This window comes from Prinia subflava, assembly GCF_021018805.1.
Source record: "Prinia subflava isolate CZ2003 ecotype Zambia chromosome W unlocalized genomic scaffold, Cam_Psub_1.2 scaffold_22_NEW, whole genome shotgun sequence".
Lineage (NCBI taxonomy): Eukaryota > Metazoa > Chordata > Aves > Passeriformes > Cisticolidae > Prinia > Prinia subflava.
Genome location: NW_026960606.1, coordinates 4,471,251 through 4,615,429, shown reverse-complemented (window position 1 = coordinate 4,615,429; position 144,179 = coordinate 4,471,251). Strand labels below are relative to the sequence as shown.

The following is a 144,179-nucleotide window of genomic DNA, read 5'->3' as shown; positions in this document are numbered from 1 at the left end:
TTATAGAACATAGCTGGTGTTTACATGAAAAGACGGTGAGAAGGTACAAACTTCTACTTAATATGAAACGCTCAGCTAGCTAGGAAAACTCATGGCAACATCTGGCCCCAACCCAAGCTGCACAAATGCCTGTTGAAGTCCTTGAGAAAGTCAAAGAAGCAGCTGAAAAAGCCTTCTTTACCCTACAACCTGATGGTCCTCTTGAGCCACATAGTAAAGTTAAATAGCTATCATCAGAGCCTTTCCTGAAATTTGTAGAAAGGTTAACTAAAGCTGTTGAAATTCAAGTTAAAAAAGAAAATGCAAGGGAAGAAGTTTCAGAGGAAATGCCATTTGCTAATTCTAATGAGCAGTGTAAAGCTGCAATTTTAAGCTTACCTCTAGAACCTCCCCCTACACTAAAGGATATGCTTCTAGTCTGCAACAAAAAAGTCCCTCTGATGGGTGTATCTCAAGACAAGAGACCAAAGCTGCTGCCATGACCACCACAGAGAGTCGCCGTTGCCAGCCTAGCGCCTGATCCATCAGCACAGCAGCACACTGGGCAGCAGCAAAGACCAGCAACGGTTGACCCCACAAAACCATGCCTGCTTTGCAAGAACCTTGGGCACTGGGTTAACCGGTGTCCACTGAAAAAACAATTCTATGATTTTAGAAATAGCGCGGAAAAAGACCTGCAAAAGCTCCCAAGAGGTCAACAACAAAAAAACTGAATGGGGAGCACCGGCCTGCAAGGCATGCAGACACAAAAAGAGCAGACCAAGGGAATGAGGGAAGCGAAAAAGACCAAGTGCGCGATAATATCCCAATTCCTCTAATTGAAGCAGATGCTTCTAAAACCACTTCTGCTGGTCCACCATCAGACATGACACCTAATAACCTTTGTAATGACTTAAGCAAACCTATTCTAACCATTGTTTCTGTTAATGAGCCTTCCAGATTGCTGCTGTCAAAACCATTACATTTGAAAGATGCTGAGTGGCATTCTGTCTCTGTGGATTGGCAAATCCACGGTATTAAGCACCGGACTAACTGTAAATACATCATCATTTGGGACACCAAACATGCACCACAAGGGATCGAGATTGCTCCAGGGATGGTAACATCAGACCCTGAGCAACTCGTTCTCTTGCTGCACTGTTTCCACCCACCCATGTTTCTTCCCAAAGGACAAATCATAGCACAAGCTATCCCTGCGCAAACTCCACATGAAGACACCGAAAAGCAGGGGCACACAGCTGCCCAGGTCCAAGCTATTGGGAAAGACAAACCCAAAATCTGGTGTAATATCAGAGGGAATGGGGAGTCAAAATGCATTAAGATGCTTTTAGACACAGGGGCAGACTGCAAGATAATCCCAGCACACACTTGGCCATCACAATGGGCTGTGCAAAACATGGCTGATCACGTTTGAGGTGTAGGGGGCATGCAATTGGTGAGACAATCTAAGAGCGTTGTCCAAATCGAGGGGCCAAACCAACAATTGGCAAATCTATGTCTGTTATAGATTATCCAGACCCCTTGTTGGGGAACGACCTGATGGCCCAGTAGGGGGGGGGTCACAATTGACATTCCAGACTCTCCCTAGGATTTTCAGGCAGCGGTCACTGAGAAGTGCCCTACCCAAAAACTGAATTGGAAAACAGGTACACCAGTCTGGGTAGAACAGTGGCTGCTCAGTAAACAAAAACTGAAGGCACTTAGGGAGCTAGTGGAAGAGCACTTAAAAAAGGGTAACATCCTAGAGACCACGTCTCCGTGGAACTCCCCAGTGTTTGTCATCCAGAAGGCTGACAAAAAGAGATGGTGGCTCCTCCACAACCTCCAACAAATTAATGTCATTGAAGATATGGACTCTCTCCAACCTGGAGTGCCACCCCCAGCGATGCTCCCCCAAAATTGGAATTTGACTGTAACTGACATAAATGATTGTTTCTTCCAAATTCCCCTACACCCTGGCAATGCCCCATGTTTCGCATTCTCAGTCCCCACTATAAATAGAGAAGCCCCGAAGAAGAGCTACCATTGGAGGGTTTTGCCAAAAGGATTGAAGGCCTCGCCATTGATCTGCCAGTGGTATGTCTCATCCTTGCTGTCCCTGGTACGTGCAGCTGCAGAAAAGACCATCATCTATCATTATATAAATGATAACCTTGTGTGTGCCCCCAATGATGATTTACTCACCCATGCGTTTGACCTAACCATCAATGCATTGATTGTTGCAGGGTTTGAGCTCCAGGAACAGAAAATTCAAAAGATGCGACCTTGGAAGTATTTGGGCTCAGAAATTGGAAAGAGGACCATTGTTCCTCAAAAATTATGATTCAAAACAAAGATCAAGACCCTTGCCGATGTCCATCAGTTGTGTGGGTCCTTGAACTGGGTAAGGCCCTTGCTGGGTCTGACCACCAAAGGCCTTGCCGCTCTTTGATTTAGTGAAAGGGGGGAGAAGAGCTGAGTTCTCCTAGGGCTATTACCCCAGAGGCACAGAAAGCTCTAGAAAAGGTTCAGACAGCAATGTCCACAAGACAGGCCAACTGATGTCAGCCTGATCTGCCATTCAAATTTATCATCTCAGGTAAGTTACCACACCCCCATGGAATAATTTTCCAGTGGGAGCAAAAACAAACACCCAAGGAAAAAGAAACACCCAAAAAGGGCCAAGACCAGAGGGAGGAGTTACACACCCTTAAGTCTTCAGTGCAGGAACAACTGGCTCAAGGGCACATAGAGCCATCTACAAGCCCTTGGAACACTCCAGTGTTTGTTATAAAAAAGAAGTCATGGAAATGGAGGTTGCTCCATGACCTGAGAAAGATCAATTCAACCATGAAGAGCATGGGCCTCCTCCAGTCTGGTATGTCATCTCCTACCATGATTCCTGCCAACTGGGATACTCTAATTGTGGTCCCAAAAGATTGTTTCTTTACTATTCCATTGCATCCAGATGATACTGTTGCCATGAGTTTTTCCCGGTTTTGCTGAGCGCTCATATTAAAGGAGAAGTTCGTACCTTCTCACGCTCTTTTAATGTAAACATCAGCTATGTTCTATAAACATAGCCATTGTTTTTACATTTCTTGCCGGGACAACAAGACTGTGTGACAGTCCCCTTCACCAATGTGATGTGGAGGTGGGAATTCCTTCCTCCAATCCACAGGCCTCATAGTAAAAGTATAAAAGTAGGTTTTTGTAAATAAACCGGGGGTTCTGCCCTGCTGCTGTTGTTGCACCCAGATCTGTGTCCCCAGTCTGTTTTTCCTGGTAAGGCCTCCACCGTGATAATGATACCCCAAAGTTTTCTTTTACCATGCCCTCTATTAATAACGTTGCACCACTAGTGTGTTATCAATGGGAAGTACTTCCTCAAGGTATGAAAAACATCCTTAAAATTTGTCAATGGTATGTTGCTCAGGCATTCTCATCAGTGAGAGAACAATTTCCAGGGGCATACTGTTACCACTACATGGATGACATTTTTATACCCTAAAAATCAGGGAACTCTAACTGATCCACCCAAGCCTGTTGCAAGCATTAAAAACATTTGGGCTGCAAGTAGCACCAGAAAAGGTACAGCAGCAACCGCCTTGGAAGTACCTTGGACTCAAAATTATGTATCAGCCCATACAGCCCCAGACAATTCAATTCTCAACAAAAATTAAAAATCTGAATGATACTCAAAAACTTTTGGGTACCATCAACTGGCTCAGATCCTATCTAGGGTTGACCACTCCACAATTAGTATCCTTATTTCACCTTCTAAAGAGTGATCCTGATCTAACTTCTCCCAGGAAGTTTACCCCGGAGGCAAAGGCTGCTCCTGAGACAGTAGAGCAAGCCATCAAAGACAGATCCACCAAATATGCCTAGAAGTGTGTATTACTGTGTTTATTTTCATTGTTGATTTCCATTCTACTGCAATTATTGGACAGTGGGATACTCAGTGGTCTGACCCTTTGCAAGTTTTAGAATGATGCATGTTTTAGAATGAATGTTCCTACCTCACCAACCTAGAAAAACAGCTCCAACCATTTTTTAATTAATTGCCCGGTTAATCATGAAATACCATCAAAGATGTTTACAACTGACTGCAAAAGATCCTTCAAAAATCATTATACCTGTGACACAAGAAGAATTTGAGCGATGTTATGCCAACAGCACTGCTTTTCAAAGTGCCTTAGAAAATTTCTCAGGGCAAATTGGCTATCATTTACAGAGTCATACATTACTGAAAATGAGTAAAACCATTGCATTATCCCTAAAACCCCTGAACAGTTGCATACCCTTAAAAGGTATTACTGTGTTTTCTGATGGTTCTGGGAAAATGGGAAAGGCATTTGTGACATGGAAGGAAGAAACCAAATGGCAAACATTGGAAGGTTATGAGAATGGGTCACCTCAGTTGGAGCTATGTGCTGTAGCTATGGCTTGTCAGCATTTTCCCCATACCCCTTTAAATATTGTTACTGACTCTGCCTACACTGCTGACATAACACAGAGATTAGACTGAGCTCTGGTGAAAGAAATTGGCAATGCACAATTATTTGTGTCACACCATCCAGACAAGAAATTACCCGTACTACATTCTACACATTAGAAGCCACACAAATCTCCCAGGTTTTATTACAGAGGGCAATGCACGAGCAGATCACCTAGCTAGCCCTGTCTGGACAGCACTAGAGCCAGACATGCTGGCACAAGCAAAAGCCTCACAAGACTTCTTTCATCAAGGTGTTCGAGCTCTGCAGAGGCAATTTCGAACACAGAGGATCGTAACATAGTCAGTACTTGTGCTGACTGCCAAGGTCACACTGCACCACCACAGACGGGAGTTAATCCCTGTGGCTTAAAAGATTTACAAATCTGGCAGACTGATGTCACCCATATTCCCAAATTTGGATGATTAAAATATGTGCATGTGTCAATTGATACTTTTTCCTCTGCCATATGAGCATCAGTCCACTCAGGAGAAAAAGGCCGAGATGCCAGCTCACATGGGCTATTAGCCTTTACTGCTTTGAGTATCCCTCATAACATCAAAACAAATAATGGACCTGCATACACATCACAAAAAAATAGACAATTTCTACAGCTCTGGGATGTGTCACACCAAACTGGTCTACCCCATTCAGCAACTGGACAGGCCATCGTTGAACATGCACATGACACTTTAAAATGCATCTTAGATGAACAAAAGGGGGGAACGTGTAGCGAAACCCCGCAGAGCAGAGTAGCGAAAGATGTTTACGCCTTGAATCACTTCACAGTACAAGAACAATCCCAAAACCCAGTGATTTTAAATCATTTCCTATCACTGCAGTCATCTGGAGATGCCCACTCACCTAAACCTAAAGTAATGGTAAAAGACATTATCATGAACAAGTGGGAAGGTCTATGGGACCTCATTACATGGGGACATGTGGATGCTGAAAATGAGAGATCAGGCAGAAACAGTAGAGTCTGTGAGAAATTGAGTCACATAACTGTAGCAGTTTCATGTTCGCCAATTTTGACCTTTCCCAGCCAACACATCAAATTTGTGATGGTTTTTGTGCCTACTCTCTTTTCTTTTTGTGAGAGAGACTTTGGGAGAAAAAGGCAAAACAGTCCCAGCTTAAGGTAAACAGACAGATTTATTAACACACACCAAAGGAAGAAAAAAAAAAAGAAAAAAATGAAACTTTCAAAACTTTTCTCCCCACAAACTGTTCACCTTCCTACAAGCAACATAGGCAACTTGTGATTTTCAGTCAGTTTCACTATTTGAAAAATAGTCTTTCATTACTTCTTTAGAAGGAGTCTCTCTTAGCGTCATGGATCCCATTAACAACCTAGAACAGTTCTTTTGTGGGTTTTAACTGTCACAGAACCATCCACCCGGGGAAAACCTGCTTCCGTGACCCCTCTGACCCTTCCTCCCAGTAGCAGTTTCCCAAGCTGCTTATGGGTCATGTGAACTCAGACATATTGGGGTGTCACCTTTTAAAGAATAACAACTCCAGAGGCAAAGGATTTTTCATCTCAGGGAACAGAGATGTCTCTTCACTTTTTCACCAGCTCAAAGGGCTTTTCATCTCTCTCTGTTCAAACATCTTGTGGGACTACAAGAATCACAGATTCTAATGTAATATTACTCAGTCCATCCCAAACACCTTTGCTCAAAAATGCACAAATAAACAATCATCTCCCCAAATGCTTATCTTTCTCATGATTTGAAGGGATAGTCTACATATAGAGTTCATTTCCATGGCCCTATAAGAAGTCCAATGAGCAGGCAACTCCTCTATCCTTCTTCCAATTAGTCTTTCACTCTCTCTCTCCATCTGACTTCATGCTGGGTCTTCTCTATGTTCACTCCACCAGTCTCCCCTCTCTCTCATGGAAGAATTAAGACTCAAAAGCTTCATGTTGCCAAGAAAGGGTTAAATCTGCCCAGGCCTGCAGTGGTCATGTGATCTCTGCCTGGCAGCAGCTTCTCTGGCCCTCTGCTCCTCAGAGCGGTGGGGCTTCCCACCCCCTTTTTTCTTCTCTGTTCAGGAGTCACCAGTGGAGAGGGAGGGGGCCCAGCCCACCCCTCGGTGGCAAACAGGGGTGTGTTCAGCCCAGCTGGGCCCATAGTTGTTATCAGCTAGCTCTGGGTCTCCAGGGGGTAGGCAACCTCCCCTCCTCCACTGGGAGCCAATGGAGCCGTGTTGTAATTTTGATTTAGGGGGGTCCCCGGGGAATTGAGCCTGACCAGGAGTCCGGCCAGCTCCCTCACTTAACAGGGGGAGCGGCAGGGCAGGGCTGGCCTGGGCCGTTTTAACAGAATGGCCCGGCTTGATGTTACCTGTTCAAGTGGCCGGAAGGAAAGGGCTGACTTGGATCCACTCAGAATTTTATGTGGGGGAAGAAAGAAATTATTATTTTAACCCTCCACCATCAGGTATTTCTCAAAGTCCCATCTGGCTTCCTCAATGGTCACGCAATATGTCAATATTCAGAAATGAACTCTGATAGATGCCTGTCTCAAAATAATTCCAAGGTCCTGACAGGGAACGGTTTCCACTTTAACTAAAAACCAAACTGTGTCAATCCATAACAATAACTTTAGCACACTGGCTTGAGAAATTGTGAGGTGGATTATAACAGTCCTTGAAGCTGAAAAACAGTTTCCACTGGTGTTGTTATTCGTCCTTGCAGCTGGTATTTGCCCAACTTGTTTACTCTCAAGTGTGTTTGAGGTGTGTTGTTCTGAGTGTCCAATCATTTTTCTTTTCTCAGAAATGTCTATAAAAGAATGGTGAAAAAACAAAGATCGCACTTTGTCTTCAAGACAGAGAGTCTGTGTCGTTGTTCTTCTGCCGTCCCTAATCTTATGATGACATCTGGTGGCTCCGACTACCTATAGCAGCCTAGAGGTGACACCAGTGCTTCCTTCTTGAAAGGTGAGCAAAATTCACCCCCCACCTTCCTGGAGAAGGCTGATCCCTTCGGCCACGGGGTAGAGGACCCAGCCGGAGAGCTGGATCTGGGTACGGCACCTAATAAAGCTTGAGTTTGTATCTCCCGGGACAAACCACTGTGTAACTGCATTCAATTGCACACGCTGGCAATTGGGACAAAAAGGGTTTTCCTATAATGGGGAACTGAAATTCCACTGAGGAACAAATTGTCCTTTCTGTGTGGAAGGCTGTATTACAGCTCATAGGACTCCCTGTATCAGAAGATTCCTTGCATGATTTGCTCCAGTGGGCAAAAGCCCATGGATTTACTGTGACTGCCTTTAGTTCAGAGGCTTGGCAGGTGGTAGGAGACCACTTATGGCTCAAAATAGTTAACTGAGATAACCTGGGGGTGACTTAGGACACACTCTTTAAAGAGTTACAGCTATGACCACAGGGGGAGGACGATGCGAAAGTGGAAGATTTGGATACTGAGAATGCCTTTTCTATGGATACTGACATGCAGGAGGGTGGCGGGGCAGGGGTCACTGCGAGCCGCATTCCCTTGGCTCTGCCCAGACTTGTAAGGGACATGGGAATTTGGGAATTGCTCGTATGATGACCCTCCGAAGTATCCCTCCCCTTGGGATTTTGTAATGCCAAAGTATCCATCACCCTCGGAACTCCGTTAACACAGTGGTGGCAGGGAAGCGGTGAACATCTGCCTCCTTTTGGCTGTCCGTGCTTCCAGCCCTCCCCCCCCCCCCCCCCCCCTTGGCACAGCAAGCGGTCCCAGGGAAGCCTTCACTGCAGACAGCTTCCTCCATGCCCCCCGTGCCCTCTGCACCTCTTCTTCCTTCAATGCAACAAATAGAGCAATCGCTGCTGCAGACTGATGCCTCTGCAGGAGGTGCTGTCCCTTCAGCCCCCCCGTTTCCATCTGTGGAGCTGGCACATGTCACTGGAGGAGGCGCTGTCCCCTCAGCCTCCCTCTCCTCTCTCTGCCGAATGCGAAAGTCCTGGCACCGTGCCTCCTACTCTTTTGGAGCAACTGACTGCTTCTCCCCCAGCCTCAGCATCTACAGCCGGCCCACCCGCCTACACTCCCTGCAGACCGCCCCATGTGTAGCTGTCCCGGGATACCGACACTGACACTGATGACAACCTACACCCTGCCCTGCAGCGGGGGGGTAGCCTGGCAGCAGAGCACTAGCACCACCATGCTGCGAGGTCCCCCCAGAGCCACCTCTGGACACTTCCACTGTGTCAGGTGACCATGAGACCAAAGCATCCGGGAAGTTTGTGGGAACTGGTCAAAGTACAAGCTTTGAAAATGGGACATTGGGACTTATTAGAGAGGATGGGGATGCCTGAGAATGGGATCATCAGCAACATAGATGCAGGGGGGAGGGAGACAGAGGGAGGTCAAATGGTTGTTCCAGCCCCTGAGGGAGATATGCAGGTGGGTCAGGGGGTCAGTGGGACACCACAAGGGAATGTCCAAGCCTTCCCTGTGTTCAGGGCTGCCGAGAACACGGGACAAGTTGACATGCATGATGTCATAGCATGGAAAGTTGTACAGGATATACAAGATAGAGTGGCAAGGTATGGGCTTGGCTCTTCAGAAGTTTTGTAGATCATCAGGATGTTAAACACTGATCTGCTTGCTCCATTTGATATTAAACATCTGGGTCAAGTGTTGTTCCAACCTGTGCAATTTAAACTCTTTGAGGACAACTGGAGTCAGATGTCTGAAAGGGCTGCAGCATATAATATGCGCTTGTCTCCGAATGACCCCAGATATAACATTGGAGTAGATGTTCTTATGGGAACAAGTGATTATTTTAATCCTGATTTTCAGGCTTGCTGGGACCCTCGAGTTCTCAAGCAGGGTCAAAAAATAGGCATTGAAGCACTGCTAAAGACTATAGAAACAGCTGCACCAAGCTACCATATGTAAAAATAATTTAAGGATTAAAAGAACAATTTCTGCCATTTATTGAGAAATTAGCAGCAGCCTTGGAGAAACAGGTTGAAGATGACAACTTGAGACAGATTTTATGTAAACAATTAGCAAAGGATAATGCCAATGAAGATTGTAGGAAGATCATAGAGGTTCTCCAAGGGGACCCTTCATTAACAGATATGGTCCAAGTGTGTGCTAAAGTGGGTTTTGTAGACCATAAGATGTCGATATTGGCTGCTACTCTACAGCCAACACAGGCAGGCCATGGGGGTGGACCACAGAAGCAAGTGAATACTGAGGGCAAAAAAAACCCAGAAAGCAGAAACAAAAAGGAAGTAAGGCTAGTTTCCTGTGTGCTAGAATTGCAAAGACAGGTCATTATGCAATCCAATGTAAATCTAGATACCATATCTAGATACCATGTTGTCCTGGGGTGACAGGACATTTTCATGCTTTGTATCCCAAATCGTGGTTGGTTTTTTTTTCCCCTGTTCCCGTGCTCTCAGTTTGTTTTGTCTGTGGCTGAGCCCCTCCCCCGGCTGCTTGCTTCTGGCTTGCTGCTAGCTTTAGGCTGCTTTTGCTGGCTTTGCTCTTTGCTTTCTGCTTTTTGCTTGCTTTTTTGCCATCTTTTTCTGCTTTTGTGTTTCCCCTTCTTTCCTTCCTCCCTTCCCTGAAGACATCGGACCTGCTTCGGGCCCTGATTCGGGAACATCAAGGGAACACCCCCCGGAGTCTGCACGTGAAAGAAGCTTTGGCACCCTCCCCAGCAGAGACTGCTCACCCTCTCTTGGACTGGTGAAAACATTTCTTGTCATCTCGGACTGTTTTCCTTGTGTTGGGGAGTGTTTTTTTTCATGGTTTCTCAATAAACAAGTTTTTTCCACCTTCTCCTCTGAGGAAATTCCTCCCGAACCCGGTGGTGGGGGAGGGAGTTGTGGAATTTTGTCCTAAACTAGGACACATGTCAATGGTCAGTTTTTGGCAGGTCCGGGAAACGGGTAGAGGAATGCACAGGGAAACTGGGCTCTGACACAAGTGATTCCCCAGGGCATGGTTCCAGCACAGGCTTACTCAGTTGGCTCAGGGGCAGTACCCAGGGAGCAGCAGCAGCCAGGGTGGAAGTACACACCGTGGCAAGTCACTTTAGATTCTTGCTGTGTATATAAGGTTCCCCTGGATGCTTTTGACCCTTTGGGATCTAGTGCAACCCTACAAGGGATCTTTGTGTATCCAGGAGTCATTGATGCTGACTTTACAGGCCAAATTTGTGCCATGGTTTACACACCCATCCCCTCATCACTATCCCTGAAAAGACTCACATTGCTCAACTTGTGCCTTTTAAATCGTGTTCCCAGGACTGTCCAACAGATTCATGGAGATGGCAGCTTCGGATCTATGGGACTACCACAAGTTTTCTGGACTGCAGACATTTCTAATCAGCAACCACAGATGACATATACCCTGGGTCTACCAGATGCCAGCCCACCTCAGATCCAGTTTCAAGGTTTGATTGACACAGGCACACACATCACGATCGTTTCCTTTTCTGCGTGGCCCCCTATGTGGCTTTTGGCTCCCACATTGAGGGACTGGGAGGTACAGCACAGACCTTTGTAAGCCAACGGTCTGTGTTGGTCAAAAACACAGAGGAACAGAAAGCTACAGTTCGCCCTTATGTCACTGCAGCTCAAAACAACCTCTGGGGGCAGGATGTTTTGGCTGCATGGGGGGTATAGATTGGGACTCATTTTTGATGGGGGCCACTGTGCTGAAGGGCGCACAGTATCCTACTCTGCCTTTGTCTTGGCTAGTAAACAAAAGTATCTGGGAAAACCAGTGGATCCTGGCAAAAGAAAAGTTGGTCACCCTTTGTGAATGAGTCCAGGAACAATTGCAACAGGGACACATTGAGCCTTCTACTAGTCCCTGGAATACTCCTGTTTTTGTAATCAAGAAAAAATCTGGGAAATGGAGGCTGTTACAGGACCTCCGAAAAATCAATGCAGTGATGGAAAGCATGGGGGCATTGCAGCTTGGTATGCCATCACCCACCATGCTCCCTACGGGGTGGACAATTTTGATCATTGATTTGAAGGATTGCTTTTTTACAATCCCTTTGCATTCTAATGACAGGCCAAAATTTGCTTTTACTGCACCTGCAATTAACAATGCTGAACCTGTGCAGAGGTATCAATGGAGAGTTCTGCCTCAGGGCTGCAAGAACAGCGCGACTATTTGTCAATGGTGTGTGGCACAGGCCTTGTCTCTGGAGTGGGCGAGGAGTTTCCTGAAGCATACTGCTATCATTATATTGATGATATCCTGGTGGCAGCATCCACCCAGGATGAGCTGCTGAGGATACAGGCTGAGCTGTTCACTGCTTTGTGTTCTTATGGCTTGCAGGTGGCTCCAGAGAAGGTTCAACAGCATCTTCCTTGGAAATATTTAGGAGTCAAAATTTTGGATTGAACCATTCAACATCAGGAGGTGCAATTCACGGATTCTATTAAGACCCTGAATGATTCCCAGAAATTGATGGGCGCCATCACCTGGTTACATCCTTACTGGGGGCTAACCACGGCACAATTGTCCCCCCTGTTCAACATTTTAAAGGGGGACTCTGATCTGAATTCACCTCGGAAATTAACTCCTGAGGTGCAACAAGCACTGGAAGAAGTCCAACAAGCTGTTTCTGCTTGTCAGGTTTATTGAGTAGATCCTTCCATTGATATCACTGTTTTCATTACCAGTCCAGATTCTCATCCTACAGGTATCATTGGCCAATGGAGCGGACAATGGTCCTATCCTTTGCACATTTTGGAATCGGTCTTTTTGCCCCATCAACCAAAAAAGACAACACCCACATTGTTTGAAGTGATTGCTCATTTGATAATCAAATGCCATCAATGGTGTTTGCAGTTAATGGCAGCTGACTCTGCAAAAATTATTCTCCCAGTATGGCAGGAAAGATCTGAATGGAGTTTTATTAACAGCATTTCCTTGCAAAGTGCACTGCAAAACTTTTCTGGGCAGATTGCTTATCATCTGCCCAGTCATAAGTTATTGCAGTTGGCAAAGTCAGCCGATTTGTCTTTGAGGCCAAAAAGTAGTCGAGTGCCTGTGTAAGGACCCACTGTCTTCACCGAAGGTTCAGGAAAAACAGGGAAAGCCATTGTTACCTGGAAGGATGAATCTGAGTGGCAAGTGCTAGAAGGCCACAAGTCAGGCTCCACCCAGTTAGTCAAATTGAGGGCTGTTGCCATGGCATTCCAGCGGTTTTCTCAGGTACCACTGAATTTGGTCACTGATTCTGCTTATATAGCAGACTTAACCAAAGGTTTGGATTGTTCACGTCTGAAAAAGGTCAATAATGCAGTTCTATCTTAGTTATTGAAAACTTTGTCGTGTGTAATCCAGGCCCAAGTTCATCCATATTACATCCTGCACATTTGGAGTCACATTGATTTACCAGGTTTCATAACAGAAGGTAATGCCAGGGCTGACAGGTTAGCTAACCCTGTGTGGATAGCACCTCAGCCTGACAAAATTGAGCAGGCTAAAGCATAGCATGATTTTTTCCATCAAAGTGCACATATCCTGCAAAAGCAGTTTCAATTAATGCCAACTGAGGCTCGTGACATTGTCAGTTCTTGCACTGACTGTCGTAGACTTGCTGCACCTTTACCAGCGGGGGTAAACCCCAGAGGCCTAAAAGTCTTGCAGCTTTGGCAAACGGATGTCACTTATATTGATGAATTTTGCCAACTTAAGTATGTGCACGTGTCTATTGACACCTTCTCCTCTGCTATGTGGGCATCTGCTCATACTGTAGAAAAAGGTAGTGATGTTATTGCCCTTTGGAGGCTGGCTTTTGCAGTCTCAGGTATACCTTCTACTGTGAAAACTGATAATGGCCGTGCATACGCCTTGGAAAAAACATGGCGATTTTTACAATTATGGGGAGTGTAGCACAGATTTGGTATTCCACATTCTCCAACTGGTCAAGCTATTGTTGAACTCACTCATGATACCTTAAAGCATGTTCTGGAAAAACAAAAAGGGGGAATGCCTTGAGAAACCCCGCACAGCTGGTTGGAAAAGGCTCTATATACAATTAATCATCTCACAGTGCCAAAAAATTCAGACAATCCTGTCATTTTGAATCATTTTCTTTCACTGCAGTCTTCAGGCGAGACGCACCTGCCTGGAACAAAAGTCTGGGTACAGGATCTAACCACTAATAATTGGGAAGGCCCGTATGAGCTTATCGCTTGGGGCTGTGGGTATGGATGTGTTTCCACAGATACTGGGGTATGGTGGATACCGGCAAGGTGTGTTCGCCCCGACTTGCGACACCAAAAGCAGAATGTAACAAACAGGTAACTGTTCTGGTTTGAAAGCAAAACCAGACTTCAAGTGAGAAATACAATTTAATAGAAAAGAAAAAAAAAAAGGTAAAATAAAATTAAATAAAAGCAATAGTACAAAAGACCACTGACAGAGTCAGAATACAACCTGACACCCTGTTAGGGTGCTGGCAGCAGTCCAGATGAAGCGGTCTTGTTGAAGCAGTGATCCTGTAGAAAGGTCTGGTAGCTATTGTCCTCTGGGAATCCAGTAGGTAAGGCCTGCTGTGCTGTCCCAAATCCCAGATTATATCCAGGTGGGAATGCTTGGCTCCTCCCCCTGGGCGGAGCATCTCACAATGGGCTGATATCATTGTGTGAGTCATGCAGTGGGCCCTTGATTGCCCATTAAACAGAGATAGCTCCTGGAGGGAGTTACCTATGAGTCATGGGGCAAGGCATTGATGGCCCATTAACAAAAGATAGTCCGGAGGGAGGGGGCAAGGGAAACACTGCCCCACCTAGTTTTAACAGCTAGTGAAGATGGTGATACAATACAAACCTTGGGCACATCTTACATTGTAACCTAGGACAGCAACCTTCGAATGATGATCAGGATACTGATCATCAGATGGTCCTTCTACAAGAAGACAGTGAGACTCCCTGCAAGGACAAACAACAAGACTTGATGGTGGTGCATGAAGGATTCGATAGCATTTGCCAGAGAATATCCCTGATCATTCTAAGACAGTGTCTGATTGGGGTTCCGTTTGGTAGCCGAAAAATTACTAAAGGGACCTCCTGTGCTATGTTTGTTCTCTTTCCTGCAAGTGCCCTGCAGGAGATTACAAACACTGCCTTCCACCTTAAAACAAAAAGGGGGAACTCTGGATGCTGAAAAGAAGAGATCAGGCAGCAACAGTAGAGTCTGTGAGAAACTGAGTCACATAACTTTCTCACACTGGCTTGAGAAATTGTGAGGAGGATTATAACAGTCCTTGAAGCTGAAAAACAGTTTCCACAGGTGTGGTTATTCATCCTTTCAGCTGGTGTTTGCCCAACTTGTTTACTCGCAAGTGTGTTCGAGGGGTGTTGTTCTGAGTGTCCAATAATTTTTCTTTTCAGGGAAATGTCTATAAAAGGATGGTGAAAAAATAAAGATCACTCTTTGTCCTCAAGATGGAGAGTCCATGTCGTTGTTCTTCTGCCGTCCTGAATCCTACCATGACAGGGACGTGGGTATGCCTCAGTTTCCACTGACACCAGAACATGGTGGATACCCACCAGGTGTGTTTGTCCTGCTCTGTGTCCTTCTTGGGACCAGAAACAATATCTTCCTGATGAAGCTCCAGGAGACATCTTGGAGCAGTGAGTTAAACAATTTGCGCAATTGATACATAATGATCTGAGACCTTTTTGAGATGACGAGTTTATTTAAGGCAAAAACTGGACAAGTTGCTTTCCCTGTTATTTGATTATCCCACGGTTCTAAAGTTGAAATGTTTCTTGTTCATAGAGTTAAATTGTAAGTTTGTAACTTCTAAGTAATAAGCCTGAGGTGTGCTGATTTGAAAGCTTATATTGTTGGTAATCCTGCCTGACAGCTCCTGGGAATGGATGTAACATTTTCAATGATATGTGGGATGCATCACTGTCTGGGAGAGGCTAGGCTTGTCAAGTTAGGTAGAATCATATGTATCATCATGCTGTTCTTTCATCATTCTATCTCAAAGAACCAATGATGAAGTAGCCAGAGAATTTGTGAAGTTGAAACCTTGCATCCCATTCCACTGAGGAAGGCACCTGAGCAGAGCTGTGTTAATGTTACCTTTACTTTTCTGCCTTGTGTCAATATGTTTAATTGTTCAACAATTTTCTTTTAATAATTACAAAAGGTTTTTTCATGTTGTGTTTGTCAGCTCTGATAGTGCATATGTGCTGTATAAGAAACAAATTCATCAACCTTTTTTGTTGTTGTTGTTGTTGGTAGCTGGGTAAGATGCCACAGAGAATGAGAAAATCTCATTATTTAGGATGCAAATTCTGCTTTTTGTATATTACTTTATATTAGAGGCTGGGTATGCTGGGCTTTGCTGATATGCAGCACTGTGATTTTATGTTCTGAAGTTGGCAGATGTGGTTTTATCTTGGCTGGGCTCTAGGTGCCCACTAAGCTGTTCTATTACTCCCCTTTCTGGAGGACAGGGGAGAGACAATAATATGGAAAACAACTAGTAGGTTGAGATAAGGTGGTTTACTAAGAAAAAAAAACAGGCAAAAGTTTGTGCACACATAAGCAAACAGAAAAGTTAATCTCTACTTCCCATCAGCTAGTGATGTTCAGACACTTCCCGGGAAGCAGGTCTTCAGTACATGTAGTGTTGCTCTGGAAAGCAAACATTGTAAAACAACAAATGCCCTCCTCCCTCTCTTAGCTTTTATATCTGAGCTGACATCATATAGTATAGAATGTCCCTTTGGTTAATTTGGGTCAACCAGCCTGGTTGTGTCTCCTCCCAGGATCTTTTCCACTCCCAGCCCCTTGATGGGGGGAAGGAAGGTTAGAGGGACAACACTGCTCAGCAGTAGCCAGAACACTGGTGTGTTATCAACATCCTTCTAGCTTCCAATGCAAAGCACAGCACTATGAGGGCTGCTAAGGAAAAAATGCCCTGTCTCAGTCAGACCAAATACAATCTGCATTCCTTATTCCATACCATTTGCATCATACTCAGATCTCACATCATTTATATATATCTTCCAACTGTTCCATTGTATTTATTTCTTATTACTGGAATCCTTTCTTACCCACACATACAATTTAAACTACATCCTTAAACCATCTCTATATCAAACATATATTTTCATTAATTACTATACCCCTGTTCTTTCACAGATAGATATTTGTTTCCTGTTTCATGGGCTTTCTCCATCCCTCCAGATCCATGACTTGTGCTCCTTTCAATCAGGATGAGTGGTCAGGACAGGAGAAGCTGTCTGCTTGATTATTGGGCCTGACTTGGGTCATCATCGCAATCTCCTTGCTCCACACAAAAATCATTCAATGTCAGTTCATGTCACTCCTGCTACTTTAATTCCTGCAACATAAACTTGCACCATAGATTTTTTTCTCCCAAGGTTAGATCTTGATGCATTCATCAGGTCTCCCTCTCCTTCCTCATTACCCACCAAGTACACCCAGGTCCTTGGGCAAAGACAATCCCACAAATATATTTGCCTTTTCCCATGGGAGGAGAAATCCACACTGACTTCTGCAGCCACTTCCCTATGTGTAGTGCAGGGACCTTATCTCCTCCCACAGTGTGTAGGGGTTTAGTTTGGGCAGGACCAGGGTGGTTAGCAGATCCCCTAGTGTTGACCAGCCAAGTGGCTTCTACTAAATTTGCATCCCAGTGCTTCCATGCCCCATTGCCTAAAGCTCTTAACATAGTTTTCAGCAGTCCATTTTACCTTTCAGTCTTCTCAGAGGCCTGTGAGTGATAAGGGATATGATATATCCATTCAATGCCATGTTTCTTTGACCAAGAGTTTATGAGGTTGTTTCAAAAATGAGTCCCACTGTCTGACTCAATTCTCTCTGGGGTACCATGTGACTGGAAAATGTGTCTCTCGAGGCCTGAGATGGTGTTTTGAGCAGGGGCATGGTTTACTGGGTATGTTTCCAGCCAGACAGCTGTTGTCTCTACCATGGTGAGTATGTAGCTCGTGCCTTGACATGTTTGTGGCAATGGCCCAATATAGGCAATTTTCCAGGCTTCACCATAATGGAAAATCAGCCACCATCCTCTGTTCCAAAAAGACTTCACTTATGTGGCTTGCTTGACTGCAGCATGTTTCACATTTGTGAAAAACCTGTGTTATAGCTGTCTTGGTTTGAGAAGGCAGGTGTCTGCCAGGGAAAATTGGAGTTTCCCTTGAGAATGTAAACCCTCCTCTCTCCAAATTATTATAATTTTGCATTTAAAGGTTTTCAGGCAAAGTTTTGGGAAATGGAATAACAGTTCTTTACTAGGAATATTAAAAATACAAATGCAGTAGTACAAAAACAAACCAGCCAACCAACTAACAAGCAAAAAACCCCTAGAAACCCTGACAGAGTCAGAAATATGACCTGACACCCTGTTGGTCGGGGTGTTGGAAGCAATCTAAACAAATCCTCCTGGTGAAAGAGATGTGGTTCTGTTGGAGTAGAGATGATCCTGTAGCAAAGAGTCCAGTGGTGGTGAGATGGGTCCAGTATTCCTCTGGGAATCCAGTGGAAAACAGGCTGCCTGGTGGGCTTATATCTCAGTTTTTATCTTGGTAGGAACGGTTGGCTCCCCGCCCACTGGGTGGAGCATGTCACAATGGGATGATGTAATGTGTCATGTCATTGGTGAGCCTTAATGGCCCATTAACAGAAGATATCCCCCGAGGGTGGACAGTGGTGAAAGAGATAAACACTGCCCCACCTGGTTTTAACAGCTGGCTGTAAGAGACGGTCCGAAGATCCCTCGTCTGCCCCACGTCTGTCAAACAAGGACAGAGACTGAAACCCCAAGGACCTTAACTGGCCTGACTGAGGTGGGATGCTTGCCAGGTTTCTCCTGCAGGTGCACTCACAGGACCAAGACGGCCTCTGGAAACCCATGCAGAAACAACGGGACTTTATGGTGGATTGATCATGTTTGCTGCCGGACTGGTCTGTCCTGTACCCGTACCTGTTCCCTCAAGGGAGCAAGACGGCACTGCTCACAAGATCTACCACCCCTCCTGGCGAGCTGCCCCTGGCCTCCGAGGTCTCCCCAACGGAGAAGACGGATCTATTGGTGCATGCCACAAGGACTATGAAGGTGGTCTATTGGCTCAGCGTCACGAGGATTGGCGTCTCCCACTGGTAGCTATAACCCCCACTTTTTCTTTTTTCTCCCTTTTGTCTCTCTCTCTCTCTCCCTTTTCCTCTATCATATGGGTGCTGACAATGGTCTGAATTTAGGCTTCAGGCTCTGCCAGAGTGTGTGAAAGGCAAGCCAGCAACTTTCTCATTCTGGCCTGGGAAAATCTTAAGGAGGAATTCAAACAATCCCTGGGAAGTGAAAACCATCAGCAGGTGATGTTTTTACAACATGTTTACTGCAAAAGGTGTTTACAAAAGGGTGTAGGCTCTAAGGACCAATCATATGAATTGTACCAAAGTACTCGATAAAAGGAGAATGTAGAAGAATAAAGATGGCTCTCATTTCTGCATCACAAGAGACATTATTTTCATGCACTCTGAAAATCATGACACTATCGCACATTATTTGTGGGTATCAATAAAAGATACATTGGTTTTGGTTAAAAATGAGTTTTCTTTGCCTCTTTTTGCACTTTGAAATCAAAACGAACCATCACGACCATTAAATGGATCACGATACTGGCCTATTATCAGAAGGCATCCACTTCCCTCCCCCCTGGAGTTTCAAGAGATAAAGAAAAACATCTCCCCAACTGCTTTCAACAGATGAAATAGAATACACATTTTTTGGTTACATAACCCAAGACAATAGCATTCATGATAAGGTCCACCCCTTGATCACAAGCCCATCTGTATGTTGCATCCCTTCCTAGACGTCCTGGCATTTCATGGGTCCATCGGGCTACAAATAGCTCACCCTTTCTTTCCCAGTCAAGGTCCACCTCAGCTCTTCCAGTCTTGGCAGCCTTATCTACCTGTTCATTGTTCTGATGTTCTTCAGTGACATGAGTTTTGGGCAAGTGAGAATCTGCATGACATACTTTCAGAGTCATGTTTTCTACCCATGCAGTGATGTCCTGCCACAATGCAGCAGCCCAGATGGGTTTACACCTGCATTGCCAATTCATCTTCTTCCACTGCTGCAGTTTCTTGGGTTGAAAAATGTAACCAAAAATGTGTATTCTATTTTCATCTGTTGAAGTCGGTTGGGAGATATTGTTCCTTATCTCTTGTAACTCTAGGGGTGGAAAGGGGGTGGATGCCCTCTGTTGATGGGACACCTGATAACACCAGATAAGGCAGTGCCTTCTTATCTCTTCCTCCACCCATCCTCCTCTGAGGGATATCACCTGTGAATGGGCCATTTAAGGCCTCTCACATGACTGATAACATTACTTCATTCTATTGTGTGATGCTCCACTCAGTGGGAGGAGCCAAAGCCTTTCCACCAGGATGAAACCAGCCATACCAAACACCAAGGGAGCCTGTTTCCACTGGATTCCCAGAGGACGACTGGACCCTTTCTTGAGGATCATCTCTACTTCAACAGAGCCACAACTGTCACTCCGGGAGGACTTACTTCGAGCTGCTTTCAACACCCTGACCAATAGGGTGTCAGGTTTTCATTCTGACTCTGTCAGTGGTCCTTTGTACTATTGCATTTTTTTTTTTTTTTAATCTTTCTTGTTGCTTGTTCTCTATTAAATTGTATTTCTGACTTGGAGTGTCACTGGTTTTACTTTCAAACCAGCACATGCAGCCATTCCCATAGGGCATTAACCACCATCCAGGAGTCAGTATACAGTACAGGCCACTTTTCTTATTCACCAACTGTCGCAGTAGAGATGGACAAGACACCTTTTCTTCATGCAGCAATAGCAAATCTTTACTTTTCACAGCTCACATTCATACGGTTTTCTAAAAGCATTGTGTTTAATTGGTTAGTAACTTGTTGCTACTCAGTTCATTGATTAATAGTTTCTATTGTACATGCTCACTAAAGACTTTCTTTGTTAAAGATGTTTACATTCTTGTCTCATGGATACAGGACAGTTCTCACGGGTACAAGTCCCTTTTCTCACAGGTGCAAGTTGATTCCCACAGGAACAGGCAGATATGCCGGCTGATTCTCACGAGTGCAGGCTGATGTGCAGGCTTGAGCCATGATTTTACAAGGCCTTTCTTTTGTAAAGTTTTAGCTATATGCAACAATTCCCCGTTTCTTTGTTTATTGTGCAAAGGGTTTGTGTACCCTGATGCCAAAATAGTCTGCAGCTGTAAGGCTATTATCTCATTAAGACTATTACTGGTCTATGGCATCCCCCCTTTTCAAGAAGGCTGAAATCTGAACTTACTCTCCTCGTGTTAACCCTTCCTTTGACCCAAACCCTAAAACTCTGCCCCTTCAACACCCTATAAAACCCCACAACTTGGCCCCTGTGAGTCCTTCCGTTTTTCTGCCCCTTCCGTTCCCCCTTCTGTTCTTCCCCCCACACCTTCCTCCCCCTCCCTGGTCTGGGGGGGGGAATAAAAATGGATCCTCATGCTTAACCAAAGAGAGACTTGTCTCATCTGTTTCCCTGCCGGCAACTGTATCTCTGGACATGATGTTCACTGTTGCCATGCGATGCAACACTGGTCATCTGCTGGACACAGGATAAGATACATGGAATAGAGATCATAATCACTAAAAACCCATCAAATACAACCATGCTACTGTCAAAGAGACCCACAGCATAGGAGAACAAAAGATAATGTCCAGTGTCCCCAGGAAGTGGAAATAAATGGCTACTGTTCCAAAGTTCATATGGCTGGAGTTCAGACGCCATGCTGTTTAGGCAGGAGGAAGTCCATTAGATGGAAATGCTGACTTTGACATTACTGAATGTCTTTCTGGAAGCATAGAACAGGGAATAACTGAAGGAGGTCAGCAGGAACACAATACCATGATGGTGGGTGCAGTAGGACATAAGGTCTCTGTTGGCAGGGTGTCTCTAAGTCTTCAGGCACAGCCATTTTCTGGCAGTCCTACCTTTATTCCTGCCTTGGTCATGAGGGCTGTATGCTGATTAGGTCATTTTTCCTCTCCTTAGGACTCATTCTCTTGGAAGTGATCAATGTTTGTTTAGGAGAGCAGGTAACCCACTTTAGACCTGTTGGCGATAGAACACATGCATACCTTCTCCCCCACATCAGCAAATCAGCTAGGCCTTGCCATTGCACACCCAAATGGAGATCTTTATGTAGAAACTTTTAGAAATTGGTTCTGCACATGCAAATCTTCAGAGCAGTATTGCTCTGCCAGGGATTGTTGTTGTTTAAATTTATGGGGGGTCCCCGGGGAGTGTCCCCCGGAGACCCCCGGGGTCTTTTGGGGTCATGGCGTTCCCGTGCTGGCAGGCAAAGAGACTCAGATGCCGGTGGGGTGCTGATGAGGTGAGGGTTTATTCACTGAGGGAGAGGGGAAGGGAAAGGGGGGGAAGGGAAGAGAGGGAAAAAGGGAGCATCAGGAGGCCTCCAGGGGTAGAGGGGCAAGAGGGGCAGAGCCTTCTGCCTTAGCATTATCACAGAGGTTCAAAGGGGTGCGGTAACATTCTCCAGCCAATGAGGTTACAGATACAGGATACTGCAGGGAGGATACAGACTTGAGATAAACCATACATTTTCCAGGGGTGAGCTAGAACAAACCATTTCCATAAAATGCAATCCCACAAGGGATCAAATTTAATGATCTTCTTTCAAAATTTCTAGTGTAAATATTGAATTATCTAAACTTTCTTGAGGACCCATACTCCCCCTTCTTTGTTTTTTTGACAACATGTGTGTCTCTTGCTGTGAACATGAAGGTGACATAAAAGTAAAACAAGTCATGTGGTAAAGCAATAGACTCACACTGAGCTGAAATAAGTAAGGCAATACATGTAATTAGTAGCACATGAGAGATAGGATGGTGATTTACAATGATACATCATCAATTCCCTAAATACTGTACCATCACCCAGAGTCTGCAAAAGTTGGCAAGCCTCATTTCACAGTGAGGACTTGGAGAACCATTACCGGGAAAGGTCTCCAAGTTTACCTTGAAAGGGGGTCCAGCTGTATAAGCCCTAATTGGCAAGTCAAAGTGACCTGAGTACAGTTTTGTTACAGAAACACCTGGGTTTATTGGCATTCCTCCTGACCAGGTAGGACCAGGGCTTGGCCGGAGCCAGGGCCTTAACTGGATGGGTCTCCCTAACATATCCTACAAAAAAGCCTCTCAGTAATAGCAGTTAGGAAAGTTTCTTAAAATGACACGTTTTGCAGATAGCTACACAAAAATATGTTAAAGTTTGTAAAGCAGTCTGCTTTGTCATTTATCCTTAGCTAAGTAGTCAATGGTACTATGAACAAACTGCAAATAACCAAAGGAATGCATATGTGTAACTTTAAATAATATCTTATGGATAATGCTTGTTATAACAAGTCAGTGAATTCACGCTATGACATTAACAACATATTTAGAATCATTAATACATCAGCAGTAACTGTCGTAAGAGGTTGAGAGAATATTTTTCCAAATATCTATGCATATATGACATTAGAGGAGAACAAAAGCAAGAAAGAAAGCACTAATCAGCTTACAATTAATAACAGCCATAATTTGGAATTGTTACTCATTCTTCAGTGCTACCTATGGAAGATAAACCAGCAGAGATTGTTATAAATAATTTTGTTAATTAACCAGTGCAAAACATTTATACCCATAGAATCTTTGATGAAATCAAGGATCTAACAAACTGCATCTTCCATATTTTACACAATTTATTATCTTATATTCTTAAACAGTTGTTTACCAATGCTGCATCATAATTGTTTTAGTCGGTTCCATTTTAGTTCTATAACAGAAAAACTATTTTGCAGTTTAAATGAGCAGATTTCAACAGAAGTTAATTTCATGCAAACTTCACATTATTTATCTCTATAACAAAAAAATTGCATTTTATAATTTAAACAAGTATATTTCAACAGAACCTAAAATTAACTTCACTGAAACTTAATATTACTTAAACTTAATAGAAAGTATACCTAAGAGAACTTGAAGTTAACATTACTGAAACTGAACAGAAATTGATCTTAACAGAACTTTACAGAACTTAAAACAACAGAGCTTAAACTGAACAACAAAACTTAACTTTGCTCAAACTCAACAACACTTAAACTTGAAAGAAATTAGACTTAACAGAACTTTACTTGAACAGAATTTAAATTAAACAGAACTTTAGTAAAGTCAGAGTTGAGAGTGTTTCTTTAAATGTTTCAGATACAATAGAATTAAACTAATTTCAACTCCATCGTTACAAGAAAGAAGCAGAAAATTTGTCATACAACAGTTAAACATCAATGAACAACATGCAGGCAAACAACTGATTCGTAACTGAAATAACAGCAATGTGGATTTACTGGAGATTATAAAGGTGTGGCAAGTATGTTGGGATTTTATATAATTTAGTTCTGAGTATAGCTCATGGTAACTGCAAATATTATTGAAAATATTCATTTATAGTCAGGACTTTTTTCGGTGTGTGTTGCCATGAGCCAAAGGATGGTTGTGATGGTTCGTTTTGATTTCAGAGTGCAAAAAGAGGCAGTGATAACTTAATTCAAGTGAAATCAATTGTATCTTTATTGATACACACAATTATGCGATAGTAGAGAAGGGGGGAGAAAAGAGAGAGAGAGAGAGAGAGAGAGAGGGGTAAAGAAAAGGGTGATAGCTACCGACTGACAGACATGAGTCCTCGTGACGCCGGTACCAATAGACCACCTTCGCAGTCCTCGTGGCACGCAGGTCAATGGAGCCGTCGTCGTGTCCGCCAGGGAGGCCTCAAAAGCCTGCTCTCTTGGTGGGGTTGTTATAGTTCTTTTCGAAGCGAGAGGCAAGGTGCCAGGAAGGGGGGGAGGTCTCGTGGGCATCGCAGGTGTTCTCTCACAATAGAGGGAGCGGTGCAGCTCAGGTCTCACCAAGTACGGTCAGTACAGAAACACCCCTTCGCAAACATGGCCAGAAACCGTAACCGTCCCCCATTGTTTCATGCATGGGTCCCTGAGGAGGGCGTCTTGGTCCAGTGGGTGCAGCTGCAGGGAGAAGCTTGGATCTCTCCTGTGCTGTGGCCCAGGGTCCATGGGGGTCTCAGCCTCTGACAGTCGTGAGGCAGATGAGGAATTTTCGGACCGACTCTTACAGTGTATAACTTTGCCCGAGTTTTTTAAACTGCAGCTTTATTCAGAAAAATGACAATAGTGTAGATTTTGGTAAATTGCCTTTCAAATTTGCTCTATCTGCAGATGGTAAGACAGCTTTTGGAGATTGCTTGTACAATAGATTTGAGCTTGGCTTAATAAAGGTAAAGGGATATAAATATTTTAGGCTAAAATAGCAAGAAATTAGTTATATAATAGTGCCATGAGTTTTGCACAAGTAACTCGATTAGGTTAGTGGGTGTGTAAGTCTGACAGATTATTCTTATGGAGTGAGTTATTGCTCACTGCAGTTGTGGTCCATTAATGTACTTAAACTGTTTTGATATCAAGTCCAATTTCAGTTTAAAAGTGGCAAGGAAGAATAATTAGAGTCGAGTCACTATCTGTATCTATTCGAAATATTGTCACGTGTCATCTTGGTTTGAAAGACAGGTGTCTGTTAGGGAAGGCAGAAGCCTCCCTTGGAATGGAGAATGTAAACCCTCTCCCTCCAAATTTTTATAATTTTGAAATTAAGGGGGCTCTCAGGCAAAGATATGAGGATAGTAATAACAGTTCTCTACTAATGATGCTTTGGGAAGGCTGACCTGGAACAGAGACTGGACAGAGCTAGTTAATAAAGTTGGTATTTATTAAAAAGGCCTTTACAGATACACCTTGGGTAGTACAGGACCTGACCAGGGCTACACCCAAAGTGGACTTAAAATGGTCACAAAATGGACTACTGGTCACGAAATCTTAAACTTTTATACATTTTGGCCCATTTGCATATTGGGGTTTAATTGTCCAGTGACAGCTTCAGGTTGTGAGGTCTCATCCTTCTTGTTTCTCTCCTCAGTCCACCATTGTTTATGCTTTTGGGCCTGAAACTTGTACTCATTGTCCTTGGTCTTCAGCAGGAAAAGGATTTGTTTTGTCTGCCTACTCTGTGAAGAGAGCTTTCTAGTACTCTTAATATGAGGCTCAGAACTACACCCCTAGGCAGCACAGAATCTGAAAAATATGAAAACTAAAACTTAGGCATCATTAGTATGTATAACAAGGCAAACAAACAATAACTATGGCATTAACAAGAAACAGAACTAGGAACCTCTTCACAGCCTTCACGGCCAAGACAGGAAGGGATGGAGGAGAGGCTTTGCTTCACAAAACCCTGGGGCAGTGTGGGAACCCTAAAAATCCCCTCAGGGAAACTTCTAGGCTTTGCCCTGGAGAGATTTACTATAGAGTTTTCTCTGCCTAGGCTGAAAGAGAAGACTTCCTTCATGGTGCCTGGCAGAACTACTGTCAATCTACCTTGGATTGCTTCCCCACTGGCTAGTTGACCCTGCTCTCCCCAATTGTTCATCCCTCATTCCCCCCTATAGGTTTGCTGCCCCTTGCCCTGCCTTTGTACCACCCCCGTGCCCTCAGATCATTGGTTCCTGACTCCTTACTTAAACATCAAGCACCACATGGTCTAGGTCTTCTGTCCCTGATCCCTTCAGCATGCTGAAATAAATCCTGCTGGAACATATCATACAGGAGACCCTTTCTGTCTTTCCTCCGCTGAGGCACATGTGTGTGCATGGACCCAAAATGGCTGTTCCTGTGGCCTGAGCGGCTTCTGAAGATGCTTAGAGAAGGTAGTAGCATTTCACCATCCTGCCACTGCTACCGGGCAGTCTGATCCCAGTGCCCCTGCAGGAGTCTGAGGAGCACCAAGCTGGAATGGCAGAAATGAGCAGAAACCCTGGGCTGGTGGATGAGATATACCAGAAGCTCCACAGTGGTAGTTGGAACTGCCGGGACGTCCCAGCACAGCAGGGCGGTGCAGAGCTACAGCATAGAAAGACCCAGAGCAGTGCTGAAGAAGCTGCAGTGGTGGGATAGCGGAGGCCCGGCTCCCAGCAGAGCAGGAAAAGGCAAGCTCAGGATTCCCGGGCACACAAGCAGATGGTGATAGATCCCTAGGACTGGACTCAGGTGGTGACAGTGAATTCTCCCCGCAGGAAGCAACAGCTTGACCATCTTCCTTCTGATGTCGAGAGCGAGAGAGGACAACTGCCTCCAGCCTCATCCTTTACCTGCCCCCAAAATCTCGCAGTATGTCTCCCCTTGGAGAGAAATTCCCAGAGAAAAAAGAAGTGTAGCCAGATGTTGCTCTCTCCTGACCTTGGCCACTTCTTTTGTTTTGCTTAAGTACCCATAAGTACCCAGTAGTAAGTTTCCTTGCAACTTATGGGAAAAATTTTAAAAGTAAAAAAGAAATTCAACCCCCAACAGTCGCCATGGTGAAAGATTCACAATAAAATTACCTTATTAAAGCTGTAGGGTGTTGCCATGAGTTTTTCCTGGTTTGCTGAGCGTTCATATTAAAAGAGAAGTCCGAGAAGTCCGTACCTTCTCACGCTCTTTTAATGTAAACATCAGCTATGTTCTATAAACATAGCCATTGTTTTACATTCCCTTCTGGGACAAACAAGACTGTGTGACAGTCCCCTTCACCAATGTAGTGTGGAGGTGGGAATTCCTTCCTCCAATCCACAGGCCTCATAGAAAAAGTATAAAAGTAGGTTTTTGTAAATAAACCGGGTCTTCTGCCCGGCATGCTCTGATGCACCCAGATCTGTGTCCCCAGTCTGTTTTCTGGCTAGGCCTCCACGGTGATAACTGACGCCCACGTGGTCAAGTTGCAAGCTAGTGAGGCAAGAAAAAAGAAGGAAAAAAAAGGAAAAAGAAAAAAAAAAATCTGCCTCCTACAGCTGCAAAAAGAAGAAGCCCACGATGTTCTCAAAGGAACGATTGATAATGGAACTGCTCCACTCCTTTTTGTTGTCCCGTGACGCTGACCTGACCAGGAAACATGTGAGACAACTGTTTAGCTGGGGAAAGAAACTTGGAATTTTTTATACTGCTGAAAAGGCGCCTTATATTGGCCCATGGAGAACCCTGGGAAAAAGACTTTTCTCATCCGTCCTTGACGGAAACTCTAAGGCAGGCACTCTTTTACGGGCATGGACCACAGTTTTCGTGCTTTTAAAAGAGGCTGGAGAGGAATTCGAAGCTGATTCTGGGCTTTCGACAAGAACCAGGACTGGTTCCCCTGCGAGCTCCATCTCTTATGACGATGATTGCTCTGATGCAGAGTTCGAGCCCATGCAGGAGACCCCCACCCCCATGTCGGGGGTTGGGCATGCCCAGCGGGGTTTTTGGAAGGGCTGGAAAGCTTTTTCGGTCCGCTCCCCATGCGGTTGGGCGGGCGGGGAGTTGGGGTGCCGAGGGGGCGGAGCGCTCGGCATCGGGTCCCACGCCGAGCGCGGGGGATCGCCCACGCCGCCCCGGGCCGCCGCTTCGCCGGCCCCGCGCCCCGCCCCTCGCGATCCCGGCCGCGCGCCGGGTCCCCGCCGCCGCCGGTGGGGGCTGCTGGGCCCCGGCCGCTGCTCACGGCGGAGCTGCCCCCGCCCGGCCCCGCCCCGCCCTGTGCCACGCCGTGCGCACCATGTGCGCTGGCCGCGCCGCCCCCGGCGATGCCTGCACCGTCGCCCGCCGGCGCCGCGGTCTCCGCCGCGCCACCCTTCCCCCTCCCTCCCGCGCGACCCGCAGAGGGCGGGCCGCCGGCTCAACCGAGTCCCGCCCGCCCGGTTCCCGCCCCATGCCGGCTGCTACGAGCAGGTCCTGTCCCTCCGCGCCCTGTGCAGGGCAGTCCCCCTGCGCTGCGGCGCGGCCCCACCGCCCGCCCCCTCCATTCAGAGGGGACGGGGCCGGGCGCTGACGCCGCAGAGCTGCCGCCGGCTCTGGCCCCAGCCACTGACCCATCGGCTGGCCGAGCAGGAGCTGAAAGCTGTGGCCGATCGGCCACGCCCCCCTGCCCAACACCCCCCCGCACAGAGCAGGGGCTGAGTGAGTCACTGTCCCCCGCCCACCCCCCCTACGGGGCCGGGTCGGCTGTGGGAGGTGATAACGGGGCAAAAGCGTTGTGTGATGTGCACGCTTTTCCTGTCATGAAATCGGATGAGGTTTTTAGTCCTGCATCCCAGCCAAATCAGGCTGCTGAGACAGCAGAGCTGCTGCCTGCAGATGCAGCTTTGCCCCAGCCAGTTCAGGGACCTGTGGGTTTGGTTCCACAACATCATAGCCATGATGACCCATCACGGGCAGTCCCGTTTCCCTTATTAAGGGACGTGGCAGAAAATAATACAAGCTTCACTGAGGCAATTCAATGGATCAGTGCAGAATTTGAGAATCTGATCTTTCCTTATGTAATAAGAGGCTTTGCAACAGTGATGTTTGAACCTCAACAGGTTTTTACCTTTGAGAAAAGTTGGAAATTCCTAGCTGGAGAAATGGCTGTCAAAAATAGTCACCTGCCTCGAGACAATCCCCTGTTTGGGGTCGGAGCTGACCTACTTATGGGGAGGAGTCAATATGCTTGCCCTGATGTGCAAACTGGCCTTTCTCACACTGTCTTAGATTCGTGCAGATACATAGGGATATCTGCATTGATAAAAACCAAGTTATCCTTCTCCCCAAAGCAAGACTTCTTAGACATAGCACAGAAGCCAGAGGAACGTTTTCATAAATTTATATCGCGTCTGATGTATTTTTTAAAGACAAGAGTCAAGGATAGAACTTTGAAAATGATACTGCTGGAGCAATTAGCAAGGAGCCACGCTAATTCTGCTTGCCAGAGGCTCCTGGAAACCATTCCAGAGACTTCTGATGTCCTGGAAATGATCCAGACCTGTGCAGTTCTAAACACCTGTGATTCTATGGTGATGACCCCAACGGCTGCTTCTCAGCCGGCTGAACAGAGGCAGAATGCTGGACATGAGACAGATATTCAGCCTAGTGGGGAACAGGAAATGGAGGCACAGAAAGTGACTCCCTTGTTTCTCTGCGCACAATGTGGGGGTCCAGACCATACTGCAGAAACTTGCAAAGCAGTGGGTCATGCTGAGCCCACGCCAAGCCCGAAAACTCAGAGGCGAAGAAAAAGACCAAGACATCAGGGGAACGAAACAGTTTCCCAAGCTCTAGAACAAGAGCAAAATTCTCTGGCTGGTTTACAGCCATCATCTCAAGTGTAGGAAGTGTTGATGTTGCCACATAGCTATGGTCAGTTTTCTTTGGACCTTGCAGTGGGTTTCTACGTCGACATCCTATATATCATGCATTCTTTGAGAAAAAGTCAATTGCTCAATTTGTGTTTTCTAAGTTCTCTATCCTCAGGTTCTGCGATCCATGCTAAGAAGGCGGCCACTGAAAGTCTGCTGAGCTGCCTCAGGTGCATTGGACTGATCCTGTTTGATCCTGAAACCTTGTGCACCCTGTGCCACCCTAGTGCCACCCATCACAGAAGCCTCTTCGAGATCTGATTGACATGGACACGGACTGGCATCCTCTCTTTTCCTATATGGCCTCCATAGAGACTTTGGATCCTGTGGAGCTGCTGGACAAGGACAGACTGAAGCAGTGTGATGCTGAGAGCCAACGGGCTGTTGATCATGGACTCAGAGGAATTGTTTGCTATGGTTCAGTTTTATGTATGGTAGCCATTGTGACCTCTGTGGGGAAAGTGCACGTTGTTTGGGGGTTGTGGTTTTGGGACAGAACTTTTGGGGTTCAGAATTTTGAACTGAGTGATTAATTTTTCTTGGAATGCTCCTGCCTTTACACCATATTCCCGTTGCATCTTATAAAAATTTGAAAAATTGAGGGTTGTTGGTCAATTTATGTTAGACTATGCTCGAGATATTTTGAGCAGGTTATTTCAAGGGGTTCAGGGTGAAACCCTGGGTAGCAAAGGCAGAATCAGACCAACATGTAGCCCTCACACCGTCACCCAAATGAAGGTCGGTGAACTTTATACAGGTTTTTTTTTTTTCTTTCTTTTTTCCTGTCATAGAATTGTTCATTTTTCTTTTTTTGTTTTCTTTTTTAATATACTTAAAAGGGTGAGATGTTGCCATGAGTTTTTCCTGGTTTGCTGAGCGTTCATATTAAAAGAGAAGTCTGTACCTTCTCACGCTCTTTTAATGTAAACATCTGCTATGTTCTATAAACATAGCCACTGTTTTTACATTCCCTGCTGGGACAAACAAGACTGTGTGACAGTCCCCTTCACCAATGTAGTGTGGAGGTGGGAATTCCTTCCTCCAATCCACAGGCCTCATAGAAAAAGTATAAAAGTAGGTTTTTGTAAATAAACCGGGTCTTCTGCCCGGCATGCTCTGATGCACCCAGATCTGTGTCCCCAGTCTGTTTTCTGGCTAGGCCTCCACGGTGATAGTAGGGTAAAAAGCAAGCCAACTGGTAAAGCTGGAACAATTTTGTTTGCATTTGCAGTGGAGTTTCGTGTACTAATTATAGCTAAGTTTCAAATAGCTGCCACAGATAAATTTCAAGGTTTGTCTTCAAGTGAGCAAAGGAATGCCTGATTTATAACCCAGCTAATTGCACCCAGTGAATCATGCAGTGTGTTGACTCTGGGCTTGAAAGTTAATTGCTGTTCTGTTAACATTTACCTAAAATATTTGCAAGGAGGGGTTTCCTGAATTTTTTCAAGGGGGCACAGTATTTTATAAATATGAACCTCCATGTTTACAAATTGAAACATTATCCACTTGCAAATATTTTTCTAGATATATAAGTTTCTAATTGTCGTGGTAATAGCTAACATCATTATAATTTAGAAAGGAATCAGAGTTAATTCAGCCCAATCAGACCTTAAATCAAAATTCCTGAAAAGGGAGTATACATTCCACATGGCAAGTTCTACCAATCATGCAATACATCAGCATTTCTGTTAAGGAATTTAGATCTTGCTATGTTACTGATATGCAGGAAGACACTACATTTATGCAGACAGCTTTGAATTTCTCCAGTAAATAATCCTATTAAAAATCACAGCTCACTGAAAAATACAAGGTTAGTTTTAACAGACATGTTTCAATGTGTCTTCTTGGCATTCTGATAGCAATGTGCCATAGCTTTAGCCATGCAATGGAGCTGGCCATTGCAGCCGCTCTTGGTAAGTTTCAGGCAAGGGGGGCTGTACTGTGATGGAGACTGTCAAGCCCGGGGGGCTAAAATTGGCCGAGGGGCTAAAATCGACCAAGGGGCTAACCGTGGGTGGGGGGAGTCCTGAGGAGAAGTTTCATTACTGCCTGTAACATTGCGTGCTAAACTGAGGATTCTGTTCCCCAGATCCATTCAGTGGATCTGTTCCCAGGATCCGTGTTCTGGATCAGTGCGTGGGTTTGTTAACAGTATCTTTCTTAGCACTCCCTGTTGCAGCTGCACACAGGAGTTTTTAACATCAAGGACTTTCTCATTTAGGAAAGAGGTACAGGATTCTTTAACCCTAAATAAAAATTGCTCCAATGTGGAGAAATTACTATAATATCTGCAAGCTGCACCGATGCTACTGGGACATCTCCCCAGTCCCAGGATGCTCACAGTTCCATGATTTTTCATCCAGCAAACCCCACTGGTCTAACTTTATCAGCTGTGCTGGCATTTTGCTCTCTGTCAGATTGTGGCTCACAAAGAAAGTTCCATGTTGTCCTAGTAGGGTCTGAGCTCTGCTCTCTGCTCACAGTCTGAGGGTTGTAAAGGACTGCCTTGCCAAGTTACAGTCCATCATTTTATTGCAATCTGGTATCCTAGTGCTTTGGGTCTGCGGGGCTTTGTTGTTGGTCCCAGTGCTCTTCCTCACTGTAATCTTATCTCCCATCGTTCGTAGGCAGAGGAGGATAGAAAGGGTTTGTGAAAATGGGGTGTGAAGCAGAGGGTCCCTCATGAGCTAGGCAGTGGCGGCAGCAGATGACACTTTTCTATCGATTTTTAATTGCAGCAATAAGTCCTGAACCAAGAGCCATCGTTAGTGATCTTGTGACTATTTCTTTTCCCTTTGTAGCTGCCTCCCATAATGCTTGCCCTCTTTCCTCCCACATTTTGACAAAAAAGGCAGTTTGTGCATTTACTCTTACCCCATTTCTTTTGGACCACAGCAATAAAGTTTGCAGTGAGGGCTAGCTGAACAGCTTTCACTTTTGCAAATTGGCTTGACTCACCTTCCCATTCAGCAGCCTCAATGACTTGTCCTGTGAGACTCCACACAGCAGCTTTCAATCTCCAAACCAGCACCAGGAACACTCTCTTTGGAGAGAGCAAGGAGATGGAGGGCTGTCCTGGTACAAACCCCCACAACTCCTCCCCCCCCCTCCCCCCAGAGGGTTTGGGAAGAATTTCCTCAGAGGAAAAGTGGGAAAAACTTGTTTATTACGAAAACAACAAAAAACACTCCCCAACACAAGAAAAAGAACAGCCCCAGATGACAACAAACATTTTCACCAGGATGAACAACTTGGGCAGTCTCTGCTGGGGAGGGTGCCAAGCTTCTCTCACAGATGCAGACTCCGGGGGGCGGGGGGGGGGGGTTCCTTGACGTTCCCAGATCAAGGTCCAGAACCGGTTTCGATGTCTTCAGGAAAGGGGAGGAAGGAAAGAAGGGGAAAAAACAAAAGCAGAAAAATGGCAAAAAGCAAGCAAAAAAGCAAGAGAGCAAAGCCAGCAACAAGCGAAGCCGAAAGCCAGCAGCAGCAAGCAGCTGGGGGAGGGGCGTGGCTATTAGACGAAACAAAAAACCTCTCCGATAGCACGGGAACAGAAACACACGATTGGGATACAAAGCACTGTCACCCCAGGACAAGGGCCCGGTTTCACCTGAAACATCCATGTAGATGGTGGGGGTCTCCCAGTGATGGTGGGTGCTGAAAAGTCCCAGTCAACCGGCAGGTCTTGGAAGCAGTGGGCTTACAAGCTGGCAGCAAGGAAAATTCCACAGCAGCATCGACCCCCTGAGCAGAAGTCCAGCACCCAAAACCACAACTGACCCCCCTCCAAGCAGGGCAAAGACTGCTTACCTCCAGCTAAGAGCTGCTAGACCCCCATTCCCCTCCAAAATCATTTCAGCAGGTATGTCAAGGCACTTGGCTACTCCTTTTGTCTCTTAATCACTGTCTATTCACCATCTCCCAAAAACAAATGGGAAGAAATTCCCTGAGAAACCTAACCTGGAATATTTCCCTTTCTCAAAAAGTTCTTCTGCTGTATTGCCCCACACAATGATATCATCAATATATTGCAGGTGTTCTGGAGCGCCATCCTGTTCCAGTGCAGTCTGAATCAGTTTTTGGCAGATGGTCAGGCTACATTTCCACCCCTGGGGCAGTTGGTTCCAGGTGTACTGGACACGCCCCCAGGTGAAAGCAAATTGTGGCCTGCTCTCTGCCACCAGAGGGATTGAGAAAAATGCGTTACCAATATCATTTTAGCACTATTTGCCTGCCTTTGACTCCAGCTCATATTGAAGTTCCAACATGTCCAGTACGGCCGCACTCAGAGGAGGCATAACTTCATTCAGGCCATGATAGTCTACTGTCAGCCTCCATTCCCCATTTGACTTCCACACTAGCCATATAGGGCTGTTAAAGGCTGACCAGGTCCTGCTGATCTGTCCTTGGCTCTCCAGTTGAAAAATTTGTTCATGGATGGGAGTTACAGAGTCTTGGTTGGTGTGATATTGCTGCTTGTGCACTGTTCTGGTAGCAATTGGCACTTGCTGGTCTTCAACTTGCAGCAATCCCAGAATGAAAAGATCTGAGAGGTCAGGCAGGGTGGATAACTATTTGATCTTCTCTGTATTCACTGTAGCTACACCAAAAGCCAACCGATACCCCTTTGGGTCCTTGAAGTACCCTCTCCTGTGGTAGTCAGTGTCAAGGACACAAGGGGCCTCTCGGCCAGTCACAATGGGGTGCTTTTCCCAGGTGTACCCCGCTAAAGTCACTTTGGCCTCTAATACAGACAACTTGCATCCCCCTGTTACTCCAGAGATCCAGATGGGTTCTGCACTCCTGTACCTTGATGACCTCAGTGTACACTGAGCACCAGTATCTACTAAAGCTTTATATTTCTGTGGATCTGATGTGCCAGGCCATCAAATCCATACAGTCCAGTACACCTAGTCATCCCTTTCCTCCTCCTGGCCAAAGGCAGGGCTCCTCTGTTCCTGTTCCTGGTCAAAGTATTCACTATCTGACCTTTGTGATGCCAGATCACAAGTTCCCTCACCAGGGTTAAATGAAATTATTTTAGTACTTTTATGTCTAGGAGATCGCTGATTGCCTTCTTGTCTTGATGACTTAAGTTTTAGCTTTCATGTTTTTCAGATTCTGTGCTGCCTAGGGGTGTAGTTCTGAGCCTCATATTAAGTGTTAGTAAGCTTTCTTCACAGAGTAGGTAAACAAAACAAATCCTTTTCCTGCTGAAGACCAAGGACAACGTGTAGAACTTTCAGCCCCAAAAGCATAAACAACGGTGGACATGAAGGGAGAAACAAGAAGGATGAGATCTCACAACCTGAAGCTGTAATTGGACAATTAAACCCCAATATGCAAATGGGTCAAAACTTATAAAAGTGTAAGATTTCGTGACCAGTAGTCCATTTTGTGACCATTTTAAGTCCACTTTGGGTGTAGCCCTGGCCAGGCTCTTGTCCTGCCCAAGGTGCACCCTTAAAAGGCCTTTCAATAAATATCTGCTTTATTCACTAGCTCTGTCCAGTCTCTGTTTCAGGTCAGCCTTCCCAAGGCATCATTTTACTTCAAGTAAAAACACATCTGGGGCAAAGGGAGGGAATTCCAATTCCACACTTTAGTCCACCATGTTGTTCTAATGACAAATGTGAATAAAATTTCCCATCAGAGCATCTCCAAGCCAATGCAAGAGGGGCTACATATTTTGAGTGTTACAATTGGTTTTATCTGCATAACCAAGGATGGTGATTTTTGGCTTAGTATTTATCAGGGTACCAGGGACTGGGTAGTTAGTAAAGACAACTCATTGGTTGAGAAGGTATTTATTGGAGGAGTTACAGGACTCATCTTGATTTCTGTAGCCTTTTCAGGGTGTCCCGGTTTGAGACAAATTTGGAAGGAAACTTCTCGAAAGGATGTCTCCTCTAAAAGGCAGATACCAGTGATAGTGGAGAGTTAAAATAATAATTTCTGTTTAAGCTAACTGCGGGTAGTTGGGGGAAGGTAGAAGATGCACAATCTGAACTTGACATTGGAACAAACGTCAGCTTCTGCAACTAGCTTCATACTATTGTTTTAATTGAGTCAAGTGTGACTCCAGCCCAGGAGATAATTGAGAATCATTGTTTTAACCAAATCAAGTATAACTCAGGGTAGAGCGTAGGTATGATTTAAGATAGTAACTAAGAAATAGGATAACCAGTATATAGGGGTGGAGGTTAGTTAACATATGTATAATTTGAAACTATAAAAATCACAAATCGACTCTGTATTCTTGGGCACAAGATTTGGGCACTGTATGCCCCTGTGTCCCGTGCGCTCAAATAAAGAATCGCATATGATCGCCTTCATTTGGTTATATGTTTTCCTACGCTAACACCAGCAGCTTCTCCCCCAACTGGTTCGGGAGAAAATCTCCTTGAAGAAAAGTGAAAATACTGTTTATTTCACAAGCAAAATACTCACAAACATGGAAAAATAAATAATATTAAACAATAAAACATCTCGTTGCTCTGAAGAGATGGTAGATTCAGAGATCCAGAGTCCAAAAGTCCTTTCTGTAGGTATGGCTCTCTCTCGGCTAGGAGCTGGCAGGACAGCATTCCAGGGGGCCTCTCCCCACCGGGGTTTGCTAGCTTGGGCTCCTGGTGCTGGTCTTCCAGACTGGAGCAGAGCTGAACAGTTCCAGAGGAAGAAGCCACAGATCAGGAAAACTTTTTGTCTTGGCTAATGAACTAGAAGCTAGCTTAAAAGCAAGGAAAAAAACCTCTCCACCTGTCTGCGCCACAGACAACACACCGAGACTGAGGAATCCTTGGGGAGGAAGTGAAGCTTCTGCAGACAAAACTGTGTGCTGCTTCTCCTCCCTCTTTGTTCTCAAGTCTAGTCTTAAAGGCACAGAACTCATTATCTGGCAATAGCTGGTATCCCAAACAAGTGCATATACTCCTTATTAATGTTCAAGTTCTAAGTGAAAACCATGTTTCTGGAGGACGTCCAGATCCTTCTTTGCATGTTATAACGTTTGAGCAATTGAATAGAGGACTATTTTCTTTGAGTCACAGTAAATTTGGATTCTCTAAATTTGCCTTTAAGAAAAGTTTGTACAGACCATGTCCACATTAAATTTTGTCAGTTGATTGGGGTTATATTCATTATGTTAGGAAGTTGCACACACCAGGAGGGGTTAAAAACTGTGCTATATTTGCCTTCATATATATCTGGTGTGTATAATGGGTCAAACAGTGGATGGCACTATATTCCTCAAAGGTTATTGCCTCAGGACCAAATTTACCTTTACTGGATTTGATGGCTGGGTAAGGGGATTCAATTTGAGCTAAGATGGTTACATTTATCTTTGGACGTCTAGTTCTACAATATTTCTGGTGTAATCATCCTTCATGAGGTACATCAGAAGGGGAGTTCTTAGTTTGGTAAATGTTTTGCACTATAAGGGATACCTTTCCACTCAATTTGGGCTCCATTTCTCTTACTTGTCCACTGTTCAGGTAGAGGTAATGGAGCTGCCACACTAGCCATATTGAGAAGAAAAGATAAATTCACGTGTGTTATGAAAAATCACAATCCTTGTTCAGCAGATCCAGATAATGTTACGCATACACGTTGATCAGTATGATTCCATATTTTTGCAAACCCTTTTACCAGTGTAGCAGTTTTACATTTGCCAATTTGACTTTTCCCAGCCAATGCACCAATTTTGTGATGGTTTCAGTGTTTGCTTTTTGTGAGATGTGACTAGGAGAAAATAAAAAGCAAAACAGGCCTAAAACTTAAAAGTAAACAGATAGTTTTATTAACATACACTAAGAAGAAGAAAATAAGAAAAGGAAGAAAAAAAATGAAACACCCAAAACAACTCCCTCTCTTGCCACAAAATGTTAACTTTCCCACAAACAATGTAAAGAGGCAAAACTCGCAACTTCAGGTCAGTACCACTTATAGTCTTTCATTCAGTCTTTGAGAGAGAGAAGTCTCTCCTGGCTTGTTCTGGTAACTTTCCACAAGAGAAAACAGTCTGCTTGTGGCTTCCAACTCTCACAAAAGCAGTCCGCCCATGAACTTCTGCAGTTGTGGACCTCCCATATCACATAGCCTCTCTCGTGACCACATATGGGCCGTGGACTCACTCACATACTAGGGTTTCACCTTTTAAAGATGCATGACTCAAAGGCAAAGGATTTTCCATCTCAAGAAACAGAGATATCTTCTCAGTTCTTCTCATCTGTCTCTGTTCAAACATCTCATGCGATCACCAGATCACAGCTTCTAGCTTAATATTCACTCAGCAAATCACAAATACTGATTTATTAAAATATGAATATCAATCTAATATCAATATCCAACTGTGACGGACAAAAAGTCTCTAACCATTAAAGTTAGAAAGTGTATGTTTATCGCGACGAAGGAAGGGCAGCCCATGGGATAGCTCCCTAATGCACACTGCAAAGATCACAGGTCATTACAAAGCCTTTTATTTACAAAAATGTTGAATACACAAAATACAAATGCATATTCATACCCATGTCACTTCCTCTTTTCCTCTTCATATGCTAATTGACAAAAAGGCTATTAAGCATGCGTAGTTTATTCCCTGAAATGGGTCGGTGGTCCTTTTGCGAGGAGTGGTCACCAAAAGGAGGAAGTAAAACGAGTCTTCCTCGTTCTAAACTTTCAACCTTTTCAATGCAGATGTGATTAATGGATGGTGGAACTCCCTGTTTCCTGTTTTCCAGGACTATTTCAGTGGGTTTCTGGAAACAGGAGGTTTGCGATTGTCTTGTTTTCCTGGGGTCTATTGATTAGTTTCTCTGCTTTTCATAATACACAAACATAAAGTTGACAATCAATGAGTTACTAGATCCAGGGTAGCTTATCTTAAATCCGGTTTCTTTCACCCATTCTCTAACTTTTAACTGATTTCAGCAAAGCTTATCTATTCATTTCAGTCAAATCAGCAACATCTATTGTTAACTAAAACCTTAGCTTTTCTAAAATGTTCAAATTTAGTGTCTCAATACTTTGCTCAAAAATCCACAAATCATCTCTGTAACAGAATTTCTTAGAGAACATGGACATGAGGTATTTTAGAATGAAATTTGACCTATCCCAAACTGGGCCCAGGTTTTGGGCCTGTGTAGAAGTAGATAAGCCTGTGGTGCAGTTAAATTTAGATTAAGGTGTGTGTATGTATTAGATAGGATAGTTGTAGTGAAATTATGATAGCTACCTTAAACTGAGATTGTTTGCATTCTTTTTCATGCTGAATACCAATTAGAAAACACCTGCAACTGTAAATTATCTGAAACTGAATATAACGAGCCATTTCGGGGAATAAAGGGGAGAACGTATGATTTCACCATATTGGTTGTGCTCTGTGTTGCTCTGTCCAGCTTCCATGGTATTAATAGAGGCCCTGGTTTCACATCTCCCCAATTCATACTGTCCTCGACTTAAAGGAATACTCTAGCATATTCATATTACAGTCAGCTACCACAACTCAGATTTTCAGCTTAGCACTAAGGCAACTTGTCATCTGTTCCACCTAAGGGGTCACTCTCCTTTTACTGACTCTGGTATCTTCATACTCTCTCTTTAAATATCTCCACTTTGGCCTTTTCTTTCTCTCTGAGAAGGGTTAGAGTTTTAAAAAGTTTCAATTTGTGTCAGGAAAGAGTTAACATTCTTGTCCAGGCTTGCAGATGGTCACGTGATCTCTGCCGGGGCAGCGAGGCCATAGAATTTCAAACCCCTACCTATGGAGAAAACTCTTGCCGAGAGATGGGAGCTCAGCCCGGCCAGTAGCAGAAGGTGGTAGGGGCAAGCCTCACTGGGCTGGGCCAGTCTTTGGGTTCTGGCTATTGTTGGGGCCACTCGCCCAGCTGCAGTGTCGCCTCTGATTTCAGCTGCATCATCTCTTGAGCAGGCTGGGCCTCTTCTCCCCCCCTTTTTCTTCCTCTGCCCGAGATTCAACGGAGGGGGGAGGGGGGGCTCGCCCCCCCAGCAAAGGAGCAGGGTCTTTTACAACTGCTGGAAATCTGATCCGGGCCGGGCTGGGTGTATATTCTCATCCCCTCCTCCGGCCCGGGAGTCACCGGGCCAGACTCCCCCCCCCCCCCCCCGCAAGAGGAGAGCAGGGACTGCCTTCTTACCCCCAGTGAGGCCGAAAGGAAAGAAACTGGCTTCCTAAAATCCTCCTGAATGTAAGCCATGTTACCCAGAGGTGTACAGCTGTATTTAATTGGCTAATCTGGTTGTCACTTTCAAAGATCACTAATTGGTTTTTACCATCCATGCTAAACCAACACAACCAGTTTCCAGGCGAAGTTGCTTTGATTCTCATCTTTAACAGTTTGCACTGCTGAGCACATGCACAAGGCAAACAGCCATACAAATATAACTAACATGTTATAATCACAGTTACCAGTAAACCAAGCCATAGTCCATATCTGAGGTTTTTCATTCACAGTTCTGAATATTTTTTCTTTGTTGAACAATTACCTGTAAAAGAAAAGAAAAGGTCTGTGCAGCCCCTTTCAGGGCTAATATTAACATGTAGGAATAGTCCATCAAGAGCTTATTTTGTGTTCTTTGCCATAAGCATCATTTGCTTTCCTGGTGTACATGTTTAAAGGAGTAATGAGTACCATGGGTACAGCCCCTACATTAGACAGTTCCACCAATACAGATTGTCCTGGGAAGTGCAAGGGTTTTTGATTGTCGGAGTCTAGAACATCCCTCTGGCCACCCTGGAGGGCTTGGAGACCGGACAGGGGGGTTTGGGATCTGTACAAGGGGGTCAACCAGCCTCACACAGAGCCCAGGAGGACACTGCCTCTGATCCCTGGCCATGGGAGTGAATGCCCACATTGTATGAAGAATCACAAGCTGAGAAAATTCAAAATAAGTAGTATTTAGTTTATCATAGAATGTAAATGTAGAATCTAGGATTCTCAGTATATGGGGTTGAAGAGGCAAGATGGAGGAATTGGGGAGTGGCCCCTGTGCTCCTTGTTCTTGCACTCGTCCCCCATTTTCTGCTGAGTTGGATCTCAAGGATTGGTTTAGAGTAGAAATGACGTTAACATAGGTAGTAAGTATTGGTATGATTCTGTAAATAAAAAGTACATTTTGGATGGTGGTTGGATCAGGGGAATGGTACAAAAGGTCCAGGACCCTCTGATCCGCCCAGTCCGCCGCATGTCCTGCTCTGCTGGGGATGCCTTGCAGAGCAGAGAAAGAACTAAGATAATGTACCCTGCCAGGGAGACCTGGCAGAGCTGAGAAAGAACTGAGAGATAATGAAGAATAAACAACCTTGGAAACATGCACTGGAAGACTCAGCTTGTCATCTCTGGCTCTGGTGTGAAACACTTAGGGCAAAGAGAAGATGAAAAACCTTATTACATCGGGGAACAGCAACCCCGAGGAGAATCTCAGGGAACAGCTACCCTGAGAGAGTGGTGCCCGAAAACATCTCAGCAACCAAGGACCCTCAGAAGAAGCCAAAACTTTATTACTAGAAGATAAAGACAGACTCAGCAGGTCGCCGACCTTGGAACTTCAGCCGGACCGACGTGAACCCAGGAGCCCAGGGCTGCGTCATCCCACAGCTGCCGGACAGCAAGGGACAACACTGGTTCCAGTTCCACAGGGAGGAAAGACTGCACTTAGGTGAGACTCGTCAAAAACCCAGAACACAGGGGGAATGTATCCCAGAAATAGCTACGTATCTTATTAACTCGGCAAAGCATCACTGCTGCATAACTTGCAGCTTTATTTAACAAAGAGCCAGCAGCTCTCTAACAATGGGTTTGCCTTGAAATTCCACAATGCAGAACGGAACTATAGTTCCAAATAGAATTTTGGAAAGGGGTGAACAAAAAGAAAACTATTTCAGAAAGCAATGAGGAGCGATAAAGCAGCTCTCAAATTATTGGCATCGGCAAGAGTACTGCTGCAAATGATATCACAGAATTCCAGGGAAGAATTAAAACTCCCACGGCAGCAGAGAGGCAAAGAGGAATCAGATTCCCAGCCCTCTGAGCAACAGTGATCCCACATGCAGACTGCAACCCCAGAAAAGGGAGGGGACGCTCAAAATCAGTCTCTAACAGTTTCCCGGACATCCCCACAATCTATAAGCCTGCCACAAACCTCCTCACTTATCCTGCTTCGCAGGAACACCTTGATATGATATTTTACAAAATCGAGTCCTCTGCACGCAAGAGTAAACCTAGACAGAGGCATTTAAGTACCCCAGAGTTCAAAACCCCATCGCCCACTCCGCTTCCTACCCTGCACCCCTGCAAGAACACAGAAGCGGGCGGCCCACGGCCATGCCGCGCTGCCTTCCCCATCCCCCACTGCAAAACAGCAAGGGAAAGAGGGGAAAGGGCAGAAGGAATGCCAGCTGTGCCGCCAGGGCCGGGGGAGAACACACAGTGCGGGGGAGGGCGGTCCACAGACCCCCTGCACTGGGAAGGAAACGTTAGCTGGGAAGAGGGGTTGGAAACAGATGGTGAAGAAATAGAATGGGGAGAAGGCGAGCTTTCACAGTCGCCTTTGAATCGGTCAGAGCAAAAAAGTGAGGATAATGAATCCTTTCTGTGTGATTCTCATGAAATACGACACACAGGGCAGGTTCAGTGGCCGTGCGTGTTCGCACAGGTCAGAGCTGATGTGAAAGTGGCAGAGGGCGGTGCTGCCGTGCAGGGGGAAGACGGGACAGGTGGCGAGCAGAGCGATCTCCTCCGTGCATCGCTGGGCTGGGGGAGGCTGGATTGGGTTCCGCCACACGAACGTTCGCGGAGCCCGCCGCACTGGCCATGCGCCCGGTGACAGAGGCTGCTGCGTCCCCAGCAGGGAGGCGGAGACGGGGCTGCACCACAGCAGCGCGCGTGGAGGGACGGAAACAGACCCATGTCATTGCGCGCGAGCAAAAGTGTTTTTTGCTTAACTTCCCCACAGTCCCCACACACACCCTATCACTGCTCCCGAGAAGCCTGAAACTACTGATCCATCCTACTGAGCAAGAGGACATGGATCTCCCTTTTTTTCTAATTTTTTTTGAGGCTTGCTCCTCCCGCCACGATATGCGTTCCCCGGGAAGGAGGCGTGGGGAGTCTAACACAGACCCCGCCTCTATGTCCCCTCAGCCCCCCACTCCAAACATCGAACACGCAGGGACAAAGCGCTGCGCCCTCCCCCCCCCCCCCCCCCCCCCCCCAGCGGGACAGGGAGAGACAAAGGGGAAAGGAGCGGAGGGGTCGCAGGCAGCAGTCACCAAGCCCTGGAGCACGGAGCAGATCAGCCGCTCCAAACCAAGCCGTGCGGGGCAGTTGGGGGACGCCCTGCGCTGGGGGGACGCGGACTGTGGGGACGCCCTGCCTGCCCACACTGCGCTTGTCTGTGACACGGGCAGGACAGATGGTGATGACGCGGACCGTGGAAAGTGAGGCAGGGACCGGGGCCACTGCTCCAGCACAAGCGGCAGGGATGCCGGAAGCGCGGGCGCCGGCGGGATTTGTAGGGAGTGCCAGCGCAGATCGGGGCGGGGCAGACCCCGGGAGAGAGCAGGGAGAGTGCATCTCCTCTGGCTCTGCCACGCCAGACAGGCAGAGGAGGGGCATGGCCACGGCGGAGGCGTTTCGTTCCACGCCCCCATGCCGGTGCAGACAGGGGCAAGGCGGGGCCAGGGTGGGATTTCCCTCTGGTCACCGCCCCCCCTCCACCCCCTCGCAGCAAACGCAAGCAGCGTTCCGCCCATTCCCTCTCATCACAGCAGTGCTCAGGCAGCGGGAACCTCCCGCAGCAACCTAGGTGCACGACTGAAATTAAAAGCAACTATGCAGCAATGCTAAGACATTGAAATACTTAAAACAAAACAGCAAATATGCTCGCAGCATCCAGCCGGTGCAGCGACAGCGCCGCGTATGGCGGAACAGCAGCATTGCAACGGATCTCCAGGCAGATTGCACAGCTCCAACAACAAAAACAACAACAAAGAATGCTTTCATCAACTCCTGAAGACAACAAAGTTCAAAATATGCTAGCTCAGAAGCAGCAGCAAATATTCACCGTTGGTGACAGCAAGTCAGTTCAAACTCCACATGATTTTTGGACTGCAGCCCAAACTTCATTTGCCACTCAATCACAATCATCTTTATTTTCAAAAGATTTTTTTTATAAAAAAGCAATTATTTCTTCAGTTGAAAGACTGTGCTCTGGAATTTTATCCGAATTTAGCAATGCATTTCCCTCAATCACCCCTTCCAGCATAAGGTAGTCACACCCTTTCTGAATCCTCTGCAGATAATTCCTACACGTTTATATCAAGGCTACCTGCTGGGTCAACGGCAATTTCAGCCGTGATTTCCCTTCACCATGCCACATAGGTATTATGTACAGCACAGAGAAAGTAATTCCCCAGTCCTCATACAGGAGGGGGAAAAAATGATTTACAATATCCACTCCTCATCCAGGAGAGGGAGAAAAGTCAGAAATGTCAGCAAGCTCCAAAATGGAAGACAGAGCATCATGGCAACAGCAATTGAATCATATTCCTGCAAATCCACAGGATGAAAGAGTTATAACAGACTGCAAAGAAATCAAAAAGAAAACATTGAAAGAGAAGAACTGTGATATAGTGAAGCATGGAAAGTATTGTGTTACCAATGACTCATGATCTACAGGATGCAGACCCAAGATGGGAGCAATCGGATCACGATGTGCTCAGAGACTGGAGAAAAGTGATGCGAGAAAATGATTTGAAATCTCTACCTCAAACAGTTTTTGAAGGAATGCTAAATGGAGGAAAGCCCTCGAGGAACTGAGGAACAGATACCAAGAAGGAGTGAATGCAACCCTCACCATGTTGCAGGTGGCAGGGGGCATGCCACATGACAGACCCAAAATTCAAGCCAGGGATTTGCCACAACAGGTGCTGGCAGACATCACAAATACACCACAAAAAACAATTTTGCAAGTTCCATTGATTGAAACACCTGAAAACATTTATACAATAATCAAGCAAGGACCTTCAGAGTCTTTCATGTCATTCCCTGGTTGTCCCAAAAGTGCAATGAACAGGCAAGTGAACAGTGAAAGAGCAAAGCTACACCTGCTTCAATTCCTTGCGTTTGGGAATGCCAACGCACAATGCAGATGCATCATCAATGCAATGCCTGGTCAACTGTCTCTGGCAGAGATGGTGAAGGCAGAGATGGTGAAGGCAGAGATGGTAGAGGCATGCAGTGAAGTGGACACACCTCAGCACGGCACATCAGTGCAGGCAGGCATCTGAACAAACCAGCTTGAAAGGATCCTCCAAGCCCGGTATGAAGGAATTCTCACAGCACTTCAAGGAGTGCTTCAGCAGAACAGCATGTGGACATTGTAAGAAAAGATCAGAAGAAGAAAATACAATCATTTGTCCCTTTGTTGTGGAGCAATCCATCATTGTGTGGGAAACACAATGTGAGAAAGGGACATCCTATCATAAAGAAGATAAAATAGAAAATGAAATGAAAATGAGCTTTTAGCCAGAGTTATTCATTGTGTGTTAATTTGAGTTATGTTTCCACATTTTATTGTTGTTGAGATTTTTGTGTGGTTTGGTTCGAGTTTGAGGTACATATTGTTAAATATATAATTCTAAAGTTTATTTTAAGTTTGGACCCCGATGAGTTTAAGTTAAGTTTATATTTAAGTTTCATGAAGTTTAATTAGTAATTAATTTATATTTTATTGATTTATTATATATGGATTTTATAAGGTTACTGCAAGTTGTAGATTTTTTTATCAAGATTTATTTATGTTAAATTTAATTGTTGGTTGATTTAAAAAGTGATTTACAATCTATAAAAGGTATGTTTGTTTAATTTGCAAAGTTTAGTTATTTTTCTTCAACAAAGAAACAGTTTCAATTGAAATTATGATGATGGAACGTTGATAAATAAGATTTGAGGAGAAGATACAATTTGTTAGATCCTTGATTTTATTGTTGGTTGTGAATTGTTTCAGTCTTTTGTGTTTCATTTTAAATTAACAAGTGTATGAGAGTTTTGAAATACAATTTGACATGTTAAGTATTGATATATTGATTATATAGTATGAAAATATATATAAAAATTGATAATACTTGTAAATTGATATGTCGAGGTCGTTGTACGGGTATAGAGTCTCTATAAGGTCTTACAACATTTTAGTATCTAAATAGAGTAATTTATTTATACAAAAGCACATATCTGAAGGAACAAGAGTTCTGAGAGCGGCCTTATTCTACAATCAATTATAAATCTAGGCAAACAAAGTCTAAACAAGACAATAATCAAAGCATAGAAATCTTAACAAACTAAACCCTAGTAAAACTACAAGCAAAGCATATCATTTACAGCCTCAGGGTAAAGCAACCTCCTATTTCTGTCAGCGTTTCCAACCGCTGGGGTCACACTAACAGAGAGGAATCGATCACAATTTTCAGACAGGGATCTCAGCCGCAGGGATCATGACAACAAAAGGGACCCTGAAATTCCGAACCCACACAGAGCCCTTGTCCGCAGGGACGCGGGCACAATGGGAAATCCCGAACCGCACAGAGTTCCCGTCCGCGGGGATCGCGCTGGCAGTGGGAGCCCCAAGCCGCGCAGGGTTCAGCCGCACAGGGTTCCCGTCCAGGGGATCGTGAGGGCAGTGGGGGCCCCGGGGTCCATCCCCACGCAGAGTCCCCGGCTGTCCCAACCAGCGGTCCGGTGGCAAGTGCTGCAGGGGAAAAAGGGGGGAACCCCGGGGCCCAGATCCCTTAGAGCGGGGACCGCGATGTATAATACCTTAAAATCCCCTCTCGGCTCCCTGTCAAGGATCGTTCCTCAGGTTGCAGAAAATGGAGGTTGGATCGATGGATCGAATTGATCAATCAATCTATACCTCCACCTCCAACCCTGAGGCTTTTTATCCCAAATTGCAAAATGCATATTCATATTTTTTATCTACACACTAGCCAGTCTAAGTACAATTTTAAAGTTCGTAAAAACTACAAAAAACAGTATAAAAACCTACGCACATATCTATTAATGCAAAACTCTATCTTATTAGCATAAAGTTCTATCTTGTTATGTAGAAAACTTCTATCTTAGCATATATGAAAAACTCTGTCTTCCCTACATAAAGTTCATACAAATTACAAACAGCACTCTACCCTATTTTTATTATGTCTATACTCTATCGCAAGGCCTGAAGCTTTTTACCTCTACCCTAGCAGTTAGGCACTTCAAGAAGGTTTAAAGCTTAAATTTCTACTTCATGTGTGTGTGGCTTTATATATTTTAATTTTTCCAAAGGTTTTAGTTCAATTCCTCTATTTTTCATTTTCTGCGGAGGATCCATGGGAACATGGACTCAAACATCTCCCCCTTTCTGTTGAAATATAAAAGCTTTCTCAATGGCGTTACTAATCATCTGTCGAATGCACTGAAGCAAGCAAGGCACCATAATTAATATAATTATTATAATGATTAAAATGCACACTCCTGTTTTTATAAGTTGTCTCATCCATGATGTTAAATTCCATCCCTTTAACAGGCTATCTAACCAAAATCCATCATCAATCCCAATCTTGGATACTCCTTCCTTAAGTTGTTGTATGCTTTTATGAATAGATTCTGAATGATCAGACAAATTCATACAACACATTCCTTCAAAATCCTTACATCCATGTCCATGGGCCAATAAAAGATAATCAATAGCAGCCCTGTTTTGCAAAGTAGCATGTCTATTAGCTTTGGCATCTGTCAACATAACACTCAATACAAGGGAGGTAGAATTAAATTCCTTGCTCAGCCAACACCCTAAATGATCAAGTTGTCCTAAAGCTGCAGCCGAACTAAATTGTGGCAAAAAAATAGATGTTGAAATTCTTCTCCCATAACCCCAAGATGCAAAATCATCTTGGCAGTTCGGTTTATATTTCTTAATAGCTCTTTTGTTTCTATTTTCTATAAACATTTTTGCATTGGGTGTTAGCAGCGTAAGTTTTCCAATACTACAAGGCCCACCCTTAATATATGCTGGAATGGCAGGCCAAATTCTATCTCCACAAATAAAAAACATTCCCCGGGGTAATTGATAAGAAACATTATTAAATTTGGATTGCACTAAAGCAGTGTAATTACACCAAAAGGTCTGATTTTTGTATATCTCATGATAAGGAGAAACATCTAAACTTTCCTCTTGTCCCGTGTAATTAAATTTAGCACAAAAGGTCATCCTCACAGAACCAAGTATTTCCAATTCTTGAGGTTCAAAAGATGCCTCGGGAAGGTGTGGAACCCACCAATCCCATGCATCTACAGGAGTCCATAAATCCCATACAGCTGTTTCTGCATATATACCTTGCATAGCTTTGTCATATTCTTTTGAATTGGCCAAATGTCCACTGGCACACCAACTAAACAGGTGGAAAATGGTTTCTCGGGGGTTGTATTAGATAAAAATATAGTATCCAATCCTGAAGCATTAACTAAAGCCACCCACACATTTGTTTTAGGCTGATTAACTGGTAAATCAGAACTACTAAAAGTAAACAGAGCAAAAAGATAGAAACAGAATACATAATTATTTCCCATCTCTACTAACAAAAACTCTACAATACTATCGTTTCCCAAAGTTCACAGTCTCTTGTAATCGAAGCCTTTGGCAGCAGATGCAAACTGAAATCTCTGCGCAGTTCACGTCTGTGTACCAGTTTCTTGGGTCTCAGGGTGTTCAGTGTTTCCTGGCTTCCGGTATGGTTTCACGTTTTTGGCTGGAATCCACCTGGGTCCAGAATCTGTTGAAATACAAGCAAAGCCCTTGCCCCAAGTTATTAAAGGAAAGGGACCCTCTATTTTCCCAGTTTCTAGATTTCTAATTAAAACTGGAGGTTTCTCCTTTAACTTTGCTTGTGTATTATTAAAAAAATGTCTAAAAATTGGCGGATCAGGCTCAGAGGAGGAACCATTCAAAAAATTATAAACATACAAAGCTTTGCTCAGTCTCATCTGTGGTGTGGCTTGTGCCATTCCCCCCCTCTGCTGATCTAAAATGCACTTCAAAGTATGATGTGTTCTCTCTACAATTGCTTGACCTGTAGGAGAGTGAGGGATGACAAAAGTATGCTGAACACCCCAGTCCATCAAAAAATCAGTTAATTGTGTTGCCCTATAAGCAGGGCCATTGTCTGTTTTAATTTCTCGAGGGACTCCCAAAGAGGCGAATGCCTGTAAAAAGTGCTGGCATACATGCTTGGCTGTCTCCCCAGTGTGTAGGGAGGCATAGACTGCTTTTGAAAAGGTATCCACAGATACATGAATGTTTTTAAATGTCCCAAAAGCAGGATATTTGGTAATATCAGTTTGCCACAATTCTAAACTTTGCAATCCCCGTGGATTAACAGCTCCTGTTGAAACAGGAGGTTGTACAAGTTGACAGTCAGGACAGGCACCTATAATTGCCTTTGCCTGATCTTTAGAAATGCGAAAAGTTTGCATAAGTGCTTGTGAATTTTGATGGAAAAATGCGTGACTCAGTTTTGCTTGTTCAAAAATATTGGGCAGAGGACTCACAACAGCCACTGTCAGTTCATCAGCTCTTGCGTTTCCTTCTGCCAGAAATCCTGGTAACGAAGAATGAGCCCTAATATGAGAAACAGCTCGAATTAAGGCGATTATTTCAGCCTTCTGCGCAGAGGTATTTGTTGGTAATGGTCCAGACTCTATTACCTCTCTGCTTGTGGTAACTTCATACCCAGCATGCCTCTTTCCACTGATGACATAGCTGCTCCCATCAGTAAACCAGGTCTCGGCATTCTCAAGCGGGGTATCCTTCAGATCCGGGCGACTGGAGTAGGTGGCTTCGATGGTCTCCAGGCAATCATGGATCACTGGTTCTCCTATATTCCCACTGAGGAAGGAAGCTGAGTTCACAATGTTAGTTACCACAATCTCAACATCATCTTGTTCTACCATTATAGCTTGGTACTTCAGGAATCTCTGGGGAGAGCCAATGCCCCCCTTTTGCTTCCAGGACTGTAGACACTGTGTGGGACACTAGCACAGTCATCTTCTGGCCCAGGGTGAACTTGCGTGCCTCTTGGATGTTCACTGCTACTGCTGCAACAGCTCTGAGACACCCTGGCCACCCCTTAGCTGCTGTATCCAGCTGTTTGGAGAGGTAGGCAACTGCCCTTCGGTACGGGCCCAGATTTTGTGCTAGTATTCCTAAAGCAATTCCTTGCTTCTCGTGAGAAAACAAAAGGAACGGCTTACCCACGTCTGGAAGTCCCAAGGCTGGTGCTGACATGAGGGCCTTCCTTAGCTGGTCGAAGGCTCGAGTTGCTTCTTTTCTCCATTGAAGATCTCTGCTCCCTTCCGTGATCAAGGCATACAGAGGTTTAACAAGCAATCCATAATTATAAATCCACAGTCTGCACCACCCTGTCATGCCTAGAAAGGTTCTCAGTTCTTTCACTGTGTGAGGCTTTGGGGTCTGGCATATTGCCTCCTTGCGATCTTGTCCCAAGGTTCTTTGTCCAGCACTTACTTCATAGCCCAGGTAAATAACTGTCTGCTTTACCATCTGAGCCTTCTTTTGGGATATTCGATATCCTTGCATGCCCAGAAAGTTTAGGAGGCTTACTGTCCAGTCCAGGCATGTTTCCTGAGTCTGGGTGGCTATTAAGAGGTCATCCACATACTGGAGGAGCTGTCCTTCTCCTGGAGGAGGTTCCCAGGACTCCAAATCCTTTGCAAGCTGCTCCCCAAATAGGGTAGGAGAGTTCTTATACCCCTGCGGTAATACGCACCATGTGAGCTGAGTTTTACATCCAGATCTAGGGCTTTCCCATTCAAATGCAAATATTTTCTGGCTGGCTTCATGGAGAGGTAGGCAAAAGAAAGCATCTTTCAAATCTAAAATGGTAAACCAGGTTAATTCAGGTGTTAAACGGGTTAACAAGGGTGTAAGGATTGGCAACTACTGGGTACAAGTCCTCAGTTACTTTGTTAACAGCTCTTAAATCTTGTACTAACCTATATGACCCATCAGGCTTCTTCACTGGCAAAATAGGAGTGCTGAAATCAGACTGACACTCCCTCAGTAGTCCTATCTTCAAAAAGTTTTCAATAATTGGACTAATCCCCTCTCTATCTTCTTTCTTTAGGGGGTATTGTTTAACCCTTACTGGCTGTCCTCCTTCTTTAAGTTTAATCTGCACTGGTAGTGCATTCTTTGCCCTTCCTGGCATATCAGAAGCCCACACTCCAGGAAATACCTGATCTATTGTTTTCCTAAAATTTTCCTCTTTATTTGCAACTTCGATTTCTTTGGTTATCATCATTAAACTTAATAGTTCTACATATTGTTGATCTTTTACCTCCAAAATAATGTCCCCATTCTTAAATGTTATTTTTGCCTCCAGCTGCTCTAGCAGATCTCTGCCCAAAAGTGCGGATGGAGCTTTAGGCATGTATAAAAATTGGTGAATTCCCCACTGTTTACCCAATTTATACTTCAGTGGTTTGCAAAAATAAGCTCTTTCAGACTGGCCAGTCGCCCCTCTTACCATAACATAGTCATTGGTTACAGGTACTAGGGCCTTATTCAGCACTGAAAATGTTGCCCATGTGTGTATCAAAAATTTCACCTTTGTTTCTTTGTTCCCCAGTTTGACTATAACCAGAGGGTCCTCTAGGGTAGGGCCCTCCGGTCCCCCTCAGTCCTCTTTTATATGAGCAATCAGTTTCTCCCCTTTCTGACCACCTTTTCCATGTTCATCACCCTTTTTTTATTTCTGGACACTGGTTTTTCCAGTGACCAATTTTTTTGCAAAATGCACATTGATCTTTTCCCAGTCGGGGTGGTCCCTGTTTCGGTGGACCTTGCCCACGTTTTCCTTTTTCTCCCTCTTTTACTACTGCTACTAATTTCTTCATCCCTTGTTTATATCCTTCTTCCCAATTACTAAAAACTCTCCAGGCCTTGTCCAGTAAAGCTTCTAAATTCCAGCTGTTTGGACCCCGGATCTTCTGGAGTTTCCTCCTGATGTCTCCTGTAGACTGTCCTAAAATAAATTTATTAATTGCTGCATCCCTTCATCAGATCCAGGATCCAGGGTGGTGTGTCAGCGCATTGTGTCTCGCAGGTGATCTAGAAATTCAGGTGGTGTTTGAGAAGGGCCCTGTTTGATAGCATATAAGGCTGACCAGTTTATGGTTTTGGGGATTGATCTTTCCAGTCCTTTTACTATCAGTTCCTGGTATCTCTTTAACCGTCCCAACCCCTCATCTTCATTAGGATCCCATTTTGGGTCTTGGAGGGGAAATATATCCTTAACATCCTCCTGTGTTGTTCTACAATCATCCTCAGCCAGATCCTTAGCTACTTTCAAAACTAATTGCTTCTCAGTCTCTGTTAAGGCATCAAGCAGCAGTTGGAGGTCTGCCCAATCAGGTAAATGCTGCTTAATCATAAACTTCATTTTCTTAGCAACCCCTATTGGATCACTTCGATAGCCCTTAGCACTCTTTTCCCAAATTTCTAAATCAGTGTTGGAAAAGGGAATCTTAATCAGTTTTGTTTCTCCATCAGAGGTCATTGCTTGCCTTAGAGGTGCTTGTATGACCTCTCTGGTTTGTTTTCGGGTCCTTAATGCTATGGGTCCTTGTGGGGGAAGTTTGGGAGCTGGTGGGGGAGGTTCAGGTTCATCCCACTCACTGTCACTGCTAGGCAGTGGTGGATAAGATTTGGATGGTTCCCTGGGTTCAGGAGTGGATGGAGAAACCCCTTCCTCAGCTGCTGTCCTTCCAAAGGAAGATGAAGCTAGAGATGAAGCGGGGGAGGTTGGAGTTAATGATGGTTCTGAATCTGCATCCCCCACCACCCTCCTCCTTTCCTGCTTTTTAGGGGGTGGTTTAAGTATGTCTTCTGTCTCTTGTTCCAAAGCCTCTGCTTGGTATACCTTGTTGGGATGTGTGCACCTCTGATTTATTGAGCAGGTACTACAACACCATTTGGGCTTCCCTTTAGTAACTTTATTGTCCTTTTCAAGGGCCAATACTAAAAGATCAGATGGTGGCTTCATTCTACAATCTTTCTGCTACTCAGGGTGATCCCTAAGAGTAAAAAACATATCAGCATAAGCCACTTCCTGCCACTTTTGTTCACGGCGTAGAAAGAGCATTAGCTGCAATAGTCTCATAGTGCAGTGTACCATTTGCTGGCCACTTCACCCCCTCTTCCAGCCTATACAGTGGCCACCACTGTGTACAAAACTTAAAAAGCTCCCTTTTGGTTTCTGTACCCCCATAGCCCACCAATTCTTTCTAATGTGTTAAAATACATCCCAGAGGACTGCCTTTAGGAATCTCGACTTTCACTTGCTCCCATCCTTAATATTCCTCTGGTATAAAGATATACTGGGCACTCTTCACCCTAAATATTTCCACTGGCTTCCCTATATTTCTTGCTCCTGGGCATGTACTTTTACTGAAGAATGAAGCAGGGTTTACACACACGCACACACGCACACACACACCACGGGAAGGGAAAAGCTCCTTTTTATTTTAATCTAAAAGGAAATAACACAGCACAGTCAAACAAATTGACAACACACAGACTTGTCCCCTCTTCCTTGCTTAAATTGCTGATTATAAATTGCTATCGAACCAAGTCCTCTTATACCTTGCACTGGCTATATTGCAGCTCAAAATGCTCTCAAAAATTGCAAGCAGTTTTACACATACTGCAGCAAGCGTACAGTTAAAAACCTAATGCAATTCCTGTCGAGCTGTAATTAGAGTATAGATGGGGCTCTTGCAGAATACCAACCAATATCTGGCTTCGGCCAGATGTTGACAATCCCCAAACATACACACTCAACCAAAAAATTTTAACAAAGTCTCGCCGTAAGCCAAAGGGCTCAAGCAGAGACACAGCACAAATCCCTCTGCAAGAGGGAAGCAGGGGGGCGACCCCGGCCCCACACCGTCCTGCACTCCTCTGCGGCCAGGAATCACCAGTTCCTAGTTAAAATACCACTCCACACACACCGGCAATCTCAAAGCCTCACAAACAATCAAGTATGTTCCTTCGCAGTCAAGACAAGTCCCCACAATCAAAACCTTTTGGGGTCGAGCGGGGCTGGTAAAACACAGCGCAAGACAACAAAACCTGGATCCCTCCGCCGGTTACCAAGGTGATACCGGGTGTAATTTCAAACCTTTCACACCACTCGTTCCTTCACACAAAATAAACAGCTCATTCACTCACAACTGTCTTCTCCACTTAACAACACACTGGTTAAAATATTATTGCCAGCCACACAAACAAAACTCACACACAGTACTTCCCCGTGGCACACATTCCAGGAACTGTATAAGCGCTACTTTCGCAAACACCAACGCAGATATCCCTCCGCTGATCAGGCGGGGGTTTTAAAATTCTTTTACAACTTTAAACATACACCGCTCCTCCAAAACACGTACAGCACGCTACCAGCACACCCCAAAAACACACAAATCAAAATACAAATCCTCACAAGCTACCACACGTACGGCACACCAGTAATTTCCACAGTGTAAGCACGCAAACTTACAAACCAAAGATCTGTTTACACTACACGCACATCCAGCGTGCACGGGCTGCAATTGCGATCTCCTGTGACCCACAGCGGGACCCCTCTCGTCCCAAAACTCGCGGCTGACACCCACACGCAGCTCACCAAGCCGCTTCTCAGCCTCAAACCAAGCCAAATGGAGCCACTACTGCTCCCAGAACACACCAAAACTGGCGATCCTGTTGCCGCTGCCCCACCCCGGGACACAGGCTACAAACTCCTGGTGCTGCTGCCAACACAAACCACAAATACCAGACTCCGTGGAGCTTACAAAACCCAGTCAGGCCTCTGCTTTGCATAAGACGTCTCTTATGACTTATAAGCCGCCTCCATTCAAAGGTACCCGTTTCCAATATTTATTAAACATACCTTTTTGTCCGTAGTTTTGACAGGTCCTGGTCTTTCCCGAGGTGTCAGCGGGGCCGTGGGAGCCCTCTTCCCAGAAAATTCTGTGTGGGTGCCCAGAGGGGTCCCAGACCCCGATGGCCCCTCGGCCAGAGAGAGCAGTCGCCTGCCTGGCTCGCCAGATGATTTATTAAAATATGAATATTGATCTAATATCAATATCTAACTGTGACGGACAAAAGACTCTCTAACAGTTAAAGTTAGAAAGTGTATGTTTATTGCAACGCCGGGCAGTGCGTGGGATAGCTCCCTAATGAGCACTGCAAAGATCACAGGTCATTACAAAGCCTTTTATTTACAAAAATGTTGAATACACAAAATACAAATGCATATTCATACCCCTGTCACTTCCTCTTCTCCGCTTCCTATGCTAATTGACAAAAAGGCTATTAAGCATGCGTAGTTTGCTCCCTGAAATGGGTCGGTGGTCCTTTTGCGAGGAGTGGTCACCAAAAGGAGGAAGTAAAACGAGTCTTCCTCGTTCTAAACTTTCAACCTTTTCAATGCAGATGTGATTGATGGCTGGTAGAACTCCCTGTTTCCTGTTTTCCAGGACTATTTCAGTGGGTTTCTGGAAACAGGAGGTCTGGTGTTGTATCGATTAGTTTCTCTGTTTGACAAGCAATGAGTTATTAGATCCGGGGTAGCTTATCTTAAATCCGATTTCTTCTAACCATCCTCTAACTTTTAACTGATTTCAGCAAAGCTTATCTATTCATTCCAGCTAAATCAGCAAATCTATTGTTAACTGTAACCTTAGCTTTTCTCAGTTTCAAAATTAGTGTCTCAGGGTGACGTCACACAGCAGCTCGGACGCAGGGGGCTGCAGCCAAGCCGGCACAGCCCCGCCTGGGGCGTCGAGCAGCGGCGGCGCGGCGAACAGCGGAGGAGCTCCGGGGCGTCTGACGGCGGGAGGCTGGGCTGTTGCTGCGGGCGCGGAGGGAGGCACGGCTCTGGGCGCGGCGGCTGCAAACATCGGGGTCTGTGTGGGCATGAGCGGAGCCGCCGGGGCGGCGAGACCTGGGGGTCGGGCCGGAGCGGCGGCGGGAAGAGGGCACTGTTTCCAACACGGGAACAGCCGCGGCGAGCACCCAGGCGGGCGGCGGGCGGAGCGCTGCGGCACTGGCTGCGGTCGGGGCTGCGGTGTTCAGCGCAGCGTCTACGAGGTCCCGCGCAGCCGCGCCGGGACAAGGAACGTCGCCGGAACGCCGGGGCTGGGGAATCTCGGCGGAACGCCAGCACAGGGGAACTGTGCTGGAACGCCTGGACTGGGGAATCGCCACGGAGCCCCGGGGGGCACAAAGGGAGCCGCAGGCACGTGCACACTGGAAGAGACACAGGGGCTGGGGGGCCGCGATGCCACAGCCGCCAGCTCGGGGACTGGCGCAGGCGGGCAGGGCGGCCGGGCTCCTGCGGCAGCGCACACGGGGGGTGCCGAGGAAGGGGAAGCGGCGTGGCGCTGTGGGGGACACGTGGTGGTCGCGGCTGCGGCCAGGGGAGGCGGGGTCGATGGGGCGTGTGAAAAAGGCATATTGGGTGTGTGGCTCTACGCAGATATTTACTATATGTAATATGCTAGGTAGAAAAGTTATGCAATATTAACATTTTAAATAATGTAGTAAATGTAGTTTTTAACATTGAATCTAAGTAAGAATTGTGTGTAAGGTATTGTCCTTAGCTCAAGAGCAAAGAGAAGATAACCCAGAGGTTTCTACACAGAGAGAACAATTACAACAAGCCAGACTAAAAACCCCTCTTGGATGTTTCAGAGGGAAAGATACATATCTCCTTGAAACCACCCTGACCACTCCAGACCATGCATATCTCCTTGAATCTACCCTGGTCAAGCGAGACCATTGTATATCTCCTTGAATCCACAAAGCCACCTGGTTAAGCCAGACTCCAAGACGCCAGGGGTTTTGCAAAAGGCTCTTGGCAAACGGGCTTTTCTTAGATAAAGTATGCATAATCATCAAAGTTTGTCCTCAAAAATAGAGATGCTTCTCTCTAACGGGGCCCTTCTTTCTCGCAGCTTTTGTCTGAGAGGAGAGGGGACGGTAGACCCGGGCTACCTTTCTTTGCTCTTATTGCCTCATTATTTGTCCTGTCTCTGAAAACTTTTTAAACTTTTATTATTGTATTAATTTTTTTGTAACCAATTTTTATTCTTTATTAAATTTTCATAAATTTCAAAAAGTGAGTTATTGGCATATATCACAATTTGGTAGCAGAGGATGGTTAAAATACCCCACTGTGGGTGCTGTGAGAGGATTAGAGACCAGGAAGACGCGTCCCGCCTGCATTAGGCGGCCTCGGCTCTGGTCCTCGCAGAGTACCCCAGAAAGGGGTAAGATCCAAGGACAAAAGGAGACAATAAGGCAAAGAGAAGGGAAAGAATTCCCTAAAAACCGCGGTAACCAGCTCCTAACATCAAAGTGTGCACGAAGAATAAAGACCCAAGGACAACGGAGTGGTAAGAATTGCTGGGATTGGGGGTGGCAGCGTTTGGCGCGGAACGGGGGCTGAAAGTGTGTGTGCCTGAGAGGCGGGCTGGGGTAACACCCGGACCTTCCAAGCGAGAGCGGAGTCCCCTACGCTGCGGTTCCGTTGTCCCGCGAGGGACGCGGCCAGCACCGGGACGAAAGTGAATGGTAAAAAGGAGTGAAAGAAACCCCCCCCGGGAAGAAGTGTGTGAAAAGGGGACCCTAAAAGCTTTTGCTGGGTTGAGGAAAATTATTCCAAGAACACCCAGGTTATTTTAATAATCGGCTGGGTTGAAGAAATATTCCAAGAACACCCAGAATTTAGCTGGGTTGAGGAAAATTCTGAGAGCACCCAGGGTTGATAACCAGCTGGATTGGAGAGAAATTCTGAGACATCCAGGGTTATGTTAAATTCTGCAGAATCTATGAAATAAACCCAAGACATCTGGGGTTGGGAAGAGAAATCCCAACATTGCCAGATTGAAGGTTTGTGAAATACATTATCTGGCCAGGGACTCTTTAAAGAGTGTAAAAGTTGTGTAAAAAAAAAAGGTACCTTGTTGTTGTCATGATTGTTGGTTGTGTGTGAGAATAAGTGGAAAATAGGGTGGAGTGAATGTGGATGAATGAAAGTATAGAAAGTGTAGATTTTTATTTTAAACTTTATTATAGTTCCTCAGAGAAAGTAAACTGTATTAAGAAATAGTGTGAGAGAAAGGAAAAAAGTAGCTTTTGTGGGGGTAAAGGGAAGTTGAACAGAGACAAGGGGGGTTGGAGTAGAGAGAATATTGAAAAATGGGACAGAAATCCAGTAAAGAGAAGATAGGGAAGAAAAGAAAAAGTAAAAAAACCATCCACAGAAATTCCTCCAGACAGTCCACTGGGAATCATGTTAAATAATTGGGAAAAAAACCCTTGTACAAGGACAAAGGATAAAATAAAGATGATACAATTCTGTATGCTAGAATGGCCAAGAGAGAAAATAAGATCTGATCACGTTTATTGGCCTAGATATGGTTCCTTCGAAAAATGGATTTGTCAGGCTTTAAATGAATTTATAAATTCAAAGGAACAGAGTGATTTAGAAGAAAGAAATTATGCGGCCTGTTGGACTGGAGATTATAGGAGAATCAAGATTTTTAAAGTAGCAGAAACCCCTGGAACAAAGCAAGGGAGGAAAACAGGGAAAGGGAAGGAAGGGGAACAGGAAAAAGGGGAACAGGAGAAAAAGAGAGAAAAGGAATGGGACCCTCTGCAGTTTCTACCCCCTCCTTTTCAAAGCACGCCTGCATTGCCAGAGTCAGGACCCAGCGGGAGGTCTCCCTCGGCCCCAATGTCGGAGTTCGTCCCTGCCCCCGCGTACACCACGGGTCCCGGCTTGTCGTGTGGTCTCGCCCCGGTTCCCGTCCCGGGCGTGGGTCCGCTTGGGGCGGCAGCCCCGGTGGCACCGGGCCCCCTCCCCCGCCCGCCCCCAGTAGTGGCTCCCTGTCTGCCTGGGGCAGCAGGAGCGGGCTTTCTGACCCCTTCCTCCATAGTTGTAGGTCCGCACGCCTTTTCGCCCGCCGCAGTGGCGGCGGCGGGAGGTCTCCCCTCCCTTTCTCCGCCGGTGGCGGCGGCGGGTTCGCCCGCGGCGGCGGCGGCGGCGGGGGAGGCTTTCCCTTCCCTTTCTCCGCCAGTAATTGCAGCAGACCCTCTCCCGCTCGCGGAGGCCGCCCGTTTCTTGCCCCTTTCCCCCGCAACCCCAGGTCCCCAAGCTTTTCCGCCAGCCGCAGGAATAGTATCGCCAGAAACGGCGGCAGCAGCGGCCCGACCCTTGCACGCCTCTCCTGTGGCTATGAGATCGCCAGCCCTCCCGTCCGCCGCGGTGATGGCGCCGCAGGCATCTGCGGCTCCTGGCCCTCCTGGGACGGCGAGTCCCTCGCTGCCAGCGTGTGGCGGGTCTCCGCCGGTCCCGTCTCCGAGGACCGTGGCGACGACCCCGGCCCCGGCGATGCCGGGCGCTGCTGCCGCGGCCCCGTTTGTGCCGGAGACGGCAGGCCCAGCCGCCATGGGCCGCGTGGGCAGCCCAGCCACATGGAGTAGACAGGAAATGACTTCCCCTTCGGAAATTCCGGTGGCAGACCCCGCCCATGCCCCTCCTTTGGAGGACTCAAACTCTATAGTTACTTGGGAGGACCAAAATTCTATGCTGAGTCCTCCAGGAATTCCACTTCCTGTTAGGGGAATCGTCTCTATGGAAACCGCTGCCGCTACGGTTAAAAAGAGTTCTTTGTCTCTGCCAGATGCCCCTTACAAAAATACTAGAAATGCAGTTAGGAAGCAACTTTCTCCTGATTATTACTCACCACATGAAAACAAAACTAAAGAAAAGGAATGGGAAAAAGAAATTGGGCTATTTCCCCTAAGAGAGGTACCCATGGGAGGGGGAGGAACGGGTTTCGTGAATGCTCCCCTGACCTCCTCTGAGGTCAGGAGTTTTAAAAAGGAAATAAGAGGGATTCTGGAAGACCCCATAGGCACAGCTGAACAGCTTGACCAGTTCCTGGGACCAAATATCTATACTTGGGAGGAATTGCAATCCATAATTAAGATATTATTTTCTCATGAGGAAAGGGAGATGATTAGAGCAGCAGGAGTAAAAATATGGAATAGAGAGCATCCCCAGGGACCCTCTGGAGAAGACATAATGCCGACAGAACCTCCAGAATGGGGTCAGAATAATGAGGAAGGGAGGAAATGTATGAATGATTATCGCAATACCATAATCAAGGGGATAAAAGAGGCAGCCCCTCGAGGAGTAAATGCTAAAAAGGCTTTTGAAATACAACAGGGAAAAGAAGAAACCCCAACTGAATGGTTAGATCGACTTAGGAGAAATATAAAACAATATTCTGGAATAGATCCTGAAACTGAAGTGGGAAAAGCTTTATTGAGAGTAAATTTTGTTACAAATGCTTGGCCAGATATTAGAAAAAAAATTAGAGAAGATTGAGGATTGGCATGGAAAACCCTTAGATGATTTATTGAAGGAAGCTCAAAAAGTCTATGTTCGAAGGGATGAAGAACAAACTAAGCTACAGGCAAAAATTATGGCAGTTACTATGAGGGGAAGCAATTTCCAGAAAAATCAGAGATACACAGGCACTGCTTCTAAATATGATGGTCATAAAGACAGGAGAATGGAAAAAAATCAAAACCCAACACCAACAAAGCCACAGAGGCATTCCAAAAATGTCTGTTTTTTCTGTCAAGGTGAAGGGCATTATAGAAGGGACTGCCCTAAACGGGCAAAAGATCTGAAAATCTTCAAAGAGATGAATACAGAAAGTGACTAGGGAAGTCTCAGGCTCTATTTTTTAGGGGACAAATACCATCTAGAGCCTGTGATAACCCTAAAAGTGGGTCCCCAAGGAGAGGAAGTGAAATTTGTAGCAGACACTGGCGCAGAAAAAACTTGTCTCATAGATATTCCCAAAGGTTATAAAGTAAGTAAAGAGACTGTAAAGGTAGTAGGTGCAAAAGGAGAAAGTTTTTCTGCTCCAGTCATCAAAAATGTATTAATAGAGGGAGAAACTAGATTTTGGGTAGGAGATGTTTTGCTGGTCCCGGGGGCAGGCAGTAATTTATTGGGACGAGACTTCCAAATAAAATTAGGAATAGGAGTTATACCAGAAAATGGGAAGATGACAGCTAAAATACTGAAACTAGAACAGGAGGATGAAAAGAAAATTAAAAAGGAGGTATGGGCTGCTGAAGGAAATAGAGGAGGGTTGAATATTGACCCCATAAAAGTTAAAATTGAAAGAGAAGATTGTCCCATACGGGTGCGTCAGTATCCTATCTCATTAGAGGGACGGGAAGGGTTGAAGCCAGTAATAGAAGGACTGATAAGGGATGGTACACTAGAACCCTGTATGTCTCCTCATAATACCCCCATTCTTCCAGTAAAGAAACCTGATGGGAGTTACAGACTGGTACAAGACTTAAGGGAGGTGAACAAGAGAACTCGGACCAGATATCCAGTAGTTCCCAACCCGTATACTCTCCTAAGTAAGGTCCCTCCCCAGCATCAGTGGTTTAGTGTAGTGGATCTTAAAGACGCCTTTTGGGCTTGCCCATTAGCCGAGGAGAGCCGAGATATCTTTGCCTTTGAATGGGAGAACCCACAAACCGGGAGAAAGCAGCAATTAAGATGGACAAAATTGCCGCAGGGTTTTACTGAATCTCCAAACTTATTTGGACAAGCTTTAGAAACCATATTACAAACTTTCCCCACTCCCTCTGGGATACAAGTTATCCAATATGTAGATGATCTCTTGCTATCAGGAGAAGTAAAAGCTGAAGTCAGAGAGGCTACTATAAAGCTTTTAAATTTTCTTGGAGAAAAAGGATTGAGAGTATCAAAAAGGAAATTACAATTTGTGGAACCAGAGGTAAAATATCTTGGACACTTAATAAGTAAGGGCAACCGGAAGCTCAGCCCAGAAAGGATTGCAGGAATATTATCCCTTCCCTCTCCCTCTTCCAAAAGGGAAATCAGAAAACTACTCGGCTTATTGGGATATTGTAGATTATGGATTGAAGGATACACACAGGCAGTAAAATTTTTATACAAAAAGTTGACAGAGGGAGATGATATAAGATGGAACAAGGAAGATGAGGATAAATTAGGAAAACTGAAGTCAAAACTGGCTTCAATCCCAGCATTAAGTTTACCCTCACTATCAAAACCCTTCTATTTATATGTGAATACAGAAAAGGGAGTGGCTCATGGAGTTCTAGCTCAGGAGTGGGGAGGAGTAAAGAAACCAGTGGCTTATCTATCAAAAATGTTGGATCCAGTGAGCCATGGCTGGCCAGTGTGTATTCAAGCTATAGCAGCTACTGCAATCCTAGTTGAAGAAAGCCGTAAACTGACTTTTGGAGGTAAACTAATTGTGTGCACACCTCATGCAGTTCGAAATGTGTTAAACCAAAAGGCTGAAAAATGGTTGACAGACTCTCGGATGCTAAAATATGAGGCGATCTTGATAGACAGTGATGATTTGACATTAGAAGTAAATAAAAGCCTGAACCCAGCTCAATTTTTATATGGGGAACCAACAGATAACTTAATACATGATTGTCTAGAAATTATCCAATACCAGACAAAGATTCGAGAAGACCTTGAGGACCAAGCCCTTTTAGAAGGGGAAATAATTTATGTGGATGGTTCTTCCAGATGCCTACAAGGAAAAAGAATGTCCGGATATGCAGTAGTTGATGGGAAAAACATGCAAACTATTGAAAAAGGGAAATTACCCTCAAACTGGTCAGCTCAAACCTGTGAATTATATGCTCTAAAAAGGGCACTAGAACACTTAGCACATAAAAAGGGTACAGTTTACACTGACAGCATGTATTGCTTCGGAGTAGTACATACCTTTGGAAAAATTTGGGAAGAAAGAGGATTGCTTAATTCAAGAGGAAAAGGATTAGTACATGAAGGGCTCATTTTAGAGGTCTTAGAAGCATTAAGATTACCTGAAGAGATAGCTGTAGTACATATTAGAGGTCACCAAAAGGGAGTAACTCCAGAAGTAAGGGGAAATAATTTGGCAGACCAAGAAGCAAAGGACGCAGCAGAGAATGGAGTGGAAAGAGTAATGTTAATATTAACTACAAACGAGGAGGAATTGGAAATTCCAAAATTCAGTGAAACTGAGGAAAAAGAGTTAAAGGAGATAGGAGGTGAACAAGATGAATCAGGGAAATGGAAACTTCCTGATGGAAGGCAATTACTCAATAAAATACTTACTAGAAGGATATTAGAAGACATGCATCAAAAAACTCACTGGGGTACCCAGGCTTTGTGTGATCATTTCTTAAGAAACTATGGGTGCATTGGGATTTATGGGGTAGCAAAAAGGGTAACTGAAAAATGTATAACTTGTCAAAGGATAAATAAGAAAGTAATGAGGAAAACCACCCGGGGAGGTCGGGAATTAGCCCTTAGACCATTTCAAAGTATCCAAGTAGATTTTACAGAACTTCCTCAAGTTCAGCGATGGAAATATATATTAGTAATAACAGACCATTTAACTCATTGGGTGGAGGCAGTTCCCACTGCCAAGGCTACTGCTAATGTGGTAAGTAAAACCCTTTTGGAACAAATTATTCCAAGATATGGGATGGTTAATAGAATAGATTCAGACAGAGGAACACACTTTACATCAAAAGTGTTACAACAATTAATTCAAGCCTTGGGGATAAAATGGGAATTACACACCCCATGGCACCCACAAAGTTCGGGCAGAGTAGAGAGGATGAACCAAACTTTAAAAAGAACTTTAACCAAATTAATAGTTGAAACCCGAATGTCATGGGTACAATGCTTGCCTTTAGCATTACTGAGAATTCGAACACAACCCAGATCAGATCTGGGAGTGTCACCTTATGAAATGATGTTTGGGTTACCTTTTCTGACCACTAAACATGAAAATGCTACTTATGAAGTAGGGGAAAGGAGTGTTAAGGGATATATTAACACAATTGCAAAAACCCTTGAGAATTTAAGACTAAAAGGAATAATCCCTCAAACCACCCCTTTAGACTTTAAAATCCATAATATTCATCCAGGGGAGTGGGTATTAGTAAAAACATGGAAAGAACAATCTTTAACTCCACAATGGGAAGGTCCTTTTCAGGTATTGCTGACGACCGAGGCGGCGGTCCGGACCAGAGAACGAGGGTGGATCCACGCCAGCAGAATCAAAGGACCTGTGGAAAAGCCTAAGGAGTGGACAATATCATCGGAACCGGGTGAAACGAAATTAACCCTAAAACGGAAATGAGAGGTGATGAACTGGGGAGATCCGCATGATCCAGGAAACATACACAGGATCACACCAGACTGGGAAGCTAGACCGAGTTTGCACCAGTGGTTTCAAATACCACCTGGGAAAACTTTGAGACACCTCCGGTACCCTCCCTGGGGAGGAATACTTCCACCACAGACAGGAGGATCGGGATTGTTTCGGACAGAAAACCCCTGTGTTTTTGCCTTAGCCTGTGATTTATATAAAGAGGAGGGGGAATTACCTCATACATTGCCAAGCCAAATACCCTGTTTGATTCACCCAAATACTGGACATGCTGGTTGGTGTAAATGTAAGTGTTTGAGCTGTGGGAAAAATTGGTACTGTAGTTCACACAAACGACGCTCTCGTTGCATGAAGTGTAGAGTGTCACCTGAGCCCCTATCCAAGCAGAACTTGAAGCTACTGAAATAATAACTTGGTTGTGTGGTTGGGAATTATTAGTGCCTGTTGAATGGGAGATAGCTGAGGAAGAGTGGGAGACCACGGTCAAGAAGTGTCAAAAACGATTTGCCTGGAAATTAGCTAAGAGAAAGTGACAATAGAGGAGAGGGCAAGACCAGATTGGCCTCTGTAATCGCCACCGAGAAGATCACATACACCTGCTGTGGGCTGCAACCCCATAGGCATGGGAGGTGGGAGTATAAGCCATACTGGACCTCTGCTGGTTCTGTCACTCATTTTCTGGCTCTTCCCTTTTGGGATGCCGACCAGGCCATGCTACAGGTGTTACCAAAAACTGTATATGGAAAGACACCGAGGCTCCTTCTTTATTTCTCACACTCATATCAACAGTCACTGTTATAACCCTTCCAAATTGGGAAACTGCATACACAATGGGAAAAAGTACTGGATGGCGGAAAATGTGAGGGGAAGTGAATGTGCAAAAGGGGAGAAATGGATGTGTTTCACCCACATTACTGGGAGTAAAACAAAGGATTTGGTAAAGGAGGAATTGATAAGCAAAAAAGCTAGGCCTGCACCACCACCGAAGCCTGTACCAATCTCGCTGGATGGTTTGTATAAGAAATTGGAACAACAACTAGAGAAAGAAATAGATATTTCACGGATGGGTAAAAATCTGTTTGTGGAATTGGGAGAAAGAATAAGTAAGGAACTCAACGTAACCAATTGTTGGGTCTGTGGAGGGGCTTTGATGTCAGAAGAATGGCCATGGAAAGGCAGCAGCTTAGGCCCAATCGAGCTCCTTAAGTGGAACCAAACAAGTATAAAGGGAGAAAATCGGCCAGGGGGATGGATTTTAAGTTCAGTAGTCATAGGGGAGGAATGTCTTTGGCGTGAAGGAAAAAAGTTCCTCCGTGAAGTAGGAAAAACTCCCTGTAAAAGATACAAGGTTAGTAATGGAACCTCTGTATGGTGGATCCCAGAAGAACCTACCATGTACTGGACCCAGAAAAAAGAAAAAAACGGAAATTGTGAATATAATAATAAAATCAGGCTTTTTCAATGTAATGATACAGGAAAGAATCCTTATGTTGGCATCCCAGAGATTTCTAAATTTTGGGAGAATATGGATGAGCAAAAATTGGACTATTGGAAAGCTCCAGACGGTTTGTTCTGGATATGTGGGAAAAGGGCGTATCCAAAACTCCCTCCCAAGTGGAAAGGGAGCTGTACTCTGGGTGTCATACAACCAGGATTTTTTCTTTTGCCCGGACCTGAAGGGGATCACTTAGGGATACCAGTTTATGAGGATCTAAAAAGAAGCAAGAGAGATGTAATTGGAGGATTCCAAAAATGGGGAGAGGATGAGTGGCCCCCTGCACGCATACTGGAAACATACGGACCAGCCACCTGGGCACAGGACGGGAGTTGGGGATATCGAACTCCCATTTATATGTTAAACCGTATCATAAGGCTTCAAGCAGTCGTAGAGATAATAACAAACAAAACTGGTAGGGCAATGGAATTAATATCCAGGCAACAAACTCAAATCAGAGCTGCTGTGTACCAAAACAGGTTAGCACTGGATTACCTATTAGCTGAAGAAGGGGGCGTTTGTGGAAAATTCAATACATCAGATTGTTGTTTAAAAATAGATGATAATGGAGAAGCTGTCCTGGATATAGTCAATGATATCAGAAAAATCGCCCATGTACCAGTCCAGAAGTGGGAATCCATGCTAAGTACCAGCTGGTGGGATAATGTGCTAGGAATAGAATGGTGGAAGAAACTAGGTTTTTTCCTCTTATGTGCTACAGCTGGTTTAATATTCCTCCCTTGTTTGATCCCTTGTTTTATCAGATTAATCACTAGTGTAGTTCAAGGTATGCAATTAGTGACCTTGGATCAAAAGATGGATACAACAAAAACGGTACAAAAGATAATGGTATTAAGGAAACAAAACAGAGTAGCAGACCCCCTCCAGGAAGCCAGACTGATTTATGAAGAAAATGAACATAGAAGGGATGCAAGAGAGCAGTAAATATCGCTCGAGCCAATTTTATTATAAAAAGAAAGAGGAGGGATTGTGAAAAAGGCATATTGGGTGTGTGGCTCTACGCAGATATTTACTATATGTAATATGCTAGGTAGAAAAGTTATGCAATATTAACATTTTAAATAATGTAGTAAATGTAGTTTTTAACATTGAATCTAAGTAAGAATTGTGTGTAAGGTATTGTCCTTAGCTCAAGAGCAAAGAGAAGATAACCCAGAGGTTTCTACACAGAGAGAACAATTACAACAAGCCAGACTAAAAACCCCTCTTGGATGTTTCAGAGGGAAAGATACATATCTCCTTGAAACCACCCTGACCACTCCAGACCATGCATATCTCCTTGAATCTACCCTGGTCAAGCGAGACCATTGTATATCTCCTTGAATCCACAAAGCCACCTGGTTAAGCCAGACTCCAAGACGCCAGGGGTTTTGCAAAAGGCTCTTGGCAAACGGGCTTTTCTTAGATAAAGTATGCATAATCATCAAAGTTTGTCCTCAAAAATAGAGATGCTTCTCTCTAACGGGGCCCTTCTTTCTCGCAGCTTTTGTCTGAGAGGAGAGGGGACGGTAGACCCGGGCTACCTTTCTTTGCTCTTATTGCCTCATTATTTGTCCTGTCTCTGAAAACTTTTTAAACTTTTATTATTGTATTAATTTTTTTGTAACCAATTTTTATTCTTTATTAAATTTTCATAAATTTCAAAAAGCGAGTTATTGGCATATATCACAGGGCGGAAGCGAGGAGGGAGACCGCGACGGCGCAGGGGGAACCGGGGGCCGATACTGCGGGAGCCGAGACAGCAGGGAGCAGCGGGATGGCGCGGATCGGGGTGGAGGGGGGGGGTAGTGGGGGCAGGTGGGGCGCCAGGGGCCGCGGGGAGAGGGGACAGGGCGGCAGGGGCTAGCGGGACGGTGGGTACCGGAGCCACGAGGTTCGGCTGGAAGGCGGTGGGCGTGTCCTGCTGCAAACTCGCGGTGGGAACGGCGTTCTTCAAAGCAGCTACCGCGGGTCGCTCCTTCGCAGCAAGGATTTCTACAAACGCCCTGCAGGCTGGGACGAGCTCCGCGGCCGCGAAATCACGGCGGGAAATGTTATTAAAGCGCTTATTTCCGACTGTGTCCCAAAATTCTTTGGTGAATACAGCTGACCGGTCAACATTTGGGAAATTAATCAAAGTCCATTCTAAGAGGTTTTTTAGCACTTCTTTTGGTAACTTACTTTGACTGGAGTACAATAAATGCTTTAGTTGCTTATAAAGATATTTATCACCGGTAGAGTGTGATTGCCCCATTATTGGACTGATTTTTTCTCACCTGTGTGTCGCCAAAGCAGGGTCCTTAGCTCAAACGGCGTGGAGTGTTGGCCGGGCACTCCCGTCGGCGTGGACGCTGCTTCACGTCCCTCTTCAGAGCACCGGCTTCGGCTTGCCGTGCTCGGGACGTCCCACTCAGAGCTGTAGTGCGGGCGGTGCTTTCAGCAACACTCGCGTGTGCTCTGACACGTAGCAGATTCCCTCAGCAGAGCTCTGGCACGCCGCTGCCAGCAACGGCGAGACAGGGCTCGAGGGTAGCTACGCAAATCCTCAGGAGAGCTCCAAGGAGCCGCTGCTCAGCGGCGGCCCCGTGCTCGAAGACTGCTAGGTAGTGACGTCTGAGAGCTCGAGGAGGCTGCTACTGCAGTAACAGCTTCCCGTGCTCCAGGTGTACCTCAGCAGATTTTAAGAGCTCCAGCTATGGCGCTGCGCTGCAGCAGTAAGCTGTGCTCGCAACACTTTCAGGTGGCTAAAACTGGTTATTTAGTTACCGTCCATGGAGAAATCTCCTACGGGTGGAAAAGGCTGGATCCGGCTTTCAGCCACGTCTGGGCACCAAATGAAGGAGTATCTCCATGATGGTAGAGTCGGCGACAAAGTATCTCTATAAGCAAAGTAGCAGGGGTAGCACGTGGTTTATTGTGAGGGCCTTGCTTGTAGCTGCTAGGCACAGCTAAAGCAGGCCAGGAGAGCAGGAACCGAGGAACCCAGAGCGAGGTCCCGAATACCGTACATTAAATATTTTTCCAAGTTGAATAGTCTGTGTTGGACCAACCAATCTAATACAAGATAACAACATTTACTTACACCCAATAGAATTGTCCCATCACCTAAGGCAAGCAGAAGGGGATTGTTTAATCAAGGGAGCTGGCCCTCAGCACATCGTTGTTCACAAGCTGCTGGCTCTGTACTCTACACCCTAAATCTCAAAGCATGCTTTCATTTCTATCTCGCTTGTTGAACTCAGACTCCCAGAATCTAAACCACCATATTTGCAAGGTCTTTCTACTTCATCTTTCCCAACAGTTGGTTGTGTACTAGGTAAGGCATGAATTATGCATTTGTATTTTTATTGGTATTTGTAGAAGCTAGCTTTTGAATTAAATGTGATAGTGCTGCTTTATTCCTGTATTGCTTTTTAACTGCTTGAGTGAGATGATTTATGACAGAGGGGAATGGCTTACCTTCTTTTTGTTGTTTTTTTTTTTTTTCTGTAATTACTTTTTGGAATTTTTGTAGGTTGAATTTGTAGAATGGTTTTTTGAGTTTTTTCTTTGATATTTGTGAGCATATTTTGAGGTAGACTGTATATTTATGTATACATCCATACACAAAAAGCAACTATTACGCAAATTTCACAACTTACATTAACTACGCAATCAACAAATACACATACTACCTGTTATGCAAACAGCACAAGTATCACCGCAAATAGCACAAAGTTCCCAAGCCCTGCAGCCTACAGCAAACAAACCATCTCCACAGTGCCAGGCAGTAAGACCCACTCAAACAAAGCAAAACAGGTAAGACAAGCAATACAGCCCCCTCACATTAACCCAACAAAGCAACACGATTTAAACTAAGCAGATCAACCCCATGAAAAGGGCTTGCAGAAAGACAAGCTGTTTCTTTTCCCCGGGGATTATTTCTGCCTTTTTTCTCAGCTTTCCGCTGCCTTTTCTCAGCTTTTCCACTGTTTTTTCCTTCAGGGAGATCCTGACCTGGCAAGAGCAGGTGTTTTCTTCACACAAGGAGAGCCATTTGTTACAGTTTTGGTTTTTTTATCTCTGCTGAGGTTAGGATGAAAGACATGGAAAACACTAAGCTTGAGTACAGACTTGGAATGTTTATTATCTCTCATCTATTTACAGTATTTACAGACTCACACCATGAGCTCTTAGAAAACGAGGGTAAAATGGAGCGCTCCTAACTCTTTCTAAGGTTAAGTGATAAACCCCTAATAACAAGGTGACACCTATATTATTTATGTTTCTGACCTAATAATGACCACCCAAGGCCTGCATTGAGGACCTTTTCCACCTGTCTTGGGTTATGTAACCAAAAAAATGTGTATTCTATTTCATCTGTTGACACCAGTTGGGGAGATTTTTTTTCCTTTATCTCGTGTAACTCCAGGGGGGAGGGGAGTGGATGCCTTCTGATAATAGACCAGCTGTTAAAACTAGGTGGGGCAGTGTTTCTTACCTCTTCCACCACTGTCCACCCTCTAGGGTTAATAACTTTTGTTAATGGGCCATTAAGGCTCACCAATGACATGACACAATACATCATCCCACTGTGAGATGCTCCACCCAGTGGGGAGGGGGAGCCAGCTGTTCCTACCAAGATAAAAACTGAGATGTCAGAACACCAAGCATCCTCTTTTCCACTGGATTCTCAGAGGAAGACCAGATTCATTTCACTACCACTACAGAATCATCTCTAGTCCAACAGAACCACATCTGTCACTCCAGGAGGACTTATCTGGACTGCTTCCAACACCCTGCCCAACAGGGTGTCAGGTCATATTCCTGACTCCATCAGGGTTTTCTAGGACTTTTGTTTGTCTGCTTCCTTGTGGGTTTGGGTTTTGTTTTGTTTTGTTTTGTTTTATTACTGCATTTGCATTTTTTTAATATTCCTAGTAAAGAACTGTTATTCCTATTCCCATATTTTTCCCTGAAAGCTCCTAATTGCAAAATTGTAATAATTTGGAGGGTGGAGGTTTTACATTCTCCATTCCATGGGAAACTCCAGTTTTTCCCTGACAGATACCTGTCTTTCCAAACCAAGACAGTTATAAGTTGGAATTGTTATAGGACTCCAGGTCAGGACTTTTTGATGAAGGAGCAAAAACCTTTCCATCATGTCAGAAAAACATGACCTAAAAGGAAGGCTACTGGGATTTGCTGAAAGGGACAGATTTACAGTGATCTGGTCAGAATGCTAGACTTAATTCAGTTTTCTCCATCCTGGGAGGAGTGGGGAGAATGTGCCTGTGGTATCCCAGCAGAAAGTCGCGCTTTGCACTAAAGAGTTTGGGCACATGGACAGCAACCAGGATCATCTGTAGGAGAGATCCTAACCTAAGAAAAGCCTTTTTTAAGAGAAGATGTCACAACAGAGTCTACCTAATTCAGAACTAGGATAGACAAGCTGTTCAGAATCTCTCTACTGTTAACACCCGACAAACATAAATGTCAGTTCACTCAGTGGAGAGACAGAAGAATACATCAGCCAGCAATAAACAGATGGTGAAACTGCTAAGAGAGATAATGAAAGGGACTAAAATGAGTTTGAGACATAAAAGAAGAATTAAAACTACTAAATAGTTCTATTCAGAAATGATACAAATAAGAACCAAAAAAAGTGAGTTAAAATTATCCTAAAAACACCAGGCTGGCTAATATAGCTGCAGTTCAGTGTGTATCAGTTTCGTGCTCCTAGCACTTTAGCTACAAAGCATTCTGACATATTCGTATAAATAATGATCAAGGCAGCATGACCAATGTACCTTGAAATACCAGAAATCAGCAACACAAAATACTTATTATTTTGGAAAATAATTTTCTTTCATGAGTGCGTTAAGATTTTGGCTGTTTTCTACATATTTTGGCTTGGTGCAGAGCAAATGGTTCTGAAAGATTTTTCTGAGTGGGTGACACTATGCAGCACATGGCAATGGTTTAAGTCAGTTGTCACACTGCATTAAAACAGAAAATTTACATTAAAAATACAACTAAATTATATATAATGAGTTGTTTTTGGTTTTGGTTTTGGTTTTGGTTTTGGTTTTGGTTTTGGTTTTGGTTTCTGTAGCATGGAGTTCAAAAGGAGCATTTATTTTCTGTGAAGTTGGAACCTGAAAACATAGCCAGAATTACTTAAATTGCTTTTCACACCAGGAGGCAAAGCTCTAAAATAATGCCTTAGAGTACTTTACAGTTTGGAACAACAATGCCATTCTCTTCCTTTTCAGCTGGATTTGAACAACAGAAAGCTATCAGAAATAGCTAAAATTCTGCTATCATAAAGAAATTGCAGATGCTGTCTGTCCTTCAGATTTTCGTTGGGTCTAGACAATGTTATTTTATGTGCTTTTTGAAAAGTGTTTTTCACCTCCTATTGATCCACTAAGACAGTATCTTAGACTCCATAAAGAAAAACGCTCTCCAACTCCAGCTCTGTAAGTTCAGCGCTGCTTGTGTCCCATTCGGTTGAATGTTCAGTCCGAATCTTATACACAATACAACCCAAATGGCAGAGACTTTCACCGCGTCAAAGCGAGATCCATATTTAAATGAAAAGTTTAAAAATCAGAATAAAATCTGCATTGAAGCGTAATAAAATCAAAATACAATCTGCACTGAAGCAAAAATAAAAAGCAAAAGAGAGGTCCCTGTTCAAGGTGCCAGAAGAAATCAGGGACCCTGTTTGGAGTTGGAGACTGAGCAAAAATGCAGGTCCAATCAATATGATTAATAACATATGTTCTCCTCTTTATTCTCGAAATGGCTGGTTTTATACAGTGCAGAATAGTTTACAGTTGCAGGTGCATTTCTATTGGTATTCAGCGTGAGCAAATATGTAAACTATTTCAGTTTAAGGCAGCTACCGTATCTTCACTCTATTTGCCCCATACAGTCTGTGCCCACACCTTAACCCAATTTCTAACTGCGCCACAAAGCTTATCTACTTCTACGCAGGCCAAAATCTGAGGCCTAGCAGGCCCAAATCTGAGGCCCAGTTTGGGATAGCTCAACCTTCATTCCATAAGACATCCTGCTCTTGCTACGGCTATAGACTCCCTAAGTAAACCGAAATTTGAGATCTCTGCACGGAAGAAGATGGATCTATTGGCAGACGACTACGAGGACTTCGTCTCATCTGTTGGTAGCTATCTCCCCTCCCCTTCTCTCTCTATTCTTTGTCTCTCTCTCTCCCTCCTCTGTCACATTTTGTGTTGTGGGCACTTAATAAAGGTGCATTGTTTTGATTTAAACCAAAATCTCATGTCTTTTGCACTCTGAGATCAATAAATGAACCATCATGACCTGAAACCAGGGTCCCTATATGGAAGCTGGAACAGAGCAACGCACGATACGACCAATATGGTTACAACATACGTTCTTCTCTTTATTCTCGAAATGGCTGGTTTTGTGGCAGTGTGTTAATTTAATCGGTTAGGCTTTCTATACTTTTGTACTTGTTGGGTTCCCTGTACCCCACCCCTCGATTGTTCCTTTGTTTAACTCACATGACTCCGGCACCTGTCATGCGACACACGGTTAGCTGCCTGTCATTTCTCCCGCCTTTGTAAATCCCTCCTATTTTCCCCTGATTAGTCCAAGTGATGTTCTATTACACCTGTATCCCCTGGCAACCTGCCCCGGTTGGCTGGCAGTGGCTGGCCACCCCCTTTGTCCCCCCTCCGAATCCTTCGGACAAAAACCCCCCGCACCCCTCTCCCCCCGAACAGTTTCGGGCTGAGGAGGTGTTTGCAATAAACCCTCTGTTCGTCTGGAATTGTTTCCTCCTTTCTTTCCACTGCCTGTCGAATCTCCATCGCTCGCATAAGCCTCTGCCAGGCAAAGAACCCACAGGAGTCAGTACTGCTTGCGTTGCTCGCAGACTGACCCCCTACCACCCTGTCGCTGTGTCTGGGCCAGCGGCGACAGAGCCCGTTGGCTCTCTTTGAGCACACCGACGGAGGTTTTATACAGTTTCAGATAGTTTACAGTTGCAGGTGCATTTCTATTGGTATTCAGCATGAGAAAGAATGCAAACAATCTTAGCTTAAGGCAGCTACTGTGATTCTACTCTAACTGTCCTAGCTAAAGCATGCACACACCTTAAATTCTAACTGTGCCACAGGTCTACCCATCTCCACATGGGCCCAAATCTGAGGCCCAGCAGGCCCAAATCTGAGGCCCAGTTTGGGATAGCTCAAACTTCATTCCATAACACATCATGCTCCTGCTACAATGACCCCTGCTTGTATTAGTGGATCATGACACATGGTCATACCCATAAGCAGGTAAGCTCTGATCAAGCACTAAACTCTCCAATTTTCCAAAGTCTATTGTGCTGATTAAATCTGAATTCTAAAGTACAAAACTTTACCTGATAATGGAGTAAAAAGCTCCACAAACTCAGCCCATACCAAATTTGAATCCAAACTCAGCTGGACACTTAGGCACATGCTCATGATTCATCATTTGTGAGTGTCCACACTTTCCTAAAGAGAGACGGGTCTGTCATGCTTTATCATGACCCTCTAAACTCAGGACTTAAAACATTGAATTTTAAACACTAGGACCTCATCCATGTGAACTGACACATTAATTACTGTATTTTTAAATCCTAGTGTAAATGAGAGGGTCATATGATTTATAATGGAAAGGAAATGTGCTCTGCACTGGGAATACTTTGTTAAAAATTATGAAATAGATTTATTTTCCTGTTTAGTTCTTCTGGCTTGGGGCGTTTGTTTGTTCATTTTCTTTTTACTTTTTTCTTTTTTGGTTACTCACACATTTAGACTTTTACACTGCTTTGCAAATCAGCACCAACAACATAAACATTTTACTAATGGCTATTAATACCAGCTATGCATTACTTTCTTATAGATTGAATCCTGCAAGAGAGTTGCAAAGACAGTACTGGTGCTTGTGGCTCTGTTTGCCTTCTGCTGGCTGCCCAACCACATCCTCTACCTGTACTGCTCTTTCATGTACCACACTTCTGTTGATGCTTCTACCTTTCATCTGATAACAACTATTTTTTCCCACGCCTTGGCCTTCAGCAATTCCTGCGTCAATCCTTTTTTCTCTTTATTGGCTGAGTAAAAGTTTCCAGCAACATTTTAAAAAGCAAGTCTCATGCTGCAAGGCAGCATTCTGTGCAAATCCTCCCAGTGCTCCCCAGAGCAGTTCTCCTACCAGAGCCTTGTCATGTGATGGTGGGTTTTTGTTAAGCTGTTTTGAGTTCTGTATCTCAGTGATTCTTCCCTGTTTCCCCCTGCCCGATGGGTCAGGTGCCATCCAGGCATGTCTCTCCCTTTGTCTCTTTGTCTACCTCTCCTACCCCTGCCCTGTCCCTAGAAGCTTCGGTCAGCTGTCCATCTTTCCCCTGACCCTGCCCTATGTTATGGAAAAACCCCTGTCCATCTGTCCTGGTGTTGCCATTTGATTAAAATAAACTGTATTTAGCTAGTAGAGAACCTTATAGTTGACATTAGTAGTAGTAGTCATGCTAAGGCTTGGTAGGCCGCGTGTAACCTGCAGATGAACTTTATGGTGAAACTTGTAATGTAAGCAGTGTAGCTAAGAGATAATCACTTATCTAAGGAATGTACTTTTTGGCAGGAACCTAAATGTCAAGAAGATAGTAGTACCAGGTGTTAAAATTAAGTAAGATTTTGTTGCGATGAAGAAATCATGTAAAGAAACATATAAAAACCCTGTGAAATTTCTGTGAGATGGGGCTCTGACTTTGGACGCTAGTCCCAGGCTCCCAGGGCCCTCAATAAAGCACCGCATAAACGACTTCGGTTGTTTGTGTTTTCTTCGGATCGGGCAACAGTTTTCTGGCGACCGCGGCAGGACTCCGAAGGCAGCTGGGGCGGTTCGCGTTTCGATCCACTCCACGCCGGCACCGAGTGATTCTCGGGGAGTCATCGGCTCGTGCCCGACCCCTGCGCCTGGCGGACGACTGCGGAAGGTAAGCCCGAAGGTGCTTTATTTTTCTGGTTTGGGTGCCTGCCCATAAGACGAGGCGGCGATCCTCGCAGGGTTGGGCTAAGACGTCTGGTTGGTCTGGGAAGCCTAGGCGCCGGCTGTCAGACGCGGCGAAAGCTGCGCAGGTCCGGCACTTGCCCCTTGCGGCGTCGAGAAGCGGCAAGTTGGTATTGGTCTGGTATTGGTCTGGTATTTTATTCTGGTATTTATTTTGCTGTGTGAATGTGAGTATGTGGTATGATTGATTTGTTGAACTGTCAATATTGACTGGGGTTATTATTGTTTTGTACGCTGCTGCATATTAGTTGTTGTTGAGTTGTTGTACAGCTGTAGGTGAAACCGATTCAAAATGCCATTTAGAGCTCTTAAGTCTATGGTTCAGTTCTCTAAGGGTATACCCGAAAATACTCCGTTAGGATGTTTATTGAAGAGGTGGAAAAGTGAAAGGTTTTTCCAAGAGATGAGTAAGGACAAGATGATTGAATATTGTAATCATTGGTGGCCAGAATATGAGCGAGAGGGGCCGTCATGGCCAGAAAATGGTACTGTGGATTATGATACCCTGAATGCACTGATGCAGTATTTGAAGGAAAACGAAAAATGGGATGAGGTATAGTATTTAGACTTGTTTTACTTACTGCGCAGTAAAAAGGAGTGGCAGACTGAATGTAGCATAATGGTATTAGAGATGAAAGAATCTGGGTGCGGGGGCTGTAAAGGGAAATCTAAATGTGTCCAGTGCTTAGCTTTAACCTCTCGACCAGAGGAGGATTTGTCTTTAATGGTGTCACCCGATGCCGCTTTACCCTCTCCTGCTGTCTCACCCCCTCCTGCTGTTTCACCCCTCCCCTCTGTTTCACCCTATTCCTCTTTGTGTCCGCCGTTGCCGGAGAGCAGTGCAGGGGAGGAAGGGGAGGGGGGGGAGGACAAAGGAGGCAAATGTAACAGTAGTACCAGGGAATGCTAAAAAAGTTGTTGTGCGTCCCCCAACCCCTTCCCCTGTTTCTCCCCAAAATCGGCGAAATACTCCACTCGCGGCACGAACTAGACAAGGACGTAAGAATCACAGGGAACCCCAGCTCATTGCCCCTTTAAGGGAAGCTATGGAGCCCCAAAGAGAGAAGGTGCTTGTGAAAGTACCTTTCTCCCCAGGAGATCTAGTGATTTGGAAACAGTCAGCAGGGAGTTACCGTGAGAATCCTGAAAGAGTAGCACGGGTGGTTGGGATGATTGTTAAAACACAGAATCCAGATTGGATCGATGTGCAGGTTTTGTTGGACACCCTGGTGGACTCCACCGAAGGGGAGATGGTGCTGCAGGCAATGGAGGAGCGTGCTCAGGGGGTGGTCGGGCTGCATCCAGGCAGAGGAGCTTTGGGAGACTTGGTGCCCAGTGATGATCCAGGGTAAGATCCGAATGAAAATGAAGGAAAGGAATCTATCAGAGAATATCAGGAGTTGTTAGTAGAAAGAATTAGGACTGGAATGCCCAAAACACTAAACTGGTCAAAATTGTATTCAGTTAGACAAGATAAGAATGAATCACCCTCGGCGTTTCTAGAACGACTTAAAGAAACAGCCAGACGTTTCACAGATTTAGAAATTGACAGTGAAGCAGGAAAGTTGCAGCTTGCCTTAATCTTTTTAGGTCAGACCCAGGAAGATATTCGTAAGAAACTGCAGAAATTAGAGGGACAAGATACTCAAGATTTAGATAAAATGCTAGAAATAGCTTAAAAAGTTTACAATAACAGAGAAAAAGAAGCTAACAAAAAGCAACAAGCGAGCCTGTTGGCAGTGCTGCAGCAAACGAATGCTGGTAGAGGGAGGGGTAGAGGTGGTTTCGGGCAAGGGCGAGAGCAAGGAAGGGCAAGATTTCAAAATATGGGAACAGGAGGAAGAGGGATGGTTTCCCCAGGACTCCAACGGGGGGGCTTGCCTCTAATCAATGTGCTTTCTGCCGACAAATAGGACATTGGAAAAATGAGTGCCCTGTGAAAACTGAGCTGGGAGGGGTATCTGGTAATTCAGGGGGTTACCCAATGAATCCAGAAGGGGTCGCCCAAGCATTGGTGTTGAGCAACTATCAGAATCAAAGCTGACTAGAGGAAAGTCTGACGGTAGTGCTCGAAGTTGATGGGAAAAAGCAGGCATTTACAGTAGATACAGGTGCTACTCATTCTGTTCTGAATGAACGGTTAGGACCTTTGAGTGACACTACCATACAGGTAGTGGGGGCTACAGGACAAGTAGAAGAAAGACCCTTTTTGCAGCCTTCACATTTAAGATTTAGAGGAAAAGAATGGGATCACCAATTTTTATATATGCCTAACTCCCCTAAACATCTTTTCAGGAGAGATTTACTGTCATTTTTGAATGTCAAGATATCTTTTGATCAAGGTAGGGTGAAATTAGAATTCCCAGAAAAAGAGATTGCTAAGCTTTTTGTGATTAGAGAAGTAGACCCCTCTCCAATACCTAAAGAAATTGAAGATGCAGTAGTTCCCTGGGTATGGGAAACGGGAAATCCAGGACGGTCCAAAGCAGCGGAGCCGGTGGTAGTAGAGCTGAAAGAAGGGGCAAAACCGGTCAGGGTAAAACAATATCCAATTAAATTGGAAGCAAGAAAAGGGGTAGCACCTTTGATCACTCAGTTCCTAGCCCAAGGAATTTTACAAGAAAGTGAGTCAGAATACAACACTCCAATTTTTCCAGTACAAAAACCAAACGGTAAGTATAGGTTAGTACAAGACTTGAGAGCTATTAATGAAATAGTAAAGGACATTCACCCAGTGGTAGCTAACCCGTATACATTGTTAACATCTGTGTCAGAAAGATTTAAATGGTTTTCTGTGATTGATCTCAAAGATGCATTCTTCTGCATCCCTCTGGCATTGGAAAGCAGAAAATATTTTGCATTTGAATGGGAGAGTCCCGACACTGGAAGAAAGAGACAGCTTACCTGGTCTCGGCTACCTCAAGGTTTCAAAAACAGTCCTACAATATTTGGAAATCAGCTGGCAAAGGAATTGGAAGTATGGAAGACAACGGAGGTAAGAGAATCTCCTTTCTCTTATGTGGTATTGCAGTATGTAGATGATATCTTTCTAGCAACAGAAGAACAAGAAATTTGCCTCAAGTTGACAATTGCACTGTTGAACATGCTAGGCCAAGCTGGCTACCGGGTATCAAAAGAGAAGGCCCAGTTGGTGAAACAAAGTGTTATTTACCTAGGATGTGAAATTACACAGAGTCAGAGAAAATTAGGAATCAATCGAGTAGAAGCTATCTGTGCTATACCACAGCCGAGAAACCACCACGAACTGAGGTCCTTTTTAGGAATGGTAAGATGGTGCAGGCTGTAGATTTTGAATTTTGGGCTCTTAGCTAAGCCCTTATATGAGGCCCTGAAAGAACCGCAGCTACACTGGGACCGACAAAGAAAAAAGGCTTTTGAAGACTTAAAACAGGCCTTGAAAGAAGCCCCTGCGTTAGGCCTCCCAGATCTCAACAAAGATTTTCAGTTATATGAAAGGCAAAAATTAGCACTTGGGGTACTGGCTCAGAGACTCAGATCTTGGAAACGCCCGGTGGGGTATTTCTTGAAGCAACTGGACCCAGTTAGTGCTGGATGGCCGTCATGCTTGCGGGCAGTTACGGCCACAGTGATCCTCATTCAGGAGGCCAGAAAATTGACTTTGGGGAGGAAAATAGAGGTATTTGTGCCTCACATGGTACTGGCAGTTTTAGAACAAAAGGGGGGTCACTGGCTTTCGTCCAGCAGGATGCTACAATACCAAGCAATCCTGAGAGAACAGGACGATGTGGAGCTGAAAATGACTAATCATGTTAACCCAGCAGAATTTCTCCGCAGTGAGCAGGAAGAAAGAGAACTGGCACATGATTGCATGGAAGTGATTGAACAGGTGCATGCTAGCAGAATCAATTTAAAGGACACCCCAATGGAAGACCCAGACTGAGAATTGTTTACTGATGGATCCAGTTTTGTGGAAAATAGAACCAGGTGGCTGTAATGCATGTTAGAGGACATCAGAAAGAAGACGGAAAAATTTACGAAGGGAACCGGACGGCAGATTGGACAGCTCGGGATGTAGCTAGAGAAGTATGGACTCAAATGGCCTTAGTACCAATTAAAGTGAACCCAGTAACCCCACATCTATTACAGGAACCAAAGTACTCTCCAGACGATGAAAAACTAGCATCATTGCTGCTAACCCAAAAGAATGCAACCGGATGGTATGTAACAGGAACGGGACAAGTTGTAGTGCCTGCCAGAATCATGAAGGCAATCCTGAAAACAGAACATAATAAATGCCACTGGGGAGCAGAAGCATTAGTAAAATTTTTAAAAAGAGAAGTGATTTCTAACCAGATGTTAACATTGGCAAAATGAGTGAATGCCATGTGTCCAATTTGTTTAAGGAATAACCCAATAGTTAGGAAACAGATTCAGCTAAGGAAATTGCAGATGGGACCAGAACCAGGAGATTACTGGCAAGTAGATTTTTCAGAGTTACCGAAAGCACAGAACTACAAGTATCTTTTAGTATATGTATGCACCTTTTCAGGCTGGCCTGAAGCCTTCCCTTGCCGAACAAATCAAGCAAAGGAAGTGGTCAAAACACTGTTGAAGGAAATCATTCCAAGATTCGGGGTGCTGTTAGGACTGTCATCAGATAGAGGCCCACATTTTATAGCGGGAATTGTACAAGAGGTAGCTAGGGTGCTAGACATATCCTGGAACTTACACACCCCATGGCGACCTCAATCTAGTGGCCAGGTAGAGCGGATGAATCAAACAATTAAAGAACAAATTAAGAAAATTTGCCAAGAGGCAAAAATACAGTGGCCACAGGCATTGCCGTTAGCATTGCTCAGAATCAGAGTCAAACCCAGGGAGCGGGTGGGAGTTAGTACATATGAAATTCTATACAGGAAACCATACCATGCTACTGTGTTAAAAGGGGATCTGCATGTGCAAGGTGATCAGACAATATTCAGTTATGTCATGTCATTAAATAAAATCCTTAATGCCTTAAGGGGAACTCTGCAATAGAACCGACCTATGCCACTGGAGAATCCAGTGCATGACATTCAACCAGTAGAAAAAGATATCTCTCAATTAGAAATCGTTGAATCCAAAACAAAAGATATTGAAAAGGAAGCACAACATAATTAGATCAGAGAAATTTTTGAATCTTTAGGGCTTCAGGTTTCTGGATGGGTTTCGTCTGTAATACAGTACATTTTGTTGATTGTAATTCTGTTATTAATTGTTTGGCTAGTATATAAGTGTGTTTTAGGAGTCATCGAGAAAGAAACAAAACGTACCAGAAGAGTGATGAAAGCCTTGACAAGAACCAACAAGATGCAACTGTCTCACTTGACTCCTCCGAAATATGAAGATGTCCTTAGGCGAGAGAACTCAGCATTTGAAAGACCCGATGACGACTGAGAATTGAGCATCCTTGCAGAAGACTGAAGAATGCTCAAAAGGGGGGAGTTGTTGCCATTTGATTAAAATAAACTGTATTTAGCTAGTAGAGAACCTTATAGTTGACATTAGTAGTAGTAGTCATGCTAAGGCTTGGTAGGCCGCGTGTAACCTGCAGATGAACTTTATGGTGAAACTTGTAATGTAAGCAGTGTAGCTAAGAGATAATCACTTATCTAAGGAATGTACTTTTTGGCAGGAACCTAAGTGTCAAGAAGATAGTAGTACCAGGTGTTAAAATTAAGTAAGATTTTGTTGCGATGAAGAAATCATGTAAAGAAACATATAAAAACCCTGTGAAATTTCTGTGAGATGGGGCTCTGACTTTGGACGCTAGTCCCAGGCTCCCAGGGCCCTCAATAAAGCACCGCATAAACGACTTCGGTTGTTTGTGTTTTCTTCGGATCGGGCAACACTGGGACCAATCACCTGCTTGTTTCACACCCCCTACCCCTCGGTTTTAAAAGTGGGCACAGGCTTTGTCTCAGGCTCTTTTTCGTCCCCCCGTCTTGAAGAATTAATGTCTCTGAGATTCATATGAGAGAGAGCTTTCCCTAGTCCTTGCTCTGAAGTCTAGACACTGCAACACCTGTTGCCGTAGAAGAACAATGCTGTTCTGCACCCTCACCTAAATCTGCTGGCAGATTTTGAGAACGGCCCCTGGCACACCAGGAATTAGAGCTAGCTAGGGTCTACCAGCACGTGTCACTGTCAGTCTCAGGCAGCATGCATGGCTCAGAAATCAGTGTTACACTGCTAACAGACCATAGCATCATGAAAGAAGAGGAAAATGATAAGTCCATGTGGAATGAGGAATGATAGAAACCAAGTCATTGCGATCAAGTGACCACTACTGGGATCCTGAAAAGAGGCGCCATGACTTGCCCTGTCTGTGAACGTGTGTTCTTAAGGAGTTCCTCACATTTCAAAATAAAGAATAATGAAATCAAACTGTGTAGAGGAAGAAGCTGCAACAGCTGAACTTTCCAGCATAAGTTCAAAGGGATTACTCATGTTCCCAGACATGAACACAGATTCCTAGCTGGAATTTCTGGACTGGGCAGAAGAGGACTTAGCAGAGATGGTGCAAGAATTGTCAGTAAGGATGGTTTTGTTCTTGGTGACTTGCTCTTTGAGTCATGACTGAGAGCTCCCTCTGACAATTACTTGCATCTACAGCAAGAAAGTAAAGCCACTTGGTCATTACATGATCAACCAGGCACATTTTTGATTCATGTATTTTCTTGTCCTGAATGTTAAAAATAGGTAAACACATGAGAAAGAATGCTAAAATTAAAGAAGACTAAGGTTTATAGCACTGTGAAATAAAAAAAGAAAAAGCAGCATGGGCCAGTGTCACAGATGACACGAAAAGAACCAAACAAGGACACACTGTTGAGTGAAGCAGGAAAAAAGGCGAGTTTATTTACAAAACTCAGTTTTATACATTTCCTATGGTGCCTGTGGATTGGAGGATGGAATTCCACCTCTCAATCAACATTGGTCAAGCCAACTGTCAATCAACTTTCTCCTCCCACCTAGAACTATGTAAACAATAAAAGAGAGCAAAACATGGCCTTTATTTATAGTAGAAAGTGTGATAAAGTAAAATTTCTGACTCCAATATGAAGAACATTACAGAAGGCTTAGAAAAGTCTTCAAAACCAGGGTGACAGGCCAGATCCACAGTAGCTGTTGCTCTGTCAGTGACTTTGAAATTCTGGGTAAGAGCTGATTGCTTTGTAGTGAGATGGATGTTCCTAAGGAAGTCAAGGGAACGAGCAGGTGATCATCTCTCTGAGAAAGTTTTAATCACCTTTAACCACACTTGTAAAATTCTTTGTGATGTATGGGTAAAACACCTCAATAGTGCCGAATTCTTTATCATTACAGTGATTTAATATCAAGAAATTGGGGTGGATCTGTATCAAGAGTTCTATTTGGGATTTACAGTGCACTTCTGAAGTGCTCAAACATCCCCTCCTGCCTTACTTTACCTTTATCCCAAAGTGCTCTTGAGTGCACAACCTGGATTTCTCTCAGATGGAACTGTATGTCCAATCCACTGAACCAGACTAGAGTGAGTTTGAAGCGAAAAATGTACAGTGTTGAGAGTCAGACTAACCCTTTACCCGCACAGATCCACTCCTCCTGTAGTGTATGTGGTTGTATCTAAGTGATCTGCACATATTCAAGCCCACTGGGAGAGCTAGATTTTTCTACTATACTAATTTTCTATTCTTCAATTTGTATCCCTTTTTAATGTAAGGATAGGCTGTCTTAATGCCATAGGCCTTCTAATCTCAAATCCACTGATTTTATGACTGGGCTTGAAGAGGCAAATCAGGACAGCCTGATCCATGCCCAGCAGCACTGCTGACAGGGACTGCCTTCTCATCAAGAAGTACAGGAGGCAAGTCTTCCTACCCCATGTTACAAAATATTTGAATGGCACTTATTTTTATGAATTCTGTGTTCCCTGAACCAAAATTTTGGTCTGTGGAAGCTGATGATAGAAAACACAATAGATTTTCCATTGTTTAAGGGACTTCTATTCCAGAAAAGAATGTGTGTCAAAATATAGAAGTTGCAACATATGAATTAAAATAATTCTGTCAGTCACAGAAGCTTCAGTTTTAACTAACCCTTGAAGGTATAGCCCCCTTTCAACTGCACAGAGCCCCTTAGCAACATATGGCTGGAAATCCATCCACTCATGCACTATTAACTAAGTTGATTATAAGATGAGAAAATGTATTTACAGACTCTCTCTGTTGCCTGCTCTAATCAGAAAAATAAAGCCAAACTATTAAATCCAGGGGTATTGCAATACAACCTCTGTCATCATTGCAAACCAGTTAATGACAGACCAGTTTAATCCCATCCAACCTGGCCTTGTTTTACTACAGTCCTCATGTTACAAGCTGCAAGGCTACAAGCAGTAATTTTCAAATGGATTCCTCCTTTTATTGTACCAATTGCATACCAGGCTATAATCACTGAAATAAATGGAAATCCAATAGCACAGAAATACAATTTATGGCAGAGCAGACTCCAGAGACCTTATTTTACTCTCTTTGTCTCAATGTAACACATTGCCTGGTAGAGAGCTATGTACAAATATAAGAAACATGTTGCACTGCTATTTTCTTCTTCTCTCTTTCCTTCATGGAGCTGCAGGGTGAGACTGAAATAAGTAGATAAGCCTACACGCTTATAAACCTACATTTATCTTCCTGGATCTTACTAAAGGGAATTCTAAACAAAAGAAATATCCACCAACAATACTGTTGCTTGCAGCATTCTTTATTCTAGCTTAGTAATGCCTTTGGGAAACATCTACATGTTTCTGGACTTCACAATTTGTCTCTGTCAGAGACCAAATTTCTCACTGCAAAATCTTTTGCTACACCTCACAGTAGCCCTTAAAACCCAGTTTCCTAATTCACCATCTTTCTTCCTTCGCATGCAGCTACTTTTAGCTTCTGTAACTACTCCTCTAACTGGATTGTCTTTCTACTGCTAATATATCCTGTTACAAAACTGATGGTTTTGCTATATTCTGCAGATGTTCTGTTTAAAGACTGGCAATATTTCATGCCACAATTTAATTATTCTGTGTACTTTATGCTTTGATAATTCTGTACTTTCAAATCTTCATGGCATGATGTATTGGAGTGATATATGGGTCAACATATATTTTTTATCTAACCAGTCTGATCTTATTCATTCCATCTACTCCCCACAATATCATTATCCATAAAATGTCTCCATATTACTATGAGTGGATTTAGGGGAAAAGGGTTGTTTCCTTTGCAATCTTTTCTCAGTGTTCCAAAACCAGGTTCTTTGACCCCTAAGTAATACAAGTGTAATTCTATAAGAATGTATGGAAATACCATCTCTTTACACAAATATTGAGAGTTTTCTAGCAAATAAAAGATGAATAATTAGAGATTCACTGTTTATGTCCACAGCGTAAGAACAGGTAGAAAAAAAGGCACAAAGTACTGAAAGGCAGACTCCCTCAAAAGTTGTGTCCATATGGAGTTATACTGAGAAAGTAAATACAATTTCTAGGACATACTTTTTTATAGCTTGTTTTGTGAATGAGATGGACACATTTCATGTTCACATTAGGGACAGTTTTAATATCAGTACTTAATTAATCCCCCCCAAAATCCACCAAAATTAAGAAAACCATGTCAAAGCACTGCTAAAGTGTGTGACTGGGGTATAAAAATTAGTTACACAATTATAGCCATTTGTCTTGGGTTGAAAAATGTAACCAAAAATGTGTATTCTATTTTCATCTGTTGAAACCAGTTGGGAGATATTGTTCTTTATCTCTTGTAACTCAAGGGGGGGAAGAGGGCGGATGCCTTCTGTTAATGGGACAACTGATAACACCAGATAAGGCAGTGCCTTCTTATCTCTTCCTCCACCCCTCCTCCTCCGAGGGACACCACCTGTGAATGGGCCATTTAAGGCCTCTCACGTCTGATAATGTTACTTCATTCCATTGTGAGATGCTCCACTCAGTGGGAGGAGCCAAAGCCTTTCCACCAGCATAAAACCAGCCATCTACAACACCAATTTAGCTGGTTTTCCACTGAATCCTCGGAGGAAGACTGGACCCATCTCGCCAGCACTGGACCCTTTTTTCTACAGGATCATCTCTACTTCACAGAACATCTGTTACTCCAGGAAGACTTATTCGGACTGCTTCCAACACCCTGACAACAGGGTGTCAGGTCGTATCTGACTCTATCAGGGTTTTCTAGGAGTTTTGTTTGTTTGCTTGTTTGTTTTTTTGTACTACTGCATTTGTATTTTTTTTAATATTTCTAGTAAACAACTGTTATTCCTATTCCCATATTTTTGCCTGAAAGCTCCTAATTGCAAAATTGTAATAATTTGGAGGGAGGGGGTTTTTACATTCACCATTCCAAGGGAAACTCCAGGTTTTCCTGGCAGATACCTGTCTAAACCAAGACACCATTATAAAGCTCCGACTCCAATAACTGAAAATGAAGACAAATGTCCCTTAGGTGGTAAGTTTATAAGGGATCACAAAGCAGTCTTTGGACAACTACCGTAATAGACCTGCCAAGAGAAAATTCTTGAAGCATCAAAGACATCATTAACTAGGCTGGATGTTCTTTGTTCAACAGCCAAAGGTTACTAGAACACTATATTTATATCCTCAGCAATTTCATCTGACAGCCTGGTGCCCAGACAGTGAGCTCATGTTCGTCTCTCCCAGCAGAGCTTCACAATCACATCTTTGATTTTATTAATATTCCCGTCTGTATATTTGTTCCTGGTATAGTAATTTCCAGAAAACTTCTGTTTATAGTTTTTATTTCTGAGTGGAAATATTCTTTTGCCCCTGGCAACCAGCCACTGCCAGCTTTGCTGGGGCTGTTCAGCTCAATTTTCATTTATAACATGTACACTGATACATGGGGTTTTATAGCTCTAAGTTAAGGTTTGCAAAAGAAAACATGAAGAGTGTGCTGCATCATCGTCTAAATAGAAATACTTTAAAATACATTAGCAATTAATATTCGGTTTTGAGGTACTGCTGTCTGGGCTGCACTGTAAAAACCACTAGATAGCACTAGATGAATGGCTTTTAAAAGAACTGAGAGTTATTTGTATCTAAAATACTTAAGCATCCACAGACAGAGTACTAATTGCAGACTTCATTAATGCAAAAGGAATTGAGTGTTTTGAAGCCAAGCTTTATCCCACTAATACAACATATCATCCCTTTCCTTAGGGAACACAATTGCTGGACACCCTCAGCCAAGAGGGCAAAGAGGAGCAAAGTGATTTCTTGACATTTAGAGTGCCATTTCAATCTCATTTTTCTATTTTTGGTTCTATCTTTGCCTCTAGTAGGACGTGAGTACATTTCCAGTGCCAAACGGCAGCCAGCCCTGCACAGCACCACTGGCAGCAAGTCGCTTCACTGTCCAGTGTTGTCATAGGTGCAACAGGGAAAAGCATGCAGCAGGGAGGACTTTCTGTGCCCCAAACTTTTATTTATCATGTAAGTAAAGTTGCAGTAGTCCCCATGCAAAGCCCATCAAGGTACAGCTTCTCGCCCAAAGCAGTCTGGAGCGCCAGGGGCAGCTGCCCTCATGCAGAGCCCCGGTCTACGGAGAAACAGCGCTGCAGCCTGAAGGTGAAAGTGTGAAAAACGTGAGATGATTAATTCATGTTCTTATGATAAACTGGAAAATTATAAAGCTGTATAAATTTATATCAGGTAAAAGTCTATGTTTCAGGAGGTTTCTGCAGCAGATGGTGAAACTGACCACCCTGAAAATCAGGCGTCTCCATTCAGAAGGGAACAAAAGACTTTGCAGCCTTCTCAAGTATTGGGAGGGGACCTGTTGAGATGAGCCGGATCAGCAACTCACACCTCGGGAGCCACTTTCACAGACCATCAAGCAATATCACCCATATCTCGAACATTCATCAACTATAAGGATCCATAAAAACTGAATATTAACACATGGACTTGGGAGGGGAGCTCTTTTTCAATCCGACCGGAGACGAATTTCGGTTTGAATAACTAACCAAGAAACAAAGGGAAGTATGGGGAAATATTGCCAGAGGCAGAATAAAGAGTATAAAAACCAAGCCTCGAACATGGCAAATTCGTGAACCCAGCTAGATACACCGGCTGCCAGGTCCTGTGTCTCTGGGGTCACCCTTGGCTCAACTTTTCCCGGGAGAAATTCTGTCAAGTAAGTGTCGCTGTTGTGGAGTTCGTATTGTTTTGTTTTTATTGCTTAAAATTGTTATAATTTGATTCCAAATTTTGTGATTTGAATTTTAATAAACCAAATTATTGAATTTGGCAATAAATTTGTCCTGGCATTTATAACAAAAGGAAAGGGGGGGGGGGGGGAAACGGCAAGAGAAAAAGGGACAGGGCCACTGTGGCGACCGCCCCTGTCCCATGGCGGACCCACTGACCTCAGGGCCCGCCCAGAGGCGGGAAAACATGCCCCGTCCCTGACCCGCCCCCTGCTTGCGCTCGCTCCGCCCTCCCCAGGAAAGGCTCTCCATTGGTTCCGCCGCTCCCCGCATGACCCGCCACCGCTCGTCTCATTGGCTACAGTTCGAGGTGAAGGGGCGGAGCGGGCGGAAGCTACGGCGATGGGTGTTGTGTTTCCGGTGTTGTGTTGTGCGGGCGCTGGGGTCTGGGATTGTCGCGGCGGCCGCGCGAGGTACGGGGTTGTCTGCGCGCGCTGCCGCCACCGAGAGAGACGGCCCGGCCCGGGCCGGGCGTGCCTCAGCCGGCGGCGGAAGGGGCGCGGGTGCCTGAGGCCCAGTGAACGGGGCAGGATGAGCGGCGAGGACGGAAACGAGGAATTTTACCGGCAGCTGCAGCTCCAGCAGCAGTACGAGGCCAAGCCAACCGAAGGCGAGAGTGAGTCCGACCCCTTTACCTACGTGGACCCGGCGGACGGGGCGGTCTACGAGTGGGATCTGGAGAAGAAGGCCTGGTTCCCCAAGGTGGGTACAGGGGAGCCCCGAGGAAGGGGGAGAAGAAGGAGCAGGTGATGCCGGATCTCGTCGGTACGGAGTTGTCTGCATTCAGCCACATCGTGTCTGCTGCGAGGTCTCAGCAGCACCAAAACACGCCTTTTTACAGGGAAAGCCACAGTGTCGTCTCTGTCGTTAACCGGCTGCGCTGTTGTGAAGAGCTGGGCGTTGGCTATTCGCCTTGGCGGAGAATCTGTAGAGTTGCTTGGGCCTGGGATGAAGTCACTGTTACATTTGTGGATATTGATCGGAGATGCCTGGGATGTGTTTAGGTCTTTGCCACAGTACCTGTGGTGATCCTTATGTGGGCAGTGTAGAAATGAATTAGTATGTTACAAGGTCTAGATTAAAATAGAGTAGTATTATGCCTCTTTTATTGTTATCTGAAAATGATGTAAAATAAAAGATGTGTTGTTTAATCTCGTTCAGTCTTACAAGTGCAATTGAAAAATAAGTGTATTTGTCGTAGTGGCATTCCTCAGCATGGAAATACATTACAGTTTCTAATTTTTTAATGTATTAAATGTTTTAAGTATAAAATATGATCTTGCTATAGTAACATGGCTCTTTAAGGGGTGAACGAACATAAATTTAATATGTTGAGCCAATCTACTGATCTGCAAGTGAAATAGTTTTGTTACCATATAGCAATGAATGAGGGCAATTAATTTAATATTAAGACATTTTATGGCATCTACTTGATGGATGTAATGTGCCAGTTCTAGTTTGTGACTGAATTCATTGCAATTCAGAGAATCACAGTGAAAGTGAAGCCTGTAGTGCCAAATTTGAATGTGTAAACCTAGGAAGGTGTCTGTAGAGCAGATGGCTTTTGGAGGGGTAAAATCCAGACTCACCAAGTGGAGCAGTGGAGAAATGAGTATTCCTGGCTCCCTTTGGGGTCCTATATCTGCTAAGCACAGTCATCTGCAAAAGGGTTTTTCCTGTTTTGCTCCCATTTCTTCCCCTTCTTCTCACCTGTCTTTTCAAATGTGTCTCTTGTCAGTAGCATTTGTCTTTCCTAAATGCTTTTTTAATCTGTTCTGTCTTGGAGAGGAGATAACATTAAGGGTTGGACAGGTTAAATAGTAGCAGAAGAGTTCATTAGTAAATATGATGTATGATAGAAATTGGTGACCTATCCATGACCCACAGTGCTGCACAAAGATTCTTTACCCAGTTGGATGCCATCAAGTTTCTCAGGTTACTTCTTTTGGCTGATGATTACTACTAGAATTTTTTATCCAGATAAACGGAGGAGGCTGTTGTAACCAGAAGCTGTACTTCTTTCTCCATGGGCAGTAATGAAATTTTTAATTTCTGTTTCTTGACAAAAGATGAAAATATTCTGACTGGTCTAAGTAATTGTTATCTACAGAATGGGATTGCACTGCTGCTGTGCTTTGGGAATACAGTGTCTGCTGAACTTCCACTAAAGCATATTTCAAAGCAGTGCAAGAAGTGCATGATATTATCTGCCAGCATTACCCAGAAAAATTTGGACACAATAAAATATTTAATAGAAGCAATTGTAACATTGTTTATTATTTAATTATTTTTATTTTAATGGTACTGTATTGATGAATACCAACTTTTTTGGTGCTTCACAGACATAGCACAAAGTAACATGTGGAATTCATCTGCTGCTTGCATCACTTGCTGTGAAAATACAGATGTTGGCTGTCATCTGCAAACACAGGGTATCTGTTCTTCATTTGGTTAATCTATTCCTTTCCATTTCAGTGGGACCAGCAGTTAATTACATGCTCACATGTCCTGTAGTATTGTGATTGTTTTCCTATAAGCTTAATCACCCAAACTGCATGACTGTGTAGGTGTGTAAGTAGGACTGATGTCTGTGATGTTCTCCACCAGAATTGGATTGAAGTCCCCAGTAAGTAGTTCTGTGACTACTCGTTCCTCGTGCTGTCATTGTATGACAGAAGTTCCAATAAAAGCCTCTGTATAAACTCCTCTGTGCTTGTAAAAAGACATTTTAAGGTGAAGTAGTGGTAATGGTTATATGGTAGGATGATAGCATTTTATGCAATAAACATCTTTGTTACTGAGTGGCAAAATTAGTTAGTCCAGGGTAGATAATTTGCTAAGAATAAATGGAGGTTTACACAGAATGCAGTTTCCCCAGAAGCTGAAAAGTAATCCTGTTGCAGGTTTAATCACTAATTTACCAGTAGGTTTTCTGATGAGAATAAATAATGTTCACCAGCAAGTATAGAAGCTTCTTTATTCTCTGGATCTCATCAACTGTGGCACGAAGGATTTGCAAAGATGGCTAAGGTCAAAGATAATGAACCTGATTTGAGCAGTCTTCCTTTTTTTTCACTAAATGTGGTTGTACTTTTTCTTGATGCTGTTATACCTGTAAGAGCAGCCATTTACATTATTGAGGTGTGTGGCAAATCTTGTTTAGCCTAAGAGCTATTTTGTGCTAACCTTTAAAGTTATGTGGTGCCATGGCATCTTGCATTATTCCTGACAAGCTTGGTACTGTCGATTTTGCATTTCTGATTTGTCATAATGAAATTTTACAGTTGAATCATCAAGCTTCAAATCACTATGGAAGATGAGATTATATTTTCATCACAGACTTGAAATTGCTCTCTTACAATAGCTTAATGGCATTAAGTTTTGTTCCCTTTTGAATACAGATGAAGCAAGTGCAGCAAAGGTTAAAGTCAGATAAAATTTTCAAAGGTTAAGGCTCAGTTTTGAGAAAAAATATTTCAGAGTGTACAACTTCAGAAAATACTTCATAATGTGGGGATGCTAAGAAACACAGCTATGATGTATCTCTTTTGCATGTGATTGCTAGTGGCTGGAAGTACTGGCTGTAATTTGTGGTTTTTTTCCTTTTATTTTGACCTCTAAAACATTGGTCAACCAACCTTATATTTTATCCAAATATAGTCTCTGGAAAAGAGCAAGCTAATTCTTTATCTATTCATAGGATATAAAGTAAATTTATTTATTAATTAATAATTATTACTATTGCCTTAGAAGCAATGTGTTAAAATACATTTCTGCTTAAGTGCAATATTTACTGCCTGTCAACACAAATATTTGTCATCTCTGGAAATGATTCCATGAAAAGACAGATGCCTGCAAATGTCAGTCATTCATCATCTGGGGATAAGTTGTTGTCTTACCATCAGTATCACTTTATCACTTCACCACGGCCAGGAGCGCTTGGTTTCTGTCCTTCAGGCAGATCCAATTCACATGGAAAGCAGAAAGCTTTGTTTGAAAAATGGCAGAACTTGTGAAATGTTTGTGTAAAAACTACATATGCTGTATGGAATTTGTGTCTTGGTCTAATTCAGGTAATGCCTGAACTGATTGTTCTTGCGTGTATGGCTTTGCAAAGATAATTTTAAAAGTTTTAAAATATTGTTATTTTCTATGTTGCCAGATTAGAAAATGAGCGTCACCTAACTAACGTTAAAATTCAAACCTGAATTTACAGTTCTTTGAAATTCTGTATTAATTTTCCTAATTTCTTTTCAGATAACAGAAGATTTCCTGGCAACCTATCATGCCAACTATGGCTTCCACGCAGATAAGACAGATACTGTGTCTGCTTCTGGTACAGCCTCTGAAAGTAAGCAACCAGTAAGTTCTAAGACATCAGGAACACAACTATCAGCAAATGAGACAGGACGAAAACAAACAGATCAAAAACAAAAATCGGAAAAAAGGAAGCTAGAGCCAGGTAAGTGACAAAGCACTTCCCTCTGTGTAGGCTGTGACCTGTATTGTACTGAGGGAAAATTGGCAGTTGATCATTGTTATCTGGTACAGCAAAGATAAGGTTGTGCTGGTAATTTGCAGAATGGTTCTAAAATTGTGTAGTACTTCATACGTATCCTCCTGAATCTGTATACAAAGGGGAAAAAAGCAAATTAAGGCATGTTCGCAGCTTCTCCGTGAGCAAGCAAAAATTCTTATAAATCTGATGGAATATAAATGTGTATGCTCCCATGTTTAATATATTACCATAACTGAGTTAAATTCTTGTGTTTAGGGTGGTTTCATGTTGAAGAAGACAGAAACACAAATGTTTATGTGACAGGTAAGTAATAGTGTTTATTTACCTACTTTGAACTAAAGATGGTAAAAGAGACTCATATATACCTCTAATATTATCTATTCAGTCTGTCACTTGCAAACTACTTAATGTTATATTTCTCACTGCATAATGTCTTTGTGACCTTTAAATTGCAGATGTGGGAAAGAAGTAGAATGGATGTTTTCCGTGCTTTTATCTGTTAAATGGGGTATTCTGTGAGCTGTCAGCCAAGTCACTAATTTATTCTTTTGTAAGAAAAACAATTGCTGCAGGCTTTTAAGGGATAAGATAATGACAAGTTTATGATGAAATAGTGGATCACCTATACACATCACTTAATCTATAATTTTCATTTGCTCTAATAAATAATTATTAGGTAAGAAGGATGAAACAGTAAAAAAAGGCAGGGAACAGACTGAGAAAGTAATGTGAAAGCTCAAATTAAATTATCCGTGCACTTATTGTGGTGTTTTTCTACCTCTTGGATGGTGGGGTGCTATCTCTAGATGCTTATACTTAGGTGCACTTGGTGATTGTGAGCAGTCACAGGGGTGCATATACTTGCATTTTCAAAAATCTTCATGCAGGCCAAACTAGCATGGGACATCCACATAGCTTTCTCATTCATTTTGTTTTTCTTCTTATCCTCAATTCAGACTTTAATGCAGTGGAACTTGGAGCTTGGGCACAAGAGTTACATTTGCAGAGGCCTTTGTGTCCTCTGCAGTGTTGATGACGTGTGGCAATAAATCTCTAGGTGTGCATATTAGGGAGCACAGAGATCTTTCTGTGCATTACACCTATGACAAAGTACAAGAATTTTCCAGATACTGATATGAAGTAAATGCTTAGAAGGTGATGCCCAAGGGCAGTGGTTTCTTGCAGCATATGTGAAATGTTGTCCTTTATTTTGATATATTTTGTTTAAAGAAGCACTATGGGAAGATTTGTTCTAATGAGATTTTTTTAAAAATAGACCATATTTACGCCTTCTGTTTGAATTTATTTTGTAGGTTTACCTCCAGACATTACGAAAGATGAATTTGTACAAGTCATGTCAAAATGTGGTATCATCATGCGAGATCCTCAGACAGAAGAACACAAGATCAAACTGTACAAAGATAAGGAAGGAAATCTTAAAGGAGATGGTCTCTGTTGTTATCTGAAGGTCAGTGGTGCACTGAAATGCAGTTTTCCATTCTGTTGAAGGCACATATGGCCATTGTTTCAGAATCATATTCAGAAGATCCTTGAAAATCTAAAGCACGATTTGGAATATAGGTGTCTGTTTTAAAGATTTACTCCAGAAATTCCCACTTACTTCATTTGTTTCCTCTTATCCAACCTCACCCTCCACCTGGAAAGGGCCATAATACCTGCTGAACATGTCTCTACATGCTCCTGTCTTGGGTGCCCTAGATTATGGGCTGAAATGGGAGGCTCCTCACCTTTTACTTTGAAAATATGCCACTCTGTAACCAAGAATACAGAAATAACAAGCCAGGAAGGAACATACTGCAGTCCTGTATTGACAGCTTTTAATTGAGAACTGGTTTGGTTCAGAACTGTGCTTTCATTCTTTATTAAGCTATAAAAGCTTAGGCGGCAGTACTGTTTCCTTATGTGTTTCACTTGTGAATCATTTGGGAAGTTGGTGATTGCAAGTGCAGCCAGCTTTAGTTCTGCAAGAAGCACCAGGCAATACTAAATCAAATGGCTTGTAGTCTGTGCTATTTTTGTAATTGTAGTAGTTAGGGCTGCGGAGTGCACCTGCATAAATACTGTCTGCACTCTAAAGGACTTTTAGGAACACATTAAAAATTACTTAAGAGTCTCAACATATGCTGTTCTTGGAAAAGTGATACAAGTTTTATAGGAAATCAGTCCCCTGAAACCTTTTTATTCTTGCTTTTAAGTTCATCAGCTTGCTTGGATATTGCAGCTTAGCGTCTATGACATATTTGAATGAAATATATGCAGCTGTGTCATGGGTTGGCACTGGCCAGATGCTAATGCACCTATGAATATATGTTTTTCCTAACAACTATTGTGGGATGTGATCAAGAACAGAGCAGAGCAGGCTTAAAACTTGAAAACAGGAAAAAAAACCTTTATTATACTACATAAGAACAGAAATAGAAAAAGAAAAAAAAAAACCCTAAACACACACAAAAACAGAAATGAAACCTTCCCAGAACATTTCTTCTCCTCCCCCAATTTCCACCCCCTACATGTTACCCTCCATAGACCAAAACCTTGGGTTTTAAATCAATCACCACTCAAAAAAACCAATCTTCAATTCAGCAAGGGAGAGAGGAGTCTCTCTCGCACCACAGACTGTTCTTCAGAAAACACGGGTCCACCCCTTATGTGTTTCCATGTCACTCATGGCACCACCTGGAGAAGTCTGCTGTGGTGACACTCTCTTTTCCATGTCCAGTGCTCTCACCACTGTCCATGGGCCAAAGCTGCATATAGGGCTCTTTTAAGGATGCTTGCATGCTGAGCTCTCCCCATCTTTCCCCTGGGGCCGAGGGTTTCCAGGAACAGAGCTCTTCTCTGTTCGCTCCACTCTTACAGTGTCAGTCACTGCAGCAAAGTCAAGCTGGTTGCATCCACCCAAATGCAGTTTATGTTCAAAGAGACTCAAGTTCAGTCTACGGCTAACATTATGCAAAAAAAGTCCAGCCTAAAAGCCACTCCTCTTCATCACTGCCCATCTGGGATTCTTTTCATCTTCCTTTGTCATCTCAGTCCCAGGCTGTCTCTCTCTCTCTCTCTCTCTCTCTCTCTCTCCTTACAAACCACCAGCCACGAGAATCAATGTCTAGAAAAGTTTTCTTCTGCCAAGAAAGAGTTAACAGTTCCTGGCTCCCAGCAGGGTCGCGGACTCGGCACATCTCTACACAGCCGGGAACTTTTCTTCCCCCCAACCCCCCCCGCTCTTTCTTTGCTGCTGGCTGCTGCCAATCTGCCAATGTCCAAAGCTCTGAAGCAGCAGTCTCTCTCCTGGGGGGGGGGGGGGGGGAGAGGACTGGGACGGAGGGCACCTCCACAGTCCTCCACCTTTCCATCTTGAAGAGGCCCCGCGTGGCCTTTGTCCTCCCCTCCCCCACCCAGCCCCGTGAGCTGGGAGGGAAGGGCAGAGATGTGTTCTCACCTCACCACCGGAAACAAAAAAGAGGGCTACTCCCTCTGAAGTCCTTGCTTTTAACTCCTTGTGTTCTCAGAGGCGTGTCCACAAAACCTGACCACTGATTGGTTTGCCCACAACTTCCTGGAAAACTTACTTCCCCCCCAAACCAGGGCAAGCTGCTTTTGGAAGTATTAGTCGATTACAACAGGAGTGAAGAAATACTGGGTTTTGATCAAGAAAACAGTGCCAGCTGTGTGTCAGAAGAAAGCATTATGGTTTTCAGTGACAGGGACTTGATTCTTAGCACAGTTTACTTAATGACATGTCATTGGAATACAATTTGATTTCGCCATGTGCTTTAAAGTTGTGCTTTTTTTTATCTTCTAATAGAGAGAATCAGTTCAACTTGCTTTGAGGCTTCTGGATGAAGCAGAAATCCGAGGCTATAAATTGCATGTGGAAGTTGCAAAGTTCCAACTGAAGGGGGAGTATGATGCAAGCAAAAAGAAAAAGAAATGTAAAGACTACAAGAAGAAGTTGTCACAACAGCAAAAGTTTGTATTTTTTATTTCAGTAAAATATTGCTTGAATTCTAAGTGCTATTAGTAAAGTGGTGCTTTCTTTCAAATACAGTGCTAAGTTTTGCAAAATTAAATCTTGTCTGACAGTGAAATAGCTTAACTATTGCATGTTTGAAGGGGACTAACTCCTAGATTAAATGTTGATAGAATGAACTTTGTGATTCACACATTAAAACAATACGTAGGGAGCAATGGTGCCTTCAGATGTAGAAGAAAATATTACAGCTCTGGGGAAATAAAAGACTCTCTTCCTCTTCAGTGGATAAGAGCATGCGAGTCCTCTCACAATATCTGGGCTTACTGTTGAAAGGTCATAACACACTGGCTGCTCACATATATTTAGTGCCATACTGCAGGTGTTGCAAAGGGCAAGAAAATAACTGCTGGCTGCCACAGGAGCAAATACTAAAATATCTCTGTAGATTCCCCCAGACATCTCTCTCTGCTATAAAATATACTAGGTTTTGAGTTGTACCTTGTTTCATTGCTTTTGTCACTTAAAAATTGTTGTTCTGCCTCTTGGAACCAAGAAGATGCAGATTAAAGAAGAAAAAAGTTTGAATACTTTTGATATTTTAATGAAAGCAACATTCCATTAAGCATTGTAAATAGTAATGCAGAAATGTTTTCCCATACTTAAGGGGAGCAAAGGCTACGTGATGTCTTATCACTTAAAGCCAGAAGTATATCTGCCTCAAAGATACACTGACGGTTCTTGCTGTAAGAAGTCTCCAGTGTGTTGGCATGTGTATGAAAATTATAAAATTGCATTTGACTGAAATTTGTGTGAATAAAAGGACTGTGTTCCTTTTGAGTTGAGGAGCATAATTTACTGGTATAACTACTCTCATTGGAAATCCAAGTTTTCTTCAGCTAAAGTAGCAGGTACAAGAAGAAACTTAAGATTTCCCCACCTCAATCTATGATCTTGACATTTAAAAGTGTAAGTAAACGTGTGGGGTTTTTTGTAATAGGGTATGAAATAGGCATTTCTACGAGAAGTAAGATTTGCTGTGAGAAGGCAAAGTCCTGGAACAGATGTGCTGGGTTACATGACTAGTTTGTGTTAGTGGCTCTACATTGAGGAAAAAAATACATTTTGTAGTAATGCCTGTGTAGGAGTCGAGGTGTTCTTGCATACTCTTTTAAATAAAAGCAGTTAAATTTTACCTAGGGGAATAGTGGATTTCCTTTTTTCACAGAATAAGTTAAGAAAAAATAGTAAAATACTGACATTTTAGTTGCACTTGAAAACAGCTGGTTCCTTTATCTGAGTTGATATTAGGAAGGAATTAGTACTTCATAAATATTTTGTCAGTTTTAAAAAATACTGTACTTTGAAAAATGATTTATATTTGCTCTATGATCCTTTAAGTACCTTAAAACCTCAAATGTTTTGTAGCAGTAATAAACCTGGGTAATTACTGTGTTTTTTAGATGAATAACTTTTTGTGTCAAAATATATGTTAACATATTGCAAGAAATGCCAAATTAATGATTTTTTTTCAACAAATACTTGTAGAAACTGAAGAGAGCCACAACAATATCTTCTTACTGTTGCTTCATTTCATTAGACAGCTGGATTGGAGGCCAGAGAAGAAAGATGGAGCAACTCGAATGCGGCATGAGCGCATCGTTATTATCAGGAATATGTTTCACCCCAAGGACTTTGAAGTAGGAAGATGCAGTTTGCTTCTGTAGATTGTGTTGTTAGTAGTTAACATCTGAACTTTCTGCCATACAAATTGTAGTAAAATTCTAAGCAGATGAAAACAAAATTAAACTTGCTCTTTGGGAAGGGTGTTCTCCTGTGCCAAACATCTGCTTTAAATTCATTCATTTCTCTCCAAAAGCAAGAAAAAAAAGTTGGTGAGAATGTATTTTTCAAGTCAGAGTTTTTCACTGTCTGAAAAACCTATATATCTGACAATATTCCTTCCTGGGGTGGAAAGAGGAGTAAATAGCAGTAATGGTTAGAATGGAGAAACAAGCACAATATATTAACAAGCACTGAATTTATTAAATTAAATTTATTAAATTCATGTAAGAGCTGTCTGCCAACTCCCAGGTGGTTTTGAAAATGCAGCATAACAGCACTCAATTTATGGATTTTTAACAGATTGACAGATGTGTACCACTGGTGATGGAGCAAAAATAAAGCTCAGAGAAGTGAGTGCTTGTGTTTAATTAATGCTGTGTAATTGCTTTGTAGGAGGACCCCGTAGTACTAAATGAGATAAGAGAAGATCTACGGACAGAGTGTGAAAAGTTTGGTCAAGTAAAGAAGGTTCTCATATTTGATGTAGGTATTTTTAGCTGTTGTGTTGGCAGAATTGATGTAATGTGCAAAGGTGCAAAACATTTAGGCTGCTTTAAATATGAGTGGAGCATTCATTTGGGTGTGTTTACTTCATGGAAACTTGACTTAATCTTTCAGTACTCTAAAACTTTTGGAACTTAATGTCTTGAGCACCTGTCGACTTCAGACTATGTAAAGGCAGACTAACTCTTCCCAGGAGCTTGGATACATGTTACAAGTTTGAAAGTGTATGGATACATTATTTGTAGCTAAGCTAGCTGAAATATTTTTTGTTATCTGTGTTAAAAAATTGTGTTCTGTGTGCCAATAGAACAATATATGGAAACTTGAGAACTGAACTTTTCAAACATGATTATGTATGATCAGAATGGAGCTATATCCTGATTGATTTTATAAGACAATATAAAGGGTATTGGAATTAATGCATTAGTTAGAATATTATTTAATGCAAGTTGCCTTCCTTACAGAGGCACCCTGATGGCGTCGCTTCTGTGTCATTTAAAGAAGCAACAGAAGCTGATCTATGCAAGGTGACTCTAAATGGAAGGTGGTTTGGTGGCCGTCAGCTCAGTGCTGAAACATGGGATGGTGTAACGGATTATCAGGTAGCCTTTCATGGTTCTGTTTTATCAAATATGTCTTCCAAACAGTAAATCTGCTTGAATTCTAGGAGTGCTTGGCATTCCTGTCCCCATACCCTTCCCCTGCCCATGCCTGCATTATCTTGCTTCTCTTCAATAGCTGTAGAATGTCTCCAAAAATCATCCTCAATTATTCAACTTAGCAAAAAATTTGAGGACCTGTTTGAGTACTGAAAGTGTCAACTTAGAGGATTAGCCACTGGATATACAGGTGATTAGTTCACAGTCAGCACTGAGAGATTTCTGTAATATAAATATTTGTTTAATTTCATCTGTGTAAATACTCATTTTGACAAGTATGACTGTGATGATGTGTATAAACACTTCTTTAACAGGTGGAGGAGACTGCAAGAGAAAGGGAAGAAAGGCTTAAGGTGTGGGAGTCATTTTTAGGGGATCCGGATGCAAAGGAGCAGCAAACTACATCTGATTTGGATTCTGCATCAAATCGTGTTAAACTGCCCGAAGGGAAACAACCTCCAGAGGTTAATGACACACCTAAGGAGGATGCAAATGATGATGCTTTTAAGAGGGAGAATAATGGTGAGGGTATTAATGAAGATGGAGCTCCATCCACAGACAGCAGCCTTGCAGGCAGTGATGATGAAGCTGATACATAACATCTTTAATACTTTATGAAAGCATGATTTTTAGGGTGATGTTTGAGTGTATCCCTTTCTTCAGGGTGACTGCAGACAATACTCATATGAATATAGATATATTAGAATGTCATCAACTATGTGCTTTGAAGTTTTCATTAAAAGCAGTATTTAATGAGGTTCTAAAAGTTTGTATTAATTGGCTGTTCAGGTAAAGTAACTCAAGTTGCCAAGAATGCAGTAAAACTCATCAGGCTTCTTTTGTTCTAACTATGATTGTCAGTGTTTCCTCATGTGAGCGTGAAATATGTTCCAACCCTTAAGTTTATGTAACTATATGTAACTTATGTAATGGAAAGCTTTTACAAGATTTGTGGATTGTACTGTTAATTTTCCTGTAGCCCTTGAAACTTAGTATTTCAATAATTTGTGTCCTGGTATGTTGGATCATTTTATGGAACAGGTGCTGTGATCCATATAGGGTGAATGCATTGGATGTGTTGCTATGTATTATGTGGCAGATGATGAGTAGTATCAGGTCACAAGCTTAAAGAAAGTGGCAGACAGTGTTGCCATAGCAACCCTAAGGCAAACTGAGTGAAGAGAGGTTATTAAATCACAGCATTCAGCAAATTAGTTTTTCCTTCCCCTGTTTAGATCTTCTGTTGATGTTGGACAGAGGCTGGAGTTGTGTCAAGGAGACTAGAAATGCATGAACACGTGTTCTAGGCCATAATAACATTGGATTTACACTCTCATGGTCTGTATGCAGTAGATATCAAAATAGGCATTTGATTTTTGTGGTGGCTTTGTTAGTTCTTGCTTTTATATTAGAGTAAGAGTTTTTCATTAACTTTGTTAGCATGATGCATGTGAGTTCTCAACATTTTGGTTTAGCTCTGTGTGCTCTTCACAGTGGGGAGGATCTTCCATATTTCATAAAATTTAAATGCTTTTGGCAGCTCAAACTGCAGTTTGTTGTGCAAAAGTTAGAATACTTTAAATATGCTTTCAAATCATGTTCTTATATGGAAAAAGCAAATGCTAGTCCTCTTCAAAATATTTCCACAAACAAGGACTTAGAAGATAATCTAACTTTAAATATCTTAATAAGTGGCAGGCTTTCAAAAATAACTGGGGAGAGCTGTTTTGAGCATAGTCATTCTTAATTTAGAATTCCACTATTTTGATAAGTAAGGCTAGAAGAACATGGTTTTAGGCACTAAGCAATTAAAAATTCATAGCATGCTGTTCATATGGATGGTTACCAGTACACATTTGCAAGGAGGATCCTTTGAATTTTTTTAATTCATATTGGATTGCGAGAAACTATAGATGTTAATTCCTGTTTCCATCATGAGGTAATCAGAATACTCTGAACATGTTATCTTCAAACCTTGTGCTCTGAGATTACCATATAGATTTTTTCCTGAATTCTATATGGTTGTCTAAGTTTATTTTGTTGGAGGTTTTTAATATATAGTCAATATGTGTGGGTGGCTATGCCAACAAGAGCATCTAAGTTATCACTTGCCATTGTGGTTATAAATTACATCTTTTGAGACAAAAATAGCTGTCATATTTGAATTCAGGGGTTAAAAGTCTGGAGGCTCATAATATGCTGATATGACAAATTTCCCATTTTGAGTTGTATTATAAAGAAGATATGTAGCTCTTGCCAGCTAAAAGAAGTCCATTTTTTCATCTTTCCAAGTGTGTGAATTGTGTGTTTCAGCAAAGCAGGTGTTTGAAGAATTCAGGGAATCTGGAACACTGCCTGGTTAGTAGCTGCACATAGTGGTATATTCAGATACATTTCTGGGTTGTGTTGGTTCTGCCTTAGTTATTTTTATTGGTAAGATGCACCACAGACCTTTGAGAGCTGGAAGTGTTTGCATATGAGGAGTGTAGTTTAGTGTGGTGAGTATTGTATTCAGTGCTCCTTTTTTGCTTCCAGACTCCAGGTTTTAGATCTCTTAGTCTTGTGTTTTGTTTGCTTTTTTTTAAGGGAGCCCAGTTGTCTAACACTACACAGTTAAATCCCTCATTTTACAGTGGAATTACAACTGATATAGGGAAACTTGTGTAATTTATATATACAACTTGTAAAGTTCTATGAAGCCTTATCATGGTATCAGATATGGAAAACAAGGTTAGTGTTAGTGTTTGAAATGAGACTTTGAAAAATAAGGAGTTGTATGTGCAGTAAACCTTCCTCTCTCCAACTGATGTACAAATTTGACTGGCTTGCTGCAGAAGTTCAATGTACTCTTAGTCCTTTCACCTTCTCCTTTAGACTTCACACTGAAGTAGAGCACCAACAATGACTGAGACCAAATGCTTTACTGGCTTTTGTATTAACTAGAATTCTTAATAAATAAAAGCTCTTTTTCCATGCAAATATGTTGTTTTCAAGTGTGGCATTATACTCAAACTTGTATTTTCCTTTTGTCTACCTCCATTTTCCCCAGTAAAATGTAAAAATATATTTTTATAAACTATTCATTGAGTTATTGAGGCATTTAGTAGTCCAAGGAGAGGTTAATGAAGCTGTGACTCTTTTCAGCAGATTTACATTAAAACCAAATTCTTTAGATGTTTTTCCTTTTGAAATGATTTGTGAAATTATTTTGAATTTATGAAATTTTTATAAATCAGTCTGAACAGAAATCAAAAATTTTCACAGAAGTTAAAATTTCTATTTTGAAGTATGATTATGGAATTGTAGTATAGAGCAGTAATGTTTAATAAGAAATTTTAACAAATCTGAACAAGCTGAGTTGCTTTTGAAACTTACATATTTTTCTTACTGGTCAGCATCATACATAAATTGGTAAGAAATTAAAACCTTAAAGGAATTTTCACTTTATTTTTTCTTTAATTTAAAGTATTTTCTTATTACTTGTCTTGCTCATTAGAAGTGACAAAAACAACCTTTTTGCTCAGTTTCTAAGGGTTTTTTAGGTCCCATTCCAGTGTTCCAGTATACTGCATGTTCTTCCATCCCTGTGCTTTTGGTGAGAGGTTCATTGTAAGAGAATCTGTCTCCTTTCTTCTGTGTATGATGAAAACAATAGCTAGGAGCAGGCTGAAACAATTTGTGGATAATTATTTTTGCTCAGTTTTGAACTAGAGAAATAGTTTTTTCTACCAATTTTCTGTGTAACAAAATGGATGTAAAGCCACTTAAATACAATATGACAAAGTATTAACTGATCCTTCAGCATAATTTGGCAGAATCACTTTCTGAACCATCCAAAATAATTGCTTAGCTTCAGGATAAATTGGTAGTTTGCTTTAGAATTAAATGCTGTTCAGTGGTTTCCTGGGAAGGAATTTTTATGGAGTTACAGGTATTCACCAGAGATGGCATGGCTGGAGGACCATGGCCAAAGTAGACACCTGGAAACAAAAAGCCTCAAAATAAAAGGCTTTTTACAAGGTTTTCTCTTTCTTCACAGGTTCTTGAATGTTTGTATACAGGTGTAAAGAGAGAATTAGTTTCATTTTGCATCAAAATGTTTATCTGTTTCTTCTTCTGGCTTTTAAAAAAAATTTTAATTGAATTTCAGTCCCTTGTACAGCTAAGGTTTTGTATATGGACTGCAATTCACCTAAAATCTTTAGTATGGGAAATGCAGTGCATTTTAGCTAAAACATGTCTTATACATTATTCAGTTAAGGTTAACCTATTAACAATTACAAATAATTAGCTTAATTCACTTAAGAAAACTTGAAGGTGTTGGATGCTTCATAGAAACCCAATCTTGCCTTTCATCAATATTCATAACCTGAATTCTTGAACCTAAACCAAACCAGATTTGGGAAAAAAAATTACATTCCTATAGATTTTAATTGGATTTTAAATTCTTATTTTTATTTCTGCATTTGAGGAAACATACTGCAGTATGGTAAATGAATTCTGTGAGTTATGTATTTGTGTTGATTTGACTTGTGTGTATTGTAGTGCTCATTATAGCTGGATGTCTTACTGTCAGGATACTCAAAGTTCTATAAAATATTTATAGAATTATGAAATCTTTTGCAGCAAACTGGTTTTTTGCTCATTCTGTAATATGAAAGTATATTGTTAGATTAAACTTTTCAGTAAGTAGACTTGGAATTTTTTTTGACAGGTAATTTTCTTTCAATAAATTAATCATTTTCATTTATCCTTTAGAAAAGCAACATTACAAAGCAAATGGTATTTGAATAATATCTAGACTTGTGACAGCATCTGAGAATACCCTTTGTCTTCAATTTGTTTCTTAAAGGGGTTGTGTTTTATACTACCTTTTTAATAAACAAACTCATGAACAGAACAACTCTTTGCTGATTAGTTTTAAGATAACATATTTGTCTTTTCTCCTCAGTAGAAGATACCATAGCATTTGATGCACGGGGGCTTCAGTTTATAAACCACATGTATTAATGTGCCTGAGCTTCCAGTTGGACCCAGCAGACATGTTGCTGGAACTAAGTGGGATATGGTATTTGGTCTCTATGGGTTTGGTCTCAGCCTTCTTCCTGGCTTGTGGTGTTAATAAATGTGCATGGAGAGAAAAGGAGCAGGAGGGATCACTGCAGACACTGTAGTGAAAATTGAGATTGTGAAGATGTTTTTAATAAGGATTTTAGAGTAGAATTTTAATTTTTATTCTCAAAGGTTTTTTAAAATTTTTTTCTTCAAAGCTTTTACACTTTGAATGCTTCAAAAGCACTGGAAATAAGTCATTCAATTCCTCTACTGAAGAATAGGGATTATAATCCCATTTTACCCTATAGTTCTTTCTAGGAGCTTTAAACTGATGCCATCTTAACCTGAGGAGAGCTTTAACTGTCAGCATGAGAGGAAGATCTCAAATAAGGTCTTAAAAAGCTTTAGCAGAGCAAATCTCTGCCATATGAGACAGTTTAGAAAAGGGAGTCAGAGAAAGAGCAATGGAGATGTTGAGGGCTCTTGGCCTGCTGGTGGACTGGAACCCAGTCAGTCTCAATGAAAACGTGTTTACGCAAACAGTGTGTTAATAAAACACTAAGCATCGTCACAGGAACTCTCCCAGCCTGGTAGTTAAGTTGTTCTTGGAAGGGCAGAGGGTTAATTCATACGTATTTAGGCAGAGGGAATTGGATTGTGCTCTCCAGCTTTCTGTGTGAGTAAACAAACTCCTAAGATACTCTATAAAAGACATAATGTCACCAGTTTGGTTACTAGTTCCCCAGTGTGTTTTTTTCCAGCTGAGACTGGCAAGTTTGACCCTGTTTCAGCATTTCTGGAATGACTACAATTTTCTAATTTTGGTGAACTTGACACAAAAAAACCCCCAAACTCTTTCCTGCTACAGCCCTTACAGAACAGGAATGATTCCCCCCCTCCCCCGTAGTTATCAAAACAGATCCAGCAAAGAAAAGTGAGAAAATTGATTATTATCCAGTTTATCTGGATTGGAAACAGTTAATCTTTTTCTCATAGGTGCTTGTAGTTACCAACTTAAGTGTGAATATTCTGTAACATGGCAATACCAAAAGTCCTTTATCATCCTGGGCAAGTTTGGTTCTCTGCTATAACTGGTTTATCATCTTACTCCAAACTTTTCCAAAGTCCACCATGTCTTCTTGTGTACACATTGCCATTAAAAAACCCCAAACAAACCTAACCTGGTAGACTCGTTGGAGTGCGTTTCATGCATTCTTAGCAGATAAGCTGAAGGAAATGCCTCGGTCTGCGTAGCTGGTGACTTGGAAGTGTGGAGAGTTCATGAACGTGGCTTGTCTTCTGCTGCAGTCGCTGCAGTGTGCTCAGAGCTGGCCGGGCCCAGGAAGGATCCCAACCTGCTGGACACAACATGAGTGTCTCACATCTGGAAAATGACTGGTGTGACACTGCTGCTGACAGTGAGTTAAGGTAAGAGAATTCACTGACTTCCTCAAATGTTCCCTTATTTGAGGAATAACGTGATGAGAGGGAATGCCTGCTTGTTAAATTGTGGTTTAATACTTGGGAAGTGGGATTTTTTTTGTTTTTAAAACTGGTTTGAGCTACATGAAATCAAGAATGAAGAGTTCCCTGTCAGATGCTCCAGTGGTGGGAAATCAATACTGCTGGCAAGGATGGGGAATGTGAAAAACATTGTAAAGTATTAGCTCTTGTGGTGAGCTGTCAACAGCCACCACTCTTAAGCCTGTGTTGACCATGGGTCCTTGTTCACCTGAAGGAGAAATAACTTGGAGAAATACTTGCATTATTTTGCCATTAGTAACCCATTTGAAGAGTAGTGTGATACGAGCTGAGTCTATTTCACCCTGAGCTCCACTTCTACTCTATTTTGGCAATGGTTTGTACTGGGAGACCCAATACCTCCGAGGGTCCAGCCTTGCGGAGAAATGGCTTAATAAATAGTGAGACGGCTTCTCTGGACATGCTTTGTAAAATAAAAGGTTTTAATAACAACAAAAATAATAAACATTAATAGAACAAAGAAATACAAGCTGAACACAGTGTAGAAAACACACTGGCTAAGGCACTCCAAAAAAGCCTTGAGCACCTCTGTGCTGTCCCTTTAGTACTTGATTGTTTAGGTGGGCTATTTGGCACCTTGCCCAATGAACTTGGCAACAGGCTTTGAGATGCACTTCCAAAGCCCAATCACTGTCTCTGTGCTGGTACTGAGCCAGTTACAATGAGCAGGCTATAGAAAATCCTAGTTTAACTTCCTTATATGTTTCAAGGTAAGCTGAAACTCTTTCCCTTATATAGAAACACCTCTGGGTGTAAGAATGCACTACTACAGGTTTGTGGCAGACACAAGTTGGAAGGAATTCTGCCTTTTGCAGACTTTGTGCTGGATGATGGAATATTAGGAAGTTCAGGTAATGAAAACTACAGGGCTCCAAATTCAGGTCCTGTCTCATCGGACATTAGAATACTTATGCCCATATGATCACTGAGAGGACTGATATGTCACCTAGGTTATACCCAGCCTTCCTTTGGCTACTTGTTGGAAAGCACAAGAGATTTTTAAGGGAAACAGTGGGAAAAAGAGATAGGTGGCCTTTGGCCTTTTTTTCTTTAAAATATATTATTTTTCCAGTATTTTAACTGGTCACAATCATACAAGCTGCTGCACACAAATAAATGATGCTAAAGGAGCCCAGAATTAATGTCAGGAGCTAGTTAAGCAGGTTAATAAAGTGGTACAAAGACATAATGGCTTGTACTGAGTGAAGAATGGGAAAAGTGATCCTCTGGGCCGATGCTAATGCTTTCTAAATTGTATGTTGATGTGTAGTGCTGAAGCAGAGTAGGAAAAGATGCTTTGCTTCTTGCTGTTGAGATGATTTCTGGTCCTTTCTCAGGTCATCTGGTTGCTCATGTCTTTGCCAAGCTTTCACTCCTTGGGTTGGAATTTTCAATGGCAAGTGTTGGCCCCCGGCTGAGCAATCGAAAAGTTCCTTAACCCAAACAGCAGGATGCTTTCTAAAACAAGACTAGGAAAAACCAGTGTCTCTTCCTGTGCCTGAAGTCCTTCCAGTTGTGTGATTGGGTTGTGCTAGTTCCTGCTTCCCCTCATGGACCTTGGGAAGGTGCCTCTAAATTGGGAGGAAGTGTTTCTTTGTTTAAGTTTTCCATGTCTGGGAAAGCTGGGTCAGTTTTAAAGTTGTGAAAGATTGTCTTCTGAATCAGATAGTGTGACCTTGCAGTCCTGTTCCTACTGCTGTGTTTAGGTGAATCTAGGAGGATGGGGCAAAGCAATAGAAATTCTAAAATAAAGACTAAGGAGCTCTTGAGTTTGGACATGAGTTGGCAGTTAGTGACAGGAGATTGGGGCTGGCTTAGCAAGTGACCATGAGTCACCAGGGAGAATTGAACAGAGCACATGGTGGTGGGAGATGGAGGTAACAAGCAAAACTAAATATGGAAGCAAATAATAAATATGGACAAAAAGCTTGGAGGTGAAGGCTTAAGCATTAGAATGGGGATAGATTATGGCTTGACAACCTTAATCCTCATATTTCTTAATATCTGGATACTTTTCTTACAGCCTGAGCAGTTTTTTCATGTGTAAGAAAATTCTGAGAAACCATTTGAAGGCAGTCTTCACAGGCACTTCAGTGTCCTTTGAGACACAGATGAGTGCAATGTTTATTAGGAAGCTTCTGAGGTTTGGGGGATGTATGACTAGAAAAGAAATCAGATAAATGTGTTGAACTAGGTTAAGCAGTGCTGTGTATTTCAGGGTTAGTTGGATGGAAACACATATCTAATGATTCATGAGGTTGTATGCGATACAACTGGCTATTGGCCAAAGGTTGCCCTGATTTCTGAAAAATAACAGCCTTCCTTTTGCTACCAAGGTAAATCAGTTATACTATGCAGTATCATGAGCTGACAATAAGACTGGAAAATTGAATAGAAACAGCAGGCACTTCACCGCATTTGTAGCCTGAACCTTGCTAAATATGATTTTGTTTAGAACAGGACTTGTGAGCTCTGACTGGGAACTTGCTCCCTTGTGGCCAGAAACCATACAAATGCATGAAAATGATGCTTCTCCAGGGCAAGCAGTGACATTCCTTGTCCTGCTCTTACCATATCTGGCAGCAGAGATTTTTAAAAAGAACAAAAAGGAGTCTTATGTTGATTTCTTGCAAACTATTTTAGTGTAGTTCTTGCCTTAAACCTGTAAATTCTGGTCAACCCACACTGTGTGTTTCAGCAGTCTTGCGCCAAAGTTTTAAGCAGATGGCAGACCCACCACATTCCTGAGTAAGTTGTTTCAAACAAGAAAAGGTTATTTCTTTTGTTGTTGTTGTTTTTGGGTTTTTTTTTTACTTGAATTTGCCATGATTTGAATTTCCAATAATTTAATCTGAATGTCTTTTTCTAACAGGTGAAGCAACTAATTACTCTTAGAAGTCTTTTTGTTTTGGAGATCTGTGCTGACAGTGATTAAGGGACTTCAGACTTTACCTTATCTAAAATTATTATTTTCAGCTCTAATGTCATATAGTGGGATTTGGGGGTTTTGTTGCTCTTTTTTTTTTTTTTTTTTTTCCCCACTCTGTCATTATGTTTTTTGACCAACACAAAAACTTAAATTGAACAAAGCATTTTGATAAGTTAACCATTAACTTCATTCAGGGATAGTGCCACCTGTGAATTATTTTTTGAAGTGTTTCAGTTCTTCCAGAGGGCACATTTGTACAGTACTAGGTCCTAAGCCCAGATGTATAAAGTCGGTGAGAAATGAAAGCTGGTGGGTAGATGTGCCCATTCTGCCCAAGTATTTCATTTTAGAAATATCTAATAAGGAAATCAGTAAAGAAGAGGTACATGGAAAAAGCAGAAAAACAGAATCTAATCCTACTAATGTGTTTTTCTGGCCCCTACCATTTTTGGAAGGAAGCTGGGCTCACTACTCACTAGGCACTTGGAGTTGAATATTGTCTCTGACTTGTCTGGGTTTTTTTGTTTGTGTTTTTTGGGGTTTTTTTTGTCTTTTTTTTTTTTTTTTTTTTGCAGGGACTGTTGGTCATTGAAAATGGAAGAAACAAGGAAGCTTTCCCTGAAGCTGAGTGAAAGCAAAGACCCTGTGAAAACAGAATGGGGATCTCAGAGCGTGGTGTTCACCTATTTCCAAGGGGACATTAACAGCATGGTAGATGAACATTTTTTCTAGAGCTCTCAGCAATGCCAAGAACCCCCAAGACCTGAGCACAAAGCACAAGGGTGAGACTGTTGTCCTGAAAAAAGGTGAGCTCCTTTCCATATGTGAGCCTGGTGTTGGATGGGAGTGACTGGCTTTCACTAAGGAATTTAAAATCCTAAAAAATTGAGCTTAAATTTGGAATTGTGTGCAAACAGAAAGCAATAAAATCACACTTGTAAAACCTTAGGTTACGTAGGTGGGACTTCCTGGGTAAATCCCTGTGATTGCTGGAGTGATTCTCAAGCTTTCCATGGGCCTGTTGGCAGAACTAGGTCATCCTTACCCAGCCAAGTGTTCCCCATCACTGCTGGATGCAATAAGTGCATTATGATTTAAGTTGTCATCTTGACAAAAATATATTTGTCTAAGCTTGCAGCTCTCAAAAACCTGCCTAAGTTGGTTGTAGTGGTTTCATGTTCATCAATTTTAACTTTTCCTGGCCAATGCACCAAATTTGTGATGGTTTTTGTGCTTACTCTCTTTTCTTTCTGTGAGATAGACTTTTGGGAGGAAAAAGGCAAAACAGGTCCAACCTTAAGGTCACAAAGATAGTTTTATTAACACATACTAAAGGAAGAAAAAAAAGGAAAAAAATTTGAAAAAAAAAATTTGAACCCTTCAAAAGTCTTTTCCCTTCCCCATAAACTGTTCCCATTCCCACAACCAACATAGAGAGACAAAACTATAATTTTCAGTCAGTTTCGCCATTTAAACATAATCTTCTATCACTTTGGGAGAAGAGTCTCTCTTGATATCTCATGAATTTTCCTCACTGTTTTCTTGTGGGCCTCAACTCTCACAAAGCCACCCAGGAACCTGCCTTTGTGAAGTCTCTCCCATTAGCAGCTTTCCCAACACTGCATATGGGCTATGCCTGCTCATTTAGGGTACCATTTAAGGATGTTTCTTCTTGTATAAAGCAAAGATTCTCTTCTGTCTCCAAAATTATCTTCATCTCAAAAACTAGAGATCTCCTTTTTCCCTAGGAGCAAAGGGCTTCATATCACTTTCTCCTGTTCAAAGTTCTCTATTAAATCCCAATTGTATCAATCTACAACTCTCAACTAGAGCCACGCACTCCCCCAAACAGCATTCATATGTTACAGGAAATAGTCCATTCTCTGTGGTTTCACAAGAGACGTTCAGCCAAATGGCAAACTCCTCAATCCCTCCTTCCAATAATCAATTCTTTTGCTGACTTTGATCATGCTGTTTCTTTCCATGTTCCTCTTCTCTCTCTCAAGGAAAGGGCTGGAGTTCTGGAGGCTTCAGGTTGTCCAACTCCTCTCTCCCTCTGCTGCGGCTTATGATGTCAGATTTCAAAGCCGAGCAGAGCTCCGAGTGGCCGGGTAGTCAGGAATCATAAATGCTTATAAATGTCTCTTGCCCACCCCTTGGGATTCATGGGGGTGTTAGAAATGAGACGCTTGACATGGCCAATATATCAAGCAGCAATTTAATAATTAATTAATTAATGTGATAAAGTGTGAGCAAAGGCAGCGCTGGGTACAGTGGTAGGAGTTTTCCCTTCCGACTGCACACCCATTGCTGGACTTGCTGGGATTTTATTTGCTATATTCATACATATTCATAAGCTTTCTCAGCAGTTTCCATTTCTAGTTTTAATGTCACAATTCAATACCTAACAGCCATAAATCTATAGATTGTCCTGTATAATTCTATAGACCATTGTGATCTATTTCAATATTTCAATACTCCAGGATGTACATCCAGGATATGTTTTCCCAGATGGTGGGATCTGTCTTCCAGATGTGGGGGTCCCATCTCTATTCCCAGGTCCATCAATCTCGGGTAGTGATGTCCAGTTTCCTTCTCCCGGAGCCATAAATCAGTGAGCTGAAGTCTTGTCTTCGTGTCCAGGATGTTTTTCCACCTTCTGGGAAGGCCTGAGCCCTCTCCTCACTTCCTTCTTTTGTCTAAAAAAAACCTTTTTACATTCTAAAACTACAGTTTAAAATTCTTTAATACAAAGCAAGCTTCTAAAGTTATAATTAAAAGACACTTATTACAGAATAGCTTGAGACTTATAATAGGTAATTGCAAGCAAAAGATTTATTCAAAAACTTCTTTCCATGCTTTCCTCAGTTGTTTATTAGAACTCATCTTTATAACTGTCCCATGGCCGTGTTCCACAACTACAATTACACAGATTTTCTTCATTTCTGTGAAAAAGGCATACTGTGTGTGTGTGGCTCTACGCAGATATTTACTATATGTAATATGCTAGGTAGAAAAGTTATGCAATATTAACATTTTAAATAATATAGTAAATGTAGTTTTTAACATTGAATCTAAGTAAGAATTGTGTGTAAGGTATTTTTCCTTAGCTCAAAAGAAAAGAGAAGATAACCCGGAGATTTCTGCACAGAGAGAACAATTACAACAAGCCAGACTAAAACCCCTCTTGGATGTTTCAGAGGGAAAGATGCATATCTCCTTGAATCCACAAAAGCTACCTGGTTAAGCCAGACTCCAGGACGCCAGGGGTTTAGCAAAAGGCTCTTGGCAAACGGGCTTTTCTTAGATAAAGTATGCATAATCATTAAAGTTTGTCCTCAAAAATAGAGAGGCTTCTCCCTAACGGGGCCCTTCTCCTTCGCAGCCTTTGTCTGGGAGGGAGAGGGGACGGTAGTCCCGGGCTACCTTTCTTTGCTCTTATTGTCTCATTATTTGTCCTGTCTCTGAAAACTTTTTAAACTTTTATTATTGTATTAATATTTTTGTAACCAATTTTTATTCTTTATTAAATTTTCATAAATTTCAAAAAGCGAGTGATTGGCGTTTATCACAATTTTCCTGACACGAAACATAACTTTGTATTTCACAGGGGGGGCTCAGCCCAGAGCTGCCATCAGAAGACACAGACTCCCCTCCCCCTGCTGGGGGAAGGGCCCAGGGCCACGGCCAGGCCTCTGGCCAGCTCCCCCCCCAGCAGGGGGAAGCAGCAGCGTGTTTACATCTGCTAGAAACCCAATCCAGGCCCGGACCGGGGGCATATTCTTATCCCCTCCCCTGGCCCGGGAGTCACTGGGCCAAGGGAGCCTCCCATGAAAGGCCCGGGCCCGGGCAAGCCTCGGGCTGTCCCAGCCCCCCCCACTGCAAGGAGAGCGCCGGGACTCCCTCTTACCTCTGTTGAGGCCGAAAGGAAAGAGAGTGACTTGGATTCACCTAGAATTTTATATGGGTATTCCTCAAAGTCGCATCTAGCTTCCTCAATGGTCCAACAATATGTCAATATTCAAAAATGGACTCTGATAGGTGTCACAGTCAACACAAAAGAACCACACGAGGACACGCTGGTGAGCAAAGCAGGAAAAAAGGCAAGTTTATTTGCAAAACTCAATTTTATACATTTCCTATGGTGCCCGTGGATTGGAGGATGTAATCCCACCTGTCAATCCACATTGGTCAAGCCAACTGTCAATCAACTTTCTCCTCCTACCTAAAAATATGTAAACAATGAAGGACAGTTAGCAAAACATGGCCATTGTTTATTGTATAAAGTGTGATAAAGTAAAAATTCTGACTCCAATATGAAGGACAATTCAAAAGGCTTAGAAAAGTCTTCAAAAACAGGGCGACAGTTAGGTGCTTGTCTCAAAACAATTCCAAGGTCCTGACAGGGAACTGTTTCTACTTTAACTGAAAACCAAACTGTGTCAACCTATAACATTGGTGGTTGTGTAGTACACATTTAATACTTAGTAGAAACATTGATGGGGGTGGTTTAATCTGCTTTTAGTATGAATTTGTGGTTGATTTTTATGATAAGCAGCACTAAAGTGATTATATATTTCTGTAAAAATGAATATGAAATCTGCTAGCATTCCCTTAGAAGTCCACTGGAATTTGCCTTGGGAAAAAAGTAAGAATTGATGAGACTTCAGATGGGTTTTTTTCTCTTTTTAAGTAGACAGCATGTCTCCCCATCAGTGGAATTTCTCTTCACATTGCTACAAACCATATCCATCATTTTGTTCAACAAGCATGGTAAATTCTGCTCTGAATTTTTCTGCTGCTGTTGTGGTAGGCCAGTGCCAGCCACCATCTCTGTGTAGTCGTCCAGCTCAACCTGCAGATTTATGGCCCTTCTCTCCAACTGGGACTCCCAGTGTCACCGGTTCAGTATATCCTCACACCCTCCCTGACCTGCATGCAGCCAATGAGCTGATCTCTGAGGGGAAATACAGTTCTCTTCTTGGCCTTCTGCAACAGGAAAGGTGCTTAACACTCATGCAAGAATGTACCATGAAGCAACACTCAAGTTCTGCTTGTATGACTGGACCTGCAAGGTTACAAAATATGAGTCAAAGTTCAGCTTCTGGGGAGGTAAGAAAATGCTATCACTTTATTCTTTGATGACATCTGATGTAAAGTGACAGAATAATACTGTTTGTTCCTACACTTTTCAAGCGGGATCCAACTCACAGAAATCTTTTACAGTAGATAACCCTGGTATGTACTGTGGTACTTGGGATCAATTAGCCATATAGTATGGGTTCATCAAAAAATGTGCATTGCCTACTCACACAGTATTTCACCTTCTGGCTTACATTGGGGAGACATTTTAAGTGACTATAAGCATTATTCATAGTGCTAACACAATCTCTAATAACCATGGGTATTAGGTATGGTATGTATCAGATGCTCCCTCACTGGGACCAGAAAGGAGTGGCCAGGAAAGATCCCTGAGCAGCCTCTCTTACTGTGCAGGCTGTTAATGATGTTCTGAGTACAGGATGGGAAACTGCAGCCCTTACCAGCATGGCCAGGGGTTTTTCTCCCTCCCAGTCTCTGTCTGTAGCTGGAATGATGAGGATAGAGGGGCTGGTGGACCAGCCTTGCCTTGTCTCCTGGCTAAGAGCTCCCTGCCATGAGGCACTGGTGCTCTGCCTGCCAAAGGCTATGTCTGCTCCCTGCAGATTTCCCAGAGCTAATGCAATTCACACAGTGATGATTGTTGCTTGTTTATTATCCACAATTACTAGGAATCCCAATCCTAGGTACTACCAGCGCACAGCAGAAAGATGCCTGAAGTTCATTTATGTCCCCACAGTGTCTAGATTTGCTGGATAAAATTGCTCTCTTGTGAGTAATTCTGCCTTTGAGAAGCTCTCTGGGGTCAGGCTTCCTGGCCAAAGTGCTGATGCCTGTTGGGGTACATCTGCGTTGCTGTTCCTGGGCGTTCCCCAGTCAGGCAGCTTGACACTGGTCTCCAAGAAAAAGGGTTGTGAAATTATTTTGGGAGTCTGCTGGAAAAATACAGTGCGTCCTACCTGGTGCTTCTAAACAAAAAAGATCCAGCATGTGAAGAAGCAATCCTGAGGCTTAGGTTTTGAAAAATAAGCAGTTGTGAAATACCTCCTGGTTACCCAGTTTCAAAACTGCATCAGCAGGAATTTGGCAGAATGGGGGCTAAAGACTGCCCGCAGATACAAACAAGAGTTTATCTATAGTTCCTCTTGAGTATATAACAGAGTTCTGTTGTTATGAGGACCTTTACTGTAGGTGTTTTGCTAACTTATTACTGCTAGAATGTCTAATTCCTGTCTGTGTCTGTTCATGGTAAAGGGAGAGTGTCTATCTCTTCAGCTGGAATGCAAACTTTCTGCTCATGGTAAATGAGCAGAGGTTTTGTGTATGTGTTGCATAGGCATTCACCCTAGACTTCGTGTAGGTAGTGAATGAGAGTTTAATTACTTTAAAGACATTGTCTGAACTGAGATCTCATTTAAGAACAAGGTAAGGTGCCCTCTTCCCCCAAGGGGCCAATGCAAGCCTATCAAGGCTTGGGAGCCCCAGGAACTGACTCCTTCAGAAAAAGAACTATTTCATTAAATTAGTCTTGTGTTGATAACAGGGAAGCACTGCTAACAACAGTGGACTGTTTTTCCCAAAAATTCAGAAAGAAAATGAGTGAGGAAAAATTTGAAGAGGAAAAATTTGAAAAGGAAATTAAACAGCTCAGTATTCCCCAGCCATTACCAATTAAAGCCTTTGCTGTCAGGATGTATACAGGGCCATTCTGAATATTCGGGAGCCTCTAAACATCACACATGTAAGACTATCCTTGTCATTATCAAACAGCCCAACAAGGACTGATAAGAAATGGCTGGTCCATGTTCACAGGGAGTTTTTGGCAAATCCCTAGGATGTGTGCTTTTAGTTTGGCTGTAGGAGTCCTTGTTTCTTTGCTCCATCTGTTAAATATACTTCTTTTTGCTCTGTGTCATGTTTAAGAACAGCTGATATTTATATTTATGGAAGTGTATGTTGCTGTGCCAGACAGCACAGAGCTCCTCAGCACCTGTGCTATAGGCTGGGCTGCAAAAGCACAAGGTTTCTTTAGTAACTACTGTCTACTTTTATCTCTGTGCTGAATCTCTGCTCATCCCCAGTACTTTTAATTTTTTTTTTAAGAGAGGAAAGCAAGCTCTTACCAAGACTCAGAAAATCCCAGTGTAAGCCATGCCACTGCAGGTGAGTAAAGAAGCCAGCAGGTTTAGAACAAATCAGACAGCAGCCTTGCTTATGCATGTAGTATTAAAGATGCTTCCTTGTTTGCTTTTGTATTTCAAAAGCTCCTTTTTCCCCCAGATAGAACCACCACTTCCCATAACTACATTAACAAAGAAGAAGAAAAGCACTACATTATATTAAAATGAGATGCATGATTTTTTTTGACCCCATCTACCTTAGTTTTTGTGCTTATACCATCAGGCTGCCATTTCACAATGCCTGTTTTGCACTCGCTGTCCAAGTTTCAAATCCCAGAAAGATAGAACAGCCCTTGCTTTGTACTTCAAGCACACGTGGTAGCACTGCTGCAGTTTGCACCAACAAACCCACCATACTGCTGGGTGAGTTGTTCTAAGAAATTATTCCCAAAGCATTCAGGCTTCCATATTTTTATTGGTCTCTTGATACTGGTCATACCCCAGTGTTGGTTCTTTGATGTGCAATGTTTTGGGGATACTTTGAATGGTCATTCTGGTTGTTCTAGTAAGGGTTCTTTTGCACCAGACCCAAAGGTTCAAGTTTGTTTGCACAACATCTTAAGAGATTGCAAGGACTGTGCTGTTTGACTGTCCTGATGCTGCTGTCTTTCAGGTGTTCAGATTCATGACAGAAGAGATTTGTACTTCTAGAAACTGAATGTTTCTACTTTGTTCTGACAGAGAAAGTTATTTCTATGAACTTTTATTTGCAACTGTGAATCAAGAAGAAATTAATTGCAGCTATCTTGTGTTTTTTCTCTCAGCTGGAAGAATACATGTGCTATTTACTGTTTGGGGAATGATAAAATAACCCCTTTCTATACAGTAAATAATTTCTAATGTTTGTGGTATTAACCTGGCAGTATGTTTGTTGTGGCAATATACTGTTTATTTAATGCTTTTCATGTAGCCCTCTTGAAAGAACTCCTGCACTTTTTAATCTTTCTGTGTTTATTAATTTACCACCTCCTGATAAGAAGCACGATTCTTATCAATACAACTGATAACCTGTAAGTGCAGGGATACAGTTAGCATAAATTCAATGCTGCAACTTCTTAGCTTGATTTGACATCTCCATATTGTTTAAAATAGTCTTAGGCCACTGGCAAGAGACTTCAACCACAGGCCAGCAAAGCACATTAATTTATTTATGTTTCGAAAGTGCAGCAATTTGTGACCATACTTGCAATTCCTAGGGATACTCTTCAGAAGTTATATAATATACTTACGCCTGAAGGTTCTATTTTGCCCTCTCACTAGTGTATAATCATCCTCTAGAAAGCCATGAATTCACAGTAGCTCTGAAAGGTAACCTAGATTCTCATTGGGTGTAATTAAAATACCATTCATCAAAAAGCTGGAGGTCGGAGCGTTCTATTTTCTCAGCCTCTCCGCAGGTGTAAAAGTTTCTTTTTCTAAATAAGTCCTGTGGGTTTATTTTTTCCTTCTCCATTGGTTGTACATTAATATAATATAATGGAGCATGATTAGCTTTTTCTGACAGCTCTATGCAGTTGCTGAAGGCAATTTGACCTCATGATTCACAGAACAAATCTTGAACTGGTATAAATGTTTGTGACTGTTGCACCAGATATCTCTGCTGCCACTGCTCCAGTTATAACGCCTTGTGTAGTTTTATAAATAATATGAGTTTAGCAACATCAGGTGTTTATGGTACTAATTTACAAACTGAGATTTTGAAAGGAATTCTTTTTTTAATTCTACAAATTTGCTCTAACAGTTGCGTGTTCTACATCAATCTGAGATCACAAGGGGAACTGTTTTAACTAAACTAATAAAAGACACTAATGTCCTGTCCCCCTATAGATGAGCACTGAAAAAAACCCTCTACTCCTTTTTAATATTTCTACAAAAATCCCTTTCTTCTAAGTTTAAGAATACATCTCCAAGTAGTTTTCTTTTGTTATCCCAAGTCACTTAATTCCCTGATTTTAAAGGCTACATGGTAATATAATCTGACTTCCTCTATGGCCAAAGCAAGGATTTCCAACCTGTAATCTGTACATCTGTCTTACTGGCATGTGCTATAATTCTAGTGAATTATAGTTCTATTGCTTCAAAATATTGTTTTTTTTTTTCTCCCTCTTCCATCCCTTCCAAAGGAAAATGCTTATATAATTTCTCTGCAAGGTCTGAGAAGACAGTCTGTTTAAATGCTTTTAAACATGGTGCTTCCTTGAACAATTCGTTTTACAGCTGGGAATATTCAAGGTCACTTATAAAGCACTTGGTTGTAGTGAATCAGCCAATTGGGGTTGGGCAGTGTGGGGGGGAAAACCCCTTGTTTTTAAATGCATGTCCCTTATTGCAATTTGCCTTTAATGATTTAGTATAATAGAGTTTTGAACATTTAACAGTAGTTCTCTACATCAGGTAGATTTTTCTTTACACATGTATAGATTAAAACAATATAGATACTCATATATGCTCCTCAAGAATATCCTTTGTCTGGAGTGGAGTGTTTCTTGCTCTGCAGCCCAGGCTGTTGCTGTGTTCCTGTGCTGCCCTGCAGGAACTGCATGCTCCAGTTACTGTCTTCATTCCTATTCAGTGCGTACTCTTCTTGCTGGCAAGGACTTGGCAGCCAGGACGCTGCATCCAGCAGCTGCCATCTGGTACTTCCCACAGTTATTTTTGGTCCCTCCTCTGAATGCAGCAATCCTGGAGGTGATGGGAGAAGGGATGCTGGATGTTCCCCTTTCAACATCTGATTCCCTTAATGCTAATGGACCTCTGCAAAGACCATTCTGAAGGATAGACAGGGGCCAAGTGTTACATCCCTGGAAGTGTTCAAAAAGTGTGTGGATGTGTCCCTTGGGAATATGGTTTAATGGTGACCACAGTGATGCTGGGTTAATGGTTGGATTTGATGATCTGAGAGGTCTTTCCAACCGTAATGATTTTATGATTTTCTATTAGTTTACTGACCCTGTGAGAAACAACTACTTGCCTTTAATTGGGTGTCCTCAAGTCCAGGAATAACTGTTACCAGAGATCACCTGGAGTCAAGACAGCACTCAATATGAGTTAGAAATCTTGCTCGTTTATTCAGCTATTTGGCATACATTTATACTGTGCTAAGCATATCATGCACCTAACTCTGAACATCATTGGTTAAACCATAGTGTTCACGCGTCCTTGCAGTATACATAATTGGCTTAGAAGCTCTGTCCATGCAGCTGGATGCTGTGAGCCTTCTCCAACTTATGGTCAGCACATCCTGTCTAGCATCCTGTTATGGCTATTGCCCCAAAATTTACTTCATCCTTATCCCATCTAACGAACAGTTCAAGGACGTTTCGGCTTCTACTCATCCCTTAGGCTAAGAGCGGGATTGTGCACATGTCCCTGCTTTTCCAGCCATGCATCCACAATTCTCCCGTTTTCTTTTTGCACAATCCATGCCTGTATCTGTTACCTTTGCAAACACTCTATGCACACTTGACAACAAACAACCAAACAAACACATTCCCAAGATAACCACTAATAACACAACAATTCCTGTTTTCACTAAACCATTTATCTACCTACCAAGGCCCAACCAATCACATAATGACTCCAATCTAAAGAATCCTACATCTTGCTGAATTTTGTTAACATGTTGCAGTCAATTCTGAATTTTCTTTTGGATGGACTCAAAATGATCCTCAAGGTCCATGCAACACATTCCATCAAAGTCTTCACAACCATGACCATAAGCTAATAAAAAAATCCAATTGCTGCACGGTTCTGTAACACCACATGCTGCACACTAAATAAATCCTTAACTAATAAAGATAAAACATTAGTAGTAGCATTAGCCTGTTTAACAACCCAGCAAGCTAACTTTTCTAAATTGTTATAGGCATTGCCAGCAGTAGCTCCAGGGAGAAACAATGCTGACAGAGCAACTTGCCATTTACTCTGTAATTTTACCTCATCATTACACTTTTCTCCAAGGGATATAGTGGCTGTACATTTTGTTTGGCTGTATTGTATTTTAACCTTCGGGTGACTGGCATTAGGATGATGGTGTGACATTGCCATGCTTATTTGTCCAATTGTACATGGCCCACCAATAGGTGCTGGAGGTATCCCGGCCCAGGTGCGATTGCCACATATTAAAAATAGGCCAGCTGGTAATTGCCTAGGGTAAATCGATGACGCTGGGGCTATTTTATTCTGAGTCAGCTCCAAGCACCATAAGGATTCATTATTCCATCCATTTGACCCTGTAATACAAGTAGGCCTTATACGATTGTCACCCTTTATCCCCAATGGCCACCCATATGCTGATGCATTAAAATAAAAACATGAAAGAGCAGTAAGTGTCCCAAGAATTTCAATCTCTTGAGGATCGCCTGGATAAAAGGGTAGTGTAGGGATCCATGAATTGATTCCATACATACATTTTCCAGTAATCGAGGTAAAGCTAATCACCAATCCATTCTCATAGTAGTTTACTTCACTGCTAAAAAAATCTCTAATGGGAGTCTCAGTCAACAAATTTATGTTGGAGTCATTTATCAGAACACCTATCAAGCATGTCACAAATGGTGACATTGGGACAGCTAAACTGGCACAAAAGGAGGTAGTATTCAGGCTTTGTGCCAGTTACCAAAACATTTTCTCTGGGGTCAAATAAGGCTTTCCCGGGGTCTGCTGCGATAGTATCAACCTTGTGTAGTGTGGCTAAAATGGTGATTGCAATGACCATTATGGTGCCGCTGCCAATATCGGCACGTCCTTTCCCAGCTACCTTCAGGAACCCCATGTTGAATGGGGACTCTCACCCCCCTACTACACTGCTGTTCCAAAATATGTGTATCCCTAAGGGTAACCACACGTTTCAAAGTTTGCTGGACAAGCCAAACTATCCAGGCTCTCTGGCTCCTTCGTTTTCAAACAAACCCTCTAAATTGTAATCGTCTAACTGTACTTCTCCTAAATACTCTCTTAATGTTGCCCAAGAATTTCCAGGGTGAAAGTTACCATTACAGCTAATACAACAGGCAATCAAATGGAGGCGACTCCTATGGATCGAAATAATTTATTGGCAGCCTCTGCACTTAATCTTTGCCCACCAATCACAATTACCACATTCACAACAAGATTGTGGCAAACAATCTAAATACACCGCGTTAGGTCTGATGTTCAGCTTGTCAATGGCATCCCTTGTTGTCTTAGGCCTCCCTTCTTCCCCGTTTTTCTTTTGCCATTGACAAAGCACAGCAAACAGTGGTGGCTCGTGTCACCACAAACAAATGACGTGAAGCCCATCGAGTGGAAATAAGATGACCAAGGTGGTTAATACAGTCTTTCTGCTCTTGAGTAAGTTCTGTACATTGATCTGAATCAGTATCTCTGAATAGTGCCAAGAGTGGGTACAATTCATCGTTTAATAGGCCAACTAGAGTTCAAACCCACTGTAGATCACAAAGTAGCATTTGCACATCTGTGAGCGTGGAAATTTGAGTTTTAATGGTGACTTTTTGCTGAGTGATTATCGCCATCAGTTATGAGCCAACTCAAATATTTCCAAGGGCTCTTCTGTTGAATCTTCTCAGGTGCAATTTGCAACCCAGCTTTCCTTCACTCTCTTTCCCTGTTGCTTCAATGCAGCTGCCAATATTTGTGTCTGGCTTTGTACAGCACCTTTCTCTGCCTCGGCAATGAGTGCAGCATTTTGACTCAAGTCTTGTTTAGCCATTTTTTCTACCATTTTGTCTACTGAGGTACCATTTGGAAGCATGGAAAGAATCATCTTTGTTTTGGAATTAGCATTATCAAAGGCCAACATTTTGAACATGTTGCTGCGCATCTCAGTAGTTAAGTCAGGATGACGTTCTAATGCCTCATGCAACCGATTTACAAAATTGGAAAAATTCTCTGTTTGGCCTTGCTTAACATTTGTAAACGATGGTTCTCATCGGTTGTGAGGGATGGACAGCATTGCTTGTTCGGCTGTGGCGGCAGCAGCATGATGCATCTGTATGGGGAATGTGAGCTGTACATTGGTATCTGCATAAGCTCCTCTTCCAGTCAGCTGTTCCACTTGGACTGCATACAAGGGATCCCGCACTTGTCGTGGCTTCTGTCCCTCTCTTTGAGCTTGTTGTTCCCATTCTCTCTCCCATAACAAGTACTGTGATGGTGTCAATAACAACCTTGCAATGTTCATGCAATCATTTGGGCACACGATATCCGAGGTGAACAAATAATGGGTAATGTTTTTTGCAGCTTCTGAATTCAGTCCATATTGGGTAACAGTGGTCTTTGCTTGTTGTAAAAGCTTCCAATCATATGGCTTCCATTCTGCAGTGTTGCCATGATTCTTCCCAGTTTGTTGAGCGTTCATACTAAAGCAGAAGCGTGCAGCTTCTCACGCTCCTTACTATAAACACTGGCTATGTTTTGCTAACTCTTTCATTGTTTACCTCTTTCTAGGTGGGAGGAGAAAGGTGATTGACAGTTGGCTTGGCCAATGTGGATTGAGAGGTGGAATTCCATCCTCCAATCCACAGGCCCCATAGGAAATGTATAAAACTGAGTTTTGTAAATAAACTTGAGCTCTCGGGCTCTCGGGCTCTGGCTCTCCTGCCCTGATGCTTTCATGAACCCAGACCTCTGTCTCCTGAGTGTGTCCTTATCAGCTAGGCTTGCGGTGATACTGCAGCTAGTCCAGTTTGTGTTTGCTGCAGCACTACGGGGAAAGTGACTGTAGAGGCTTCTTGCCATTCCCCTTCCAGGATCGCATTGTGGATGACACCTGACCATCTATTTCCTGCTTATTTAGGCTTTGCCACAATTCCTTCTGACGAGGAGATAAGCACAGGTTCTTGCAGTGGTCCGATGGGCGGAGCCGTTGGTCTGCTAAAGTGATTAGGATTCATCGGAGGTGGTTTTTCAACATGCATGTGCTTTGTCATTTCTTGTTCTGCTTTGCCATTGTTTCTGTGCGAGACCCTTGTCTCTCCCAGCTGAATCGATTGCTTGGCTTGTTGCACTCTTTTGTTGGGCCAGCTCTTCTAATTTCTTCAGCACTTCCTTCATTAATTGCTCAGTTTCACATGTTTGACTTGACTCTATACTGGGTGAGTTCTTTGCAACCTCCATAGGAGGAAAGGGTGAAGAGGGTGACACATGCCCACTGACGGATGGCGGTCCATGTGAGCAGGGGAAACAAGGCGTTGTTTGTCCACTAGATGGGAGTGGAGGATAAGCTCGTGGTCGGCGAGCCGCTTTGCTTTGCTCTGTTGCATCATGACTTGGCACAGGTTCAGGGACTGGGGCTGCTGTAGCGTGTCTTGCTGAGGCGAACCACCTGTTGACTTGGCAGCTGCTGTCTTGACAGCTGCTTCCCCTTTCACCACGTCAACAGCAGAGTTTTTTGGCTGCTACTGCAGTCCTCTTATCGGCCGCATATGATCAGTTCCAAAAAATCTTCCGATCCGAGAAGTCGTTGCTTCAGGGAAAGAGGGGGGGAGGCAGTTGGAGAGCGTAGCACCTCTGTAGCTGCCAGAGCGACCTTGTGTTCCACTTTAATCTGTAGTAATGTGTTGATTATACTGGGCCATAAGCTCTCCAGCTCTTTAGCTGATTTACTTCCTTCAATCGTCTTTTCCCATAGGGCATCGCCCACCTCCCTCCATTCTTCAGGGCTAAAGATTAGTGATACATCTTTCATATATCCATGTTCTTTAGCCCATTTTAAAAGCTCTTTGAGCTGTCTCTCCTCGGTGTTCATCCCTTGCTTGGCAAGGATACATTTCAACAGACCGAGGGCCGCCTCCCGCTCCATCATTCAGGGTTGGCTGTCTTACCTCTATGCGGGTCTGACTTGAGCTCGTAGTCAGAAATCCTGCTATCTCCCTTGTTGAGACGCCTTCCCGCTCTGATCCCCGCTCTCCGTCTGCTTCTTTCAGTTATCCGCAGATTTGAGAGTTCCCATTTCCCCATATGAGGGTTCGGGCACCAGAAATGTTGCCAGAGATCAGCCAGAGTCCAGATAGCACTCAATATGAGTAAGAAATCTTGCTCGTTTATTCAGCTATTTGGCATACATTTATACTGTGCTAAGCATATCATGCACCTAACTCTGAACATCATTGGTTAAACCATAGTGTTCACGTGTCCTTGCAGTATATATAATTGGCTTAGAAGCTCTGCCCATGTGGCTGGATGCTGTGAGCCTTCCCCAACTTATGGTCAATGCATCCTGTTTAGCATCCTGTTATGGCTATTGCTCCAAACTTTACTTCATCCTTATCCCATCTAAAGAACCGTTCAAGGACGTTTCAGCTTCTACTCATCCTTTAGGCTAAAAGCAGGATTGTGCACATGTCCCTGCTTTTCCAGCCATGCATCCACAAATAACGTGTTTGCACAGATGGCTTTTCTCCTGTCTTTTTCTGATGGGCAGATGAGATGCCAACTACATGCTTTATGAGCTCTGGTCAGAGATTAATGCTTCTCTGAGATGCATTAGTCTCAGAGATTCTTGTCGAGCACTGGACATGCCTTCCCTGTGTGGATTTTGGGCCTTTTATTACTCAGCTGCAGGAACTAGTGCACATTTTTTCCACCATGTGCATCCCAGGACACAGACACTTTGCAGGCATCTTGCTCTGACTCCTCACATGAGCTGGCTCTGGTCCAGGTCCTCCTCTGATGGTCAAATAAACCTTTAGGGTGGCTGGGAGCAGTGAGCTGGTTTAGCTACTCCACCCTGCCTTAGTCACTCATTTAGTAGTGTTAAAAATAGTCCCAGACTGCAGTGACAAACACTTTACCCAGCATGGTGTTGGGGGTTAGATTTGCCTCTTTTTCACTTACAGAATTTTTTCCCATAAGTTTCTAAGAAATCTTAATGACAGTACTTAGAACAAAGAGGAGTAGTTGAAGGACATGGCAGCACAAGGCTACACCTATTGTTTTTGAGTCTCTGGGAGTGTCCCTCATGGGAGAGATAACAGGAGCTTTGGGAAAGGTAAAAGACAGAGCTGGGGGGCAGGGGGGGCCTCACTCTTGCTCTCAGCATTGAGGAAGACAGTCAAGCTGCCCCTCGCTGCAGGAAAAGTTCACGGCCATCACTCTGCCTCTGCCTTGTCCTGGGAAATCTACCATCATCTGCTCGTGTATCCAGGAATCCTGAGCTCATTTTCTCCAGCCCTCCCCCCACCGCCGCTGCTTCTTCAGAGCTTTGAGGCTTTCATGCTACTTTGTAGCCCAGCACTGCGCAGCCCTGCTGGGACACCCCTGCCGCTCCAGCTACCAGCGCAGAGCTCATCTCATCTCATCTCATCTCATCTCATCTCATCTCATCTCATCTCATCTCATCTCATCTCATCTCATCTCATCTCATCTCATCTCATCCACCAGCCTGGGACTTTCCACCCTTCCAGCTTGGCCTCTCGGAGTCCTGCAGGGGCACCGAGATCAAACTACCCCAGGCTTTTTTGACATGTTTGGCTCCCTGACCAGGAAATCAAAATTTTAGGCGAGTGATAAGAGTGATAAAATGAAAACTGTGGGTTGAGATCAAAGAGGAACAAGAGCAAAGCATGAATTAAGTGATAAAGTAAATTTATAGATGTAATGTTGGTAATAATTTTAGAAATGTGTATTCTCAGAGGCAAAGGGAGGAGAGTGTCCTGGTTTGAGACGGAAGTGAGTTTTCCAGGAAGTTGTGGGCAAACCAGTCAGTGGTCAGGTTTTATGCTGGCACCTGGAGTAGCCACTGTGAGGCTGGACACGCCTCTGAGAACACAAGGAGTTAAAAAGCCATGCGGAGCCTCTTCATGATGGAAGGATGGAAGACTGTAGAGGTGCCCTCCGTCCCCGTTCTCCTCTCCCCCCCCCACAGAGAGGTTGCTGCTTCAGAGCTTCAGAATTGATATTAGCGGCAGCCGGCAGCGAAGAAAGAGCGGGGAGGGAGAGAAAGTTCCTGGCTGCATAGGGATGTGCCGAGCCTGCGACCCTGCCAGGAGCCAGAGACTTTTAACTCTTTCTTGGCAGAAGAAAACTTTTCCTAGACATTGATTTTCGTGGCTGGTGGTTTGTGAGAAGAGAGAGAGACAGCCTGGGACTGAGATGACAAATGAAGATGAAAAGAACCCCAGATGGGTAGTGATGAAGAGGAGTGGCTTTTTGGGCTAGACTTTTCTTGCATAATGTTAGCCATAGACTGAACTTGAGTTCCTTTGAACTTAAACTGTATTTGGGTGGATGCAGTCGGCTCGACTTTGCTGCAGTGACTGGCACTGTAAGAGTAGAGTGAACAGAGAAGAGAGGAAGAGGGTGTGGTGGCGCCCTCTGCCCTCAGGCAAGATCTCTGTTCTTAGAACCCTCGGCCCCAGGGGAAAGATTGGGAGGGACTGCTGTCCCGGCATGCAAGCATCCTTAAAAGAGCCCTATATGCAGCTTTGGCCCATGGACAGTGGTGAGAGCACTGGACATAGAAAAGAGAGTGTCACCCTGGCAGACTTCTCCGGGCGGGGCCATGGGTGACATGGAAACACGGAAGGGTGGACCTGTGTTTTCTGGAGGGGAGTCTATGGTGTGAGACAGACTCCTCTCTCCCTTGCTGAATTGAAGATTAGTTTTGTCTGAGTGGTGATTGTTTCGATTGAGAACCCAGGGTTTTGGTTTATGGAGGGTAAGGGGTGGAAATTGGGGGAGGAGAAGAAAATGTTCTGGGAGGTTTTCATTTCTGTTTTTGTGTGTTTAGGTTTGGTTGGGTTTTTTTTCTATTTTCTGTTCTTATGTCGTTTAATAAAGTTTTCTTTCTATTTTCAAGTTTTGGGCCTGCTCTGCTCTGTTCTTGATCACATCCCACAGTAGTTGTTAGGAAAAACATATATCCATGGGTGCATTAGCATCGGACCTGTGTCTACCCATGACACATGGCAATACTGGTCCAGGGTAAAAGTGTTGTTGCACTGCTTTGTTCTGTGTTCTGTTTTCCTGTGGTGTCTGGTTTAAAAGATTGTATGTTTTAGGCTCAGGGCTCTATTCCACTTAGCTGCTGACCCACTGAGAGTTTGGTACTCCTCTGAGCTAGCATATGTCATTACACTTGGAGGATTTCAGCAGAAAATTGGTGCAAACTGGTGGTTTTGGTGCTTTGGTATCCGGGAAGAGTTTCAGTATCACAGGCCGCATCAGAGGGCTGTGTGTTACTGGTGTGACAATATTGCTGCACAAGCAGCTGCACTGTGGTCATATCCTACAGATCACAATTTATTTACTGAGGAGGTGCAAAAGTGGCTGAGAGGTGGGCAGGCAGCAGCTGAGCTCTCCAGGATGGCACAGAGGATGTTTTCAGGTGCCTGGAGCCATAATGGAGCTGGCTGAGCCAATGTGAGCCAACTCAGATATGGTGTTCCCCAAAACAGGGTCCAGCAGGAGTGCCCAGAGTCCTCTATGAGCCACCATGAACCTGGCTGAGCCCAATGCCAGGAATTCACTGCTGATTGATGCTGTCCTCCAGCCTGGTTTCTAGGTGGGGATTAAGTTGGGTGCAGCAAAGCCCTCAGAAAAGTGGCTGCTTCCCTGAACTTCATCCTTACCTCTGTACCCCCATCTCCTTCCATTATTCCAGCCTAGGATTTGCAAGCTCTGGATTTGTGTCTGACCATGGACATTTGTGTTTTCCCCATCTATCTTTCTCCAAAATGCTAATACTGGAATCAGCACAGGCTTATAAAAATATTATCAAGCAGCATTTCATTCTGGAATGCAACAGTATTACAGCTCCTGCTTATGACCTCTCCACCTGAGGTAGGGATAAAATAACAGCTCTTTCCCACATAAAAATACAAAGTTTCTATGCTCAGAATTATAAAGCAATCAATTAGCTCCCAATACTGTGTTTTCCCAGAGCGAGGTGTCACTTTAGATAGATCCCTCTGCCAAATAGAAAAAAACAAATTGAGTGGATGGAAGGAAACTGAATGTACTGAACACCCAAAGGGCATCTCCAGTGACTGAGCATAGCCTAAAATAATCCTTGTCTTGGTTTGAGGGGGAGGTGAATTTTTCAGGGAGTTGTGGGCAAACCAATCAATGGTCAGGTTTGAATGTTGGCATTTTTTAGTGGCCACTGAGGGGTTGGACATGCCTCTGAGGACACAAGGAGTTAAAAGCAAAGACTCTCAGAAGGTCTGCCTCTTTTGGGTTCCGGTTTCAGCAGGGAAACATCTCCTCTCTCCTGCTCAGCTTTAGGCTGAGTGGGGGAGGGGAGCCACATGGCCGGGCTGAGGAGAACCACACAGCCGAGCTGAAGTAAGCTGGGGCCCCGGGGGGGGTGAAAAGAATGGACAGAACTAGAGCTGAGCTGGCCCCATCCAGGATGGAGGGGTGGAAAACTGTGGAGGTGCCTTCTGTCCGTGTCCCCCCTCCCCCCCCCTCTGGGAGAAGGTGCCCAGCCGCGTGGGAGTTGCCGAGCCTGAGAGTGCCTGAGCCCGCACCCTGCCGGGAGCCAGAAACTGTTAACCCTTTCTTGGCAGAAGGAAACTTTTTCCCAGACATTGATTCTCATGGCTAGTGGCTTCAGAAGAGAGAAACAGCTTGGGACTGAGATGATAAAAGAAGATGAAAGAATCCCAGATGGGCAGGGATGAAGAAGTCTAGCTTTTTGAGCTGGATTTTTCTTGCATAATGTTAGCCATAGACTGAACTCAAGTCTCTTTTGAACATAAACTGCATTTTGGGGTGGATGTGGCCGGCTTGACTTGCTGCAGTGGAGCGAACAGAGAAGAGAAGAAGAGGGTGTGGTGGTGCCCTCTGCCCTCAGAGAATAAACCCTCGGCCCCAGGGGAAAATGGGGAGAGCCCGGCATGCAAGCATCCTTAAAAAGAGCCCTATAGCAGCTTTGGTCCATGGACAGTGGTGAGAGCACTGGACATGGAGAAGAGTGTCACCACGGCAGCCAGGTGGTGCCACGAGTGACACAAACACACATAAAAGGTGGACCTGTGTTTTTGTGAGGAGCAGTCTGTGGTGTGAGAAAGACTCCTCTCTCCCTTGCTGAATTGAAGATTAGTTTTTTGAGTGGTGTAAGAGTCTGTCTGAAAATCCCTCATCTGCCTCACGACTGTCAGAGGCTGAGACCCCCCCTGGACCCTGGGCCACAGCACAGGAGAGATCCAAGCTTCTCCCTGCAGCTGCACCCACTGGACCAAGACGCCCTCCTCAGGGACCCGTGCAGGAACAATGGACACTGTCACGGTTCCTGGCCGTGTTTGCAGAGGCTGTGTTTGCTTTGACTGACTGTGCTGTACCTGCTGCAGAGCCCAGACCTGCTTGCCCCAAAGCTGCCTGATCTGAATGGTTGCACCTGATTCCCAGAGCAACGGGGCTCCTCACAATGACTCTTGGGTGCTCCCCCCACGCTGGCCAGGTGCCCCCCACTTCTGCCTGCATTGGCCGGGTGCCCCCTGCTTCTGCAATGACTATAAAAGCTTCCCCCTGCGACTCACACTTTGAGGCCTCCCCTTCGGACGACGGCTCCATTGACCTACGTGCCACGGAGACTGCGAAGGTGGTCTGTTGGCATCGGCGTCACGAGGACCCCCGTCTGTCAGTTGGTAGCTATACCCTTTCTTTACCCCCCTTTCTCTCCCTCTCTCCCTCTCTTCTTTCCCCTTCTTTTCTATCGCATAACTGTGTGTATCAATAAAGATACAATTGATTTCACTTGAATTAAGTTATCACTGCCTCTTTTTGCACTCTGAAATCAAAACGAACCATCACGACCATCCTTTGGCTCGTGACAAGTGGTGATTGTTTGATTTAAAACCCAAGGTTTTTGGTGCCATGGAGGGTAACGTGTGAGGGGTGGAAATTGGGAGGAGGAGAAGAAATGCTCTGGGAAGTTTTCATTTCTGGTTTTTTTGTGTGTGTCTTTAAGATGTTGTTTTTCTGGGGTTTTTTTTCTTTTCTTTCCTATTTCTGTTCTTATGTAATGTAATAAAGTTTTGTCTTCTGTTTTCAAGTTTTGAGCCTGCTCTGCTCTGTTCCTGATCACATCCCACAGTAGTTGCTAGGAAAAACATACACTCATGGGTGCATCAACATCTGGCCAGTGCTAACCCATGACAATCCTGTACAAGCTGCCTGTTGGACACTATCACCCTGAGCCTGGAGAGCAGTGCAGAAGCACCCATGCTCCATGGGCTCCATATGAACTGCCCAAACATCATCAAGTCTCAAGCATGTGCTGGATAAATGATATATGAGAAGTTGCTGTAATAAATGCCGAGCCAATTCCAAATTAACAAATGATTTTATTAATTTTAGAAAAATAATTGGACAGAATTTCGGGTAAGCCAGCAATCAAAGAATCAGTGTCGAGTGACTGGCACTGGGTGAACCTTAGCTAGGGCCTCTATTGCACCGCAGCTCCCCCTGTTCGCACTTTCGGTTCCGTAAACCCAGTTTTTATACAGTTCTTCTAGCAGAGCGTCCTGGTTTGAGGGGGAAGTGAGTTTTCCAGGAAGTTGTGGTCAAACCAATCAGTGGTCAGGTTTGAATGTTGGCACCTGGAGTGGCCACTGAGAGGTTGGACACGCCTCTGAGAACACAAGGGGTTAAAAGCAAGGACTTCCAGAGGGATTTCCTTTTTGGTTCTGGTTTCAGAAGAGCACGCATCCTCTCCTCCTCCCCAGCCCAGCTTACAAGGCTGGGTGGGGGAGGGGGAGGAAAACTGTGCAGCCAGGCTGAGGTAGGCCGGTACCCCGGGGGGAGAAGAGAGTGAAAGGGACTGGAGCTGAGCCAGCCCCCATCCAGGATGGAAGGGTGGAGAACTGTGGAGGTGCCTTCTGTCCCCGTCCCGTCCCCCCCCCCCCGTCTTCCCCCAGGAGAGATGGCCGCTTTGGAGTTGATATTGCCAGCAGTCAGCAGCAGAGAAGGAGCAAGGGGGGGGAAAGGTGCCCGGCTGCGTGGGGGAGTGCCGAGCCTGCGGCCCTGCTGGGAGCCAGAGACTTTTAACTCTTTCTTGGCAGAAGAAAACTTTTTCCAGACATTGATTCTCTTGGCTGGTGGTTGGAGAGAAGAGAGAGAGACAGCCTGGGACTGAGATGTCAAAGGAAGATGAAAGGAATCCCAGATGGGCATAGATGAAGAGGAGTGGCTTTTTGGGCTGGACTTTTCTTGCATAATGTTAGCCATAGACAGACCCTGAATTCTCCTGAACATAAATAAGACTGTATTTGGGTGGATGCATTTGGATCGAACCAAAGACACTGTGGCAGTGATTTGCCACTGTAGGAGTGGAGTGAACAGAGAAGAGAGGATGAGGGTGTGGTGGTGCCCTCTGTCTTGAGGGATGAAGATCTCTGTTCTTGGAACCCTCGGCCCCAGGGGTAAATGGGGGAGACTGCTGTCCCAATATGAGAAGATGGCTGGTTTTTGGTGCTGGGCCAAGCATCCTTAAAAGAGCCCTATATGCGGTTTTGGTCCATGGACAGTGATGAGAGCACTGGACATGGAAACGAGGATGTCACCCTGGCAGACTCCTCTGGGCAGTGCCATGGGTGACATGGGAACACGGGAGGGTGGACCTGTGTTTTCTGGAGGGGGGTCTATGGTGCGAGAGAGACTCCTCTCTCCCTTGCTGAATTGAAGATGGGTTCTTTTTGAGTGATGATGACTTTGATTGGGAAACCAGGGTTTTGGTTTAAGCAAGTAAGATGGAAGGCAACATGTAAGTGTTAAAAGTTGAAGTGTGGACAGGTGGAAATTAGGGGAGGAGAAGAAACGTTCTGGGAGGTTTTCATTTCTGGTTTTTGTGTGTTTAGGGTCTTTTTCTTTTCTATTTTCTGTTCTTATGTAGTTTAGTAAAGTTTTCTTTCTATTTTCATGTTTTGGGCCTGCTCTGCTCTGTTCTTGATCACATCTCACAGTAGTTGTTAGGAAAAACATATACTCATGGGTGCACTGGCATCTGGCCAGCGCCAACCCATGACACGGGGACAGAGCATTGCTTCATGCTTTCTTTATCCCTTCAGTTTTCCTTCATATTCATGGAGGTCCATCCTTGCCTCTAGGTCGGTTGAATCAACTTTCCTTCATATTCATGGAGATGCATCTTTGCCGTTTGGCCCGTTGAATAGTGCTTCCATGGGGAGATGAATATTAGGTATGACTTCTGGGACTCACGTATTGAAATGCATGTCCCTGATGGCAGAGCAAGGCCCATCTCGGTGGTAACGGTTGGGTCCTTCACAATCCTACCTCTGGTGAGGACCCATCTTCCTCGGACCCACTCTCCTTTTCTCTTGTAAATTTGGTCGTTTCCTGGTTCCCGGCAAGGTTGTTCAAGAATCCGTTTACCACCCCCCCCAGCCTTGTATGATTTTACCGTTTATTTCAAAGGGCATAACTTGCTTTATATTATACATACTTTATAAATACGAATTACCCAACCTCATTTATCACACCTGAGACATCCCTGCCGCTCCAGCTACCAGCATGGAGCTTCTGAGCTTCTGAGCTCATCCACCAGCCCGGGACTTTCCACCTTTCCAGCCTGGTCTCTCAGAGTCTGTCCTAGTTTAGGACAAATTAGGGGAAAATCTCCAAAGGAGCCCCTTAAAGGAAACAAACCTCCACAACTCCTTCCCCCCCGGGTTCGGGAGGAATTTCCTCAGAGGAAAAGTGGAAAAAACTTGTTTATTAAGAAACAACAAAAAATACTCCCCAACACAAGAAAAACAGCCTGAGATGGCAATAAACGTTTTCACCAGTCCAAGAGAGGCCGAACGGCTTGGGCAGTCTCTGCTGGGGAAGGTGCCAAAACTTCTTTCAGATGCAAACTCCAGGGGAGTCCCTTGATGTTCCCGAATCAAGGTCCGAAGCAGGTCTGATGTCTTCAGGGAAGGGGAGGAAGGAAAGAAGGGGAAAAAAACAAAAGCAGAAAAAAGCAAGAGAGCAAAGCCAGCAAAGCGAGCCTAAAGCTAGCAGCAAGCAAGCCAGAGCAAGCAGCTGGGGGAGGGGCACAGCTATAGCCAAAACAAACTGAGAGCACGGGAACAGAAACACACGATTGGGATACAAAGCATGAAAATGTCCTGTCACCCCAGGGCAGAGTCCCACAGGGTGTAAGAGTCGGTCCAAAAATCCCTCATTTCTGCCTCACGACTGTCAGAGGCCGAGAACCTAACCCATGGACCCTGAGCCACAGCACAGGCCAAGTTTTCCCTGCACCTGCTGTCACTGGACCAAGACGCCCTCCTCAGGGACCCATGCATGAAACAATGGGGGACTGTTACCGTTTCTGGCCATGTTTGCAAAGAGATGTTCCTGTACTGACCGTACTTGGTAAGACCTGAGCTGCACCGCTCCCCCTATTGTGAAAGAACACCTGCGATACCCACGAAACCGACCCCCCTTCCTGGCATCTTGCCTCTCACTTCGAAAAGAGCTATAACAACCCCACCAGGATAGCAGGCTTTCGAGGCCTCCCCTTCGGACGACGGCTCCATTGACCCGCGTGCCACGAAGACTGCAAAGGTGGTCTGTTGGTATCGGCGTCACGAGGACTCCCGTCTGTCAGTCGGTAGCTATCACCCTTTCTTTACCCCCCTTTCTCTCTCTCTCTCTCCCTCTCTTCTTTCCCCTTCTTTTCTATCGCATAATTGTGTGTATCAATAAAGATACAATTGATTTCACTTGAATTAAGTTATCACTGCCTCTTTTTGCACTCTGAAATCAAACGAACCATCACGACCATCCTTTGGCTTGTGACATTAAATTGGCGTCACCGTGACAGGGTCCTGATTGACAGAGGGGTTGCAGGTTGTCTATAGTCTGTACTAGGAAGAGGAAGATTAGCCTCAGCCGCACCTAGCCCGTCACTTTGGTGAACGAAGCTAGAAAGCAAGGGGGGCTTTTCTGATTCTTCGCACACTGTAGACACCTAGGTGAAAAGCATCCCTATACTCTATTGAGGTGTATCTGTCTTCAGGATTTCACAAAAGATCTCCTAGTGCAAAAAGAGAAACTGTTTTTGTGTGTGAACTGTCTTGTTGAGAGAAGGGACACCTTGACGTAACTAAACAGTGCCTCAGCAGACAGGTTTTGTCCCTTCACCCACCCCAGGGAAAGAGGTGAAAGCAGCGTAGCTGTGTCAAACATTAACTCCCTGTTGTGGCTTTTAATCACCTCCACAAAATGACTGATGATAATACACATAAAACCGCATTTTATGCACTGTTAGCAAAACACAATTGCAAGCCATCTACTGGTGGCGAAACTTGGGCTCAAGAGCATTGGTTTGATCTTGAAAGTGTGATGAATAGGATTTCCTCTTTACAAAGTGAACTCAAATATAAAATTGGCAAAGACAAAGCAGTAATTTGCTCTGTCCTGGGAGCGTGTCTCACAGCTGCAATTGATGATCGCCATAAGCGATATGAGGAAGACAAAGCTGTGATAGACTCCCTCCAAAATTTAGTAAAAATATTACAAAGCCAGCTAAATGAAGAACGCAATGAAAATCACATACTGAGAAATGCTTTAAGAGATGAATATTGCAAAAATCAAATGAATTCTGACTCCTTAAAGGAGACAGAACAAACTGACACACTTGACACCAAACAAATTTACCCACACAAAGAATTGGAAACAGTCAAAAATTGTGGTGAATACTGCTGTCCTCATTTGAGGCCTTTAATTAAAACAGAATTCAATTACATTGGAGATGATGACTACGACCCGCATATCACATCCAAAGAAACCCCTTTTACAGCCACAGAGTTAGTTAGACTGAAAAAAGAATACAGCAGGCTTCCACATGAGACGGAGACAGAATATGTCTTCCGTGTGTCCCTCACAGGAGGAGACCAAATCAAACTAACTGAACCGGAAGCCAGTGGATATTGGGGCCATGGAGTCTTTTTAACAACAGGAGACAAACGTAATGCATGGTCCATAACCCAACGGGCTGCCTTTTGGGCAGGCGGAATTAATGCCTTGGAAAGGGGTGATCCTGTAGCTATTCCCAGCACCCCCGATAACATACTGGAGAGTGTACAAAAAGCCGCCTGCCTTCAAATGATACATGAAAGGAAATTAATTCCTGGATATGACTCTCCTATGCAATTGCCTGTGAAGCCCGAAATTATGACCCCTTTAATCCGTGGGCTTCCAGAGTTCTTAAAACCAACTGCAATTGCTTTACAAAAGACCATTACTGCACTAAGTCCTGTAGAAAGACTTGAGAGATTTCTTGGCAACCCCAGCGAAAGAAATCCATCTAATGACCAAAATTCCAGCCCGAATTCAACTTCTTCCCATGCCACAACCGCTCAAACCAATCCAGCTACTAATGATCGTAAAGTCTGGGTTTGGAGCGAAATTGCAGTTGAATTGATAAACTACTGTAGACAATACGGGCCAGTTTCCACATCACAAGACACCTCACAGAAAATCAAAGGCATTAGAAATGTTAAAACTGCTAAAAATGAAAACTCAGACAAAGGGAAAAGCATCTCTACACGTCAACACTGGTGGCTGTTAGGCATTAAAAGAGGGGTGCCAAAAGATGTCATGGATGGCTTGCCGCTAGACAAATTGCAGAAAATAATCTCAAACTGGCATTTTAAAAAACCAAGTTTGCCAGCTCTAGCCATTGGCAAGAAAACACAACCTAGCACACACACTTCTGATGATGATCTGGGCAGTGAGCCCAGAAATAATCAAACAATTCAAAGCACTGCACCCCCCGCCACACAGCAAGCAAACAACAAGTCACATCAAAACCCCCCCACTCAAGACCTAATTGACTTCAGCAGTGAACCAAAAAAGGTTTTTCACTGAGACCATTACTTAAAGGTGAGCGAAGTAATGGTTTTTGGATTTATCTCAGAATGCTCACAAAAACAGAAAAAGGAGACCTAATAATCACAGCCATCACAGGTCCCAAAAGAGCACCCATAAGTTACCTAGTTGACACTGGTGCTCAAATCTCTGCTTTAACAATTAGAGATGCACAAAAATGTGGAGTTGTGCCAACAAAAAAGAAATACTGTGTTTTAAATGCACTTGGAATATCTGAAGTTATGAGAGCAGCTCTAGTAAGAATTCTCCTGCCAGGAGATGAAAACATGCTCTCTATAGACATAGTGATAGGAGACATTCCATACAGTCTCCTAGGGCTAAATGCAATCATTGGCAAACAATGGTTTGACACCGAGGGGAATCTCTGGTCTTTTGGCACACCAATGCTCAACATTAGATTGCTTCAAACAGCACCACCATTACCACACAGCAAAGTGACAAATGTCAAACAATACCCACTTGCGTTAGGAGCCAAAGAAGGAATAAAACCAGTGATACAAGATCTAAAAGAACAAGGAGTTATAGTACACACACACTCTCCCTATAACTCACCAGTCTGGCCTGTCAGAAAGCCAAACGGCAAATGGAGACTCACAATAGATTTCCACAGACTGAATTCAAACACAGAGCCCCTAACAGCAGCGGTTCCAAATTTAGCTGAATTAATAATATTAATTCAGGAAAAAGCTCACACAATCATGGCAACTATAGATGTCAAAGACATGTTTTTCATGATACCTTTACAACCAGGTGACAGAGATCGATTTACTTTCACCTGGGAAGGCCAACAATACACATTCACCAGACTCCCCCAAGGGTATCGACACTCTCCCACCCTTGCACACCATGCTCTAGCCCAAGAATTGGAAAAAATACACATACCTGACAATATAGGTGTTTATCAATACATTGATGACATTCTTGTAGGTGGGGAGGAGGTAGAAGAAGTGGGAAACGCCCAGCAGAAAATAATTTCCCACTTAGAAAGCCTTGACTTAAAAATCCCACCTGAGAAAATTCAAAAACCTTCCAATGAGGTAAAATTCCTGGGCATTTGGTGGAAAGCAGGTATGACCTGTATTCCACATGACACTTTAACCTCTCTGGATCAGATTAAAATGCCACAATCCAGGAAAGAACTGCAACAAGCTTTAGGATTACTAGTGTTTTGGAGAAAACACATCCCAGATTTTTCAATAATTGCCAGACCCCTTTACAACTTGCTGAGAAAGGGAAAAAATTGGGAATGGGGTGATTCCCAAGAAGAGGCTTTAAAATTATTAATTTTTGAAGCAACAGCACACCAGGCACTTGGTCCCATTCACCCCACAGATCCTTTCCAAGTAGAATGGGGTTTTGCTAACTCAGGACTGTCAGTGCACATCTGGCAAAGAGGTCCTGAGGGACCCACAAGGCCTGTTGGTTTCTTTTCCTGTGGTTTCAAAGATGCAGAAAAGAGATACACTGTTTGGGAGAAAGGGTTGTTTGTAGTTAGTTTAGCTCTTGTAGAAGTAGAGAAAATCACACGACAACAGCCCATTGTTCTGAGAGGTCCCTTTAAAGTCATCAAAGCAGTCACTGCAGGAACCCCGCCACCAGAAGGGGTGGCACAGAGGGCCTCAGTGAGAAAATGGTATGCCCAAATAGAACATTACTGTAATATGTTCTCCATAACTGAAGGGGCTGTGAAGAACTTACCCATACAAGAAACAGAAAACTTGGATGACAGCCAAGAGAAACCAGTTCCAGTGATCAAAGTAGCTCCCCCTTTCACACCCGAGCAGTCAGAAAACTCCTGGTTCACAGATGCTTCGGCCAAGAGAGAAGGAAAGGTATGGAAATACAGAGCTGTTGCTATTAACACTTCCTCTGGTGAACGTATTATTACAGAAGGGGAGGGCAGTGCCCAGGTGGGGGAGCTCATAGCAGTGTGGAGTGTTTTTGACCGAGAAGCACAGAACACCTCCCCTGTCTGTATTTACACTGACTCCTATGCTGTGTTTAAGGGATGCACTGAGTGGCTTCCTTTCTGGCAACAGAATGATTGGGAAGTTAACAGGGTCCCAGTGTGGCAAAAGGAAAAATGGCAAGAGATTTTAAATATCGCAAGCCAAGGAGACTTTGCCATTGGGTGGGTGCCAGCTCATCAGGGAGATGAGAACCCTGCAGGAGAGTGGAACAACAAAGCTGATGAGCTAGCAAGACTGAGTCCCCTGAAAAATAACCAGATAGCTGAAGACTGGGAGTACCTGTTAGAATGGTTGCATGTAAAAAGACATCACACTGGTATAAAAGATTTGTACCAGGAAGCCCTTGCCCGCGGTTGGCCAGTCACCAGAGAAATGTGTAAAACATGCATATCAGCCTGCAGCCAATGCCGCAAACGATTAGAAAGACACCCTCTGGAAGATGACCCTCTGCACCTCAGAACAGGTAAAGGTTTATGGGACGCTTGGCAGGTAGATTACATTGGTCCCTTTAAGAGGTCAGGAGGTAAGCGTTATGTGTTAGTAGGAGTAGAAATAACATCTGGATTAGTTCAGGCTAATGCATTCAAAAGAGCTACAGGAGAAAACACTGTTTCAGCACTGCAAGAGTGGTCTGGAACCTTTCCCAAACCACAAGAGATCCAATCTGATAATGGGTCTCATTTTACTGCTAAAGTGGTGCAAGACTGGGCAAAAGGTGAAGGTATCAAATGGGTTTTTCACACCCCCTACTACCCCCAGGCGAACGGAATCGTAGAAAGGACAAATGGTCTCTTGAAACGATTTCTAAAACCACATGAAGGAAACTGGGATCTCCGCCTGTGGGAGGCAGTGAAAAGTGTCAATGACAGATGGGGGGTAAATGGATGCCCCAAAATCACTGCTTTCTGCCCAAAAGCCCCAAGCCTCATCCCCTCACTGCGGGGACCAGATGACTCCAAAAATCCAGCTCATTACCCTGGACAACCAGTTCTAGTGAATCTCCCTGCTGTCGGAGATGTACCACTAGTACTGAAAACTCCTCTGAATAAATTTGCGTGGGTTGCATCTGATGCCCTAGGGAAGGAGCATCGGATAAACACACGCTGGATAGTCCCTACATTTTAACTGCTCTGCCCCTTAGTGGCAGATTTTTTGTTGTGTTTGCTTTCAACAGATGGCTGAAAGAAGATGACACGGACCATGCTAAAGCTAGTGATCCTTCTCTGCGCCCTTCTACAACTCCGTGGTCAAGAACCAGCTGAGTGGCCATGGACCGAAGCCACCTACAGACACACCACCACCATGGGGTCTTACTCCAGCCTCGGAGGACGTCGCCCGACCTTGGCAACGGTGGTACTGCACAACTCTGAACCGTATCGGCCAAGTGAATGGAGGTGGGATCGGAATGCTCACTCGCACGCCTTGAGTGGAACCGTAGGTGAAAAGATCCAGGTGTCATGCAGAAAGGTAGAAGGGTCTTTTTATGAAAAGGCTTCCTCAGTTACAGTTTCTGGAAAATTTTTTGAGCCAAGAGAAATGAAAGCTTTGCACCCCAAACTCACTGCAGAATTTTGTTCCACAACTAAATGGAAATGCATTAAACAAATCCCCCTTAGAATATGCTGCCGTCACACACAGGATCCTAAGGTTGACAATGCAGTAATTACAAAAGAGTGCAAAACTGAACCTGCCGACTGCTGGTATAATTTTACCCTAACTCAAACAATGGATGTATCATGTAGTTGGTTCAATAACTCGGCAAACCGGTTAGGTCTGAGAGGCTTAGCACATAAATTTAGAATAAATGCCATGGCTAGGCCCATACTGAGAACAACAGCACCATCTGTCATAGAAGTAACAGAGAGCACGCCCATTACATCCCAGATCGTAGAAACAACTCAGAGCACTCCTATCACATCCCGAATGGTAAAAACAGTAGAAAGCACTTCCAACCGCTCCACCACAACACAAATAGTACACACAATCACACCGCAAAAGGTAGCAACATCTCAAAAGACAGAGATAACTACCTTCAACTATTCTGTCACTCCCAACTCACAAAACCTAATTAACATCGAATAGCCATGGTCCCAAGCTTTTACTCACTTTACTGGATCCATGGGAAATGTGAAAGGTTTGAACCTGTTAACTGTTGTTATGCATGATAATCAAGTGTACACTGGGTGGGAGTGGGAACACCGAGATAGGATTTGGCAACTACAAGGGAGGATAGGAGAGAGAATTAGTATAGGCTGTCGGATGATTAATGGAACTGTTCAACACAAAGCAAATCAAATTACTGTTACAACAGACCAGGCAAGGTATGGCAAGGTTTGCACGTCCCCTAGAGTACAGGATTGTTGGTATGATTTTTTCTTAACACAAACTATAGAAGTAGTTTGTCTTTGGGCCAACGATGATGATGGGCTCTCTGTAAAGTTTAAAATAAATGCTGTAGCTCAACCTGTTACTGTCAGCCCTAGCACTCAAGCAAAACCACCAGTTGCACTAAGCCCAAAAATCTTCAAAATTGGACCATATATAATCAGGAAAACGGGCCAACAACAATTATTGTTCAATCCGACATGGTCTCTTAAACAAGTTAAGTTATTGGTGCAAACTAACGTCTCTGAAATTCAGCCTGCTTGTTCACCTTTCCTGCAAACTTCTTTTGAAGGATGGACGACATGGTTGAGAAGGCGCAGCCCCCCTGAAAGGCGCGTGCCAAGAGACGTCACCGGTGCCATAGGAACAGGATTGGGAATCTTGAACAGCATTGACTCAGAGGTATTAATGAACAAATTAGCTGCCTCAGCCAGAGATTTGGCTAAATTACAGCACCCTCTACGGTCGTCCTTATTGGCTTTAGGAACGACTCAATGGCTTTTGTCCAACATATTGCCTAATTGGGAAAACGTAAACACAGACGATCACAATTTGATAATTGATGCACTTAATGTTACTCAAAACAATATCTCTCTGGCTCTCAGCTGTGTCCAAGCTCAATTGTGGATGCAGTCGGTCGCTGCCTCGATCATAAGAGAAGGCGAAGAAGGCATTTTCCCCACTGAAATTCGGAAAATAATTTGGGATAATGCCAATGATTTTGAAAAAGATTTCCAATCCTGGTGGAACTTAGTGAATTTCACTTACAATTCAGTAACAAATACAGCTACAGCTTTTGTGTTAACTATTAGCAATGCTTCAGTGTACACAATTTTCCCCATCATTGCATCAGGACTGAACCCAGACGGAGCTACTCTCTACCCTCTCGAGCATAGGGAGTGGGCCCATCAAGTCGATAAAAAATGGCAAACTGTTAACTTAGAGTCCTGCATCGTCCGAGAACAACAAGGCTTTATCTGTGAAAGTAACGCAATCGCAGCACGGGACATTTGCTTAGATACAGAGCAGAATATCTGTCACTTTGAAATACACCCTAATGAAACTTCTGAAACAGTTCTTGTGTATATAGGCAATGGATGTGCATGCTTTAGGACTGCTTGTGATGTAGTAACCATAGAGAACGTTATACTAGAAACTAAAAATCATTCGAATTTTTGTGCTTGTAACTTTACCAAAATAACATCCTGTGATTTCTCATACTCAGCTCCAGTTACATCTTACCAGCTTCTGCAATCTAACTACACACTGATCCACAAGCTATGGCCTACACCGATTGGTATGAATCTTACTTTAACAAAACAATTCTTGCTCCACCAAGATCTAATTAGGATTTTAAGGAAAATTAAGAAAAACGGACAAAAGACTCTGATAACTGTCCATCACAATGTGGAAGAAATCCATCGTGTTCTGGAAAGGGTAAGAAAGGATACCGAGCACAGGTGGATGGATACACTTTTTGGGTGGTCACCCACAGCCACGAGTGTCCTGAATAAATTGTCTCATCCCATCGTTGTTCTTTTGATTTTAATTTTGATTGGTTTTGTTTTGTAAGCATTCTCATTCTTTCTGAACTGGAGAGTGATGAAAGAGCTGAAACGACTAGACTCTGTAATGTATGCACACAATCTGGTGTACATACCTCCCCCGATAGATATACTCAGAGATAATACACGTATTTAGAGATGTTGACACAAGACAAAATATACAAGTAGGCCATAGCCGCGGACTGTGAAATGGATTTTGTCTAAGTAATACATATATTTTAAGAAAATTATGTATTTTGATTTTTGTGATTTGTGTTAATCATTTTTAAATTTGTTCATGCTACTTGAAAATTGTTTTACAATAATTTTTGCCTTGATTGAAAATTGTTTTAATTAATATCACTATAATCCTCTTAAAAATTGTTTTACGACTTTTTGCTTTGAATACTTGAAAAATTGTTTTAGTTAATAATATTATTTTAATTAATATCGTTAAGATTTTTTGTCTTGATTATTTGATTTTTGTGAATCATTTATCATCATGATTTGTTTAAGAATTTTATTAATCAACAACAATTATTTGTTTTGAAATTTTAAATATCATTGGATTTGTTTTGTCATAATGATTTGTTTTGAGATTTTAACAATCAATATTAATCATTATGATATCTCTTGTTTTTCCTTTTCCCTTCTCTATTTCTTTTTCCCCTCTCTCTCTCTCTCGCCTCTATTTTCCGGGGTATACTACTGACACTGACAATGAGTCCTGAAGACTTCAGAACAACGCAACGAACTTGACTGATGAAGCTCTCCTGCTGACCAGTCATGAGTCACGGGGTGGTGTAAGAGTCGGTCCGAAAATCCCTCATTTCTGCCTCACGACTGTCAGAGGCCAAGACCCTAACCCATGGACCCTGAGCCACAGCACAGGCCAAGTTTTCCCTGCACCTGCTGTCACTGGACCAAGACGCCCTCCTCAGGGACCCATGCATGAAACAATGGGGGACTGTTACGGTTTCTGGCCATGTTTGCGAAGGGGTGTTTCTGTACTGACCGTACTTGGTAAGACCTGAGCCACACCGCTCCCTCTATTGTGAAAGAACACCTGCGATACCCACGAAACCAACCCCCCTTCCTGGCATCTTGCCTCTCGCTTCGAAAAGAACTATAACAACCCCACCAGAAGAGCAGGCTTTCGAGGCCTCCCCTTCGGACGACGGCTCCATTGACCCGCGTGCCACGAAGACTGCGAAGGTGGTCTGTTGGTATCGGCGTCACGAGGACTCCCGTCTGTCAGTCGGTAGCTATCACCCTTTCTTTACCCCCCTTTCTCTCTCTCTCTCTCCCTCTCTTCTTTCCCCTTCTTTTCTATCGCATAACTGTGTGTATCAATAAAGATACAATTGATTTCACTTGAATTAAGTTATCACTGCCTCTTTTTGCACTCTGAAATCAAAACGAACCATCACGACCATCCTTTGGCTCGTGACACAGGGGCACCGAGATCAGACTGCCCCGGGCTTTGTGAAACAAAACCCCTCGAGGTTCCTGGTTCTGTTTATTATTAATGCTGTAGTTGTTGTTTGTTTGCCTTATTATACATACCAATAAAGAACTGTTATTCCTATCTCCATACCTCTGCCTGAAAGCCCCTTTAATTTTCTAAATTATAATAATTTGGAGGAAGGGGATTTGAATTCTCCATTCCAAGGGAGGCCCTGCCCCTCCCTAGCAGATACCTGTCTTTCAAACCGTGACAGGCTTCTTTAAGCAGCAGCCAGTACTCAGATAATGAACTTGGTAAACATTAGAAGGAGATTGTATAATTACCTGGTTTTGTGGTTCATGATAGTTTTGCTTGGGTGGGCACTGTGGTATGAACCTACTTTCGGTTCCGTTGATTTTTTTTGCCCTGCAAAACTTAAACAAATTCCACCTGAATCCTCTTTTCAAAGCCCCAAACAACCACTGCTGCATGCTCTCTGCTGTTATGAAGAGAATTTGAGGTAAATTTGGCTTCCTGCACCAAATCCAGGCTGTGACTTAGAGACTGCATCACATGTCAGTGCAACACAGC

General features: G+C 43.5%; 3 protein-coding genes and 1 long non-coding RNA gene across 4 annotated transcripts; all 4 read left to right on the top strand.

The window, feature by feature from the left end:
• Positions 1–24,338: 24,338 nt before the first annotated feature.
• Positions 24,339–143,582, top strand: LOC134564912 (uncharacterized). Its single transcript, XR_010083702.1, has 2 exons — positions 24,339–24,643; positions 142,910–143,582. It is a non-coding gene; the product is annotated as an uncharacterized LOC134564912 (long non-coding RNA).
• Positions 88,398–102,573, top strand: LOC134564873 (17S U2 SnRNP complex component HTATSF1-like). The gene is made up of 9 exons (XM_063424147.1): positions 88,398–88,778; positions 92,334–92,538; positions 92,851–92,898; positions 93,909–94,063; positions 96,422–96,585; positions 98,187–98,286; positions 98,825–98,914; positions 99,400–99,537; positions 99,909–102,573. The coding sequence occupies exons 1-9, from the start codon at positions 88,419–88,421 to the stop codon at positions 100,191–100,193; spliced, it is 1,545 nt and encodes a 514-aa protein (XP_063280217.1). The 5' UTR covers positions 88,398–88,418; the 3' UTR covers positions 100,194–102,573.
• Positions 106,872–117,051, top strand: LOC134564897 (transcription cofactor vestigial-like protein 1). Its single transcript, XM_063424182.1, is given in 5 exon segments — positions 106,872–109,843; positions 109,845–109,926; positions 113,817–114,232; positions 116,326–116,383; positions 117,014–117,051. Coding segments are annotated over 5 exon segments (723 nt in total). The 5' UTR covers positions 106,872–109,714.
• LOC134564905 (uncharacterized) lies at positions 140,256–142,307 on the top strand. The gene is made up of 2 exons (XM_063424192.1): positions 140,256–142,034; positions 142,171–142,307. The coding sequence occupies exons 1-2, from the start codon at positions 140,331–140,333 to the stop codon at positions 142,186–142,188; spliced, it is 1,722 nt and encodes a 573-aa protein (XP_063280262.1). The 5' UTR covers positions 140,256–140,330; the 3' UTR covers positions 142,189–142,307.
• Positions 143,583–144,179: the final 597 nt, after the last annotated feature.

Bases quoted from the DNA above. Each gene is read 5' to 3' on its own strand.
- LOC134564873 (XM_063424147.1), top strand. From the start codon at position 88,419: ATGGGTGTTGTGTTTCCGGTGTTGTGTTGTGCGGGCGCTGGGGTCTGG. The intron at 92,539-92,850 runs GTAAGTGACAAA...TCTTGTGTTTAG, and splicing joins AAAAAGGAAGCTAGAGCCAG to GGTGGTTTCATGTTGAAGAA. The intron at 98,287-98,824 runs GTAGGAAGATGC...ATTGCTTTGTAG, and splicing joins TTCACCCCAAGGACTTTGAA to GAGGACCCCGTAGTACTAAA.
- LOC134564905 (XM_063424192.1), top strand. From the start codon at position 140,331: ATGGGAAATGTGAAAGGTTTGAACCTGTTAACTGTTGTTATGCATGAT.